Genomic DNA, 144,179 nt, shown 5'->3' with positions numbered 1-144,179 from the left:
ATCCCTGATGTCGTGGCTTCTACCCCCCTGGGGCAGATCGGCTTAAAAATAATGAGCCGTAAAACATTATGCCCCCTTTGGGGGAGTGGCCCAAGGGGCCGCCCCCACACAAAAAACACATGCACACAAACAAAATCCCTGGTGCCTAGTGGGCATTCCTGCCGCCCCCACACAAAAAACACATGTACACAAACAAAATCCCTGGTGCCTAGTGGGCATTCCTGCTGCCCAATCGCATTGCGATCGGGCACCAGGAATGTTAAAAGAGGCATAGAGGGAAAGAAAAACCCTTTCCTTTCCCCAATGCCTCTTTTGAAGCAATCCTCCCCCCGACCGGAATAGAAACTCACCTCATCCTCCCTCAATGCACTGGAAGCAAATGGCTTCCAGCGCGTCAGGCAGCCTTTAATGATCTAATGATGCCAGTGCGCAATTACACGCTGATGTAATTAGATGGGGGTGGGAGTTGGGGCTGGAAGGGGATGCAATTCCTTTTCCAGCCTTGCCCTAATGGGTGGCCCTCGGGGGAGCACTAGCACTTCCCCTGAGGGCCGGGTGCAGGACGTAACAGTTACATCCTGGGCACCCGAGCGGTGCTGTCCAGGACGCAACCGTTACATCCAATGCACCCGAGGGGTTAAACACGCACTGGCGAAGCAAATAGGTCTGCGCTTTTCATCCAATTGCCATTACTTTTGTCTTTTGTTGATCGATCAGCAGCAAACAAAAATAGTTATTGCGATGCAATGTGGTTGCTGAAATTCTCCAGCAATTTTTGTTTTTTAAAGTGCATTGACGCATATGTCTGCATGCCTATATCGTGCGCTATGACATCCCATATTTTCACATGCTTTCTGATGCAATAAGCCTCTTTATTCTTATTTTTCTTTACTGTATAAAGATTTAGTAGTATGTTTGCCCTTTCCTCCAGCCACTCTCCCGGTCCCTCCTACATTTACAACTAAGTAGTAAATATATGTGAGGGCCTCCCCATAGTAAGAGAGGAGAGGTGGAAAGTTACACTCGTAGGTTAGTGTTGGTGGTACTATTGTAATACTACTAAACACTGCAAAATCCAGTTTGTGAATAGGCCCCTACGAAGTTAGATGTACACCAGATGCAGGCAGTGTGGAGGCTGAGGCTGGAGGAGGAAACAACTGTACAAGAAGCATTCTGTCATCTAGCTTGCAGAGTGAGAAAGCCTGAGTACAGCAGGCTCTGGAACAGCCTGTGCCTCACAGAGACCATGGAAGAGTCCTCTGCTGCTACAGCTCTATGTCTCACGCCTGGTTCCTCGTAGGGCTCTGCTTCCTCTTCTCTGGAATGTATAAGCTGCACTGTAATATGATTTACAACACTCTGAAGAGGGCCACACCCAGGCTCCCACACTGCAGCTGTTTTTAAGGCTGTGACAGGAGAGCGGAGAAGAGAACACAACACCCCTTTATTCACTTCAGAAAAGAGGGTGTGGGGACATGGCCACACCAATCATCATTACTAAAGTGAATAGAGGCAGTGAAGACACTGGGAGCATTAAAAAGAAGCGAAGAGGAAGACCACTGCAAAGAGGGATGGAGGATCAGGGAGCAGCACACAGAGAATGAAGGAAGGTACACAGGAGAAAATGGGGAACGAAGAGAAAGAAGGGGAGAGGGTGTGGCGTAAGAGCCAGAGAGGGTGACTTTTGAGCTGGGGAACCGGGTTTCAAGTCTCGGCACTGGCTCCACATCCTGTGATTCTGGGCAAATCATTTAATCTCCCTGTGCCTAACAAAAAATTAATGTGTCTTTGTGTAATGTAACTGGTGCTCATATAAAGTGTTCCAATACCGTCTGGTTGACTTCCCACTATATTAAAAAAAACAAAAGAGACAAGCAGCAAGAAAGGGGGTGAGGCAACACAGGGACGTGAGAAGACAGAAGCAGCCATTTTAAAAGGAGTGGAGCAGGTAACATAGTAACATTAAGAAACCGAGATAGAATCATAAAGGGCGGGGATGCCGTGGTCAAGGAGCAAGGCATGAGAGGGAGCAACACGAAGTTTGCGATCACACGGAGCGGTGTAAAAAAAGAAAATAAATAAGTAGTCCCTTGAATGCTAGCAGTGAAAGTAGATCTGTCATTTAATCAAACGAATGATAAAGAAGCTATGCTCTTGAGAGGGATAAACACAAAAAGAGGTAGGGAAGGCATTGAATTAAATGCAAGCAAACACAACTGACAAGAACGCCAAACAATGGTAAGAAATAAGTGGATATAAAGTCCACTGGTATTATTAGTATAGTACACAATAGGTGGTTGACAACAGATAACTAAAAGCTGTCTGTAGGTGAGACCTAAACAGCTTTCTTCCAGACTGATAGTTATTTAGGTATTTAGGCACCCTAACAAAATAAATCAGCATGTATGAAGAACGATGAAACATGTCATGAATGTGTTTACAGCACAGCACTTCCCTGTAACTTGTGAGGAAAACTAAATTGCAGGTTTGTTTATATTGATAAAAGCAAGTGTTGTTCCATTTGCAACTGTGTGCCAAGTGGTTTATGGAGACATCTAATTCCTTCATATGAATCATCAGAAGTGCTTGATGACTCATCCCCAGCATGTGTCCGATGACTCATCATCAGAATTCCTTCATATGACTCATCAGAAGTGATTGATGACTCATCACCAGCATGTGTCTGATGACTCATCACCAGTCTATAAATAGAACTGCCAAGGTGTTTCCTGTGCTTAGCTCTGAGTCTCCCTTCGCTCGTAGGTGTTCCCGGTTCAAATGGAGTTTCCGTGATTCTTTCTGGAGTTGTCATTTCAGTGCTAAGCTTCATCAGAGCTTCTCTCTCTGGAGCGGATAACTTCCAGTGACTAAGTCGCAATTACCGAACGGGTGCAGAAAAAAAGGGAAATCACCCTTCCTGGTGCTGGATGATGACCTCAGAACCAGGAAGTACCCCCCATGGAAGTGGGAGGAGTATAGCCAGCACATACAGCAGAGGCACACCCAGCTGAGAGGAGCAACTGAAGTCATGGCAAGCCAAACTAAGGAGGCAACCACTGCAGGGAGGAAGAGAAAGCTCAAATTCTCAGACACAGAGTTGGAGGTCCTCACTGAGGAGTGCTGCCTGCACCATGAGGTCTTGTTTGGGAAGGCAGCAATGAGTGTCCTTGACTCACATAAAAAGAAGATTTGGCTGGACATACAAAGCAAGATAAATGCCATAGGAGTCAGTCATCACTCCATCGAAGAGGTGCACGAAAGATGGTATGACCTCAGGTCCAGAATCAAGGAAAGGGTAGCAGAGCAGTTGAAGGAGGCGCATGGAAAAGGTGGGGGACCATCCACAGAACTACCACCCACAGCAATAGAGAGCATGGTGGAGATCACTCTGGAGCCAGAGGCTGTTGTAGGAATTGGGGACCTGGACTGTTCAGCACCTGGAACCTCCAAAAGTAAGAAGCAAATCTCACTTATTTACACTATTCAAGGCACCATGCACACAACCACAGTCCATAAAAGCATGCTTCATCCAAATTGTTCCATGCCGATCTGCCATCCTAAGTTCAGTGCATTATGAGTAATGTAGTACAGTAGTCCAAATTTTGAGGAATATTTATTTTGAGAAGCCACACATCTGAGAGGCGCTGACAGTGTATCCCCTGTGTCACAAAGTTCTCGTTCAAGTAACCACCGATGACCCTAGTGTGGAGGGAGATGACAATGCCACCATGACAACAGACGAGGCAGTCAGCATTTCCACAGGGGAGTGTAGTACCACACCGATTGTTCACCATGCACGTGAGACCACAGAGGAGACAGATGTGGACAATGAAGCAGTAAACCTGACACCGGGGCCACAGATGGGTGAGAGTCAGCCACTGAGAACAGTTGAGTCTGGGCATAGAATGTGTCGTCTGACACATGATGCAGGTGAGGAGGATGTCACGACAGAACAATTCCTTGGACTGGAGGCATCCCTACTGAGCAGTTACCATCTGCAAAACAAACAAATGCGGATGATGAACCGGAACCTGCACCGAATGCAACAGAAACTCACACAGGGATTTGGAAATGATGAGAAACAATTATCCACCATGAACACCAACATGGTCAACCTCACCACCTCTATCAATGACCTGTGTAAGGAAATTGTTGCGGATCGGGCCCATGCAAGGCGCAGAGAGCGCAACACAGCTGCATGTTTGGACCGGCTCAGTCAGTCCATTGGCCGCCTAGCCACTACCACTACCTGCCTCTCAAGGCGCACTGCCATGCTCCAGGTAGAACTAGGCCATTTTGCTGGAGATATGGCAAGGGGACTAGGGCACATTACTGCTGCAGGTGACCTCATTCATACGTCCCAGGCAACAAGAGGTATTGGTGACACCCCTCAGGACAGTGAGGACATATCAATTGTAAGCAGCATTTCTGCTTCAGATGCCCGCATCCTGCGTAGTAGCAGTGCCCGCCAGACATCAGTGGACCAACCAGGCACAGACCATGGTGGTCATAGCCGTAGGAGGGCGGGATGTTGTCTCCCTAGGTTTAGCCTAAGGCACATGAGTTTAATGTGTCAGACTTTGTTACATTATAGTTCTTTACTGCTAGCTATACGACACTCCTGACGTATTTTTGTTTCGCACAACCTGGCTATGTGTGTCTTACATATGTGAGTGCTGTTACGGTAAGCACTTACCTGCCAAGTAATGAGTTGCTATGTGTTCCCGTCTCCGTCTGCCCTCCAATGTGATGCTACCATCCCCAGGCTGTAGTTGTGGTGGCTCCTGCTCCTCATCCTCAGAATCTGTGCCATCTAGGGTGAGATGTAGCCCACATCTGGTTGCTATGTTGTGTAGGATAGCACATGTCGCCACAATCTTGCATGCAGTCTCTGGGGCATACTGGAGTGCACCTCCACTTTTGTGCATGCATCTGCAATGTGACTTCAACATGCCAAAGGTCCTCTCAATTACAGTTCTGGTTCGCTGATGTCCAATGTTGTAGCACCTCTCATTCTGATTGGCAGGTGTCAGGTATAGGGTGAGTATCCATAGCCTCAGAGCATATGCACTGTCACCTGTGTAACAACACAGCATATATGAGCATGGCTTCACATGGTTATGCATTGAAATGTACTTCTGACATTGGTGTGTACTACACAGTACCTAATAAATATCCTTCACCAAACTCCCCACGCTCTAGGCATTGTTGTATCCCACTGTGCCTGAATATGTACGCATCATGTGTGCTCCTTGGAAATGTTGCCATTATCAGTTATGGCATTATGGGCATCACATACCACCTGGATGTTGAGTGAGTGAATACATTTCCTATTGCAGAACACAAATTCCAGATTTTCAGGAGGACATATGGGTATATGTGTCCCGTCCACACATCCTATTACATGGGGAAAGTTTGCAATTCTGCAGAAGTCCAATTTGGTGTTGTGTATTTCCTCTGCATTACTGGGAAGGTATATGTATCTGTACATGCGTGCAAGTATGGCATCTAGGAACCTTCTAAAGAAATGCAACAGGGCACTTTGGGACACCCCACCAGCAACTGCAATCACCCCCTGGTAGCTACCCGAGGCCAAGAGGTGTAGTGAGCACAGCACTTGCACATGTGTGGGAGTTTGGCGTTCTAGCAAAGGTTTCAGCAGTTCAATAATCTCTAAAATGACTGCCCTGCTCAGTCTATATTTGTCATATATTTCCTACTCAGTCTGTTGAAATATAGTCTGCTTGGTTCTGTATATCCTCTCCTGTCGCCGCCTCATCCTCTGCTGGGCAGCCTGGACTCGCCTCCTCCATGCAATCACGTAGAGTGCAGCCATTTTGAAAAAATCCAGATGCCTTCTGTGTCTGCTTTTATACTTTGGTTCTGGTTTGGAATCAGTGCTAATCTGGGTGTGCAAAACGGCCTATTTGCGACTATTTGCAATTTGTGACTGCCTTGTATATTCCATTTGCGACTCGCAAACTGCAATTTCTTAATTGCGAGTCGCAAATGTTTGCTATTTGGGACTCCGAAATGGCATTTGTGCATACCATATCATGTTTTGCACGGTCACAAATAGCGCTGTGACTGATTTGCGAGTCGCAAAACGTACGTACATGTGGCCTTATTTTCCAAAGACAGCTTGAGAAGTATTTTTGAAGGCAGCATTGAAGTTAAGTGTTGTGAACTCCTGAAAGCATTGCTCGATATGTATGCAAAATTAGACGTTTATTCTGATTATTTTTGGAGTGAGTCTATTGTGTGAAAACGAGTAACAAAAGACAAATTCATAGTTTGATTTTAAAACGATTTTTGTTGTGAGATACAAAAGCGTGTTTAATAGTTGAGCATTCAAGTTCTAATAATTATTGTGATTTTTCTGAAATGCTCGGTGATTGCTTAATCGAATGATAATAATTATTGTTATTTTGCTGAAAGACTCTGTGATAGTTGTAGTTCTTTTGTTTTTGATTTGTTTTTGGTCTTAGAAATTCCAGCACCAAACCCTGAGGCAACTGTCTTAGAACAACAGTGACGCTCCTTTGTGAACCAGTGTTTTTGTTTCTCTTCCCTTCCCAAATCCCTGTTCCCTATCCCTTTCTCCCGGAGACTATTCGCCCGTTCCCTGTTCAGTTCAGATACGAGAGAATAGTGTTTAGGGGTGAGGGTTTTATTATCTTCGCTCCCGTGGAACCTGGAATTTAGGTGAGTGGACATGGTCTTGTCAAATGGGCCTTGAAGGTTGCTAGTCCTGACATCCTTGGTGTGGTTTCCTCTAATTTGTTGCCTTCTGACATCCTGTTCTTGCTGACTTCGTTTTTGCTGGCCCTATGATTCTGTACACTTTATCACTGCTAACCAGTGCTAAAGTGCTAGTGCTCTATCCCTAAAACATGGTAACATTGGCATATACCCAATTGGCAAATTTAATTTACTTATAAGTCCCTAGTAAAAGTGCGGGGTTGGGTGCTTATAGGCCGTTAGCTGCAGGGCCTAGCCACAAGCCAGGCCCTGTGGCCAACCTCTGCCATGCATTGCGTGGGGTTGGGTACTTGTAGAATAAAAAAACATAGGAATTCACCTAAAAAAGGTTACGGGGCGCTATAGTCACGTTCACATTTTAGTCGCACAAACCATAGAAATTCAGCAGTTATGGTTAGCTCAAGTAACTGTGACTTGCGCCCTAAGGTAACTATAACTCGTGCCCTCACCATGCACTGCTATATTACCCCACATATTACATCACTCATGACATCTATGAAAATATAATTCATAATATCAATGTAACATTTGCAGTACAAATATTGAAGAAAAAACTGTGGGTTTAAGTTATAGTTACATTAGAGCACAAGTTATAGTTACTTGAGCTAATCCTTGTCAGAATAAGGCACAAGCAAACCCCCGTATTACCTTGCGCTCAACCCCTTGGTAGCTTGGCAAGGAGCAGTTTGGCTTAACTTACAGGCAATGTGTAAACTACTTGTGCAACACTTCAAATAATAAAACAATGAAAACACCACACATAAAGATCTCATACCAAGTTAGAAATGTAGAGCCAAATTCAATAAATAAAACAAGACAAAATTACAAAACTCCAATCAGTAGAACTAGAGTTTTTAATCTTTAATAATAATGTTTGCAATAGCCTTGAAAAGATAAAGCATCAACCGTAGCATTCTGGTTGGTCTGGACCGGGTTGAAGTCAAAAGCTCAGCCTGACCGTGATGGAGTGCAGGTCAGATACAATCTCAGATTAGTTCAGCTGAAGGTTTACCTTTTCAGGTTTTGTGCCAAAGTCCCATATGCTTTGAAGAGGGTCACGTTGAGCATCACCGGCATGTGTAGGCCTGGTGTCATGGATAGTGGCCTGCTAGTTCGCAATGGTGGTCCCTGCAGGTAGTCAATGCTGTTGAGCGAAGAGATGGGCTATTTGCAGCTCGTCCTGTATTTCAGTGTGAGGTGCATAGTCTTGGAGTAAATTGAATCATTCACGGTCACAAAGAGCTCAAAAGCTTGATTTGAGAGCACATGAGCCACACCAAAGGTCCAGCACCATAGCGGCACTCCTTGGTGGTCAGGAACTGGTTGTAGAGCCTTTTATGTGATTGAGGCTCAGATCAGGAGGCCAGCAGACTAGCCCTTGAAGTCACTGTGGGGTTCTGGGTTCGACAAGAAGTTGCAGGTCCAGTTCTTCTTTCCCAGGCAAGAGGGCATCAGGTCAGCACATCAAGGTGGCAGTTCCCTTAGAGCAGCAGTCCAGAAGAGTAGCAGTCCTTATAGCAGTACAACAGTCCTTCTTACTGGTGGAGTATCCACAGGGCTAGGCACTGTGGCTAAACCCCTACCAGTACCTAACCTCGTGCCATGCATGGCCCTACAGCCAACACCTCATTAAGCAGTCAACCCCAGGCCACGCATTACATTGACAAAGAAAAGGGGGAAGGGAAGGAAAGACCTTTTTTTTACAGTTTTGCTGTGAAATTGCTGCGGATTTGAGAATCCGTGGCAAATTAAAAAAACAAAAAACAAGCACAGGCTCTTGTGTTTGCCTTCAAAAAAGCCCCAGGTGGGCCAGGTCATAGGGGCAAGACATTATTTAAAAAAATAAAGGAGGGGGAGCATTGGCCCCCCCCTCCTGAGGCTCTTGTGAGCCCTGGGGACCACTACTCCCCAGGGCTTTATTGTTAATTTTGAGCGGGGGCATGTAGACCCCCTTCCATTGCGGTCCCAAAACCCGGGGACTATCACCTCCCCAGGTCCTCAATTAATAAAAGGAGGGGGGGGGGCACCTGGGCCCCTCTCTTGGGGTTTAAATATGTGGGGGCTACATTGTAAAAGATGTCGGGTGCCTGTGTGGACCCCAGGGACCACCACCTTCTCTGGGTCCAAAAACATAATATAAAAAGTGGAGGGAGACCGCACAGCCTCTCTCCCTCGATCTATTTTTGCCCCAGGGACACAATCCACCAGGGCTCGGCCACTAGTGCTTGGGTGCCCTGGCCCCACCCAGGGCACCCCATGTACTACGTTGGCGACTGGGCCTCAAGGCCCCCATGGCTTCAGCCGGCTCTCAGCCTTCTGTGGGAGCCGGCATTGCTCCTGCACGCAGGGAGCTACTAGAAATACAGCTCCCAGTGTGTGGGAGCAATTGTTTCATCTGTTTCCTTGCCCACATGGTAGCGGCCAGGGAAACAAATGGAAACTCTGCTTCCAGCAAGCTAAAGCAGTTTGACAGCTCCCGCTTGCTAAAAGCAGAGTTGGGCCCTGATTTAGATATTGGCAGTGATGGTTATCCTGTCCACCGAAATCTAAATCCCATTATATCCAATGGAATTTAGTTTTCGGTGGACAGGATATCCATCACTGTTGTGACGGAGTAACCCCTAAGCCAAAATCTAAATCAGGCCCTTAAGCCCTCATTATGAGTCTTGCGGTCCTAGGGCTGCCACACTCATGGTGGTGGTCGTGCCCACACATTATGACCGTGGCAAAAGCGTCACGGTCGGATAGCCGGCACTGCCACTTATTGGCCACCAGACAGCCTGGCGGTGCTGGCGGTCTCAATCTGCCAGGGCAACGCTGCAAGCAGCACTGCCCTGAAGATTACGACTCCTCTCTCCCCCAGCATTTACATGGTGGTTTCACCATGTAAATGTAAATGTTGGCAGAGACAGGGTGCTGGGGGCCCCTGCACCGCCCATGCACGTGGCATGGGCACTGCGGGGGCCCCCCTTGCAGCCCCGTCACACACATCACTGCCTGCTTTGCACCCAACGCACAACAGCATTGCCGCCGGCTCTATTATGAGCCTGCATTAATGTTGTTGTTCGTTTCCTGCTGGGCCAGCGGGCGGAAACTGTGTTTCCGCCCGCTGGCCCAGTGGGTAACTCATAATAGCGCCAGCGGGAAGGAGACGGCACTGGCGGTCTACTGACCTGCTGGAGTTTGGCGGGTGACCTTAGTGTTCCTAAGTTAAAGGAAACAGCCCTCTCCTGATGGTGGGCACCTCGGGAGATATCAGGAGCCGGCCCTGGGGAGATGGCAGTCCACAGGGTTATTAATGGCTTTCTTGTGCATGGGTGGGCCACAGTGAGGTGAGGCCGCACGGCCCCCTCCCCATGTAAAATAATGCTGACTGCCTTGGGGATGTGGTGTTCTCCGGGGACTGGGAGGCCCACGTGGCCACTGCATCAATATTTAGTTAGCCCCAGAGAGAAGGTGGTCCCCAGAGCATATTTAAGCCTCAGAAGGGGATCTGCATAGCCTCACTCTTTTTATTTCTTAAAGCCCCAGGGAGTTGGTGGTCCCTGGGGTTCTGGCAAACTGATGGAGGGGTGTGCATGCGCCCCCCCTCAATAAACAATAAAGCTGCTAGGAGGCGATGCTCGCCGGGGCTCATAAGAGCCTCATGAGGGGGTCCTTGTGCACCCCACCACCTTTAATTTTATAAGCATTGCCATGCCCCCAGGACCTGGCCCACCATGGGGCTTTTTTTAAAGAAAGCACAAGAGTCTGTGCTTGTTTTTAAAAAAAATTATTTGGCTGTGAATATTCAAATATATCGTGATTTCACAGCAAACATTTTTAAAAAGTACTTTTTTGCCTTGACAGGGTCCCACGGGACCTCAGCACCAACGCTAGGGGGTTAGGGTATTCCTACCCTGCCCTGTTTTCCTATTGTTTTATCTTTTTGTTTAAAACTCGGCAGAGTCTGTGTCCCAAAATGGCTGCAAACACTTCCTTGTTGAAGTGTTGGCAAACAATCAGATCTCTGCACAAGATCAGGAGGATTCACTTAGGCCCATATTTATACTTTTTTAGTGCCACATTTGTGTTATTTGTTTACGCAAAGCAGCGCAAACTTACAAAATACAATTGTATTTTGCAAGTTTGCGCCGATTTTGCATCAAAAAATGACACAAATGCGGCACTAAAAAGTATAAATATGGGACTAAGGGCCTGATTCTAACTTTGGAGGACGGTGTTAAACCGTCCCAAAAGTGGCGGATATACCACCTACCGTATTACGAGTTCCATAGGATATAATGGACTCGTAATACGGTAGGTGGTATATCCGCCACTTTTGGGACGGTTTAACACCGTCCTCCAAAGTTAGAATCAGGCCCTAAGTGTTTCCGCCTCTAGATACAAATTTGGTTCTCCATATCTCCAAAGCTACTGAAAGGGTTTACACCAAACAACAAATAGCACTTTTCCTGGACCAAGAGCTACCTTCCTGCCAATTTTAAGTAATTCCATCAAGCGGTTTAGTCTGCAGTCATGTTCAAAATCCCTATTTGAAAATGCATGGGGGAAACAGGTTGTGGGACCCCCTTTTTTCTCAGCCCCTTCTTGAAGGGTCACCCCGAAATCATCAAGACAGCAGCTTAACACACCGTTCTATTAGTTTTGAAAAGACATGGGGCGACAAATGCAAAAAGAACAGGTGATGGATAGAATGCTGAACAACGCAAACATTCACCCCCAGTCACAAAGATCTGGGTTTAATCCATTGTTTTTTTGCTCACCACACCACCCCCAGTCTTGACCCTGTTCCTCATGGCAGTGTTTGCCTGAGCCACTATTGTGTGGTGATTTGGGTGAATGCTAGTCTGAAGATGTGCTTGGGATAGGTTGAGGTTGAGGGGATTGAGACTGGGTAGAGGAAGTTGGAGGAGGGAGGCTAGAGACAGGGACAATGACTGCCATCAGTGCTGAGGCCAGAGCCTGAAATGCTCTCTGTTGGGCCACTATGCTAAAGTGAATGCCCTCCAGGTATGCATTTGTTTGTTGCAATTGCCTCTCGACACCCTGGATGGCATTCAGTATAGTTGACTGCCCAACAGTGAGGGATCTCAGGAGATCAATAGCCTCCTCACTGAGGGCAGCAGGGCTGACTGGGGCAGGGCCTGAGGTGCCTGGGGCGAAGGAGATGCCCACCCTCCTGGGTGAGCGGGCACGGGAAACACATTGAGGGGCTGCTGGGAGGGTGGTGGTGGTAGAGGGGGTGGCGGCTGTACCTGTTGTTGGTGTGGGCACAGAGGTGTCCGCCACCGCCAGGGAGCTTCCATCGGAGGAGGAGTCGCTGTCTGTGGTCTCCTCTCCTGTCCCCGTCGTGGTGCTCCCCTCGCCCTCCGTCCCACTGGTGCCCTCAGCGTCGGTGGATTTGGCCTCCAGGCCCATGAGGGATGCAGCTCCCTCCGGTGCCTCTGCTACTCCACCAGATGATGCTAATGCACACAAGGACAGGGTGACAAAACAAAAAGGGGGGGGAGAGGCAGAGGATACACTTGGTCAATGCCAGAAACACCACTACTGTTGGTGTACAGGACACACAGGGAGCAGCCCTATGCACTAGGCCATGCACTACCAGTTACTAAGATAGTCACCAGCCCATGGGGTACAAGGCCTAATGACATCAGCTGCACACCTGAAACAAACAGGGTCATGACTAGTAGTAGATGCCCACTAACACTATTGGGAGTGTAGTGCTTCATACCCTGCCAGTTCGCCCTGGCCTAGGGGCACTCACAGCCCCCCCCCAGGTACAACCTTCATGCGCACAAAGTCATGATTCTGAATCTGTACTCACCCCCTTGTGGCTGCTGTGATGCCTTCAAGCATCCATCCAACTCCGGATAAGCCACCGCCAGGATGCAGAACATCAGGGGGTCAGGGTACGAAGAGCACCCCTTCCTGTTTGAGAGGCCAGCCCCAGGTAGGCCTCCCCCGTCTTCCTTGCCCAGCAGCGCAGGTCCTCCCACCGTTTGCAGCAGTGGGTGCTCCGCCTATCAAGGACCCCCAGGGTCCACACCTCCTTGGCGATGGCATGCCACATACCCTTTATCTGGCAGGCGCTGACCTGCATGGAAAAGACAGCAGAAAAGGGAATTAGTCAACCATCCGGATCATCACACTCATGGCCCACCAGATCCCTCCCATCCCCTGACGCACATAATTCGACCACAATACATGCAGCACACTGGGCAGGACTCCTCAGCCCCCCCCCACATGTGGCTTACACACACAGAACTCCACACATTCTTGGCCCACGCATCATAATCACAGTGTACTCACCTGTTTGTCTGGAGGACCGTAGAGTAACATGTACTGGGGTGGGACCCCATCTTCCAGTTTCTCCAACTCCTCCGCAGTGAAGGCAGGGGCCCTTTCCCCAGACACATGAGCCATGGTCGGTTCCAGACATAGGTCACAGCAGCACCTGCAGTGTAGGTCCTCTCCTGTTGAAGATCAGGTAGCAAGTGAGTGAATGGATAGAAAATGACGGTCACGTCCCGTCGGCGTAGATCGTCATTGCCTCCTGGAGCCCATAGGGCCCAATGATAGCCAATGCGAAGTTGCACCGCGGTTGTCGACCGCAACGGCGCACAACACCAGCGGAATTACCTCATTTCCACTTGTCCTTTCTCACAGATAAGGTAGCCGCCATTTCAGGGGGGTACAGGGCATGGCACCTAACTGCATCACAGTAGACATTGGCACAGCAACTGACTATCGGATTCACATACTGATTCTGTAGTTGTAGAAATGCATCATTACTGCAATTGATGTGTGACCCTCTGCCCACCGTTTTCCTCCATAGGCTTCGACCGCTGAGGATGAATATGAGATGGAGACATCCTCCAGTGTACAGACCCCTGGTGGAGCTTGCAGCAATGGAGGACAGACACATTATCATTACGTACAGACTTGACCGGGCCACAATCCAAGAACTGTGTGCCCAATTGGAGCCAGACCTGATGTCAGCTATCCACCAGCTCACAGGTGTCCCCCTCTAGTGTAGGTCCTGTCAGTGCTCCATTTCCTGGCAAGTAGTTCCTTCCAAACTACAGTGGCCATGGCATCAGGGATGTCACAGCCAATGTTCTCAAACGTGTTGGCCAGAATGTTGTCTGCCCTACTGAAACACATGCGCAGTTACATCGTATTCCCCCAGGTGGAAGATTTGGCCACAGTGAAGGCTGACTTCTATGCCCTGGGACATTTCCCCAACATCATTGGTGCCATTGACGGTACACATGTGGTATTTGTACCCCCCAGGAGAAATGAACAAGTGTACAGGAATAGAAAAAGCTCTATATGAATATGCAGATGGTGTGTTTGGCTGACCAGTAATCTCCCATGTGAATGCCAAGTATCCTGGCTCTGTGCATGATGCCTTTCTCTTGAGGAATAGCAGCATCCCATATGCGATGACTCAACTCCAGAGGCACCGGGTGTGGCTAATAGGTGAGCCCAAGGTCCCCACCCAGTCTAAATTGGTGTATGGGTATGGGGTTGTCCCTAAGGGTTAGTGTGTGGCTAACAGTTATCCCTCGAATATTTGCAGGTGACTCTGGTTACCCCAACCTCTCATGGCTACTGACACCAGTGAGGATTGCCAGGACAAGGGCAGAGGAACGTTACAATGAGGCACATGGGCGAACAAGGTGGATAATTGAAAGAACCTTCGGCCTTGTGAAGGCCTGGTTGAGGTGCCTCCATCTGACAGATGGATCCCTGTACTACTTACCCAAGAAGGTGTGCCAGATCATCGTTGCATGCTGCACAACCTGGCCTTGAGACGCCAGGTATCTTTTCTGCAGGGGGATGAGCCTGGAGATGGTCTTGTGGCAGCGGTGGAGCCTGTGGACAGTGAGGAAGAGGAGGCAGAGGAAGAAGATGTGGACAACAGAAGTAATATAATACAGCAGTACTTCCAGTGACACACAGGTAAGACACTGTAACTTCACTTTACTTCTCATTTTTCTGCTGGACATTGTACATGGCAGCCTGATTTCCCTATGTCTATAGCCACTTACTGTACCCTTTGACTTCTCTATTTTCCAATCTCTGTGGCCCACTCTGGCTCCTGGTGTGTTTACTGCTGCCCACTAAAGGTCATTCCAATGTAAATTTAACTGTACCTATGACTTGCAATGCTTTGATAATGTTGTACTAATACATATTTGAAACATTTGACAGACTCCAGATTTGTATTTGTTCCAAGGGTGTTTATTTAAGTGCTCATAATTAAAGGGGGATGTGCAATGGGCTGGGGTGATGGTGGAGGAAAGACCAGGTTAGAGTCCAGTCTCTTGGTATCACAGGTGCATTGTCCTAGGGGGCATAGGAAGTGGAGCAATGGCAGCTCAAGGTGGACAGGGTGACAGAGTGGGACAGAAGGGTGACAATCAGAAGAGTCTTAGTTCCTGGCGAGGGTCTTGGCAATGTTCTCTGGCTCCTGACTGGATCACAGGGACCGTTTGCGGGTGGTTCTCCTTCTGCAGGGGGTGGGGTGCTGATGGCCTCTTGTTCCTGTGGCAGGGCCTCCTGTCCACTAGCCCCGGCGGAGATGGAGGGCTATTCTTCGGTGTGGCTAGTGTCAGGGGCCCGTTGGTGTGCCACTGCCTCCCTCATGGTGTTGGCCATGTCACCCAGCACTCCTGCAATGGTAACCAGGATGTTGTAGATGAGTTTGAGGTCCTCCCTGATCCCCAGGCACTGTCCTTCCTGCAGCCCCTGGGTCTCCTGCAACTTGGCCAGTATCTGGCCCATGGTCTCCTAGGAATGGTGGTATACTCCCAGGATGTTTGTGAGTGCCTCCTGGACAGTGGGTTCCCTGGGCCTGTCCTCCCCCTGTCGCACAGCAGTCCTCCCAGCTTCCCTGTTGTCCTGTGCCTCTGTCCCCTGAACCGTGTACCCACTGCCACTGCCAGGTCCCTGATCGTCCTTGGTTTGTGGGGTTGCCTGGGGTCCCTGTAGTGGTGAACACACTGCTGATTGACGTGTCCTGGGGACAGTGGCATGGGCCTGCTGGGTGGGTGCTGTGCTGGTGTTTCCTGAGGGGGAGGCTCTGTGGTGGTATGGGACTGTGGCAGGGTAAGTGACTGTCTGGAGGTCCCAGATTGGTCATCCTGATCCAGGCGTGCAGAGCTGCTGTCATCACTGTGGGCCGCTTCTGGGGGGGACTAGATGTTTGTGGCAAATCCTCTCCGGTGACGTTGAGTAGGGGTCCTGTGGGGATGCAAATGCAGTGTTATTTTGTCTGTGTGTGCCTTTTTGTGCATGGGTATGTTTCCCTCTATGGTTGTTATTAGCAAGGCAGCTTTGACTTGTGTGAGTTGTGATTGGTTTGGCTAAGTAATTGTCACTAGTGTAAATACTATGGTGATGGGTGTCCATACAGGTCTGTGATGGGTGTCCATGCATTGGTGTTGCATGCAGGGCTTGGTATTGGGATGGTGGGGTTGTGAAAGTGGGGTATATGTGAGGTGGTGGAGTGATGGGGGTGAGGGTAAGCGTGGGAGTTTGTGATGGCATGCAGGTAGGGTGGGGGATATAGTAGTAAAGAGTTGACTTACCAGAGTCCAGTCCTCCTGCTACTCCTGCGAGGCCCTCAGGATGCATGATCGCCAAGACTTACTCCTCCCATGTTCTTAGTTGTGGGGGAGGAGGTGGGGGTTCGCTGCCAGTCCTCTGAACTGCTACCTGGTGTCTTGCAACCACGGAACGCACGTTCCCCCGTAGGTCGTTCCACCTCTTCCTGATGTCATCTCTTGTTCTGGGGTGCTGTCCAACGGCGTTGACCATGTCCACAAATCTCCGCCTTAGCTCCATCTTCCTAGCAATGGAAGCCTGCTGCACCTGTGATCCAAATAGCTGTGGCTCTACCCGGATGATTTCCTCCACCATGACCCTTAGCTCCTCCTCTGAAAACCTGGGGTGTCTTTGGGGTGCCATGGACATGGTGTGAGTGATATGTGTGAGGACGTGTGGGGTGATGTGTTGGGGTGTGTGGTGTGAGGTGCGTGGATGGTGTATGGGTGGTGGTGTTTTGTGGCTCTGATTGAGAGGGTGCTCCTGGCTTGTCTCTCTCTCTCTCTGCTATCTTTTTTTTTTGCTGTAAGGGGTTGTGCGTAATATGGGTGTGTGTTTTATGGTGTTGTGGGTGTGGTGTGTGTATGTGTGTCTGGTATGTGTAGTTTAAATTGTCCAATGTGTTGTAGTTTTGTAAGTGTGTGTGTATTTTGAGCGCGGCGGTGTGTACCGCCAATGGTTTACCGCGGTTGAAAGATCGCCGCAGTGATTTGTGAGTCGTGATACTGTGGGAGTATTCTTGTTGGCGTAACAGTGTGGATTTTGGGCCCGCCAGTTTATCACTGACCTTTGGTCTGACGGACTTGTGTGGGTGTCTGTATGGTAGCGGATTTCTCAGTGTGGGTCATAATATCCGTAGCGGAATACCGCCGCAGTCACCGTATGTTGGTGGCCTTCAGCACAGCGGTAGGCGGCATTTACCACCAGGGTTGTAATGAGGGCCATAGTCTGTAAAAAATACAAAACAACCTTGGATATTTCCAACGGTTTTTTCTGCCAGAACTTAGCACATAAAAGTGTGGACCTGAGTGCATTCTCATTTGGCTCACAAAAACAATTCAGACATTTGCCCCAAGTCTACAAGAATAACCCAGGGCTGCTCGAAGCCTGTGTAACATCAATATTACATGACATTGATCCTGAGGCGTTGTCCTACATGGATGATATCTATCTCACAGATGACGACCTCAACATTCATCTTGCCAGGCTCGATCGAATCGTTTTAATATTCGCAGCCGTTAGCTACAAATTCAATTTTAGGAAAACTAAAATAGCCTTTCTGGGCATATTGTTCCTGGGATATGAGCTGTTGAACGAGGTGAAGAGCCTGGCCCGACACTTTCTGGAAAACTCTACCCATCTAACACTCTAAAGAAACTAGTCTTTACTTGGTTTCTTTAATTTTAGCAGATCTTACATTCCTGACTATGCACAATGTATCAAGCCACTTTATGACTTAATATGCCCTGATTTTTCTAGCAGACACTAGACTATTGAACACACACACATCCTTAGGGAATTGCAACAGGACATGCTAGAAGCAAAACACTTGCACACACGTGACAATAAAACAAATTTGGTCATCAGTATAATTGCTGGTGCCACTGGGTTCACTTATGTCACCTTCAACGAGGGCGACACAGTGCACATAACATATAAATCACATTTATACTCCAATGCAGAACAATGTTTTGCACCTACAAGAAAAAATTCGAACTGCAGTTCAGATGGCTGTCATTAAGGAGATGCATTACTGTTGTTACCCCAGTGCCAGCATTAGAGGCCACCACCAAAGCAAGCGTTCCTAACGCTTAAAGTATTACATCCACGTTCGATTGAGTGGGCAACCTCACTGACTGCCACAGATGTTGATTACATCTTTAATCCAAAACTTCAGAAACAAGAATTTCTCCAATAGGAACAGGAGTACGCCCCCTCCTCTTGATATACTGCCACTTGACAGATATCATGATGTCATTTACACTGATGGTTCAGCACATCCAGCTGTAGGTACCAACAATAAATACTCAGCCGCTTGCACAGTCGTGAGTGGAGTGATGAAGGATGGTGTATTCCAACCTCACATTACCTACACGCAGACCCTCGGGGACTGCACACCTCAGCTGGCTGAACTCAAAGCCCTTGTCTTAGCGCTAGAACACACAAAGCCAGGATTGCCGACTTGTATTGTCTGCAACTCATACTACATCCAGTCTTACAATGATTATCTCAATCATTGACGATTGAACGGGTTTAGAAACACCAAAGGGAACACCATAAAACACAGAACTCTGTGGGGGAGGGTGGCTGATTTTAAGGATAAGCTATCTTATATCCATGTAGTCCATACATTGGGCCACCAATGTGTAGGAGTACATGTTATCAGCAACCATATGGCTGATGAAGCGGTCAAATTTGCAGTAGCTACGGCTTCTGTGGCTGCAGTGACCCGTTCTCAGACGAGATTGGTTTATGAAATTTTTGACTGCCGTGAAAGCTTCGGCTGAAGGCAAACCCACTGGCTGGATTCTTAAAGTCAGGGATCTGGTTCAAGAGAAGATCGCTCTGAAGAAGGAATACAGTCCATCCTACAGAGCACCGGTCCCATTCCTGGGAGTACAAGGTACTAGAACTGTCATCTTACCACCACTGCCTGGATCCGGAGCAAACAGATTCATTTCCGTTGATAAAGTCAAACTTCACCATGTGGCCGATCCGGCACAGTAGACCCAGAGGTCCCTTGGGTAGTTCCTGATCCCCTCTCACTACCCAACAGGACATACCTCTTCAAAGCAGAAATAACAACATTACTTCTGACAACACAAGTATGTCCAATGATGTTACAAATATCTCCTCGACAGTGGGGAGGGCGGAAGATGAGCTTTTGCTGATTCCAGTTACCACTTTAACAACAGTACCTGGCCAAGATTTGGCTGTTTTCTTCACCAACACATCACAGACTGACGACACGGTCTTCTCCCGGGGTGGGGACAAACCCTAACCCCTGATTCAGGACACTCGCCTCGTCTACTGAAAGAAGTCTAGAAGATAGATTTACCACTAAGGTCTCGGAGTTGGGTTCTTGCCCTGGCTCCTGGTGACCATTTGGGGTTCTTCCCTTGCCCATTGTATGTGTCTACCTCTTCCTCTCCTTCTGCCTCTTCCTCTGCCCCGGCCGCGGCCTAAAAAAGGCATATATGGCATCATTGGAACGCACTACACGTCTCACTTGTGTCACAACCTTTACTCCATCATCCAACGTTGTGAAGAAATTAATCAACAAGAGATGGACTATCCTTTCAAGTGGAGGTAAAACTATCCCTAGACCCCTCTTTGCCTTTAAAAGGACACAAAACATAAAAAATGTAGTGGTACATACCCAACCACAAAACAATCATAGGGATAATTCACAATCGACATTCTGGAATCTTCCTCCAGTGACTGGCCACCATCCATGCGGGCAGTGTAATGTATGCCCTTTGACTAACACCATGAAGACCCTTGACTTAGAACCTTTTGGCCACTGGTCCTTAACAAAACACACTAACTGTAATACTAGACAGTGTGTCTATATGATCACGTGCCCTTGTGGCCTACGCTATGTAAGGATGACGATGAGACCAGTGAAACTGAGAATAAACGAACACCTTAGTAACAGCAGATGTAGGCGCATTACTACGAAACTCTGCGCTCATTTCCTTGAAGCTCCTCATGATCCAGACGATTTGAAATGGGTGGTCCTTGATGCTCCCAATTACCGTAGTAATATGACTAATTAATTATTCAGACTTGAACAACACTAGGTATATAGATTTCGGACACATGTCACAGGTCTTAACGACGATATACCTTGGAATAACCTGTCGCAGAAATAGTTTCCACCTTCGCTACCCCTGCCTTTTTGAACAATTGGCCCATAGTTATTTGGGCATTTCCTTCTCTCTAGCACTAAACGACGGTGAAATCTGTTATTCACCTTTTGTTCTTTTTCCAATTCTGTAATAACTCGAGAGACCATTATCTATAATTGACTCTGATTATTTGAGCCCCTGGCAGTTGGAAATCGTAATTGTGTTATGTCTCTGATTTTGAGCCAGTTGCTCTGTTCCGAGTATTTTCTCTATTATTTTATTTCTCCCCACTTTCTTCATGATCATTGCCTTACTGTTATGGCCCCCATTGTGGTAATTTTTAGTCCTTCGTTAGTGGCAGTGACTTCACTCCACGTTTGTGTCCTTCTTCTATGTCTACGACACTCACCGGAGAAACGCGTTCTCTGGCTTCAAAAGACCGCACCTACCAGCAGCATGCGTCGATCCAGGAGGATGCGCTGGGGTAGGTGGTCGGAAGAAGATTGTCTCCGATAACTGTGAGTACCTTGTCGCTCTGCCCGATATTCTTCAGGTCAGAACGTTTGCCTACAGCCATTTCTCTAGCCTATCTCTTGGGGTCATTATATGGGCTGCCTGTAACTTATATCTATTGTTTACTAGATCCGTATGTTTACCTAGTAGTGGCAATTATTTCCGACGCCGATCACATTTCTGGCCCATTTTGCCACATATACCACCGCACTTATATACAAAATGTTGTATTAAACTTTGAACATAATTATAGATAATATATGAGCCAATTTTTTAATTTGCTGTATATGACATCATCGGTACAAAATACTATTGATGTGACCTAAGGGTGTTATTTTGACTCCAAATGACCCCTTTTATACTTGTGAGGAGTGTATGCTTTGGTGTTAATTATGCCATGTTTTTGTCTAGTAGTGACAACCATAAGCTTGTACCTCCTATGAAGCCCTTCCTAGAATAAGGGATGGTAAGCTTTTTTTAATTTTAATTTGTGCTTGTGCTTTGTGGTTCATCACTTAGTGTGTGCACTAATCCAGCACTGGTCACGGTTACATCATTATTAGTCATATTGTTTTTATCCACTTTCTTACTTTTCTTAGGGCGACCTTAACATGTCTAGTTGACTGGATGGACAGTACGCTTGATTGTAAGTGACTGTGAAATTTGGCCTGGTTTATGAGACTTTTTTGATAAATCACACCTCAATGCTTTAAATATTGTGATACAGGAGAAGTGTCTTTTTAATGTATGGTCCTGAAGAAGCATCATTGGATCTTTCAGACCGTAAGACGCGAAACATGTTGACCCCTGTCAGGGTAGCATCAAGATAATCTCTGCCCCCCTTCACTCTTAGAAAGGGTTTGAGCATTACCTCAATTTTCACTTTCAATCTGCTTTTAATCTTGGTCCTATCCCCTCTTTTTCCATTAAATGAGAATTTTGTGACGGGATAGTGAACCAATTTTATCCTCTCCTGCTCTTGAATCACCATCTGCCTGTAGGTTTCAGTCCACCATAGTAGTTCTTCTAAAAAGATCTCTGGCAAAGAGCCCCCAAACGGGGAGCCCGTCAGACATTGCAGCGCCGGTCTGACGAGGATCACCCCAATGATGAAGCATGACATCCAAATGGATTTGTGAGGGCTCTTGCTCCTGAACCATAAGGTTTTCCTTCCCCTCTTTCTTTAGGAACAGTGTATTCATTTTGTCGATTAGTATTTGGGGAGACCATACACTGGACCTTTAATTCTCCCTGTCCCTCTTTTTGTTGTTGATACATAAATTACTGTCCCAAGCATGCCTTATTATCTATTGTATGGGAACAGACCTATGTCAGGGGTCCGAGCATATCTGTATAAATGCACCTCACTTAAACATATAGTCAGAGGGAATCTGACCAGATGCCATCTCTGCTATTGATGCACGTCACCTTGACGTTGACCCAGTCTTCGTGTCCCTACGAAGTCTGAGCCAGAGACATCATTCCAAGGTTACAAGGGTTGGGGGGGGGGCTCTTCTCATGGACATGGCATTGGCATTAACACACCTAGCTCTCTTCTAGGTTAGAGATTAGGTTCACATTATTAGGGTATTAGGACATATTTCATATCTCGTGTCAATTAATGTCATTGCAAGATGGTGGGCGGTCTTTGTATTAAATACTCTTGCCTTTACCATTCTGTTTCTTGCACTGTTCATTATCCTAATCATTGCAGCCTATGCAACTTATCGTAGATTGCAGTTTTGTTACATAAAACCTATTGAAAACTTTACTGCATCTCTTTTATTGCCAGTGTTGGATTGAGACATGTTGTTCATGTGAGAAAGGGGTAAATCCCATTTAACCACAACACTCCCGGAAAAGTCACACTCTACAGTCCATACGTAAAGGCTGCCACAAATCACCTTTTACTGTTTGGGTTTTTGGTGAGCTGCTGCTTGTGAGCCGGGAGGGTTGAGACAACAGTTGTGATTTGTTGTAGGACAGGCACCTACAAACATAACTACTTTCATCCTTAATCCAGACGTCTTGCCTAGAGGAAGAGTTAAACTAAAACAATGGTTCACGGACATCACCTGCTAGCATACTATAATAATAATACATCTGCAACATTGGGGGGTCCAAAGCGACCATGTCCACTCCCTTGTTTTACTGATTGAGCAGGTGCAGGAAAAAGAAAGCTTTCTCAACAAACATGTGTGGAATACCTTACTTGGGCATGCAATCTTCACAGTAGAGTACCTAACCTAAAATGGGTTCTCTGAGTCTTACAGTACCCCCCAGTCCACAAGATATATAAGGTGAGAGGGAATGCTTAATGACAAAGCAGAAGAAAGTAAGCTACAGACAGACTAGTACAGTCAGTTTGAAGTAAAGTACAGAAACTTGAAATATGGAAAATAAATAAACAAGATAAAGCAGGGACAAGAAAAATTTAGGAAACTGATAAATCGAAGAGGAGTCGGAGAAAAATTATTAGACAGGCACAGTAAAAAGTTGAAAAAAATTCTAAATGTGGAGAGGTAATATTTAGGGAAATAAATATTAATATTAACAATAGGAGGACTTACTGGGACCAGCAGAGCCATCTGCCATGGCACTTTTGGGGGGGGCACCTCCAGTTCCCTCACCCACCTGACCTGACCTTTTTTTTGCTGGATGCTGATGTAAGAAATAAAGAAAAGAAAATTAAAAAAGATTAGTGGTACTGTGGCATAGACTCTCATTATTCTAATGAGACTACTGGATTAGAGCGGCACAATCACCTGCAGTGTGGGGGACTGAGTCTAACCCACTACAGGTGACACCTGTCGGCCTAATCCGGGTTTTGCTCCGGCTAACTAGCAGTGCCTCATCTCTGCCCAAGAGCAGGGATGTTTTGGCAGCCAAGCGCATGACACAATTGACTACTCAGGGAAATCTTGGTCACTCAGATTGCATCCGTTTCTCCGAGTTACATTAATCTCACATGTACAAGGACAAGCAGAGACAGTATATGTTTCAATAAGGTTTTAATGAAGCAACTGCATCTTAGATAATAAAGCATGTACTGCAATAACCAGGACGATAAAGCATGACAGGATTAAAATTGTGACAAGGAGATTAAAGCATATAAATAACGCTACCATATTGTCACTAGAGTCAATAAACTAATTCCTACCTAGGCTATAGAAGAGCACAGCATGTTAAGCTCTAGTTCTGCCCTTCAGGTGCCCCTGGGAAGACATCACCCCTCATACCTGAGCAAGAGGCCTGAAGTCTGCGTAAGCAGCTATAGCGAAGCGTTCAGCAATCAGCATACAGTCGTGGTCATCTGGCTGGAATCTCCCTCTAAAGTGTATGGGACAGGAAAGTGTTTTTGTAATAAAACAGCTAAGAAAATGTCCCTACGTAAGGATGTGTATATTTCTATGAATACCAGAGACAAAGCGTTACCACGTTTACTGGCAACCTATCTTAATGCAACCTTGAGAGAAGCACAGAGTGAACGAAATGTCTTGTTTAAGAATGCAGTGCTGGCCTAGGCAAAGAACAGCTAGATAGGGAGAAATAAAACAAAACAGCAAATGTGGTTATTGTTAAAATAATAAGCAAAGCTGAATGAAATATATCTAGGGTAAAGTACACAGCGGCAGGCCTAGTGTGCTAAGCATACGTGCATAATGCTATAACTAAAATGGCGACACAACAGTACAGTTAATGATCTCTCCAAAAATATTTTTTGTGAGGAAAAGGCAAATGCAGTAACATTGAATGTTTCTAAATCAGATCGCCTGTATAATAATACTAGTAACATGGACCGTCCTCTTCCAAATTTCTTAAACCTAACCCTAATCCAAATATCCTAAACTACATTTTGGAATTACTAATACATTGCAATGAATGATCTTTGCTTCTCATCTCATTCTCTATCTCCCAACCCCCTTTGACAGGCCAACTCAACCAGCATTTTTCAATGCATTGATGGATGCATGCATGCATACTACACATCACGGGAAATTGCTAGGCACTGTATGAGCAAAAAAAATAAAGGCACTAATTCAATTAACTACCACTATCTAAGTGACAGGACACAGGAGTCTCTGCAATACTTCTTAAGTAATCAGCCCAAGCAAGCACAAACAATTATGATTAGGTAGCGCCAAGCACCTGTCTAGATGACGATCACATAATATTTGTAACGTAAACTTAACTTACCTGCGTGTGAACAGCATGCATGCTATTTGGCGAAAAATATTAGCATAGAACACAACTAATAAACAAGTATTAGTTACTCACCGAGTCCCAAGCAGGCCCGTCTCTCTAGCTAGGATGTCGGCCCACAGGTGCGTCAGCTGTTGTTGGGTGCGTCGGACCCCAGAGCTGAGGCGCACAGCCCTGTGCTCACCCTCCCAGCACTGCTGGTGATCCCAGAAGCCATACCCACTCCCAGGCCTGCCCGCTGCTGCCAGGGTGGAGGGAAGGTAGCGCTGCACATAAAAAGCTAGGGCTGCCACCTCCACCTCAGATAAAACGGCCCGGGCTGCACCCCTTCATGATGCAAACGCCTGCAAGGAAGGCGGCTGCTGGGGGTGGTTCGGGGGGCCTGGTGCTGCTGCTCCCCTGCTCTGCAATGTCTCTGGGCACGGGGGCAGGAGAATTAAGGAAAATTAATGAGGGAAGAAAAAAATAAGAAAGTAAAGCAAAAATTTAAAAAGTACAAAAGTCACACAAAAGATACATAACAAATGAGAAAAAAATGTAAAATACACAAACACCAAGACAGAAGGCAAGACAATAAATAAAAATGAGGGGAAAATAAGTTTTATAGCGGTAGGATCAAAGAGAATAATTAAGGATTCAAAGTAAGCCCCAGCACCATAATAACAGAGCAAAGCGTGCAAATTGTGTGGTGCTGTTCACGCAAGATTTCCGGCTCAAGAACACACTTCGTGTAGCCATTGATGTAAAATGTCACATGAGAAGGCACTGCAAGAAGCTCCACCCTCTCTGGGAACCTCACGTAATGAAGCTAATTTATTTTGTCACTTTGCAAACTTGCTATGCAAACTCTACCCGGGCCTAATACTGGGTGACAGTTGTTTTTTTCCAGACATGTGGTTAGTGGTGGACATTGGCTTGGGTTTACTCCTTGAACCTCTAGACGGGTCTCGGACTTGCATTTTTGGTTACAATGCCCAACAGTATACAAGTGGCCCTGCTCTGTCAAATGTGTTCACACTATGGCACACACTAGGATAGAAAGACACTATTGTACCCATCCTTGGAATGTCAAAGGGATCAATAATAACTTTAGGAGGGCAACAGTTCTAAACTATGCTAGAAAATCGGCCCCTGATGTTCTCTTGCACCAAGATACTTATCAGTTGGGGAACAATTGCAATTTTCTGAGCGGACATGGTTACACCTGCATTGATGATGCTGGATACATGATGGGGTGAGGGGAGTAAGTATTTGTTCTTCAGAAATCCTTCCCACTAATTCCACCAATGGCCAACACAGACCTGCCTGGTTGTTTTTTTAACACATAATGGACAAACAAGAGGGTCACAGCTGGTCAATTATTTTTGTATACATACTTCTGACATTGTTGGAGCTTCGAACCACATCTGGTGGTTAAAAATAATTACAGTGGAAACTCTGTTATGATGAGACATCTGGCACTCTCATGTTTCAGGCTTGTCAGGATTTGGGCCATGGAATTTGATTGGCACCTCGAAGGTGGGTGATGTGTGGAAGGGTAGGCACGTTAAAATATTTGACAAAGTATCAGACTATACTCTGCATCAATCCCAATTCCTTTGCTATCTACAACTTCACCATGCACTTCTCCCTTATGACAACCACTTGTAGGCTGTCCCTGAATTCAATACATTAGAAGCTAAAATTGCGATACAACTACTTGCCAAAAAAAAGGATTATGGTGGTCATTATGACATTGGCGGTGACTGTTAAAGTGGCGGTAATACCGTCAACAGGTTGGCGGTAATTACTGTCAAATTAAGACCATGATGGTGAGAACTCCCTTAGACAGCCAATGTACCACACCAACCGCCAGGGTGTTAACATCATGCACCACGGCGGTAGCCATCAACAGCCCGGTGGAAGACAGTTTACCGCCCACCATATCATGACACAGCAAACCGCCACAATTTCTGGGGCGGTACCAACGCCATCAAAAGCCTGACAAAAATGCATCACAGAACACCAAAGACTCACCAACAGAGACACAGAGAAGATCAACGCCGCTATGGAACCGGAACTTCAAGTCTTCCTGATCCTCTTCTACACATGCTCCACCTGGAACAACAACCCCGACGAAGACGATGCCGGTGAGTAAAGCCACCTAGCACACAAGGGAGGGAGGGAGAAATAGGAGAGTGACACACACACACATGAGACGCACCATTCACACACATACACACACACACACACACACACACCATACACACACCATACACACAACCAGCCACAGAGGAAAACCAATGGCAGAGGACACACAGCATAATAATACAAGGACTACAGGTTGGAAGTACTGAGATTGTAATTGCATGCACACAGCCACCATATGAACCAACTGGAGAACAAAGATATACAGTATGAATAATTGTCCAGAAAGGGCCAATGCCCAGTCCAAAGTACATAAGGCCCATGTGGCCACTGGGTACAGTCCAGGCTCCAACATGATCCTGACTACCCCGCACAAAATAGTGCAGGGAAACATCTCAGAAGTGGACAGGCACCTCAGGGGGAAGGAGGGTGGGGGGCACCTCAGCTGAAGTCGGGAACTTGCCCACTGGTTCTTGAGGTGGCTCAATGCCCATTTCACATTGTTAAGGAATGCAAGGTCTCAGTCTGTGAGATGGGGAACTTGCCCACTGGTTCTGGAGGGGGCTCCATGCCCATTTCAAATTGCTCAGGAGTGAAGGGTCACAGTTTCTGAGGTGGGGAACTTGTCCACTGGTTCTGGAGGAGGCTCCATGCCCATTTCAAATTGCTGGGGAATGCAAGGTCACAGTCTGTGAGATGGGGAACTTTCCCACTGCTTCTGGAGGGGGATCCATGCTCATTTCAAATTGCTGGGGAATGCAAGGTCACAGTCTCTGAGATGGGGAACCTGCCCACTGCTTCTGGAGGGGGCTCATAGCACAACAGTCCTTGGAGGGTGGCCGACATGCCCTCTTCTGCTAGAGGTGAGGGCTGCATTGTCTCTGCTGGGGGAGGTGTTTCCTGGGCAGCCTCTGCTGGAGGTGAGGGCTGCTGTGTCTCAGCTGGAGGTGAGGGCTTCTTGCCTTTCATTGGTGGTTGAGTGGGAACCATTACTGTCATTGGTGGTTGAGAGGGCACCATTACTGTCATTGGTGGTTGAGTGGGAACCTCTTCTGTCATTGGTTGTTGAGTAGGAACCTCTTCTGTCATTGGTGGTTAAGTGGGAACCTTAGCTCTCCTGGCTGGTGGAGTGGGATCCTTCCCTTTCCTGGCTGGTGGAGTGGGATCCTTCACTGTCTCCTCTGTCCCCGTGGACTGTTTGGCTGAGGTGCTGGGCTGGGTCATTGGGACCCTGCTCTTACGGGCAGGACGAGGGGGAGGAAAGAGGTCAAGTTGGGAATGGAAAAGCTTCTTAGGGATGGTGGGGTGGGATGAGGGAGGAGGGATGGGAAAGGAGGTTAAGGGAGTGGTTGTCGGAGGTGTACGTCTGCTGGACTTGGGTGCAGGTGCATGGGCAGAGTTCTGATGTGAGGTGGATAGCTGTTGGGTGTCTGAGTGCCTGTGTTTGTGTCCTTTGGGAGAGGGGACAGACGGGGTGGAAGAGGATACAGGGGACACGTGGATAAATGTGGAGGTGTCTGCTAGTGAGGTGTGTGTCTGCTGCTTGGTATGGTGATGCTGGTGACGGTTGTTGAAGCAATGCATGCAGGTGTGAGTTTGGATGTGACTGTGAGGGAGGTGGAGGGGGAGGGGGAGACAGTGGAGGCAGTGGATGTGTATGCAACTGTCTGTTGTTTGTGTGAGTGCTTGTGGACTGAAGTGTGGTGCCTGTGTTTGACTGGGCCACTCTTGTGTGATGTCTTGTGTGCATGCTCATCTGTATGTATGCATGGGATGGGTTGGGGTTGAAGAGACTGGGACTGGGAAGTAGTAGTTGGAGGAGGGACAGTAGAAACAGGTACAATGGCTGCCATCATAGAGGAGATCAGAGCCTGAATCGATCCCCGTTGGGATGCCAATCCACCGTGGATGCCCTCCAAGAATGCATTGCATTCCTGCATCTGGGATGACATCCCCTGGATGACATTCCCAACGGTTGACTGCCCTACAGAGATGGATCTCAGGAGGTCAGTAGCCTCCTCACTCAAGGCAGCAGGGTTGACTGGGGCAGGGCCTGAGGTGCCTGGGGCAAAGGAGATGGCCACCCTCCTGGGTACGGCGGCACAGGCAACTCGCCGAGGGGCTACTGGGAGGGCAGTGCTGGTATGAAGGGTGGTGGCAGTACCTGCAGCTTGGGTGGTCACAGAGGTGTCCACCACCACCAGGGAGCTTCCATCAGAGGAGGAATCAGAATCTGTATTGTCCCCTCCTGTCTCCGCTGTGGTGCTCCCCTCGGCTTCCGTCCCACTGGTTCCCCCGGAGTCAGTGGACTCTGCCTCCTGAGTCCTGTGGGATTCAGCTCCCTCTGTCGCCGGTGTCCCTACTCCTCTGCCAGAGGATGCTAATGCACACATGAACAGGATGACAGAAGGAGAAAGGGGGGGAGGGAGGGAAAGGGAGCACTCGGTCAATTACAGCACCAAGACCACCGTTGGCATACACAGCAGCATCACATACATGGATCAGGCTTGAGCACTGTGCATTGCACTGGCTTTCAACTGGCTATATGCCACAGCAAGATGAAGGCCAAACACCACTAACTGCACCGCCTCCTGGGACCCAAAAAGCCCTGACTGACATGGAATGCTACTGAGCATGGTTACCTGCATTTGCCATACACCCATTACCCTTAAGTTGGATTACACTGCAATGTCTGTCCTGGCATTAGGGGGCACCCACTAACTCACACCCACCACCCGGGTCCCATGCCACCTACCAATTATTGTAGTAATTCCCACTGTACTCACCCTCTTGTGGCTGCTGTGATCCCCTCAATCACCCATACAGCTCTGGGTAGGCCACTGACAGTATGCAGGCCATCAGGGGGGTCAGGTTCTGATGGGCACCCCTTCCTTGTTGGGAGGCAATCCCTTGCTGGGCCTCTGCGGTCTTCCGTGCCCAGCGTCCCAGGTCCTCCCACCGTTTCCTGCAGTGGGTGTTCCACTTGCTGTAGACCCCCAGGGTCTGCACGTCCTTGGCGATGGCACACCACAATCCCTTCTTTTGATGGGCACTGACCTGCAGAGGTAATACAGACAGGAGTACAGCATTACACATAGAATCCAGCCTGTCACACATATGGCCCACAAATCCCGTATCCAACTCCCTTGGCACACACATTGCCCGGCGCACACCATGTACACTACCACCAGACACCCCCCCACAAATGACACAATGCCTGAACACACATCTCCATTCAACCTTCCCACACGCATCGTGCCCAAGGTGTACTCATCTGTTGGTCTGGAGGCCCATACAACTGTCCATAGTGGGGTAGGACCCCCTCCACCAAGCGCGCCAACTCCATCGAAATGAAGACGGGGGCCTTTCCCCGGTCACATGGGACATGGTAGGTTCCAGATACAGGTCACAGAAGCACACCCAGTGTAGGTGTTGTCCTGTGGAAAGTCAGGAATCAAGTGAGGTTATAGACAGAAAATGGCGGTCACGTCCTCTTTGGTGTACAACGTCACTGCCGCCGCTGATCCCCATTGGCCACTGCATTACATAGAGCCACATATTAGCCAATGAGGACTTGCACGGTGGTGCACGACCACCTTCCGCCACGATGCTCAACGTCAGCGGTGTTACCTCACTTCCACATTTCCCTAGATACAGGACAGACAGTTGCCATTTCATGGTGGTGGACTACATTCAGATGTTCCATAACTGCGTCATTGCAGAAAATTGCACATTCATTGTCATTCCCACTGTTCCATCACATTAATGCTGTATGCACACTGAGGTGGTGGTTCTATTGTTCCAATTGTGACAGCCTACTCACTCTTGTGTCACTTAGATACCTAACATTGCGGATGAATAGGAGGAGGAGAAAAATCCCCCTGTACATACCCCTTGTGGACTTGGCTACACTGGAGGATAGGCACATAACACTCACCCATAGATAGGGCCACAATCACAGAGCTGTGCGCCCAATTGGAGCCTGACCTGATCTCAGGTATCCGTCATCACACTGGGATCCCCCCTCTTGTGTAGGTTCTATTAGTGCTCCATTTCCTGGCAACTGGTTTGTTCCAAGTGGGCTTGGCAGCAGGAATGTGACAGCCAATGTTCTCACTTGTGCTGGCAAGGGTATTGTCTGCCTCGGTGAAACACATGTTCAGCTACATTGCTTTGCTTTCCCCCAGGTGGAAGATTTGGCTATTGTGAAGGCAGGATTCTATGCAACGGGACATATACCCAATATTATTGGGGTGATTGATGGTACACATATTGCGTTTGTCCCCCCACCAGAATGGAACAGGTGTTCAGGAATCGGAAGACTTTCCACTCACTCAATGTGCAAATGGTGTGCCTGGCGGACCAGTACATCTCCCATGTCACTGCCAAGTATCCTGAGTTGGTGCATGATGCCTTCATTCTGAGGAATAGCCGCATCCCAAATGTGATGGCCCAACTACAGAGGCACACCGTGTGGCTAATAGGTGAGCCAGAGTCCCCACCCACTGTATGTCAGTGTATGCCTCCAGGTATTATCCACATAGCATTGTGTAAGGCTAATGTTTGTCCCTCAATATTGCAGGTGACCCTGGCTACCCAAACCTATTGTGTCTCCTGACCCCTGTGAGGAATGCCAGGATAGGGGCTGACAACCGTTATAATGATGCACATGGGCGAACCAGGAGAATAATCAAAAGGATTTTCGGCCTCCTGAAGGCCAGGTTCAGATGCCTGCATCTGACAGGTGGATCCCTGTGCTACTCACCCGAGAAGGTCTGCCAGACAGTAGTGGCATGCTGCATGTTGCACAACCTGGCCCTCAGATTACATGTGCCTTTTCTGCAGGAGGAAGAGAATGGAGATGACCCTGTGGCAGCAGTGGACCCTGAGGACAGTGAGGATGAGGAGGCAGAGAATGGGGCTGTGGACAACAGAGCGTCAGTTATACTTCAATACTTCCAATGACACACAGGTGAGACAGTGGAACTCACCATTACTCTATCTATTTATTTATCTGTATGGCTGTGGCATGAAGGCATTCACGTCCTTTGCGCCTCCACTTACTGTCACCTATGGCTTGTCATTTTACAGATGTTAGTGATATGACAACAGTGTCCTGATGTGTTTACTACAGCTACCGGTCACTATTTGTACGCTATCACAGTGTTCAGATCATTTGCACCAGATGTGACTGTTCCCATAAATGCACATTTTCAACACATAAAACAGTGTCACTCAAGTCGTGTTCAAGGATGTTTATTGTAGTGCAAATAATTGATGGAAAAGTGCAATGGAATGTGGTGATGGTAGAGGAAAGTCCAGGGTATTGTTTCAGTCTGTAGCACAGGTCCAGTGTCCAAGGGGCCATAGGAACGGGAGCAAAGGCAATTCAAGGTGGACAAGGTAACAGGGTGGGACAAAAGGGGGACACTCAGGAGAGTCTCATTTCCTAGCGGTGGTCTTGGTCTTGGCTAGTGTCTCTGGCTTCTGTCTGGGTCGCAGGGACATTTGTGGGGTGGTTCACCATGTGCAGGGGAGGGGTGCTGGTGGCCTGTGGGTCCTGTGGTGGGCCTCCTGCTCACTAGCTGCAGCGGAAGTGGAGGGCTGGTCAGTAGACTGGCTAGTGGTAGGGGCCCACTGGTGTGCTGTTGATTCCCTCATGATGTTGGCCATGTCTGCAAGCACCCTGGTTATGGAGATCATGGTGGTGTTGAAAGCCTGCAAGCCCTCCCTGATCTCCTCGTGGTGTTCCTCCTGCGGCTGCTTGTTCTCTTGCATGTTGGTAAGGATCTGGGCCATCGTGCCTGGGATTGTCGGTAGGCCCCCAGGACCTTGGTGAGTGCCTTCTGGAGAGTTGGTTCTCTGGGCCTGTCCTCCCCCTTGCGCACAGCAGTCCTCCCAGTGTCCCTGTTGCCCTGTGCCTGTGTCCCCTGAATGGTGTGCCCGGTGCCACTGGGCCCAGTTCCCTGATTGTCTTGGGGGTGAGGTGTGGATTGGGGTCCCTGTACAGCTGGGCACACTGCTGACTTGACATGTCCTGGGGACAGAGGTGTGGGGACTCTGGGTGGGTGCAGTGGTGTTGGATACTGATGGAGGAGGCTCTGTAGTTGAATGGGAGTGGGCTGGTGTGACCAACTTACCAGTGGTCCCTGATGGGCCAGGTAGTTCATCCAGATCCAGAAGTCCAGAGTTACTGTCATCACTGGGGACATCTTCTGTTAGGGGACTGGTTTGTCATGGCACCTCTTCTCCGCTGACATTGGATGGGGCACCTGTGGGGATGTCAGTGATGTATCATGCTTCATGTCTGTAACATAGTGTACATCCCTAGTTTCCCCTCTATCGTTACTGTTGCCCTGCCACCTTTCTTTTTGTATGGTGATGTATTGTGGGATTGTTAGTTCCCCTATGCTGTGCATGCTTTTGTGATGGGTGCCCATGTAGGGCTGGGAGGGCTGTCCTTGCATTGGTATAGCATTCAGGGCTTGGCATTGGGGTTAGTCATATGTGTAGGTACAATGTGTGGGATGGAGAGGAGTGATGGGAGTGAGGGTGAGGGGGTGAGATGGGAATGCAGGTGTGGGGGGGTGATAAGTAGTAAATGTTGACTCACCAGTGTCTTGTCCTCCGTCTACTTCAGTGAGTCCCTCAGGATGCAGTATTGGCAAGACTTGCTCCTCCCATGCTGTGAGCTGTGGGGGACCACCACCAGCCCTCAGGATGGCGAGCTGGTGCCTTGCTGCCACAGAACGTATCTTCCCGCATAGGTCATTCCAACTCTTGCTAATGTTGTCCCTTGTTCATGGATGCTGTCCCACGGCATTCACCCTGTCTACGATTCTCCGCCATCTTCCATTCTCCATCTTCCTTGAAATGGATATTTGCTGTACCTGTGCTCCAAACAGCTGTGGCTCTACCCTGACTATTTCCTCCACCATGACCCGCAACTCCTCATCTGTGAATTGGGGGTGCCTTTGTGGGGACATGGGTGTTGTGTGGCGTGTGCAGGTGTGTGGGTGTTGGGTACTGAGGTTGGGTGTGTGAAGTGGGCTGTGTGAGGTGTGTGTGTCTTGTCACAATGGTCTTGGTGTCAGTCTTGTGGCAATAATTTGTATTCATAAAGTGTTGTGGGTAATGTGGGCATGTGTTTTATAGTGCTGTGGTTGTGTGGGTGTGGTGTGTGTATTGGTGTCAGGTGTGTGTTTTTGGTATTGGCCAAGGTTGTGTAGTTTAGTATTTGGGTTTCCATTCTGAGCATGCCAGTGTGTACCACCAATGGTTTACCGCCTTTGAGTGTCCGCCATGGTGATTTGAGGGTCATGATGTGGAGGGCGTTGTTTTGTTGGCGTAACGGTATGGGTGTTCATACCACCACCTTACCACTGACCTTTGGGCTGACGGATTTGTGTATGTGCCAGTATTCTGTTGATTGGTGTGTGTGTGTGTGTGATAATTTGGCAAATGGATGTTTCGCCTCCGTGGTGGTACTTTGGCAGCCATCACTGCGGCATTAAGCAGGATTTACTGCCAATGTCATGATGAGGGCCAATACCTTGTATATAGATCCCTGGAAGTGAACTCTCCGGATCCTTTCACACAACGGAAAACCAAATGGCAGGAACATGTTGGCCCCCTTGAAGATGACGAATTACTTGAGGCCGACATGGTAGACAGATGCCTGGATGGTGTTCATGTTGCATTTTGAGCCATTTTCATGTCACGGGCACAGGGATACCTACACATGTGAAATACCATTTTTATTAGAAGTCATGTGGATCAAAGAATAGTAGAACATTTTTGTTACCAATTGGATTTCACTGCATTTGTGCCTTCCAAAATTAAGCCAGTGTGGAGGAAGGAAGACATTCTGAAAACTGCCCGCTGAATCACATGCTAGTAAGGGTACCCTCAAATTCAGAAATGTACAAGTAACCACTACTCCTTTTTTCCATATCTGATGCCCATATTAAAAATACATAGGTGTCCTTGATACCTGTGTTTTTCTCTACATATTTCACCATATGAATTGGTCTATACACAATGAAAAAACACTAAGCTGTAGCTCAGTTGTTAGCTCTGGATACTTCAGGATCATAGACAACCCACAAACCCTATATATTCCTGCAACCAGAAGAGTCTAGTGGATGTAATGGAATATAGCCAGGATGTTGGAACGAAAATGTAAATTTGATGTGATAAAAAGTTATGGAGCCCTAAGCGCAAGCTACCCCAAATATCCAGAAAAAAGCTCAGCCCTTGGGTCGGGGACAGGGAAACTCCAGCATTTAAGGGGGTAATGTGTATTATGATAAGTGGGAAAGCTGGGTTGCTTGGTGGGCTGTTAATTACATATAATTAATGCATCCTTCAAAACTTGTTTGTGATGTGGCAGTGCTGTTTTCTTGTTGCATTATAAATGCAATAAAAAGTTTGAGCAAAACAAACGCAAGGAAAAAGCTTGATGTCTCTTTGTTGCATTTTGCAGCCTTTCCTGGTCTGGGTAATAGGCCCACTCACACAAGTGTGGTATGGCTGTTATTGGTAGAAGTTTGGGAATGTGGATGACAGGACTTTTGCCACTCTACGCAAGTTTCAGAACATTCACTTTCGTAAATTACAGGGCAGTTTAGTTTTTTAGCCAAAATTTGATGTTTAAAGGGCAGTTAGATAATAAAAAGTTGCCCTCAATTGAGGCGTGGCTATGGCAAGGCTGAAAATGGCCGCTTAGCTCAGCAGCGTCGGCACAGTGTTGGAGATGTGAAGGCCTCGCACACGCTCATGATGCATCTGCAGCCACACAAAGGTTAAAAGCAGTGACTGAGCACCTAAGCACCATCTCCATACCCCCCAAACAGCACCTAAATTAGCTTTTACAATGCCAGTGATTCTCATGCTAACTTTCTCAATGGCTCGGAAGCTGTTGCCATGTTGCTACCGGATTGCACACCTTAAGGAACTGGGTAATTGCCAACTCTGCAACCCATAGAAGTGCTTACATTCACACAAAACCTGCTGGTCTGATCAAGAAGGAGTTTTTTTTAATTGTTTCTAATATTTCATTCTTGGGCTACTTTTGGGCTACATTGGGTTGCAGGTCCTACCAAACATCGTACCATGTGTAACCTGAACATGAGTGATTTCTGCTTCTGTGGGCCTCCAACGAACTTACTTTTATGCTATGCAGTTGCTGCCCTTTTGGTGGAGGAAAGATCATCTATTTCATACTTGGGCTACTTTTGGGTTAACATGTGCTATTTAGGGTATTAACCATTAAATTGTTACCTAACTGAATTAGATGAGTGGTCTTTATCTTTGGGTTTCCTGAGAGTGCCTGCCCACAAGAAGTTCAACGCAGCCTTACCTCAGAAGTAGAATACACTGTCACATAGATTTGTGACTATTTCAGTTTCACTTTATGGTTCCTCACTGACATTCTAATTCTAACAGCAAAGTAGCTGATAAAGAACAAAAAGAAAAAAAAATGGACATGAAAAGATCGAAGCCAAGTCCTCCAGATGCACTCATTAAACCCAAATCTGAATTACTCTCTACCATGGAGGCAATACTTAAGAAATTGGAAGAGGTATATGATCTGGGCACCTTCACTAAGAACAATATAGACAATATGCAGTCTGCTATTACTATAATTAAAAATGAGATTAAGGAGATAAACAGTAGAATTGCAGTATCGGAGGACCAAATCTGCAGTCTAGCGGACAGCAAGTCTTCCCATGTGAGACAGAGCGCTACACTAATGACCAGTTCTTTCACACTGCACTCTTCACCCTGGCTTCTCTACGAAATGCCTCTTGTCTTTTTGGTTCTGTCCTGAAGAGCTTGTGAAGGGATTAGACCGAAATGCGTAGACGGTACTAAATGGAGTCCAATACAGATGAAAATAATGGATCAAGCAACATGAAAGGAGGATAAACAAATGAGGATATTGGGGATGTGGGCCTCCTATATTTGACAACCTCTATGGTGGACTGTTATATCAACTTAAAACTCGGACACCCTGAAGAATATGTGTTTTATTGTTCTATGATTTGTGGATCAGGAATTTGAGAGTGTTTGCAGAATATACGGGATGTTTGAAACATCAAATAAGGTGCATTAAATGAGCTTGACTAATTCAAGGTAGAATACCGATTGATTGCCTTATGGCAGTGAAATAGTTTTGGATATAATTAATCCCCACTTCTTCACCACTTTTTTTTCCTTATGTATAGTCCAAGTGGATGGAGGCAACCACTTGTTTTTCTCAGTAAAACTATACTCAGCAGCAGGAAAACTGTCACCAACATCTGCTTCCAAGCTGAGAAAGAACTGCTGTTCTTTATGAGAGGAGCGGATAGCATCACATTACAGCCATTCCCCTGGAGGCACAAGATCAATGGGAAAATCTAGACCCCTATCTTGATCTAACTAAGCCTCCAGGAACATTGGACTAATCAGAAATATTGGTATTTCTTCAATAATGCTATTTTTTGTTTTTTTTACTTTTTGTGCTATTATCTCCACTCCTTCTTTCTATTCTGTTTTCCTTCCTCTTCCTCTCTAATCTGCCTCTCTATTTTTTATCAATATTCTGTCCTGTTGATGTCATTTAATACTATTATAGTAACACATAACCAAATGCAACAACAGAGGCTGTGTATTTGGGGTTTTCAATGTTTCTCAATATGTATATGACGTTTTGTTTATTTTGTCTGTACCCTCCAGGAAACCCCACAAACCCTGAGTGCCCTTATAATTTGCAACAAGTGGGAAAAAGGGACAGAGACAGAGCTTCAAACATTTTCAGGAAAAAAAGGTTTTGAAAACGTATCTGTGAGGAGTGCTAAATATAAAAAAACTCAGCACTGGGATTGAAAAATCTCTGTACTTAAGGCGTTAATTTCTTTGTTATGGCTTTGCCATTGTAGGTTTTTATTTTTTTAGTGCATTTGCTTAGCACACCCCAGAGGCTTCTCACTTATTTTTTCTATTTTTGACTTTGCTAATGTTTGTTTTTAATTTTTGTCAGGACCTGGCAGCTCCCCACATTCTCTATAGCACTGTTTTTTTCCTGTGTGCCTCCTTTCTGTTCTTCTACACATGCCTCTCCATGCCACCTTAGGGACTGCTCACTGTCTGTATCACTTAAGCGTCCTCCTCCCTGATGCAGAGATTACTGTCTTGGCCCCTATCTGTGATGCTTTGCTTCCCTACCCATATTGCTATTTAGTTACTAAGCCATTTCTATTGTGGCTTTGCTCAACTTTCCCAACTGCGGGGCTGTGCCTCACCCCTTTATTACCCTCCCAAGCCTGCCAGTTGGCGCTCTGCTCCCTGTAGGATGCATGTTATTTTAAAGAGAATCTTTCACTAAAAGATTTAAATCACAAACAAGCATGTTTGACAATATCTGTACTCACCCAAAAAGTAATAATCTGTCGTCTCTTTCTTACCTTCATAGAGGCTAATGTTGTATGATTTAAACTTCAGAGAACACGTTTGGGCAGGCTGGAGAAAACCAATTGACTTCAACACCTTAAAGGCTCGTTGTGAGAAATGTTTTTCCTTCAGCTAATTTATTCTTTTGTTTGACTTTTTTTTCTTGTTGCCCTTTGTTTACTTTTTAGATCGAGCTTCAAGACCTGTTGTTTATACTTTGTGGCTTCAAGTCCTCCCATTGTTTTTCATTTGTCTATGTTAGTGTCCACTAAAAGTCCTTGCTTGCTAATGGTCAATCCTTCCTCTTTGTCACTCCGTTTTGTCTTTTGTTACCTTCAACAGAGCAACAGCCAAATACTGTATCCTTATATTTTGGTTGTTTATCTGTTGTTTTGTGGGACTACTTTGTTCTTTGATTCCTGTCGGTTTTACTGTTTGCATGTATATCCCGCTCCGTTGCTTGTTTTTAATAGTTTTTTCCTGCTTGTGTCTTCGGTGCGCATTCAGTTTTTAGTGCATCTTCCTTAAGCTCCCATTGCCATCCCCCTACCTCCACCTCCTACCCGTCGCTGACTGCCACATTAAATCCCTCCTCCCCTGACCCTGCTTTAACGATTTCTATGCAGTATTTGATTCCACACATCATTTTTTGGGTTTCGCCAGTGTTTATTTAATGTTTTCATATCAGCATATTTTTTTACTGTTTGTTTAGGCACAGGAAGAGCTGATGCTGAGACTTGAACTTGGTTCCCAAGTACTAAACTCAGCAGCTCTGGATGTCATGCTACATCCTCTGTCTTCGATGAGTGAGATGGTTTTTATTCTTTTCCAGACTATTTATTTGAGGGTCAGATGGCTAATTGGAGTGTACCAGAGCTGGACGAACCCAATTGGCTGACAATTATTCTTGTCGGTAGACCCTTGCTGGTGGCTAATGTATATTCTGCAGGTCGTGCCATAAAAAGTGGTTTAGTGTGTTGGGATACGCCTTTCTGATTTTGTTCCAGCAGTTAACACAGCCCGCGCCTGGCCAGGGCCCGCATTATTCGACCGAACACCAGCCATATCTGAGCCAGGGAAGTATAATTCAGAAGATTAAAAATTATTCTATATGCCCTCATCTTTATACTGTCCTAACCTTGGCCATCCTTTCCTCTCAGTAATTCACTCCCATACAATACAATTGGTAGCAACTTGGCTTGTATGACCCGAAGCCAGGGCAACAGTGTTGGACCTGCCCTTCCTTTTGGTGGCCTCTTTCTGGGCAAAGAATGAGCCATTTTTGTAGATGATAGTCTCCAGATATTTATTTTCATCCACTGTTTCAATCAGTGTGCTTCCCCAGTGCCATGTCAGAATTCCTTTTTTTGCTGTTGTTAATTGTCATGATCTTAGTTTTCCAAAGGTTGATTGTCAGACTTTTTGGTGGAATATTCCTGTGCGTTGTTCAGTCATTGCAAAGCCACGTAGGTGTGTCTCACAAGGACCATGTTATCGGCATATAAAAAGCTTGACCATGACGTGCCCTCTGATTTTGGAGTGTGGGAATTACAGGTGTTGAACTTTTGCATCAGTTCAGCCAGGAAGAGATTAAATAGGGTGGGAGCAAGGAAACACACCCTTGCTTCAGCCTTTGAGATGTTAATATTTTCGTAGAGAGGTGTGTTCTCGTGCCCAACTTCACCCAAACCCATGTTTCCATGTGGAGCAAGATAAGCAAGTCCAGTAGGGCTTGAGGAATATTCCCATTTGCCAGCTTACTCCAAAGCTTGCTCCGTGTGACATGATCAAAGGCTGCCTTGTAGTCAATAATGCAAAAATGGAGGGGCATCCTGCAAACGTTTGCCGCATCTATCAAGAGGGATATTTCCTGAATGTTAGTTGTTGTGTCTGAAGACCGGAAGAAACCATGTCTGATTTGAGGCCCAGCTTGACGGTGGCTGCCAACTGCTTTAGTGTGGGAAGAGCTGGTGCTGTTCTTGAAGCTCCACTAATGTTTGAGATTGGGCTACTCTCAGCCTCAATTGTTGCTGTTCTTGAAGCTCCAATGATATCTGACGTTAGGTTTGAACTTCTCCCATCAGTAATTGTTGGCAGATCAGAGTTTTGGAGGCCTTGTGGCTCTCGGTTGAATAGCAAAATAAATCAATATTTCACAAGTGAGAACACTCTCCACAGTAGAAAGTCAATTTTGAGCAGCTGACTTTTGAAGTAGAGAACCAGGTTTGAGTCTTGGCATCAGCTCAACATCCTGTGATTATGTTCAAATTACTTAACCTCCCAACACCTATATACAATGAATGATACCTTGTGTAATGTAGCTGATGCTCATGTAAAGCGCTCCAATACCTTTGGGTCCAGATGTTGCTATATAAAAACTGCAGAAAAAATCCTTAAAGAAGTAAAAATAAAGCATTAACACAAAATAAGAAATTGATACCCATTTAGTGGCTGATTTGTACAAAGTGAAATGAGAACAACTGGATAAATTGTGGTTTTCCTGCTTACATTGTGTGATCTGAGGCCTTTTTGTTCATTATTGCATATGAAAGCAATTTGAAATATGTGAGTTCAGAATACTGGTGGCACAAAAACCTGTTGTGTTTGATTTAACAGCCAATAATGTTTTGTTTGTCTGTAATAATCTGGGCCAGATACAGTGTGTACATGATAACTGCTTTGTCTTCTTCCGTTCATGTTCAAGAAGTTCACTTTTAATAAGTACTTCTCCATGCAGTGCTATAATGAGACGCATTCATGTCAAAGATTCCACATGTTAAAGAAATAGGCTGTTTTGAACTTTGAAGAGACTTTATCATATTTCACGTGATGTGAGTTGCATTATTCCCATAACAAGCATTTTCAGGGCTTAGCTCAGACACAAAGAGCCACACCAGACCCTTGGTTCGGTTATTCCTATTAATTTGTTGGCTTGCCCACATCTATGGGCAAGGGGAAGATTTAAAAATATTTGCGCGACCTCATGCCCTAAGTAATGTATGAAAACGGTGCACCTTCCTTGTTTAATGTCAGGAAGCTGCAGCACATGTGCCCTGCATCGGGACACAACAGTTGCTAAGTCTTGGGCCCCTTCTCTTCTTGATCATAAATGTACTTCAGGTATAGTGAAACCTGAATTCATTACTAATATATTTGTATTAATTAATAGCTAAGAATTTACATGAATCAAGCTAACATAGTGAAAATAGAGTGTCTTGGAAATTGTGCCAACTTGAGTGGCCATCATAACGTGTACGACATGAATAAAGAATTGACATCAATAGTTTAAATAATGTACACTTGAAGAATTGAATGTATTAGTGGATCACACTAATGTATCAATGCTATGTATTTGCTTAAATAATATTGGGCATTGAATAATTATGAGATTTTGGGCCTAGTCGACAGAGCCTTGTCTTAAGCTTCATGGCATAAAATAAATGTTTGTAAATGCTTTGTAAAAGCTGAGAATTAACACTTTTTCATTGTTCACACAGAGCTGACTAAATAGATTTGTAACCTTGCAATGTTAAACAAGTTGATGTCTTAAACATTCTTGTGAGGACTGTCTGCTGAAATGTAGAGTATTACATATGGATACAATTGTTACCTTGATGTGTGAGAAACTAATTTTTTCAGGCCTCAACAAAGACTTCACTGACTAGAGCTATGATTGTAACTAAAAAGTTACTTGACGAAACTGGTGATGGGAACGGGTTAAAAGGAGCCAATCATCAACGTGTGAAAGACTGTCTAGTTATATCATAGATTTAGAAATTAATGTTTATTGGTTCTACTGTGAACACACAATATTCTAACCAATGGGGATGTGAGAAAGTACTTTATGGATTTTAATTTAACCCCGACTTCATGGAGAGGAGAGACCAGTTCTGTAAACTGTTAGTCTTGTTCCAGTCCCATGTGAGGGGCACAGAAGTTCCTTATGTCCTCTTCCTTACTTTAGCCTCATAACTTAATTGTAAATGCTATTGATGCTGTTTCTTAACTTAATGCCTTTTCTCAGTTGGTTCAGTTAACTTAGAGCCCAACCGTGGCTGAACCTATCCTTTTCACTGCCCTTTGCTAAAGCTGACCATACGGATATCCAACTGACGACAATATCACTGCTTGCTGATCCATTCAGGAGAGGTATAACCAAATGCTACTGTTTCGGTTATACATTTTTGTTCTTTCTTTTAGGTGCCAACTACTTTTTTGTTAGAGCCCTAGCTAGATGTTTTCCAAAGTAACTTTTGACTAAATTACTTTTTGCATGGAGCCCAAAGATGCTATTCTAATTGGAGGGTTAGTTAGTGTACCATGTGATAACAAATGTGATTAACAAGAAATGTATTTTGTTCACCTGTTGAATCTAAATGTATGCCATCTCTATTGTTAAGTTGTTGTATTAATTTGTACTGTAACCTTTGAATGTTTAATGATAAATGCTTTATTAGATTGAGATTCTTTTGCCACTTTGGTCAGCCTGTGTTGTTTGCATATTGTCTATTATTTGGTCTTGAGATTAATTTATATTATATTGGCATTCTTAATCTAGGGAAATAAACTTTCTAACTTTACCAAAAGGTGTGGTTATTCATGGCCACATTGGTCATGGTGCGTGAAGATTACTGACTCAAAGTTCCTGAAAATTGATTCATTAAATGTGTTATATCGTTGCTGGTTAGATTCTGAGTAAAAGATTGTGTACATGGTGGAATCACTCAAAGCGTAGTCAAAAGGTCCATCCAACCTTTAACTCGTCCCCTTATAAATAAATTACAAGAGACCAAATAAGGCCAGACACGATCACAGATTTTGATAGAAGAAACAAATGGCTATGTCCCCTTAAGAGGCTACCATCATTTTTCAGTTATTGGTAGAAGAAATGGAGTGTTACGTTCCCTTAAGAGACCACCACAAGTTCCCAGTAATAGGTAAGAAACTAATGGTTTCACCTCTCTAAGAAGCCGTTGTGATTTCCCAGTCATAGATAGTAAAGAGTTATGTCACACTAAGAGTCTACCATGACTTTCCCAAAACCTTGTACTTGGCCAATGCTTGTTTAAAGATGTTCTCAGCATTCTTAGTGAGAGTGTGAATGGAATAGGTTTTGCGCTTGCAACACTTAAGCAAATCGCAGGTGAATTGTGATGTTTTTGAGTAATAGGGAGTTTCCGTACTCCAATGAAGTTGTTTAAGGAGTTTGCGTACTCCAATGAGGTTGTTTAGGGAGTTTGCGTGCTCCAAAGTGTGTGTGTAGGGAAGTCATTGAACTTCACACGTGTGGCGCTTTGTCCTCAAAAATTTCACACGTGGTTGTTGGTATATGGACCCTGCGTGGTCTAAGACTCTGGAGTATTGAGTAATTATTTGACCTATCACAAAGACTCAGATGATGATGAGTTTATTTTGTGATTATTTAGAAGTCGTCCCCCACCTTATGCAGTACATGAGTCAGGTACAAATACTAGTGCAGATCCTACAGCTCTGGTGCCCATTGAAACTACACAGAGACAAGTCCAGGTTAACCATATTGTGCTGAACACCTCCACTATTCAGACACCTACGCCTTAGGTTGACATACGGAGAATTTATCCAGATGTCCCTTTTGTAAATTCTATACCAAGCCTCATAGAACTAACTGGACAAGTTCCACAGATGAGACAGGTTTATCAGAAGCCGACACTGATCCAGATAGAGTCCACCCCTAATTTGATATCCCCAATGCAAGCACAGACAATTCAGACATACACTCCTATGACAGTGTCACAGACAAATAGGTCTGCATTGCCAAGTCAGAATATGGGAGTTATGTACTCTAGAGATCAAAATGACCAACCGAGTCCAGACACTCTGTCATTACCCGTAACAACTGGTGACATCATATCCTAGTTTGCTCAGGGAAATAATAAGAGCAGTGAACAGAAAATTTTAAATTCCAGTGTAGAAATTGAAAGATTTAACGTAAATACTGGAATTATGACCCCGATGAAGCAGATATTTGACATGACAGGTCCATTAATTGACTTGAGTTATTCCAGGACTCGGACGCACAATCCAGGGAGATCAGACATAGGTCCTAACCCATTTTTGATGACTCCAGAGACTCTGGCCCTCATTATGACTTCGGCGGACTTTGCTAAAGACCGCTGAAGCAGCGGGAGCTAGAATACCGCCAATGCTGGCTGTATGCATGGTGCCCTATTAAGACTTTTCTGCTGGGCCAGAGGACGGAAACAGCGTTTCGGCCCTTGGCCAAGCGGAAAAGTCACATCAACATTGAAGCCGGGTCGTAATAGAGCCGGCGGCAATGTTGATGTGCAGCGGGTGCAGCAGCACCTGTCGAGCATTTCACTGCCCGTAATTCAGGCAGTGAAATGCACGATGGGGCTGTGCCTGGGGGCCCCTGCACTACCCAAGCCAAGTGCATGGGTAGTGCAGGGGCCCCCAGGGGCACTTCAAGATCCCCTTACCGCAAGCCTTTCCATAGCAGTGTTTACCCCCATGGACTGGCTGGCGGATGGGGACTCATAATCCCCAGGGCAGCGCTGTTTGCAGCGCTGCCCTGGTGGATTACATCCGCCTGGTACCAGCTGGCGGTACCAGCGGTATGACCGTGACGAATGCACCACGGTCATAATACGCCTGGTAGACACCGCTAGCCTGTTGGCGATACTACCGCTGATGTGGCGTCCGGGACCGCCGGGGCCGTAATGACCCCCTCTGTGTCTAACGTTGCAACAAGTGCCTAATGTAAGTAATAATAATATTTTGTTACAAGATTTCACAGTCCAGCAAATAACTGAACGGCTGGAAAGGCTGAATAGCACACCAGGAGATTCAAATGGAGGAAGCCTGTTTAATTTGACCAGGCTTAAGCTAGAAGTAGATAAATTAATTCAGGGAACAATTAGATTAAAAAGAATTAGCTCATACAGTGAAGAGGAACTGCGCTTTTTGTGAAAACTAATTACCAAGAAATTTTCCGACCTGGCAGAGAAATACAACATAGAGATCGAGAAAATGAAGCATTTGAGGAGAAGTTACAGGTAAGAATTTGACTCAAAAGATATTGAAAACATGAGAACACCGGAAATGAAAATTCACATTAAGGAACTGATCCAGAGCATTCAGACATGGGGAGCTTTAGATAAGTGGGAAGGTAGATGGGTAAAGACACAAGACAAGAAGAAAAGGGATTCTCCAAATTTAACTGCTAGAGCGCAGCAGACTGACAATCCAGTTAAAATCTTACCGATGAAAGAAATTCCAGGAGGGAATTTCATACATGTCCCTTGGAGCAGAAGCAACATTTTGTCATTTACAAATGATTACCCGAGATTGAGAGAGAGCCAGTGGAATGGTACCAGCAAACAGACAGAGTTGTGAAGCTTGCAAAATGACCATGGGAAGATTTGAACACCCTATTAGAAATAGTGATTCCAGCAGACTTATGGGTTGAATGCAAAAGGAGTGTAGATTTTCCGACAAGAGAACCTCCACAAGATCCAGCTACAGGTGCACTGTCTCCTGATGTAATAAAATAGTATTACAAGGTGGTTGCATTTTTTAAAACTAGAACTTCTCCCAAGAACATAGATTGGCAGAGAATATACAGGACAGCTCATGAAGGAAAGGAGTCCATACATGCATGCTATGAGAGAGTGTTACAAGCATTTAAACATTACAATGGTACAGAAACAATTGAGCCGAAGACATGATTCATTTTGTATTCAGATTTGTTGAAGGATTGAGACCCGAAATTAGCCAGATGATTTAGAGTCATTTGATTTGTGGCAAGCAAAGCTGATTGATGAAGTACTGCAATATGCCAAGTACAGTAGTGATGAGATTGAACTAAAGTAGAGAAAGTTGAAAGAGAAGGGGATGGTGATGCAGGTTAAAGCGGCACAATCAGGAATGCAAGGGAGTTTTCCACAACAGCAGCAGGGAAACATGTGGTTTCAGAACCAGGCGAAAGGTAGAGGTTGTGTTGGAAATGGAAATGTGAACGATGGTGTTAATTTGAATACAGTAGTTGCCCAGAATGATATGCAGACTATAAAAAGGACATTACCTTGTCATGCTTGCGGAGGTCTCGGACATTGGAAGCAGGAGTGTCTGATGCTAGGACAGTAAGGTGCTGTTCCACAGATTAATGAAATCAATTATCTTCCAAACATGAAAGGACCAAGAATGAGAGGTCAAAATTTACATTTCCAAGATAATGTGAGTCAAGTGCAAGGTCCTCAGCTCATTCAACAAATGCAAGTGCCACGTTTGCAGATTCCACAGTCACAGCAAATGCAACCCCAAGTTCAAATGGTACCTAGGCAACAAATTAATTTAGCTCAGGCTGAAATGTAACAGTAACAGATGATACTTACTCAGCAGGGCACAGGTCAAAGGTTTAACATGAGAAATAACACAGTACACCAATACCCATTACACAGTGAGGATTAAAGGGTGAGTGAGAGTTCAGATGAGGAAAAGTGCGTATTAGCAGCTTCACTAGAAGTAGACCAGAAAAGTCCATATGTGAGGGGAAAGGCAATGGGTCACAAAGTTTCATTCTTAGCTGACACAGGAGCTACACGCTCTACCGTGAGAACTGCATAAGTTCCTAACTTACCCCTTTCAAGGAAAACAGTACAGATTGTACGAGTTCCAAACCAATATTTGGCAAACCCGATTACAAACCTAGTTTCATTAAAATTGGAAATTTCAAAGGCTTACACAAATTTGTGGTTTGTGACTCGAGTCCAGTTTCCTTACTAGGAAGGGACTTGCTATGCAAAACGAGATGTTCAATTAACCTGTTCAAATGATGGAATTGCCATACAGACAATTAGTGGTGATGAAGATGACCAGTCTGAGGAAACAGACTGTAATTTAATAAATGAGAAGTATCCATTGATCAGTTTCTTCCCTGTCTTTACAGTGCAAAAACTTCCTTCTGACTGACAGGGAACAGTTAAGACGAAAGTATGGGATTTTTCAGGGAAAGACATTGGTCTAATCAAAGGATTTGAGCCTGTTAAAGTCCCAGTCAAGCCAAATGCATTTTTCCCCAGATTCCCCAATACCACAGAACACATGATACTATTGAAGGAATTGCACCTATAATTGCAGAATTTGTAAGACACTGAGTTCTAAAGGAAGTACTGACTAGCCCACGTAACTCACCTATCTTGGGATTGGGGAAACCATGTGCTAAATTTCAGATTGTTCAGGTATTGAGGAAAAATAATTATATTGTGATTAAATGTTGTCCAGTAGTGCCAAATCCATCAGTGATATTGTTTCAGATCCCATGTGATGCTGAATAGTTTACCGTAGTGGATCTATCACAAGCATTCTTTTCTGTACCTCTTCAGGTGGACAGTCAGTTTCTTTTCTGTTTTAAATTCCTTTATCGCATATATTGTTGGAGCAAAATTCCTCAAGGTTTTTCAGAGTTCCTGTCCATTTTTATTCAGTAATTTTTAATTACTGAAAAATAATTTAGAGACATTGGAAATGCCTTTCCAATCGAAATTGGTTCAGTATATTGATGATCTGTTGGTCGCTTCAAAGATGAAGGAAGCATGCAGGCAAGATACTATTGCCATATTAAATTATTTGGGAAATCACGGACATAAATTGTTCCCAGCAAAATTACAGTACTGCCAGAAAGAAGTGAAGTACTTAGGTCAGCTGAATCCCCCAGCTACACAAAGAGATGTGAGAATGTTTGTGGGATGGTGAGCTATTGTGGCCAATGGATTCCCAATTTTTCAATCATTTCAAAGCCATTGCAGAGGTTGACTTACAAAGAGGTTACTGCTCCCTTAGAGTTAGACCAAGCTCACATGAAAGCTTTTACTGAGTTGACAGAAAGTGTGTGCAAGGCTCCGGCTTTGGGAATACCGAACTATACAAAACAATTCATATTGTTTTGTCATGAACGTGATGCATGTTCCTCGCCTGTTCTGACTCAGGTTCATGGTGGTGTAAACTGCCCAGTAGCATATTTTTCAGATACTTTGGACCCAGTTGCAGCAGTGTTACTGGGCTGGTGGTGAACTGTGGCAGCGGTTGGATTGAGCCTCACTCAGAGTGAGAGCATTGTGATGGGACATCCCTTAACTATTTTGGTCCCTCACTCCATTGAAGTTTTGCTTACCTGAACAAAAAGACAGCACCTCACAAATGCAAGATTGACCAGATATGAAACTGTAATTTTAGGATCTCTGAATGTTACTCTGAAAAAGTGTACAGGTCTTAACCCAGCAACATTGCTTCCAAAAGAAAATGTTGAAATGGACAAATTGAAATATGTTGAACATGACTGTCTGGGAATAACTGAATTGTGCACAAAACCTAGACCTGATATTCGAGATACCCGATTGGAAGAAAATTACCAAATTATTTTTGTTGTTGGTTCCTGTTTAAGAGATAACATAGAAACGCTAAAACGGGATATGCCCTGTGCACAATTTCTGGTATACTTGAAGCTTCCTGGCTTTGGGGAGTGTATTCGGCACAAGTGGCTGAATTAGTGGCTCTTACTAGAGCACGCCATGTCTCTGTACAGCTTAAAGTTACCATTTATACAGACAACCAGTATGGATTTGGAATAGTCCATGATTTCGGTCAGTTATGGAAACAGAGAGGTATTCTGACCTCTTCTGGTTCACCAATTAGAAATGGTGAAAGAATCCATGATTTGTTACAAGCTTTACAAATGCCTGAAAAGATTGCTGTTGTGAATGCAGCACACACCAAAGTTCACAAAATTTTGTGTCAATGGGAAATGGATATACAGATCAAGTCACAAGGTTTTGCACATTGAATTGTATATCTTTCAAAGACAAATGGGAACTGTTACCTGAAGAAGAAATTTGTACGAATTATGCTTTAACTGTGATTGACACCTGGGAAGAGCAGAAAGCTCTACAAGAACATGTTGACAAAGAAGAAAAGAAAAGGTGGGTTAAATGAAATGTCTCAGAGAGATGATGACACAGGTGTGTGAGGGGAAGGCCAAGTAGTTATGCGTAACTGCCTGCTGACTCAAATGGCTAGATATTATCATGGTCAAGCACACGTTGGGAGGGATGCTATGATTCGCACCTCTAAGCAGACATGGTTTCATCCAAAGTTTAGAAAGGTTGCCGAAGCAGTTTGCCACCGTTGTATCATCAGCCAACAAATGAATGTGCGTAAAAGAACAGTTGTCAGCATGAGCCACACTGGAAGAGCAGGAGGTCCATTTAGCAGAATGCAAGTGGATTTCATTGAAATGCCTGTGTGTGGAGGATTGAGATATATGCTGGTGATTGCTTGCATTTTTAGTCATTGGAATGAAGCATACCCCACACACAGGAAAGACAGCCTTACCATAGTAGAGTTATTGCTTAGGGAACTGATACCTCATTTTGGTGTTCCGGTCTCTTTAGAATCAGATAGAGGAAGTCACCTCAATTATGAAATAATTAAATTACTATGTTAAGTCTTAAACATTGAGCAGAAGTTACACTATAGCTACCAACCTGAAGCCTCAGGACTTGTAGAACAAATGAATGGTACCCTAAAGTCAAGACTTGCAAAGATGTGTGCATCCACGAATTTGAAATGGCCAGATGTACTTCTGTTAGTTCTGCTGAGTATGAGAAACACACCTGACAGGAAAACTGGACTGTCGCCACATGAAACCCTCATGGGTAGAGAAATGAGGTTGCCAGCGGTTCCTGCCAATGCTCTCATGAACATAACAGATGATATGGTGTTATACTACCGCAAGGGTCTGGCTGATGTGGTTCACTCTTTTTCAGGGGGAAGCAGCAACTGTGCTGCCATCCCAGGATCAGAGTCACAACCTGAGAGCTGGAGACTGGGGTGTGATCAGAAAACATGCAAGGAAGACTTGCTTGGAACCCCGGTGGAAGGGTTCTCCCCAAGTAGTACTGGTTACTACTACCGCTATGAAGTGTGAAGGAGTTCCGAACTGGATTCATGCCAGTCATACTCGAAAAGTACCCTGTCCTTTGGACAATGAAGAAGAGTTGTTGAAAGTACAAACAACATCTGGATAGAAGCAGAGAAAGAAACTGGAGAATCAGAGACAGACTCTGAGCAGACAGAAGACAATCCAAGTACTTCTGTGAGAGACGAAGCGGAGGACCTACAGGAGAGTGACACTGAAATAGCCTCAGCAGAAGCCACAGGAGAGTCTAGTCAGAGGAGGACTCTCCCAGCAGCAGATGTGCACGAAAGGCAGACAGAGCAACCTATAGACCTGGTGGAGGGAGTTCAGTTGGATCAAAGTCAAACCGATCTGACTCCTCGAAGAAAAATTGCAGGTACTCCAAGTCAAAATCCTGCAAAACCACAAGAAGCTGAAAGTCCAGCATTTTAAAAGAGCATTGACCAAGGGTTCACTGCAAAGAGACAAGTGGCCGAATCACAAGCTAAGAGAAAGGAATCAATAACAGTGTCAACAATTGAAGAAGTAGGCACCACAAGAAAAGAAAACTTGAATGATTGAGAATTAAGTGGAGATCGAAGACTGAAAAGGAAACGAATTGCAATTTGAAGATACACAGGGCCTGAATGGGCATACGCAACAACTAGTGATAGGCAAAGTGAATTTTTGTCATTTTGTTTTGATCGTGAAATTGCAGGTCAATATTTTGGCACATGAAGTTAGTCCATGAACAGAACTTTGAGAAAATTCTGGGAAACTGAGAAAATAAAGAGACAATTGAAACAATTTGGAAAGACTTTTGAAATAAAATGATTTGACAAGCTGCTAAACCAATTTTTGACAACAGTTACTGATTTTTGACAAGAAGTTCTGGAGAAGAAACTGAAAGTTGTAAATAACTGCAAAGGAATTTTTTGTTTTGCTGGTTAGTTGAAAATGTTCTCTTCTACTTTCTAATTCTTTACAGATCATAAGTACCCACAACAAGCAGGTTAGGACCAATAGATGCTGTAAATAGTTAGGTGTTGGATTAGCAATTGTGTGCCTGATAGTATGTGTGTTATTGATTGTGAGTATGAGCTTTCTTAACAAAGATCAAACTAATCATACCTCTTTTGTAGAAACCACCACACTGACAGAATTAGGTAAGTTTAGGCAGGATGAGAAATACTTGCACATAAATAATTCACAAAGAGATCTTTATTCTGATGTTTTCTATTGCTTGCTGTTTGAATATGTTGAGACTATGAATGTGAGAGAATGTTATGTCTGCATGCAAATTCCTTCATCAGTAGAGGAAGAGATAACCTACCATAGCTTTCCATTAACATATGGAATTAGTTGCAGTCTTCTATTAACAAAGCTCTATAACCAGAAATACATTCAGTATTTTTATATAAACCATGATTTAGTGTTTTCTTTTGTTCCTATTATTAAGCATTTGAGTAGCTTGGCTAGGGAAAATATTATAGAATTAGTGACAGGTTTCTTTGAACCTACATTGACATTTGGCACAGCTTACGCACATAAGAACAATCTCACATGCTTGTTTACACCAGTAGAAAAGAGCTTTCTAGATCAGACTGATGACAGGAAAAAGGCATTAAAGGAGAAAATAGATAAAGGGTTAGTGAAAAGAACATTTAGAAATGACTCCGCATTCAGTGAAAGGAAAACACAAGGGAAATTTGCTTCTGATGCACAATACCTAGGGAAGCTTTGTATATATAGGCCACAATCCAGAACTGATACATTGTTTGTGGGAACTAGTGAATCCTGAGTAAATGGACTATTATGTTAAATGGACAAGACCCAGCGATTCCAGGGGTTTATTACATATGTGGACAGAATGCCGATTGCCATCTTCCAAGAGGATGTTGTGGTATATGCTATAAGGAAATTGTTTTTTTCAAAGATTTATCAACTTGAAAACCTGAATGAGACACCTAAACTGAATGGATTGCAACTTGCTAAATCAAAGAGACACGCTCACAGTATCTCCCACAAAAAGTAAGAGCTGAGGGTTTGCTGCGTGTTTTTGCCCACCTTTAAGAGCTTTGGAGTTTGATCCCTGTAAATATCTGGGTGCGTACGAGAAAGTCAAAATGGTAAATAATGGGTGTGGCCTTGGCTGTCCCAGGGAGTGTAGTAAGCAAGAGGACAAAGCGTGCGGTTCGGTGCCAAAAAAAAGGCGTCTGGTGTATAGTGCATTATACAACATAGTCTGATGTAGTTACCACGCAGAAAGTAATTAGTTAAGGCAGAAATTCTTAAATATGAAGGACCTCTTTAAAATAGCTATTTGAAACTCGCCCAACATATCTACAGATCAGAGGTAAATCCAGAGAGGTTACAGGTATGGCACTTTGTTGCGAGATAGTCAACTTGGAACAGTATGCTGATCAGGAAAGCACCCAATTTGTAAAGTATCACGACATCACCACAGCACTGTCAAACCGGAAACAAGGGCCCGTGAAGCGGGGTAAAGCCGTTCCTTGGGTTAGGACATATTTACAGCGATGTCACTTAGCTATTGGGCGGCATTGGGCTACGATCTCACTCGAAGCCCGAGCACGTTTTGCCTATCTTAAGGAACGGTGTGTGGTATTAGTGTGACCTCACACAGCAACTCCAGGGCAAAGCAGCGCCTCATGGGGGATAGCAAGCGCTATAATGCAATTTAAAGGGGACGGGTGGGCGGAGCGTGAAGTAACGAAAAGGCACGGTTTTAGAAACCAATGGAAGGAGTCGGAACGGCTGGTGCGGGGCGGGGGCGTTGTGACGTCCAGGGGAAGGGCAGCGAAGCCGGCAAGGATGGGCCGGGGAATAAAAGAGGCGTGCAGCCGGCCGCTGCCGGGAAGAAGTAGTGCTGGCTGCAGGGCTCCAACTGCCTGCCTAGGTGCACAGCGCCGCGGCCGCTGCAGCCGCAGCCAGCGGGGGGACCGCCGCTGCCAGCATCGTCCGTAGGACGCCATCTGGTGGTGGCCCTTCGGCGTCTCCCCCACCACCCGCCGGCTGCAGCCTGCGAAAATGCTGTTTTGGCACACGCAGCCTGAACACTACAATCAGCACCCGAGTGGCAGCTACCTGCGGTAAGTGCTGCCTGGGTTTGACCCCTGCCTGAACCCTTGCTCCACTGCCAGTAGGTCGTACACAGTTCTTCCACTCTGAGGTCTGACCATTAAAGTCGTCCTCAAAGTGAAGGTGCGCCAGCTGATACGTTCACTTGCAGCTTCAGTGACCCTCGACTCCCATTGTGCACCACAAGTAATGTCGCAAACCCCTCGTGACACTCGCTGGCCAGTCTCCCTACCGACTTCAGGTGTACCTATGCCTCCTACCCCCCCCCCCCCCCCCCACACACACACACACAGACACACCATTTTAGTTATCACTCCCATCCCTCAAGCTGTAGTCTCACTAGATCCTCTCAACACAGTGTGAGATTATTTTTTTACAGGCTGGTCTGGATATCTACCCTTTCATAACCACCCAACCCCCTCACATTTACCCTCCAGGCGAGTGTGGTGTTGTGCAACTCTAACCCTTCAGCTCCCCATATCTTACCTTCATCGCCCGGTCCCTAAGCAATCTCCTGCCTGCAGAGTTGAGGAGACCTTAACCCCTTTGATATGGATTTAATGACCGGCTCCGCATAACGCGCAATGACGTCCACCCCACTGCAGAACGAGATGAGGGTCCCTCGAGGATCTCTTTCACGTATATTCAAGGGCCTTGGGCTAAATGGGGGCCCCTTAAAGAGTCGTTGGGGACCCTCTTGTGCAGAAGGCTCTTCCGGGTTTGTCCTCACAATGGCCCCTAACCTCTCTGGTAAATATTGACATTGTTGAATCGCGCCGCACCCTTCCCCACCCCTTACCGTCTATAGCATCAATGGTAGATAACATTCCCCCCCCCTTCCCTCACCCCCACCAACCCTCATTCGAGTCAAACAGTGACTGGCAGCCCACACGCAACTCTGCGAGAAACCCGTATTCTTCGATGTAGCTCTGGTATTTAACCGCCCTTTGCCCTCTTTCCCCAGAGCGCTTAATCCGACCCTTCGCTCCCAAAACTGGTACTATGCTGACAGTACTTTTAAGTGGGCATGTTCTATCAAGTGCTGGGTACCTCTGCATCTTAAGTTTGAAAGGGGGTGCCACATCTCCCCAACACTGGTGCCACCTCTTAGTGTAACTGTTCTTGTATATCGCGTACTACCCCTGACGAGGCGTCGAGTGAGTACTTGCAGGATTGTCACACAGGCTCATGCGGTGCAGGGTTTTAACCTTTCAGGGTGCCCTCGTTCAGCCCAGGGGCAAATGCATTCGGCGAGACACGTGAGACTATATGCCAGGGGTCTTCACACTGGGGGCTAAGCATTATGCTGATACCTGACACCATTTCTTTGTTTTAAGCGAAAGAAAAATGAGTTTAAGTAAGCCGCTCTCTAATGGGCGGTCAATCACCAACATCCTTTGTCATAATTAAATGAATAGACATTTTTAAACATTGCCAACTTAATAGAATAATAGTGAAACATTTTGGGGGAGGGGGCAATTACTTTTTTTCGGGGGGGTGGGGGGGGGGTACTGGGCACGGCATTAAAAAGATTGAAGACCACCGTCTTGTCCTTATTTTTCCCTTTTGGCTTTAGTCGAAGTTTCTGCTCAAGTGTGACTTTTTTTAAATCCTATTTCTGAATGTTTTGTTGCCATGAAATCGATGTCTGTGTGAAATGTTCACTTTTTTCAGTTATTATCGGGTGCTACCCCCGCCCCCTTAATCGATCTTTGTGTATTTGCAATGTAACCAAAAGACTCCCCCCTTCAAATTGTTTCGATGCGAGGGGCCTTGGGTGCTGTGCAAATAAAACGCGATTATTGCTAATAACATTTTCTCAACTCTTCTGCCTAGAGTGCGCACAGTGAGATTCCTACACTTCCTGTGAAGAGAGCCCCATATTTGACATGTGGTGGTACACCTGCCACTGCCAAGATTAAAATGGTAATGTCGGGCTTGCTATATGTGCAGGCGAGGCCCGAGTGGTGGCAGTAACGCACACGGCTAAAACCATCGCAATGTAACGGCTCTTGGAATTTCACGCTCAATCAAATAGAGTAATATGCATTCTTCAACGGTTTAAGACCCCCGACACAACAACAAATAAATCTATGGGCTCGAATGGTGACAGCACACAGTGCATGTTGAGTATATTTAGGCCGAAAACTAAAAGGCATAAGCTGACGCTTTAAAGGATCTGTCTTTGGCTGGCTAAATATGCCCCCTCTTCCTGACGTGGGAAACAGGCGTAATTTGAATATTACGCTCGGTGCAGTTTAAAGGGCACCCGCGTTTCTGAACTGGTTGGTAGTAAACCCGGCCCCCACGTTAAACTGATAAGATTTGGGGTGGCAGGAGATATGCCATGCAGGGTTTTGTGTAGGCCCTGCAACTTAAAGTATTAAGTTGGGACATTGGATATTTCGCGGGGATAGAGGATTCAAATTTACGGGGCGGCTGAGGACACGTCACAAGTGTAACGTTTCAGAGATCGAGGCAGTGCGTTAAATGGGCAGGTAGTGTCAGGTACGGAGTACCTGCACTTCTTTACTTTAAAAGGCACAGTACCTGCACGTAAGCACTACTGCGTTGCATATGAGAGAGTACCGGCACTTCGCCGGAGCTAAACCGGCACTCTAAATAGTGAGTACCTGTACTTTCTATATTGCCACTTAAAGCAGGGGGGATTTCAGTCTCCAGAACTACAAGTTAGCTTGGGGGTGTGAGTTCAGGGGAGTTGGCGTCATGATTTATCGGTCTGCAAACGACAAACCAAACACACGCATGATTTTTTAATAAAAAAATACTATATTCTGAAACGGGTAACCTATAGCATGCCTTTACTATTTTGTGATTAAATTACTTAAATCAAACACTGGTGAGCCTGTTCTTTGCAGAAAAATCTCCGTGTGCTGCTGAAGTAACAACTCAGACAGATGTCCTCAAGAATATCATCTTCCTTTTAACGAACCTTTAAAAGATGGTTGGAAGGGCGTTCGGGGCAGGAGGCTCCTTGCAATGGGTGTGATGGCGGAGACCGGAGTTTGACGTCACTGACGTGGTCTGTGTGGACTATTACACGGAACAACCGCTGATCTCATCTCGCCACGTCAAGAGATGGCGACACTTAACCTGCTCATACCCAGGGCTCTCTTCAGGGCCCCAGCGGCTGCTCAGGCCCGCGCTTCTTTTCACTGCCCTTTCACCCTGTGCGGAGGAAAGCGCTGTCTCCTCAGTTGTCACCGCCCCCGTTGCGCGTCATATAGTGCGGTAATGAGGCGTAGTTTGATTGCTTGGGAGAGTCGACTAACACGTGTGCATGTTAAGAGTGTTGGTCTTGGGAAAGTATATTTTAGTATTGAACGCTTGATGGCGAAGTGGCTGGTGACTGCCATAAATTTGGCGACCTTGGAGTGCCTTAAAGGGAAAGGGTTGCCTTGCAGATAGTATTCTCAGAAAACAGTAATGAGACTGCTAAGAGGGTTGAGCTCTCGCTATAAAACTTGGTATCCCTGATGCTGACGGCACCACTTATATGCATTTTGACCCGTATACGGAAGTATAAAGATTGATGACTTAGTCTAGTCTCAAGATCATAACAACTGGTTTAGCTTTATGCAATAAACTTTTAATATTAAGAGCTGCATGGCTTGTGGCCGAGGTGCTCCTGGACTGTTCCCGATTTCTGCCTTTTTCACTTTTTCCCGTCTTTCTCTACCTCCTTCGTTCAACCCGTGTGCCGCGTTTTTTTTTTGTTTTTTGTTCTTGCTGTTGGTCAAAAGCCGCTGATGAACAAACCATACGTGCCAGTCACCAAAATTCATTCTGGTGCCCCCTCCCTTTAGCCATGACCACAAATTAAGCACTGGAAGGAGGCTCGTTGGCCATCGACGAGCCGTGGAACGAGGTGATACGTCTGCACAGCCGTGTCCTGTCTCCCCGGCTGAGCCCTGTGTTCGGATGATACCAGGTACTTGCAGTAGACGGCTCCACGTTCACGCGAGACCGACTTTCATTTTGTTTGACCCCAACTTGTTTGTTACTTGTGGTGACAAATTCAGGGTTTTCCTTTTCTTTTTGTGCTTCGGGGACTGCCCCGATCCAAATGCATGAAACGGGTGCATTAGAATAAGAACCGAAGGTGGGTCTGATGAGCTGGTCCTTCGAGGTTTTGCATGAGCAGCAGCGACATATATTCTTTTATAGTATGCCCACGCCCCAACGAGGAAAGACGAAAGGTGGCTTTTGATATTTCAGACTTTCGAGTGCTCTCCAGGTTGCATCCAGATGTGTAGAGTGTGTACCCATCACTCTGATGATTGGGTTAAATTGTGAGTTTTTATGTAGCGCCGCAAATACCAGTTTTTTGGCCATTGACACTTTTTTTTTTTTTTCACAGCTTTTGGTTTACAGATGAGACCCCCAGTCTTAAAAAGGGCTAAGTTGTTTTTCTGTGACCTGCTTCTATGGAACTTTAGAGTCTCTGCAGAGCACCCACCGTATTGCATCAAGAGCTAAAATATGAGCCCTTTCATGTCCGGAATACGTGCTTATTGGACTCTTGGGGACTTCATCTACCCTTCTGGTGATCTTCAGTAGCCTCTACTCTACTATTGAATAAATCACAAGTCTAAACTCTTTCTTCATCAAACTGCTTTTTGACTTTGCCTTAATCAGTCCCCTTTCTACTAAGAATGGTCATGACCATGCCACCTTAAAAAGCAGCAAGAGACATAATCTCACTATCTAGTCACCTCATTTGCAGTTCGTACTTTCCACCAAAACTGTCAACGCCTACTGTTAATTGACTTTGTTTTAATTCTCTTGCAAACTCATGCATTGCCATCTGCAATCTGACTTTGAAACTACCCTTAAACATCACATCAATACACACCCAAGTCGACCCTTTCCTCACTCCCCCTTTTTTTCACTTCATGGTGGCTTTCAACAGGAGTTTGTGTTTACAATGTGAGCAACCCTTCCTGTCCTAGCCCTCCCCAGAGCAGCAGTTGGAGAGGTCTGCTCCTCTTTCTTTTCTGTTACTGTTCCTTGTAAACTGTTCTTACACTCCCTTAGGTCCAGTCTTGGGTCCTCATGTCGTAATCCCTACACATGGTCTCCTTTGCTGATGCAGTCTCTTCTTTGCACTTTTTGTACCCCTGTGTGGAAGACCTGCATCTCGATGCTCTGTTCCCCAGTTTCTGGTGTCCTCAAGACATCCTGATGTGACTCCTGACTTCCCCAGTAGGAAAGCTTTGTGTGCTTGTCTACTTCAGCATGCAACTGCAGTCACTGCCTTCATGTTTCAGTTACTATCATTGCATTCTCCGCTTTCTGATTTTCCATTCCATTTTTTTATAAACTCCCAACAGCAGCCTTGGTTCACAGACCCTCCCTCCATTTATTTCACAAACTTGCATAGCTTCTTTCAGCCTTTTCATGACTTCCGTTGCTTCAAAACCTTCCATGTGGTTTGGTTTCTCCATTGGATTTCACACCTTAATGAACAGGGTTCAACTCACTCATGTCTTGCATCAGGGTCGTCCAGAAATCTGCCTGCTGTCTGGTGGATCTCAGCAGGCTACCCATTCCATCTTTTCCTGGCGGGTGCTCACCGTCCCTGTACATATGTAATATTTTCCCTGGCAATGATGTCACTATCACACTAAATTATCATCCATCATGTCTCATCACATATGTATTTTCCAAACTGATCATTATCCTGTGTACTAAACAAATTTCTGCGTAAAGGGATGGTTGCTGAAATGTTCCTGTTCTCTGATAAATTCTGAATTCATGCAAGTTCTGCTCGTTGTTGTTCATATGCTTGCTGCTGAGGTTTGAAACTGCATATTAGGACTGAAGTGTCCCTTCAGGCACCACTACATTTCATTACCACCCACCAGGGCCACTGGAATTATGATTCTGGGGAGTAACAATTTATGTGGCAGAGTTAACTAAATGGTGCTCCAAGAAAAACGCAAATTATGCAGTGTAATGTGGCACATTTTCTGATAGTATTACTTCCTTATTTTGTAATTTTTACATAGGTTAATACTGTCTGGGCAAAGGTTTCACCCTAATGGTACCAGTTTAATATCCAAATACAGAAATAAGGAGCAAAGGGGAGTCGGTCAACCTTTACCAATGACCTTCCATTGCAGGGCAATATATGTAGTCACGTTTTTAGTAACTTTTGATCCCTTTGAGCTAGCAACAACTGTTTTTGTTAATATGTAGCCTACACAGCAGTTGATAAACTTTGTGGCAAATCCATAGTTCTGTAGAGGAATCCTCAACCGCAAAATGGTATCATTCCAGTGTCCCAGTAATCTGTATGAATTTTAGGAAATTGCGAGGAGCTTGTTATAAACTGGCCTGACTCTTTGGGAATCACCTGTACTAAGGTGACCACCTCATTCCCGGCCAGTATTTATGAACACTGTCGTAAATCATGAACTTTTGACCTGGAATCATTGGTTTCGGGTGTCAGTCTAATGGAAGCAAAACAAGACTACAACTCCCATAAGACATTAGGCTAATATTCCAAAGACTGGAAACACTGTCCTTATTGACCTGGAGGCAAGTGGCTTCCCGAATCTGTATACAAATATTACATTATGATGTGCTGAACACTAATGCTCCTCTTTAATCCGTGATGGATTATCATTCACAATTGGAATAAAGGCCTACACAGCATAACTAAATGTATTTGATACTTTGTTCATTGGAGATTTTTAAAATGAAAAGTGATAATTTTGGTCACATTCGTGCCTCTAGCTGTAGGTTGTTTTTCGGTGTGACTCACACACTAGTGGGTAGAAATCCAAGGGATGTGAACTATACCATTCTGTTACCCTATATTTTTCAGAAGGATATTTGGTTGTGTCTTGCTGGTTGGCTTAAAGAGTTGCTGTTTCGCTTCTTAAAAAGCTACGTTTTTGAAACCGAATTTATGCCATGCCAGTTAAAACAACTGAGGCCCCATAGAATCTAATTTGAAAAGTTTACTAGCAGAAGTACTCAAACGTTTATTGATAAAGTTGAGTTTAAATTCCTTTTTATCCGCCCGGTACACTGTAACTTGAAAAAACACTGCTTAATACGTCAAAGATCCAATGGCCAAGAAACCAGCTGGTTGCTTACATGGACAATATTATTGGGATGTTACCTTGATAATTAGCTTTAACAAATTGTGCTCAGATTACTTTTTAAAATCTAAATGCTTGTTAAATACCGCTATGAAAACCAGCATGCTGTGAAGTAAACTGTGTTGTCCCGCAGAGATTAATATGCTCTGTATTATGGATCAAAACCGAATTCTTGCTGGTTTGAGTTGCTGTATTAATCATGTGAACTAGTTTCGAGAACTCTGGATGGCATGCTTTGTTTAGGTGGAGAGCTGCATCCTCTCATGGACTACATCTGCAACGTGGCAGATCATTTCAATCTGCTCACTTCAAATATCTGTCTTACTAGCAGAGCTTGGAAGGGTAGAATCTGCTCACCTGTCGTCATCGGTGAGACAGAAAAGCGACAAAGCCTACGGTCATTAAATATAGCAGTCGCTAGGCATTGTCCCTGCGTGCTGGAAAATGATACTTTTATATATGGTGATGCAGAGTGTAATGTCATATATTACCCTGGGGTGTGGAGGGCTATTACCAGTGGATTTATGCAGGTTAGCAGATATTTTCTCCATAGTTACGGATTTGCTGCAGTTCTCATATAATCAATCACCCGCTGCATCATTAGCCGGTTTTAACCAAAAACGTTCTAGTTCAATGACTCGACAGTTAATAAAAACAGCTTCAGTTGATGCACGGTGGAAGGCCTTTCTCAAGGGTTGACTTGTCACTATTGCTTATTGTTGTATTTGGGCGCAAAACCAGTAGTAACAAGGTGAACCCTATCCCAGACAGTGTGAATGTGCAAAAATGACACCATAATAAAGCAATACTGTCCCAAAATGTGCAACATAATTTAGTCAATCCTGCTGCATAATCCGGGTAGCCCTGGGTATGATATCGAGGTGAAGCCTCGAGAGGATCAAGATGCCCCTCCACATTCTTGACTCTTAAACAATGCGGACTCTACAGATGTGCCAACCCACTCACATGAAGACTTAAAGGAAAAGTTAGGTGTTCTTTGACTTTAAATCTGGCGGTCAGCATGTTTAACACATGACCATTTGCTTAACAAAGGGAAAAGGCACAGGGTAGGGATGATTTTTCCAGGGTCTCACATGGTCTACCAGTGTCAGACTACATTACAACTCCAGTCTTCTTATCCAATCATGGACTTTAGCCACCAGACCTCAATAGCCTTAGGAGACTTGTCTGCCTGACTTTTCTGAGAACAAGCTGGAGCGGAGGGTGGTGAAAGCATTTTACAATGATGAACAGTAAAGGGCAGTTTGAGGAAGATGATGGATTGGGGACACTTCAGTTCCAGAGCTTGTTGGAAGCGGATTCAGCCTGCTCGTCTCATTTCATGCTAATTTTCTGATGCAGCTAACCTCTGTATGAGGTTGCTGGGTGGGAAGGGCGAGGGACTGATCACTTCACTTGACACTCAAATGACATCAAAACAATGTGGAGACTTTTTTTTTTTTTCTTTAAAAGAAGAAACATATTTTTTTCTCCTTTTTTGATCAGGGTAGTGTACGTTTTGGCAGGGCTCCCAGGGTGGCCTTGTGCACTGTGCTGTTGACTTTAATGATGGGACTACATGATACTTTGTAGTTTTATTTTTGCTTAAAATAAACTCCCCCATGAATATACTGTTCTTGGTTGCTAAATGTCAAAGCAGAAAGGATGTGCTCAAAACACCATGTCATTACATGTCGTCTTTTAGAAGGTCTCTGTGGCCCCCTCCTTTTGGATCCCACCTTCCTTGCACTAGGATCTAGCCTGCAAATCGGGGATGTGGCGTTTGGGCCAGAGCTGCTGACTATAGAAATGGGGAACCAGGTTTGAGTCCGGTGCTGGCTCAACATCCTCTGACTCTAGGCAAATCACTTAATCTCCTCCTGATTACAAAACAGGAATGTGACCTTGCCTGAGGTAATCGGTGCTCATGTAAAGTGCTCCAGTACATTCAGATAGAGTTCACGCTATTTAAAACTGCTAAATAAAAAACACTAATTACCTTCAAAGGTATGGCCTCCAAAACTACTTCAGCTTTTTCAGTTTCGAAGGAGAGAGAGGTGAAGTGCTAAACTCCTCTATTTTAATCACTTCTGGAAGTTTTGAAACAAGTTTTAGATCGTGCAATTGAGTCATGGGTCTTTATGGAGGATTGGCTTAATACATATTCATTAACTTACATTTATGGCCTGAGGTTATAATGCAGTCAGACTGGTCATGTAATATAGGAGCTGCTCAATCTATACACCCGGATCCTGAAGGTCAGAAGAATGTCAGGTTTGCACGAACCTTGGGTAAAAGGACGTTTGCTGGAGGCAAAGCAGTGGGCTAAGGTCACAGGCAAAGATTAGCTAGGGGTACAAAAGCTGAGGGGTCCATTGCAACGCAAGAGCCATTGCTAGATTTTTTTTTTCAAAAATCCACAGCATTCTCCAAAGTGTCTCAAGATTCTTGGTCAATTTAGCTGGTACAATAGGTTGTTGACCAGCAAAATATTAAGCCAGATGACCAGGCTGTTCTTTCCTGGTGCCCCTTTATCTTCCATAGTCTAGCTCTGTTGCATCGAAGATGAGGTTGTTTCATGTATTCCTCCCCATCCACTGTCTTTATGCTCATGCACAAGGTAGGAGTGCATGATGAGATGCAGCTCTGCGAGGGCTATGACCTGGAGCTCCCAATAGTGTGGGTGTTCCATGCACCATTTTGGGTATTGTCCACGGTATCCTGAATACAGAGTGCAGAGGAATTTTTGTAGGACTATTTTTCCAGGCGCTTCCTGATCGGCCCTGGTATAACTGCTGGGCCTTTCACCTGTAAGGGTGAGTGCTGAAAAACAGCACAGTGGGATGCTTCCGGGAATGATTCGACCATCCAGAGGAAGAGGTTCAGGGAAGTCATTACACCACCCACAGCTCCGTGTCCTGGGCTACTGAACGAGACTACTGGGGCACCCGTCTCTTTGGTGATTGGCTTTCAACATCGAGCATGAACCCTGTCACGATCGTTTGTAGATTGGGCTCAGCAGCTGAGCTTGAAGTCTTTCTCACCCGGTCCGCCATCGCCACAGTATATCCTTTCAGTATTGATAGTTTGTGATGCAATCTAATGACGCTCATTGAGTGCGTGTGAGTTGGTTAGTGAAGTGCTGAGAGCACGACTCTGAATAAAGATTCTTTGACAGTGATGCAGAAAAAAGATGGTCCAGCAGCGTCTATGCGAAGTCACGTGGGATGGCGTTTTTGACTTTCTTTTTCTTGTAGGGGTTTTAAAACTGATTCTTTAATTCTGGTAGACGTTTGTGATTCCATTCAAAATGCATACTTTTTCATTACACAATACTATTAAAATGCTTTCACTTGCTGATGCCGTGCAGCAGATACGTTGGCTAAAAGAGACCGCAAGTGGGTTTTACGCATCTGGGATGGAACGGAACCAAAAGCCCAGTGTTTGCATTGAGTATGTACACGAAAACTGATGAGTTAAGTGCGCTGTTCACCCGAGGCCTGACGCGTGCTGTTCTGATGCAAAACTTGTCACATTTTGTAATCCATTGTTGCCACTTTTAGAAAATGTGCATAATTCCACATTTTGAAGGGTGTTAAAAAATAAATAAAAAATTGCCATCCATGAAGCCAAGTAACTGGTAAAACCTGTGTCCTAGGTAGTTGACCATGTTCTCACCTGTTACAGATTCCGTTGATAGGTTTTAGTTGAGTGATCTGTGGAATTTCTGAAACGCAGAAGCGGTTAGTTCAAAGCGAAAAGAGAAAATGATAGACGAGCTGCTGCCTACGCATAACCAAGGGAATAATTAGGTGTTCATTTGAGCCTAAATAAAGCGTAGGACGGAGTGTGCACTATGGAAGAGCTAGACACTGAAAACAGTGTCGCCTACTGCCAGATAGGCATCCTTGTCTTTGAATGGTGCTGGAGAATGTCTAAGGTATTGTTCAGTAATACCTTCTATCCCTGACTTAGTTTAATTTACTGCCTCTAATTACACTGACATCATTCATCGAGTGACATCAGGGAATCGGTGAGAGCCATGTGCAACTGGAATGCATCTCTGGATTGTGCACCACGGTGACTTGCGGGACAACGCCTCTCCCACACCTCGGCATGAGATATGTGGAATGTATCCAAAGTTATAAAGGGTGTGTTGGGAGGAATCCTGCTGGGTTTTCCTTCAATTTCAAAATAAAATGTACAGGGTCTTTGTTGTACGGAAGCAGCGTGCATTTAATATGCTGGACCTTGGGACACACATGTGACAATATTCACTTAATGGGATCACACAACTGGAAGCAAGCACTTACACCTTTTTGATCTCAAAGGATGATAATTTGGAGCATCGTGTCTTAATGTTTGCCATCTATTCAGTACACAGTGACTCCATGCTGAATGTATAGCCATCATTGAACAGTCAAGAACACCAGTACAGGGTACATGCACCAGTCAAGGAATCCTCTTTGCACGTCTAGCATTTGCATTTGTTCTAGGGCTTCCCTTCAAAAGATTGTGTGAGGTCCGTTTTTTTGTTTTTTGTTTTTTTGTTTTTTGTAGGACGGGGGTGGACTGTCCAATAGATATGTCGATAACATGATCCACATAAGTCTCTTTGCTGTAGTCCTGATGCATTTAAACTAATGAGCCTTTTCATAAATGAGCACCAGCTAAGTCGACCTCCATTATGGCTTCTGCTGCTCTTGCCTATAGGCAGGGATTATAGAAATGGGTCCTGCCATCAGCACCCTGCTTCCATGGTACGTGATCCTGCATTTTCATATCCTTTGACAACTAAATATGTCACGTTCCCTGTTTCTGCATGGTGTCTAGCTTTCCCCCTAGCCAAGTTTGTACATTAAAATACTAGTAGAGGAAATCCGTGACCAAAGTTCTACCATCATAAGGTATGAGGCGTATTAAGTGTTTGTAGAAGTAGATCCTTTAGTGGCGCTGTCAGGGTACTTTTAATATCTTGAAAGGTTGGGTGTCAGTTTTAAGCTTTAATGTGATAATTTAGGAACTGTATCATGACATTAGGGATATAGTAACAATGTTTAAAATATTAGACTCTGTTGTTAACACAAAGCAGACTGTGTTAACTGGCTATTCACACAAACTGGGAATATTAATGAACAAATTGGTGATTAGAGGTGGTCTGTGAAAAATCCAACAAATACACAAGGAAACCGGATTCTAATTCTCATATCCTGAAAAACATGTTTACTGGGTAAGGTTGGTGAACGCCTCAAGTAAAGAAAGTGCACTTAATTTTCTTTAGGTGCATATCCAGATCACCTTTTCAATTAGATCATTAACCTGTCTCTACACCACTGCGTAGATATTTTTACTTTTGGACTTCTGTGGTCGATTTATTTTTCTCAGTATATTTTCCAGAAGAGTAGACTACATTTTAGCAATCTGATTGCAAAAGGCCCCTCTTCATTATTTCAATAAATGTCTTGTGAAGGAAGCCACTGCATAGCACGAAGTAAGGATTTGTGTATGGATGTGATATCTATTCCAAAAGATTCTGTTACACTCAAGTAGTCATTGAAGCCTACGAACAGGATCATATTGAGTGGTATATCTTTGGGGTCTGAAAGAGGAGGAGTGTGGGAGACCTGCGCCGTATTAGCCTCCTTACAAAGCACATCTCTGAAGGTCAAAATAACCATCAGTCAAACATGTACATCTTTAGTAGATATATACAGCTGAGCTTATCGTTTCTCTTGCCTGTACCATTTTCAGTAAGATGGAAATCTAACAGTAGGAATATGCACAATTTGATACTGAACAGGCCTTTTTATGCATACAAAGTGGAAAACTCACCTTTCTGGACATGTGTGAAATATTCTGTTTATGGTTTGCAGTGTTTCCTGCTCGTTGACTTTTCGGGGTGTGCGCCTATGGTAACCAACAAAACGTACAAGGCATTGTTTAATTAATGTGCTGCAGTTTACTAGCTTGGTCCATTTGTAATAATTAGTAGCTCATTATTGTTTTACTTATTTAAAGAAATACATCTTTTTTTAATCTCTTTTTTTATAATGAAACTTTTGAATTTGACTTTAAACTGGTTGCCCATTTTGATACTAGAGAAATCACATTTTAGCCAAACCTTTGTTAATGACCGAAATATTTTGAAGCGGACTAGGTACAGGTGTTGGACATTCCTTTATAGCTATATATTCATTCTTGCTATGCCGTATTATAGCAGTCTAACTAGGGTATAACATTTTGTAGACTTGGGAAAAAATGCCACCAGGTTACAGAAAAGAAGTGCAGTTCGAATCTAAATGGAAAGTTCCAATGAAATCGGCATATGAGGCTAATGTTCAGGTTTATATGCCACTGTTTTGCATACTTTTTTGTTTATTGACCGTGAATGAATCGAAAAACCTTAGGAGGGGAAATTATATATTCAGAACGGACTCCTTAAAATCTCGTGTGTTTTTTTTTTTTTTTCCCTTCTAGTCAGTTCTATTTACACCGGAGAGCAAGATGAGCTTGAATATGCTCCCAGTCTCCTTGTATGTATTTAACGCCTTCTCAACTGCTTCTTTAAATGTGAGCAGCCAGGACCAAATCTAACTGGTTAAATGTAATGGCGACTCGTCTGCATTATTTTTTTGGAAGCAAAATAATCTCTTCCTGACCTTTGTCTGGGAGATGAAAGTTTGTGTTTAATTTTTTTTTTTTTTGTGTTAAAATCTATCCCTGCAAAATGGAGGAATGTGTACACGTTTGGCACTTCAGTGTGTGAGTACTACATACAACATTATGGGAAACTAACCATAAGCATTCTATTTCAGTGATGTCCTTGCACTGCCAGTCTTCAAACAAGAGGAGCCACAGCTGTCACCTGATCACAGCAAACTAAGCCCTTTCCAATACGTGCTGTGCTCATCAACTTCGCCAGCTGTCAAACTACACGAGGAAAGCCTGACCTATCTGAACCAAGGTGAGAAGTGTGTGAGATTTGAGCAACCCAGCAAATATGTGAAGGGGGGGACGAGGTATCGGCAGTGTAATTTACGGGTCTCAAAAAATGCACAAACGGCCTAACATCTGATCACTTAATTCAAGGAAGTTCGTGTTTGGACAGGAAGGTTTATCTTACTGGGGAGATAGCCTAGCAAAATGCTTCAGCACCCGACAAACTTGTGAACGTGTGGTCATTGAACATTTTGCTCATAGGTTTTTCCAAGTCTCATGAAAGTGTGCCCCTCATGGCATTGGAAGCGGCCTTTGTACTGCTTTGAACAACTAAGTACCTCTCTTCCCTTGAAAGGTGCCGGACTTCCCAGGGAGTAAATGGAAAATAAGCCAAGGGATTTATCCATGTCTGAGCTGGAAATAAACTGCGGAAAACTTGACCCAACTAGAAGTTTGTTGTATTACTGTTTTGCGATAACAGCTCTCTCCATCTCTTATTACATTTTTAAGTAGTTTAGACTTCTCATCCTCAATGCACGTTGATGTGCTGTTTTCTTGATATTATACTAGTGATTGTCATCCTTCCAGCCTCGCCTCTTTGTGCTGAATTTACTCAAATATGCTTGGTAACATACCAAGACCAGGGTAATTTCATTACCCAATAAATGTATTACCATCTTCGAGTAGTTGATGTGTTTATTATCAAAGCCTTAAACGTGCAAGAGCAATTACTAAATAACACAGTGGCTATATGATGGTGTAAGAGATCCAAACAAGACAAACTTTCGAATCAAACTCCATAAACAAGCAATTGCATGTTTTCATGTCAGAAAAGTAAACACTTAAGAGTGCGCAGTGGTGCTAGTATAGTAAAAGGACCACTTGATACCCAGTCATCAAAATTTAATGGGAACACAATTGGGGGCAATGTAAACATCCATGAACTACCACATCCTTGATGGGACTGCCCAGCCAAACCATGAAAAGCATAACAGCCAATGAATAAATTGGTCTGATTCAAAGTCCAATCTCTGTGCATTTGTACTTTTTTTGATGAATTGATGGCAATCTTCTTTGAAGGCTAACATGGCCAGTAGCCAGATAAAAAAAAAAAAAAAAGTGTACCTTTTTTTTAGTGAAGGAGAAATTCACATTGGGTCTTTTTCTAGTTCCCGTCTTTAAGATTTGCAAAATAGGTTTGTTATATTCCGTTGTGTTTGTATTTACATGTGCTTTAAGGAATGTAATGGTTGACCCTGGCGAAACTGTTATGTGAATTCAGATCCAAGGACATCTATATTTTTAGTTCTGTTTTGCTATTGCAGTTGCGTTGGACCTATTGCTACTTTTTTCAAGCTATTCATAGTAAGCTCTTCGTTTAGGAGTTTGGTTGTTGAAGAGCATCATTCCTTTACTAGGAGTATCTATTAAAATGGGGTGCTACAAGTTATGATGAGGGAATGAGTAAAGGCGTTTTAATCATCCATGCTATATTAAAATCACTTGCAGCTTAGGCTGCATTTCATATTTGTTTGGGATCCGCAAGCTTCCTCCAGTAGGCTTGATTGCTAGATAATTTTAGGTAAGTTCTGCTTCGTGTGTGTTTTTTTTTTTTTTTTTTTTTTTTTTTGCTCCCCCGTTAGTTTCAGGAAGGCACGTGAGTGTACTCTTTTCCTGTTTTACCCACTGTGGCATCATGTAAATGAGAGAGTGGCTTTTAGCACTGGGACCCTAATCTGCAGCTATAACCGCAGGCTAGTTAACCAATCGCCGGCAATACTGTGACTATGTATTACTCGACGTTACAAACCAATCCGAAGGTCTGGGCCCTGAAACTGAAAAGGAGGTTTTAGGTATAAAGGCATTCAGTCCCGTTTTAACATTCCTCCTTTCATGTTGGAGGAGGTTGTGAATATTCAATACTCGTGTAACTCGTTGAACCTGTTGTGATGTGCCCAAATGTGAAATTTCACTTGGGAATAGGCAGTACTTGTAGGTGTCTCTACTCCTGTAGAAGGTATGTATTCCAGATCGGCAAATGCATCAGTTTTCCAAAGCTTTTTAGTTAAACACTCTGAACATTTTGATAGCTGTTTTTTTTATTTTTGCATGACGTTTATTTACGTCTACTTGCAGAATTAACTAGTTTTAACAGTTAAGCTGTGTAAAATGAGTATACTGTGCATTTTGGAAATGGATTTACTCAATGGGGACTAATGGGCGCTTGTGCAAGGCTTGCATTCTTCCACACTCGTGCACCTTGTTTTGAAGAGGAACAATGGCCCCTGCTTCATGCTCCTCCAGCTCCATGAATTGATAGAATGTTACAGCAGAACGTCATATTTTGTTTGCAAATTATTCAGTATTGTATGAACTTGCTGTTTGTGTATTTGGTTGTGTGTGTGTGTGTGTGTGTGTGTGTGTGTGTTTATTTATATATATATATATATATATATATATATAATTTTCACTGAGAAAAACAAAGGCTACAAGGATGTTATAATTAGGCTCACATTTTAAACATACAAAACCATAGAAATTCACCAATTATATTTAGTTACCTCAAGTATAACTCATACCCTAAGGTAACTATCTCACACCCCCATCGTGCATTTTTTTTCCTAACCATTTTTACTTAAAAATATTGCATTGATATTATCAATGGTGTTATCAAAGATGGCATGAATGCCTTAGTTTGTGGAGTGATTAGCAGTGTATGGTGAGGGTGCGAGTCAGTTACGGCACAAGTTAGTTACTTGAGGTAATTCTAACTTTTGAATTTCTATGGGTTTGTATGTTTAAAGTGTGAGCCTTACTAACATCCCTGAAACCGTTGGCTTTTTTTAATTGAATTTCTAATGTTTTTTTTAACATAGCAATTTTCATTACTATATGTCAATCACCCCCGCATGTAGTGGAAGTTGCTTGCAAGACGTGGGCTGCAGCCAACACCCCTAACAGCCCAACCCCATGCTGTGCACAGCCCTTTGGCCGTGCACAGTGGAAGATGACTGTGGCCTTTCTGGGTTTCAGTATAGGTGTGAGAGGGTGTATCTGTGGGTGAGAGGCTGTGTAGGTCGGAGTGGATACAAAAGGGTGTGTGTTTGGGTGTGTGTGGGGGTGTGTATGTGTGTGTGTGTTGGTTTTTTTTTTTTAGGTTTTGATGTATGATCTACGTAATGAGATTTTTGTACAATTTTTAAAATGTATATAATTTTTACAACTTAAAATAATTCGTAATTTTTTTAAAAAAAAAATAGGACTGCTGGACTCACTCAAAGTGCTCAGTGTGAAGGTTGTTGTCTTTTTATTTATTTTTAAGCCCTTTATGAGCTATCTGATACCGTGGGGGAGCCCACAAGGGCTCTTCCTTGGTCCCTCTGTTTTTAATTTATTTTTAAACATGCCCTTTACAGGCTATCTGTCACTGCAGGGGAAGTCATAAGGCTTCCCTTGTTGTGCCATTGCTTCAGCAAGCAAAGAGCTGCTTTTAACAGCAGATCCCTGTTTGCTGAAGCATTTCATCTGTCTAGCTTCAGTCTTTGACCGCAGGACTTGTTTGACAGGTCCAACTGTTAAAATTAAATAAATCCTAGAGTGTTTGCAAACAGCTATGTCTTTGGGGTGGGCACCCTGGGACATAGCAGGAGTGGGCCCTGGGGGTGGTGGTCCCCTGGCCATCATTCACTCCTCGAGGGGGGGGGGGGGGGGGCCACGTGCATCCCTCCAGCGTGCACACAGCAACTCTGTATGTAAAATAAAGGAAAAAAATGCCTTTTATCGTTGTGAAGTTCGGGACCCCACCACCAGAGCTGCTTTTCTGTCAAATTTGGTGTAATTCCGTCCAGTAGTTTTGGTCGCTATCTCTGTTCAAAATCCCTATTTAAAAAAGGGTGGATAACCTCCTTTATTTATTTTTTTCCTTTGCCAATATACATTTCTGGTCTTGAATGTTTTTTTTTTTTTTTTTTCTTAACTTTCCCTTTTGGTTTCACCTATGTATGCACCTACGACTTTGGCAATCCTTTAAACTAGTGTAAAGGTGTCATGCATCCACTCAGCCCAAGACCGCATTGGAGCATGTGATGTGAAACATTTGAAAGAATGCTTTCATTATTAAAGTCCAGAGGGACTGTCTCATGTGGGATGGATGCCGAGCTCTGCTACAAGCAAGTCACTGCCTGTAGCCCCAACAGTACTTTCCTCACATCTTGTTTTGCGCTGGGGTCAGAAAGAAGCATGTTCAGTGTCTTCTTGGGCATTGGATGCTCTCCTTGAGCTTGGAAGAGCATTTCAGTAGGAGTTCTACACTGCCTGTCGTCTTTGGGTTGAAAAAGCACGCTCAATTAATTGTATCTGTCAATTAGTTTGCCCTAGATCAACTTCACCAACCAAAGGAGTACACTTATTCCAAGAAACCCTTCTTTAAAAAGATTTATTATCCCTCCTGTACATTGGTTTAAGATAGATCCGGTGCGCAGTGCATTCTGACTTTTCTGCATGTTAACAATCGTTTATGGCAGCAATGTGAAAGTGATTGCTGTTGGCACGCTTCTAGGAACCTTATTTAACCATAGTATACATAAGCTGTATGGTGCATCAATGTGATAACTACTGCGTTGCACTGTGCCCCAGTTGATTGAATCTGGTATAATGCTGAAAAGTGTTGCCTCGCAGGTATTGAGGGCTAGAAAAAAAGACGTTCCTATCAAAAGGTAACTTCAAACTTTTTTCCCCTGTTTGTTTTGAATGTTGGCAGGATTGTTTGTGAGGCCTTTATACTAATTTCAAGGTGCAATATGTTCACGCTGTCTTAAATGGTCCATCTATAGGGATAAATAGCTACCTGCTGGATCCATCATGGTAGGACCCAATGCTTTAAGGATCAGATATTAATGACAGCCAAGTCCGCCAGTCAGTGATCTCCCGCCATACAGAGTAATTGGGTATAGAAAATACTTGAAGAAAATAATCTATCAGTTTCAATTGAAAACTCCATTGAGTTTCAGGTACTGAATACAATTAAGTACCTTAATACTTGTGACATTGTGAAATGGACATTTAGTACACATTCTCCATGTTAATGGGCATGATTACAGCAACATTGTATCCTTACCTCTACTAATCCCTTTTACTGCTAATCCCTCCATCTTGTTTTGTGATGGGATGGAGACAGGCGCTATGGCTACAAAGCATGAAAGAGCTGGGTTATCTAGGCACCCTGACAACAGTATGTGCTAAAGCAGTGGTTCCCAACCTGTGGTCTGGGGATCCCTGGGGGGTCTGCGGCTGCTTAGAAAACAAACTTAATAATATTAACAGATTAGGTCCCCAGCTTTAAGTAATGACTCACTGGGGGGGGGAGGAGTCCCCAGATTCCAATAATGATTCAGTGGGGGTCCCCAGGTTCCAGTACTGATAATGTGGGGGTCCACAGAAGTCAAAAGGTTGGGAAGCATTGTTCTGAAGGATGAAATGCAAATAAACTATGAAAGGTGTGTTTGTTCCCAGTCTACTACATTGGTGCTCTTTTTCATGGCTAGAATGTCTGTTATAGTTGCCTGTCTAATCACTTCTGCTGCAGGCATATTTCAAAAATATAAACTGTTACGAATCCAAGACCATTTACTTGATTTTTTTATTTTTATTCTCATTATTTTATCATTATGCTGGTTTGTTCACTGTTAATGACATGAGACGCAGTAAGCAATGTTTTGTTATGTAATATTTGAGTTTTTGAGATCTTATATTCTGGGTGTCCTTCAATTTTTTTTCCCGCTTGAGTTATTCTACAGTAAACTAATATATTGAACAGAAATATCAATTAAAGCTATTAATTGGATTTTATTGTTAATTAGCAAATGCTCTATGGGGTACTTCTGTCAACATCACACAGCCTGTTTTGGTTATGAAGTTTATTAAATCCCCTTTCAAACCAGTTTATTGAAATCTTGATTTGTATTTGCATTTGTATACTATATTACTACTTTATATATAATCTTAACACATTGTCTAACGTGCCGCTCTTGTTACGACCTTCATTAGATTAGGTCTTAGGTTGGTTCTTGAGGATGATTAGTAGAAAGTAGGTTCATTGCATATTGTTGAGGTAGTTTGTATAGATTAGTGTAAAACAGGTTGTGTTAGAGCCAGGGAGATCTTTGAGTTTTGTGTATTGAGAGGCTGCCAAAAGGCTAATGATTTTTCCTTACTTTGGGTGATTAGTTGGCTATTGCTCGGATGGGGTAAGGTTAAAGAGGTTTTTGCTGAGACGGAGCATAAATATATGGGTGTTTGGTATTACAGTGTCAGCATTTAACAAAAGTGAGGTTTGTTGTATTTAAACTGCAAGACTATGGCCTATTTTTAGGCAACATTCTAATGCTTCTGTTTGTGTGTGTGTATGTGTATGTGTGTGTGTATGTATGCATGTATGTATGTGTGTATGTATGTGTGTATATATATATATATATATATATATATATATATATATATATATATATATATAATACACACACAATCACTCAACCAATCGTTCCTTTCAAAAAAGGAAAGACCGCAGTCACTTGCTTCTCCAAATCCATGTATTTAATCAGGCAAAAATGAAATGGACAAAGTTTCACCATCCCGCCCGACGCGTTTCGGGAGACCTTGCTCCCTTGTTCACAGAAGTGTTGTGTGTTTTTTTTTTTTTTTTTTTCCCCGTGAACAAGGTCTCCTGAAACGCGTCGGGCGGGATGGTGAAACTGTATTTCATTTTTGCCTGATTAAATACGTGGATTTGGAGAAGCAAGTAACTGTGGTCTTTCCTTTTTTTGAAAGGAACGATTGAGTGAAATTTAGGGGCTCACGACCCCACCGTAGTCTGCCGTCGTGCTTTTGAACATTTTGGTGTGTGTGTGTATAGATATAGCGATAGAGATATATAGAAAATATATTCTCCACCTGTTGAAGAACAAGGTGGATGCTTAACATCCTCCTGAGGGAAGTACACTTTCGTTAGTTTCTCTAACTCTTTTATATACAGTAGCAAACCATTACATGCAATGTTTGCAGTGTATTAAACCTTATTTCATACACAAGCTACTTCCCAATTTCAATTCTAGACCTACACCTGCTACACTGAATCCTCTTTGGTAGCTATGTTTGAGAGTATTTGTTAAACTGGAGCATTCCATTCAGGCCTTTATGGCCAATTGCTTTGTTTCTTTGAGACCCCTTGGCCTGTTAACTACTGGTTCCTCTCTTTGGAAGGAGATGGGCTGGGTGGGGTTTATCTGCTAGCATTTTGACATGAACACTAGACACCTGCATCTTAAATTAGAGTGCATTGGTTGCCCAAACCAGACACTTTGAATATAGCTGATCATTGTTTAACATAGATGGCACTACGTTCGGATCTGCAAGATTGGGGTGGGGGGGGGGGGGGGGGGGGTGGGGGGGAGAATCCTAAGCCCTTGTAAATTCATTCGAGTCTCTCACAGCTGCTCAAGTCAAAATGTATATTGTGAACTTGGTGAAAGCTATCACTAGTTTTCTTTTGGATTGGTCTTTCATTCATTTTGACACTGCATGTTGGTGAGTATGTACAACAGCAACCCATTCATTGTTTGGCATTACAAAACATCTTTAGGTTTCAGCACATAGAGTAACAGATGTAGGGGTGTTAATTAGGGTCTGACTTTATTGTTCTCTTGCATAACTCACAATTAGGTTGTGTGGTTATCCTAATTTTATGCTTTCTCCAGCATAAGATTCATAGGTTACCTTTGCTTGCAGAAAAAATGCGAGTTTGAGCAGAATCTTTCAGGAGCCTGTGAAACTGGATGTGAACCATGCTACTAAGTTACTTGCACTGTGCGCAGAGCTTTTGTCTATACTTAGTTATACTTCTGTTAAACTAGAACTCGTGGCGTGAAGATACTCAAAGGCACAAGTTAGTTTCTTGGGGTAAGTCTAACTATAACTACTGAATTTCCATGGTTTTGTTTGGGTAAAAGTCAACTTGACTATAACGTCCCTGTAACAGTTTTTTGATGTAATTTTTTTTATTTTTTTTATTTATTTTATTTTTTTACTTAAATTAATATCCAATTACCCCAATAATACAAACACCACCATGCTTGGCCTTTGGCCATGCACAGCGGAGGTTAGCCACAGAACCTGGCCAGGCCCTATAGCCAACCACCCCAAAAGCTTCAAACCCCATGCCGCGCACAACCTCTGGCCATGCGCAGCAGGTTTTGGCGTTACTGGGGGTTTTTGCTTTTTCTTTGGATCAGTGGATCCTTCACAAGTTTACACTGGGGTGCCGTACTGAGCACCACAGTGACTCTGCAGATTGGTTAAAAAAAAAAAATTGGTCAACTTTTGCCCATGAGGGGTCCCTTGGGGACATGCCCATCTCTCTTATGGGGTCAAGGTATCTGTATCTTGACCTCTTATGTTAGTTTTTTTTCCCTCCCCCACGCCCCAATGCCAGAATGAAAATGGAGGCCGCAACTTTCCTCTCAGGTTGCAACCAGCCGATCGGGTCCTTGCTTTTCCTTTGGATCTGCAAGTGGATCCATGAAGATTCTGCATCCCTGGATTATTCAAATATTTTTTTTCTTTAACTCCAAGACTACTGAAGGATTTAAACCAAATTACAAAACTTTCTGAACGAAGATCTAGCGGTTTGGGCTGCAGTCATGTCTAAAAGCCCTATGTAAAATTGCATGGAGAAAATGCATTGTGGGACCCCCACCCTTTTTGTTAGCCCTCGCTAGACAGATCACCCTGAACTTTTCCAGACTTCACCTGAAGTGACCATGACACTAGTTTTGAAAATGTTGTGAAAAGTTGTCAAACTGCGCAAAGTTTTATTAGCAAAACACGAAAATGCTTTTCTTGTGGAAATTAGATTGGTAGGTGTGTGTAATCTCTCTTTGAGAAATTCTGGGACTTATTTGTGCTTCTTGCTTCCCCATGTTTAGACCACTTCCATTTTGGTTGACTAGGGGAATGAGGATGGACAGATATTGCGTAGTAGAACAGTTTGGAGGTCCAAGGGCATCCAGTGGTTACTGTCGATGGTTCCAAGTTTCCAGGTCCACAGTTGCAGTTCGAAGTCCTGCATGCTTCTCGGGCAGTGTTAAAGTTACAGTTGAGCTCCTACAGTGCAACAGAGCCTGCACACAAGTCTCTTGCTGCATGCCTATGTGCGTGTGGCTCCACCTTCTCTCTGCACGTTTGGTAGAACTGCAAGATTCCTGAAGCTTCCAGCAGGGGTGGCTGCATGACCTGGCATACTCCAGGCCCAAGCACAAGGCCTTCCACCCAGACTGACTAGAGCCTATCTTCAGGATTCTGGTGAGTCCATCAGGGGCTGGGTGTGGTCAATGGCCCCTTGGCACAAGCATTAATCTGTGTTCTCAGGGGACACAAGAGGAGAGGTGGTTCTGTTCCTCTTAGTCCACACTGTGCTAGATTCAAAGTTGTAGGAGGTAGGGATGGAGGTTGAGGGGGGGGGACAAGGATCCACTCTAGCACTCTTGTCAGCCCAAGTAATGATACTGAAAGTTTACCTAATTTGACCCCTTGTAAAATAGCTTGGTGGGTTAAGCCTAGTTTAGAAACTGGTGTGGTTTAATTAAGGGCACTTTCAGTTGAGAACTAATGAGCAGTCTTATTCTAATTTGGTTGCAGATGGGTCCTGCTTATTTAGTACTCCCAGATTTTATTTGCTCTTCGATCGCCTTTTTTGGACTTTTGATTGGTCAATCGCTCTACCCGAGTATCACTCCCAGTAATTTGCTGGCAAGATGGACTGCACAGGTTTGATTCCAGGGTCCGCCTTTTAAGAAGAGGCTGCTGTGATCCAGCTAGTGTAACGAGCACTAGGCCGGTTCCACGTGTGCACACAGGTGCAAGCTGTGCCTAAAAGCCTACAATTGGACACAGCCTTATAGCTGCCCAAATAGAACTCACATATGGCATTTTCGAACTGCACATTTGGCCTGTCAGAGTACCCTTTATGACAGGTCTAAGCCTTCCTTTTAAACATTAATGTCACTCATATGTAGGCGTTATGGCCTGTAAGGGCAGAGGGCAGATTATTTAAGAATAGGACATGGAGGAATTGATAAACATGTCCTTAAAATGAAAAATTCTGAAAGAAATATATCTTCACTGTAGCAAGGCTGGCTGCTGCCCTGGGAAATCACTGGGCTATATTGTTACGTTTGTTAAATGCTATACTCCTATTGAAAACAGCTAGAAAAATACTGTTTAGTGTTTTTTTGAATTGTAATTTGAAGTCCTCTTTAACAGTGAGGTTGGATGTCCAATTACTATTTTGAAAATGCCACTGATAAAAAGTTGGCATTTTTCTGCTTAAAGTTTCTGGGAGTTTACATCTACCTGGGAGAGTCATGGCTTCCCAAGTGGGAAATGTGTATTAGAGCCTGACAAAGTGCCCTGGGTGTAAAAGGAGTGGGTCTCCCTGACAAAATGGCTGGGAAGGAGTTGGAACCTGTCCTGATCACACTTCAAAGGGGCTTTTATCAGCACACACAAGGACCTCTAACACCAGCCTTTTTGTGTCACTAGCAAGACAGCAGTCACAATCGGAAAAGTGGGCAGCATAGTCTAAGGAGAGAAAAACACGCATACGCTAAACCCTTGGCCCAGACTGTGACCGTGACAACACCATGGACTGTAGGAAGGACAACCCCCCTGATGCCCTAATAGACCGAGGAATCAGTCTACAGCTGTCCCCAGGACTAGAGGGGCTCATTGACAATCTATAATTGACAGTGATTTAATTTTTTTACTTTTTTGGTCCTTTATTGACAGTAATGATTACATTTAAATGTTTATTGATTCCATTGACAGGATGGTTCTTTTCTGATGTGTATTATTGGCTTTTTAATGTTGAGCCTTTTGACAAAGCCAGTAGGCTTGCTTAATATATTGATGCGATGACCTTTGACTGGCTAAGCCAAGAGGCCTGCTTTATTCAAAGTGATACCCCTCTGTTGTGATGTTCTATCTGGTATAAGTGGAGGAGTACTGCAATTTTGGGCATCATTAGGATCAAATGTGATTTCAAACTGTCACCAAAGGAATTTTCAATCTGTTTGATGTGTACATTTGTTAATCAATGTGCACAGCTTGTTAGTGTGTGTAATAAATGCACTTTTCCAAAGCAAAATCACTGGCTGGGCCATCCTTTGTGTACCAGTGAATGGTGATTACTACCCACACCAACCCCTTGATTAGGACTTGGTCTGCTTCGCTACCCTGAGAGTCCAGTGCAGAAGTGGGATGCTTGATCCCCTGTAATGGAACATTTTGGACCTAATACTTGCACAGGCCTCACAGCCCAACTAATAACCCAATATCTTATGACTGTATTTAAACAGACTTCTTCAGGATCCTTCCTTTTGTATTTTCCCCTCTTACCTGTAGAGACTCTTTTGCATGCATCGTTCACGCCACTCTCCCCTCCAACCTGCCCACAAACAAACCAGTTGTTGGCAGTAGAGCTATGATTTGCATATTGTAAAATCTAGAAGTGATTGGAGTATTATTTTTCATAGTTGCCCCAAGGGTGTTCTGTTTTTGTGAAACTAACTCCCAATGGGTGTTTTGGTGTGGGTCAGTGGAACAGCCATGAGAGGAGTAGGCCTGGCGTGATTTATACCCATCGGCTAGTAGTACCTTTCTAACTGCTTTTCTAAAAGCAGTTTCACGTAGCTTTCTCATTAGAAATCACCTTCATACCTGGTTAACGTGGCCTAAAATCCTGCTGCTCTAAACTGTTTCACATACTTTTTTTTTTTATATTTCTTTAACATGTTTTAGAACTTTGGCGCTGCTTTTAGGTGTGGATTTTTTTCCTCTGTTTTCGCTGGTCTTAGTGTTCTTCTTCAATGTAGGCGGGCCTGTCTAATCTTATTTTGTGTGCGACCAAGATGAAAATACAGCTTCGCAATACAGATTAACCTGGTTTTACCTGTGACTTGTTGATAGCTCGGGAGGCGTTATTCTGATCTCCTAAATAGAGTGGGGGAATGGGGACCCATATGTTTGAAGCTAGGGATTTTCCGTTTAGACGGCCGCGCTCAATTGAACATCCTGTTTGTCTTGGTTGTCTTAATGCCCTCTTTTGCCTCCCCTCCCCGCCAGCTTCTCCACCAGGACAGTTTGACTTCTGTTTAGGAAATACTCAAAGTTCTGGTATTTCCAGTTTGCCCTTTCAGCTCTGAAAATCTAGTCTGTTAGGAATGTCCCTTATCACTGGCACGCCCCGAGAAAGTTACTGGATGGTAAACCTTCTCCTCCCTAAATCACGAAAACATGTGCTTCTTTAACCATGTGACTAGTCTGGTTTTTACCATACTCGCTTTTTGTGCTTCTTAAAGAAATACTTGCTAAGTATTGGACGTTCTTTAAGGAAGTTATGAAGTGTTTTGGGCCCAGGCGAATGTGTGTGTGTGTAAATTCTAGTGTACTACATTTTCTTGCCATGAATGACTTTAGTTTGCCTGGTGCAGTTCGGTCGTAGGTATAGCACTCGGTAACAGACTTCATGTTTTGTAGTACCTTTTTAGTATAACCACTGAGTCCAGGCGAGGCTTGAAGCACTTCTGGGTGCATAGCTAGTAAAATTGTTCTTGGTAGTGTGCGAGTTTGAAGTAGCAACAAACCGTGCGAAACACTTTTAGAACTGAGGGTGTATGTGTTAGCTTTGTGTCAAAGTACATAGAGGAACTGGGTGTTTCTGGATCTTATGGTGGTATTCTAAACAAATCCCTTGCCTATGATTTACAGCAAAGCAACTTGCTGTGACCAATAGAGCAGAGTACAACCACTAACTATGTGTAAATGATAATTTATTTATGTATAATATATGTATATTTTTTTAAATTACTACACCAGTTACCAGTGCCAAGTAGGCTTGAAGCTTCCAGTGTAAAATAATTATTTGGCTTGAACATGCATCGTTATGAGTGGAAATTGTTGTTTCAATGTTTGAATGCTAGTGAGACTTTCTAAATCGGTAATTGCTATAATTTAGATCTGACCAGAGGTCTACATTGCAGTTTTTTTTTTTTTTTTTGTCTCACATTTTTATGGTGACATTTTGGCAGAAGTCTTATCCTATCTAAGCAATTTTTGGAGTACTATTAGTGATGATCTTTAGCATCTCTCTAAAATTTATAGAAAGATATTGTGCAAGTAGAGCGTCCTTATACGGCACCTGCTTCAGAGATCCCTTTTCTGTGGACCCTGTTATTGAAAACATACCTCCTAGAATCACTGGTGTAATAGCCCGCACAGGTTGGGGGTGGGGGGGCCCTGCCTGACTGCAGTTATGGCAGAGGGGGACTCTATGTACTTTGCAGCCCGTCTCAAGTTACTTTACGCCAATGCCTAGAATAAGGAGGCCTGCAGTAGAGAACAATACCGTGATTTTCAGTGAGGTGAGGGAAAAGATTCCTCACCTGGAGGACCGAAAATGTGACATCAGTGCTGATATTTTGAAGTCATTTGATAGTCCTCCGAGCAGTACTGTAATCCATGTAAAGGCAGAATTGTTTTGGGCTTTGTAGAAGCTGTGTGGCGGAGTTCTGTACATGCCGATAACCTCTGAGTGGTTTAGCTGGAAGTTCCTGGGTTAAAGAATTATAGGAATCAGTGGTTTCATGCAGTGCCCACCTTAATCTTTTGGAGCGCAGATGGAATTGGTTTTATGCTTCTTTAATAACTTTATTGAAAAATAGGACCTTGGTTTTACCATCTCCGTTCTTAACCATTGGAAAAGTGCTCCACGTCCACAGGATACCACCTTGCATTTTAAGAGGCTCTACATAACTTTCATTTTTACTTACTTGGAGTGCACAAAATGCTCACTAAATGACCAGGCATTTATGCTAGTTTGTGCTGGTTTTGCTTTGATTTTGAAGTTTTAGAAGCTCCTTTCTAATTCAGTGACCCACCTTGTTAGACCTGTTAGGGTGGTTCTCCTACCAAACTTTTTGCCTTCACCCCTACAAATTGTTTCTGATCTCATTTTCTTTTTTGCTGGCCTTAGAACTCTGCACACTTTAACACTGCTGACCAGTGCTAAAGTGATTGTGCTCTTTCCTTATAACATGGTGAATTGGCCTATACCCAATTGACCTCCTGAAATTACTTGTGAGCCTCTGTTAGACTGGTACCACATGTACCCAGGACCTGCTCTAGTGGCCCTGCAGCACTGATTGTGCCACCCACTTATGTAGCCCTCCTAACATGTCTCCGGATTGCCATTGCAACCTGTGTGTGCAGTTTTAAACTACCATCTCGATCTGGCAAAATAAATCTTTTGCCGGGGCCAACCAAACCTTGTATTTTCATGTCACCCCTTGGATGACTAGGCCCTGAACAGCCCAGAGGGCCAGGTGCAGTGTATTTTAAAAAGGAGCACATGTAATTTTAAGTTTGTGTTCTGGTAGTGAAACTCTTAAATGTTTTCACTACTGCATAGCCTACCTTTCCCATAGGATAACACTGGAGTTACCTTTTTACATTTTAATAAGCTGTAGCTTCCAATTGGTGAGCAGGTACTCAGGTTGTCTAATTAATTTTAATTAAAAGCTCATCTATAGTGAAGTCAGATTTTTAATCCGTTATAATGCTGTAATTCAAGGAAGCTTGGTTCCAGAGCCTTGCAGTCCACTGAAACTACTGAAAATACCCCTTGGAAAGTGGTAAGGATTTAGCTAACCCTGCATGCCTACACTAATCTGAAGCACAAGAAAAAGTGCACAGGTTGCGAGAACAGCAGTAAAAGGAGGCAAGCCTGTTCCAGTCACAGGTTGATTAGGCTGAAACTGTTCAACATTGTCCACTAAACTCATCACCTCACCAGTACCTAATTTGGGCCAGTTTCTCTACAAATAAGTCACATTTAAATCGCCAGTACCCAATTTCCCGAAGTGATCAACAATGCCCCCATAATCCATTTTGATACGTTAAACTAAGGTTCAAAGCAGAATTAATTTAGGATTGGAAATATTGCCTGTGACCTTTATAGTTCCTAACCTGTCCAGCTCTAGGTCTTAGAATACTCCCACACTATTATTTAAATTCAAGAGGATGATTGGAACGCCATGAACTGCAAACGGTTTCATTTACATTTCCCTGTTGCCTGCAAACCATACCCCAGTTATTTTGTCCTTTGCACTTTTATTTCAAACAGTTTTTCTTTTACTAGCAGTCCAAGTATCTGTCTCATTTTCCACCGTGCTTGTGGCACATGCTAAATTTTTGTCAAAAACAGTATAAATCTAATCACTCCTTTTATTACATCTGCGTAAGTAGTTTGTAATTTTAATTTAATGTCCACCAAGCCTCTCATAACAATCTTTGTAGTGAAGTTCCCTCTTGGTGATGCCTTGATTTCACAAAATTGAAACCTTAGTTGTGCTGGTGTAGTCCTGTTTCTATACATTGATGCAATATCTTTAATCAACCAATATCAAGCAAATTTAAAGTACATTGGGAGGGGAAAGTAGGTACAGTATTTTATAACTGGATCCAAGGTGGAGACGTTAATTATTTACTTACAGCAAAGGCTTGTGTGGCTCACTTATTAGACTTGGACTAATCCACAAGTCCTATACAAGTAAATTGTAATTGTCTCCAAGTTTTAGACTAGATTCACCGTAAACACCAATAGCCATAGTTAAAATTATGGATAAATAAGAGCAGGTTAAAAGGATGTTTAGGGACGAGATTTTGTTAAGTGGAAAGGTTCTTCATGTCAAGAGAATAACAAGCAAATTACGCCTATGCTGACCATCATCATCCGCAGTAGGGGTTAGGTTACTAAAAGTTGCAGGGCATAAAAATGACTTACCCCTTGGGCTCGATTGTGAATTCCTGATGTGTTGATATAGGGTCTCCATCTAGCATGAGTTATCGTTCTGAAAGTACATCCCAAATATACCTTTGTGCCTAGAAGAAGCCATTTGCAGAAGTAATCTGGGCAAAAACATGCAACATACCTCCAGCATATTATATATTATTGGAAACTTATTTTCACAGACCAGTGGCAATCTTAAATTTCCCCTGTCCCTCAACCCATTGGATGGATTCAATGATTGTTATCCTTACTCCAGAAATACATGGAACTTTATTCCTATAAGTACGATTTGCTAACGAACCTTAATTAAATAAACACAAAATGTATAATGCGTACAACCAAGTGTTACATGGAGAAAATGGCTAATAAGCCTCAGTAACTCAAATGTTTACCCTGTTGCCAGAGCAACTTTCTTATGTATTGCGTCAGTGGTTCAATAGGCATTCGTAAGGGCTGTTTGTTTGAACTCTTAATTAAAAAATTTAATGAACCTGTTCTGAGGCTTAGCATTTTTCCCTTAAAATCTTGCAGGCCAGTCTTATGAAATCCGACTCCTTGACAACAGGAAATTGGGAGAGTATCAGGATTTAAATGGAAAATACATAAAGGTATGTTTTCTCAATTTGCTGAGCACCTGTGATACAGCAAACTGTTAATTTTCTTTCACGGTCTCTTAATATTTTTGTCAGTGATGTTCTTGCCAAGTCTCCTCATAGGTACTAAAGTGCCCAGTTGCCACTCTCTGCCACCAAATAGTCATGCCCGAATCCTAAAATATTTACTGGATGTCTTTACTGGGGCCTTTTTATAAGATGTTCAAGTGCTGTTATGTTCGACTGCTGCTTTGCAGTCGAATCTGGACATTGTATACTTCGGCAGAGGTAGCTGTTGACAAGCGCAATAGTGGGTAGTTAAATGATTGGAATGAATAAAAGTTTGGATGGAAGGCATCAATGAAAGGTTGTTGTTATTTTTTTTTTCTTGGCAAAGAAGTGTAACCATTCATGAAGGTAATGTTTGGATTGGTACGGCTGTGGAGGCCTGGTATGTGCTTTAACTTTTTTTTTTTTTTTTTTTTTTTTTTTTTTTGTGTAACCTTTCACAGAACTGTACTAAACATGGGCCTGATACTCCAGGTTGATTTCTTTACTTGTGGTGTCTCGCTTGGCAGCCCACTTCTGGAAACGTATTCTGTAGAACACAGGAAATTTATAACTTTTCAATTAAGGGAACCTCCATGGAATGAGAGGGTCAGTGAATATAAACCTGATAATTAGACTTTGCTTTTCGCTAGCCACCTTTAAACCTTTGAGTGAGTTGAATAGGATTTGTGTTAAATATGAATCATTTTTGTTTTTCCACATCCCAACTTCTGTTCTCATTTCATTGTCATTTTCTGTAGCTCACTTGTTTTTGATTGTTCTTTTCATAAGAGCATCATTCGTGTAGTTTTCCATGATCGACGTTTACAATATACAGAACACCAACAACTAGAAGGCTGGAGGTGGAGCCGCCCAGGGGACAGAATCCTTGATTTGGGTATGTCTTTTTATTACATTTTTTACATTTTGTTTTTTACAGCTTTTTTGCTACATTTTCATTCCTTTTTTTGGTCATCATTTGACATTCGTTTGCAACACAGTTTAAGCTGTAGTGGGCCCAAAATGAATACACCTTGGCAGATCATTTTAATAGTGGATTAAAAACTCTGAAGTACTCATTTGTATCGGGTTCAGAGTTGAGTATCTACTTAGGATAAACTCCCACCCCGCAAAAAAGTCAGATGCTTCCATGTTAAATTTTTTTCAACTTAACATTGCTGCTTTCCTGCTGTTTATCTATTGCTGGATGTTCTTTGCTATATATGATTGCCATTTTGCTCCTCTGTATTCTCTTCTCTTCACTTTGAAACAAGAAAACTTTAAGGCAACAGAATGATGGTATTGAAAGTAGCAAAGTGTAACTCGTCTCACTTAATGTTTTTGATCCCTAGTGCTTCGAGTCTGTTAAAGTCTTCCACCTGCTGCCGTGGTGGCTTCCTTGTGATTAGATGATTGTGTTTGATATGTGGAACATCCGATCCAAGAAACATTCCTAATTGAGTTCAGTTTACATTTTGAAAACTAAAACCTGAGATTTTCCTGTTGCAACTGAGCATTTTTAAACTTACTTCAGTATTTTTTTTTTTTCTTTTCTTTTCTTGCAGCCCTACTGATATTTTACTACCTTGACCTAATTCACCAGATTAACTGTCTCCAGTTTTGGTTATGTAAAGGTGTTATTAGTATTATTACTTTGTGTTTCTTTTTTTTTTGTTTTTCTCTCTCCAGCCCGTTGATGGGTTGTACTCATCTTGCATTGTCTTGTTTGAAGCTCTCCCCAGTTTAGAGCGGTTACGTCACTTTACTTTTTATTTTTTTACCCTATCACTTAAGGCATATCTGCACTTTTTGGGTGGCATAATTTCAGTTTTGTCCACTTTTAACAGCAGGCATGCTGTCTGTTTGGAGACTTTACTAATGACCGTTTAAGTTGGAAATTTGCCTTAGGAAATCTATGATGAAAAGGTCTTTATTTTGAATGGTCTTCTAACTAAACTAACTAATTAGAGAGCGTTGCTGGCTTCTGGGGGTGCTAAAGGACTGATACTGCATTTCAGTGCCCTGTTGTGTTCGATCTGAACTTATTCTTTAGAGTGGTGTTGTATTGTAAAATAATTAAATTACATTTCTATAAGACTTATCTAATAGCCCATTTCTGTGCCTTCTGTGGTCAGACCATCAAACAACATGGATTTTTCTTAGTGCCTCTCCTATTTGGACATGCTTCATGAGTGCTTTTCACAACTTAGGGAGTCCTTATGATGTCGGCGGTAATATGGAGGAAAGTTCTGCCAACAGGCTGGCGGTACTTTCCTCCATATTATGACATTGGCTTCAGCCAAATCACCAATGTACCACACCGACCGCCACTGCGGTAACGGCCGCCGGGCTGGAGACATCAAACTCCAGCCTGGCGGCTGTCACTTGACTGCCTGCGGGAATATGACCTCCACCTACTGCCCTGGTTTTCGTGGCTTTCATACCGCCACGAAAACCATAGCAGTACTCCCTATCAGTGATGGGGAGTTCCTTCCCAGTCACTGACCGGGGACTTCCCCACCCCCTCACCTCCCCCTCCTCTCCAGACGCCCCTCTTCACACACGTATACACACACACACACACACCCATTCCCATATTCATCCACGCATGCATACATCCATGCACACACATCCGCACACACACACACACATACATGCAGACACGCATTCACACAACTCAACATACACGCACTCACATCCCCAAACATGCATACCCGCAACACCCCCCCCACACACACATAACCCCCACCACCCCTCCCCTGACGGAGCACCCACTTACCTGTGTCCAGGGAGGTCCTCCGGCAGGAGACTGGCTAGAGCGCTGCTGCCAGCAGCAGCATTTGCCAGCAGAACACACCAGGCCGTCTTAATTCTCATAATACGACCGGTGGCTGTCTACTGGCATGGTGCTGCTGCTGGCAGCAGCGCCACCTTACCACCGTCCGCCAGCATGGCCACAGCTGGATTTCCGCCATCCTTCTGGCAGAAATCCGGCTGTGGTCATAATATGGTGGAAGGCTGGTAGCCGTGGCGACTCTTTTGGCAGAGGTCGCCACAGCAGTAGGATGGTTTTTACCGCTGATGTTATGAGGGCCTTAATCTTAAGAATTGAAAATATCTTTGTAAATTTGGGATGCCCATAATTCTGTTTTGTCCATTGGTTGTGAAGTACAGTCCTGCACTAGGCTCTGAGGCATATAGGTTATTAAATAGAACAAATGTATCTATTCTGATGTCATACAAGCATTGCTTATTTTACTACAATATTGTAATGCCATCCCATCCAACCCTCAGCTCATTCATTGCCCCAACCAATTTTCTTATCCAATTCGATTCTAAAGCTGTGACTATAGTATTTGTTTGTTACTGATAACTTTACATGTAACTAGTTGTCAAAGAATGATTTTTGAGAAACTGTACATTTTCAGAGAAAATGAACCTTGTCCACTTTTTTTTTTTTTTTTTTTTTTTTTCTTCTCTCAATGCAATTCCCTTGTCTTTTACACTCTGCCTCCCAGCTTCTACCTTCCTTCCGGTCCACTCATGCCATTCCATTTCTGCGCCTTTCAATCTTGTAGCTTCTTTAGCGTGAATTGATCTTACCTTCAATCTTCATCCTCATTGAAAGGACTTTCTTTCACAACTTTTAATTCCTCTTTGCATATCAAGTGCCCCTGATTGCTACGTGAAATGGATGAATAAGCAAAGAAATAAACAAGGGCAAACTGCTGAAATACTATGCAGGAAACTCTTAATCTTTATCCACAGGTCAGTGTGCCTTTCTTTTCTCTGTATAGTTTTTTTTGCTTCATTAAATTAAACTTCAGTTTAGAGTTATTCACACACCCCTGGATGCTTTTTTTTTTTTTTTTTTTTTCTTGGGTGAATTAGAGCAGTAGGTCCATTGATGGACATCTTCAATATAGGCTACATTTTTGTCTGACTGGTAGCTAGATAGAGTTCTTAATCCTTACTGCATTAATAGAGTGTGCATTGTGTAGTCTGCACTGTAGTTTGAATCCAGTTATGGTGGAATTTATGGCCTTCTGAACACCCCAGGAAACAAACCCTAGGTTCTACTGTCTCAGTGAACGTAACTAATGAAGGCTGTGAATAATCACGTTTCCAACAAAGACAAATACATCTTCAGGTCTCTGCCACATCAATAGAAGTAGCCACAATAACAAGGAAACTTCCCTAGTATCGTTAAACACCAATATTCAGGGCATTGTTATACCCTAGTTATTTGCGGTACAACTAGATTAAACTTGAAAATGGGTTTAGGTAACACTTGTGTCTTGAGGAGTGAGTGAAGATACTTTGAGAAGGAAACACTTTCTCTTCTTAAGCAGGTTAGATGGTGGTGCATAATCTAAAGAGTGTACTGATATTATTCCAATAAACCTTTTGATCTGCGCCTGTTATTATACTCTTCAAAGATCTCCAGCTTGCGTTTAGTACATCACATTAGTACACGAGTTCAGCTTCCAATTACTAACTTGTTTCTGTAATGCTTACTGGTATTCTGGAGTCCTCAACACTGGCTGATTTTGAAAAAAATAAAAAAATCAGTTGAACTGCAGGTTCTCAGCTTGGTGTTACTTGGTTCTTAGAGCACTTATCTTGTTTGGTAAACGTTTTTAGCCTGTTGTGTCCCTGTATTAGAAAGAAAACTTTAAGCTTGATTGAATCAAAATTCCTGTCTTAACTTATGTGTACTAGTTCCTGATTTTCTGAATTGTGCCCTCTCTAACTTGTTGCATGTTATTTCGTAAGAGAGGTTTTGGGGGAAGGAGGGTGGGCTTATGTGGTGGATCAACTTGTGCAAGCATCTTGATATGCAGTGAAATCTTAAACTTCTTAGTACTTTCAGATTTGTCTGTTCTTTCTGCTGTTAATGTTTCAGCTATATGGCACTCCTTAGGATCATTGATCTTTCTTCTCTACTTGACTCTGCCAATTCTGTGTAATTTCCTGCCAAATTTAACAGTGTGAGTGCACATTCTAGTTTTGCAGCTTTAGCCTCATCAGTCTTGGCTGGTGCATTTAAACTTTGGACACAACAGGAGGGGGAGGGGTTGGAAGTGTGTGTGTGTGTGTGTGTGTGTGTGTGTGTGTGTGTGTTTTTTTTTTTTCTTCTTTTTTTTTTTTCTTTCCTGTCTCTCCACTTTAGCCATGCTAGAAGTTCAGAGCTGTAGAGCTGGTATAAGTAACTCACCTCGATGCAGGATGTGACTTCTGATAGGAAAGCTATATCCTATTAAAATGGCAGTATCATATTGGATAATTCTGAAAAAAAATAATTAGCCATGTTTTTGCTGGCTGCTCTGACCTGTAAAATGTTGCTTTGTGGTTCTGTTGAATTGTTACTTCATCAGTAAGCAAATGGCCTATGTTTTTAATGTAGTGTTCAACCCGCTTTATTTTGTGCCAACCCAATGGATTGTAATTGTGGAAGTGGCAATTGTTTCAATGTAGTCTTTTTAAAATTTTAGGGGTTTTCTCCTACAGATATCCCATTATCGGTTGGTATCTTAGACCCTCGGGCGAGTCCAACACAATTAAATACAGTGGAGTTCCTTTGGGACCCTTTAAAGAGAGCTTCAGCATTTATTCAGGTAATGTAAATATTGCAAACGAAAAGACTTGTGCAGATGTTTTAATTTTCAGTAACTGACCATGCATATGTTTACATTCAAACTAATTATTACTTTTTTTTTTTTTTTTAAAACCTAGGTGCACTGTATCAGTACCGAATTTACTCCAAGAAAACATGGAGGTGAGAAGGGCGTGCCCTTCCGAATTCAAATTGACACATTTAAACAAAATGAAAATGGTGAATACACAGAACACTTGCATTCTGCAAGCTGCCAGATCAAAGTATTTAAGGTATGGCACTTTTCTGAAGCTACTCTTGCCACACTAGGTTGTGTTCAGAGTTGTGATTTAGTGCGCTTTTGCCAGCAAAAAAGTTCAAGTAAGAATGTGTACTGTAAAGTTGGGATATGCAAATTTGGGATTTAAAAAACAAAAGCATCTTTCCCAGCTCGACATAGAATACATTTAGTGTGTTTTGTTGGCTAAACATTGTTTTATGTTGATGGAGCTTCTTGTTCAACTGTAAAACATTTGTTGGTGAAAGGTGATGGCACAAACTGACAACAGACAAAAGGATGAGGTCTTTGAGTGAAAAATTGAGTGGGTAGGACCGAGGTCAAACATTCTTGCTCCAATTAATTAAAAAGGATGGAATTTATAGGGGAATCTGTCTGCTGGGGAATCCCTGTAGGTCAGAGATGCTAAGAAGATTGTTCTGTTTTTCTTTAATGTTACATTGGTAGTAAACTTGGGATCTAGAATGAAACCAAAGGAAATGTATCATCTTAGAGCTTTGGGTATCTGAATGAATGCTGATATTTACAAGTGTGGGATGTTTTTTGGTTGAAAGAAGTGCTGGAACATTTTTATCCTTTGCAGGAATCTATGCTCTTCAAGGTTGATGAACACAGAAGAATGTGGTAGTACCATTAACACAATTTGCAATACAAACAATAAAATTACACATAATGACCTATGTGGCCATACAAAAAGAACTCCAGCCAGGAATATGTTAGGGGGATTTATTAGAAACTAGAGCTCAAAATCATGTAGACAATTCGCAAGACAGTTTATAATAATACAGAATCGCCACGTGTTGGCCAAGGCGGCAAAATGACTTCAAGTGAAATAACATTAAAGGAGCTAGTAATTCTGTAAGATAAGTACAAAACATTAAGAAAATTAGTTGTGATATAGAAATTGCGCGTTGCTCAGGTTTAGCAAGCATTAGTCAGTGTTGAAAAATTAAAGTTCAATTTTAGCGAGGCACAGGGTAACCCTGCCCAAAGCGCCAAATCAATTAATAACGTGGGATGGAACCCTTGAGGGCAAAAGACTAAAAAGGGCAAAAAGACTTAACATCTTGGACAGCAAGGTACTAAGGATGCTTAAAAGATAGGTAAAAAGGAAAAACGTCAGCATGTCAGAAGCTTGTTGGAGAGCCTTCTGCAAGAGTTAAGGGAAAATCTTTGTCTCAATAGGGCATCTCAAAGGGGCAAAGCAGAGGAAGATACCGCTTCAAGGGGTTCAGCATTCAGGGATTCTTAATCAGCAAAGGTTCAGGAACTCCAGAGATCTGACCAATCAAGTTTTATAAAGCATTCTGAGTCACCAAAGGTAACAGTCCTATTACGTTGAAGGGATATCATCAAATACAAAATGATCACACAACTTCAGGTTGCAACATCAACATTTCTTCCCAAGTCAGTCATGAGAACATCTTCCATCCATGTAACTCCACACAAGAATGAAACATTTTGCATACTTTGTTAGTCCATTTGCTCAGGATATTTCAAACTAAAGGACACAATTACACTTTTTATCCATGCCTGAACAGTAGGGCCTATTATGGGAATGGAGTCTGAAAGAAAGCTCAAGTTATGGAAATGAATCCGCATTTCCTGCCTAGTCACGGAATTCAAGACTTACAGGCCTCACTTAAACATATTGCTCCACTTGCAGTAGCCTAATATGTCTTAATAAATACAACTTTTTATGACAATGGTGAAATCTGCTTTAAAAATGCTTTAATAACATTCATGTTACATTCACTTTAGACAGACTGTAGATTTCAATTGATATAACACAGAATTGCATTTCTGTATTTTTGCACATGTATTTAAATTGTTAATCATTAAAAACGCAATATAGTGTCTACACAATCTGTTAGTATAGTCTAAATTAGTAGTATCAGTTTAATCCTTATAACATTTAATTTAATGCAAATTCCACCTATGTTGAACGATACAGTGTAAACAAATGCACATTTAAATTGACTTGTCAGTGCAGCTTCTACATTCAAACCATTAGTATTTGGTTAATATAATACAGGTATTGACAACTTCTGTGACATGAGGTACAGTACTAAAATGTCAACTACATCAGAAGTTTGTTTTTGCTTGCAGCCCAAAGGAGCCGACCGTAAACAGAAAACTGATAGAGAGAAAATGGAGAAACGGACAGCACAAGAGAAGGAGAAATACCAGCCTTCTTATGATACCACCATCCTGACGGAGGTAAGCTAGTTTGTAAGAAGAAAAAAAACATTAATTTGTTTTGCCACTGCCTTTATAATCTCTAAATGGCTACTGGTCAACATTGAAGTTTTGTCCCTTCAGTATCCTTTAGGAAAGTTTGTCCCCTCTTTTGGAACTTCCCTGATTACCTATGTCGGTCTCCTTGTAAATCTGTACTTTCAGCTTTGTAATTAAAGGGCATTTCAAACAATTCCTGACTTCTTTGAGAGAGCCCTTCTGATCTGTTTTATCTCAATCTCACCATGTGTGATCTAGGATTCAGTGAAGGTAATTGTCTACAGCTTAACAAATGATCAAATCTCTGCTTTACATATTGGTGGATCAAAATAGATGTGCTGTTATCGCCAAATAACCTGAACACCGTTGCACTGGATGGAAAAGACCACTTTCCCTTTTTGAATTTTAATTCCATTTCTGGTATTCATTGTTTTGGAGTTACTGTAAAGTGCTCTTTAATATTTGGTTGAAAACAATCTACACCTCATCACCAGATGCATCAGGTTTTTATTACTTAGTGGATTGAAATGTAATGGATAGTCATGAAAGGGTATAAGGTGATTCCACAGCAGACATTTCTAGTTGGATCTTGAGCACAGTGACTTTAGAATGACTGCTGGAACTGTATGATTTGGCACAAGACCCACAAAATGGTGAGCACTTTATTCACTTCCAAACCTTTCTTGCCTCATGATTATTAGCTCAAAATTCAAGCAGATTGGGGGGGGGGGGGGGTGAGGTAGAGAGCGATATTGGTCTCAATCATGCTTTGTTTGTTTTGCAATTGCCAACAGAGGAGCCACTCCAGTCTTGCTTCAGGGCCGTTTGTCATAAGATGCCCAGAGATAACGGGACTGTGTGTGGTGTCTGAGTTATGCAGTGAAGTTGTAATGAACTGGAATTATTCAATCTGACAGCTGATTGTTTTAACTTCCTTGAATTAAATACCACATTTGTAAAGATGGCCTATTACTACTGAGCTCATAAAAAAGATGACAATCGCCCTCTAGTTATTCTGTAGGTGTTTTAAAAATAAAAAATAAAATAAAAAAAAAGTGTATTCACTTTGTAACATTTTTTCTGGTATAGTTTCTCGAACTCTTGTGCACCTGTGATTTGCCTACCTCTCCATACACAATTGTCTCTTCACCACTGTCAGTCTTTGTTCTAACAGAACAAATCTTGAACAGACCTCCCTGTCTACATGTAACAATACATGTATGTACTGTAGTTTGATCTTGTCTTGCTCTTAGTACTTCCAACCATCAAGCTCCACATACTAATATCACACAGTAGGCTTGACACAGAATCTGTAATATACATTCTCCACTGTCAAGGTATGCGGCGACTGGTATGGTTGCATACAACAGCTCTCGCTTTCAAGAGACTTCAAATACATCCGCCCTATCCGCTGTGCAATGAGCTTAACTATAGACTATAGTTGTCAAAGCCATCTCTCCTTAACACTTCAACACCAAACTCCAATGTTCACAGCTCACTGAAAAGGATAAATCTTCCCCCCCCCCCCCCCCCCCCCCCCAAAACCAAGAAAAATACAATAAATGTGGTACATCTTCATAATAAGATTTTGGTCTGCAGTGGTAACCTCTGAGCCTTGTGTGAAGTTTGTGCTTTGCAAAAACATATACAATGTCATACCCATGGTATTGCCCTAGATCAGTGTTATGTACATATCTTAATGATGCTATGCAGATAGTTAAACCTGCCATTCTGATTTAGACTAGTGCAATTTTCTTGGCATCACCCATCTGTCATGAGTCCTGCTCGGCTTCATAGTTACATCAAATGTGTATTTTTTTTAATTTTTTTTTTTTAACAGTGTTCCCCTTGGCCAGACATGCCTTGTCCAACAAACAATTCTCCTTCTCCGAGTTACAACAGCTCCCCAAACAGTTTCACCATGCCAGATGGGTATGTAACTAATTTGTTTTGTGTTCTTACACTACATCTAAAATGTCTTAATTTCAATCTAACAAATTGCTTTGTAGATTATGTACCTACTTGCTGACAAAATAGCAGAGAATGGATGTGTAAGAGGTTGTAAAAGTGTGAATTGGCAAGTAAGCAGTGGGCTAATGTACCTCCAATAGCATTGTGGGCCTTGGGCTGCTTGATGGAAGATACAGGCTTATATGTGGCAGACAGCTGCATGCCCTTTGCAAAGGGACCATTGAAAGCCTTTTGGCCGTTTTGCTCACTAGCTCTTAGAACATTTTTGATCCAGCTACTAGAAGTGGGTGTCCTGTGACATTACTTCCATAAGATGTCTCACGTCCTGGGAAGGTTGTGCAAATATTTATTTGGTGCATCTTGTTGATTTACCCCACTCCAATCATCTTTCTTTATCACTTTATTGTGAGCTTGACAGCCAAGTCCCCTTTGTTATGTAGATGAAAGTGGGATGAGTGCTTGAGGCTGTAGTGTCTCATGTACCAACTTCCTGGAGTTATGTGGTTCAAGGTATCTTTGGACTGGAGGCGCCCAGTGAACTCAATGAAACAAAAGCAAGCAGTTGTATCCATTATATAAGTGGAATACCATCCTTACACAAGTAGAACAGGTTCCCTTGGAAACTGTGTGTGTGTGTGTGTGTGTGTGTGTGTGTGTGTTTGGTTGTTTTTTCGTTTTTTCTTCTTTTTTTCCCATCAAAAGTAACTTGGCACTGCAGCACGGGGACTACTCCATCACAAGCTGCCAAAGGAACTCTGGCTAAATCTGTGCAGCTCTCCTTAAGACCCATACCCCAACTTCGCACACAACTATTTGTTGCGATAATAGAGTGGAAATTTGAGTGCAGGGAGAGATGTGCTAGCTGTATTAGGACAGCCTTAGTCATGAATTCTTATCGTTTTTGAATAAATCAAAGATGTAAATTCGTACTGTCACGTAGCTTAACTTTAATAGCCAATCTGCTGTTTCCAAATTGTAAAGAGTAATCTGTATTTTCTCAACATGTCTGCATACTTGAATGTCGTTGACTCCGTTCTTAACTTGCACTACATCGCATTCTAGCTGTAGTTAAGGAATTTATAACAAAAGATGAAATTAAAACAAATCAGTGCTGTTGGGTTTCTTAGGATTTGCTGGGACAGCCAAACAAAGAAGGCCTTTTATAATGTTCATAATCATTCAAAGAGATTCAGGCTACGCTATGGCTCTTCTGTTACAGTGTTATTTGGAGTTAGAGCTCAGAGTATTTGGTGCATAGTGGAAAAATTGGAGCAGACTCTTGGGCTGATGACATGTCAGCTGTTTCGCCGCTAACCAGAATAGTAGCTTTTACTTCTCACCGCACTGTTCTGAAATTCATGTGATCTTATAGCTGTCCGGGCATATATAATTACACAGCGTAACTGTAGCTAATGTGGATGAAGGGTTCTTGCTGATGGGAAATTGAAACAAAAGTTGTCTGTCACTCAAACTCCAGGTGGAAAAACCTCCTCTTTGAGTCAAATATGCAAAAAATTCTATGTACTGGCCACACACCCAAGTCCCTTTCTGAGTTTATCACCAGAGGATGGGAAGACTAGTGGGGGTTCCATCCTCTGCAGTACCCTCCATCTGCCTTGAATTCAAAAACCAAATACAAAACAAATTCCATATGCGTAGTAACGTACCTCCTTATCCCGGTCACCCTTGATAATACCAGTCCACTGCTTACGCAGAAATTCAGTACCTGGCACACTGCCATGTGTCCAAACCACCTTCTGTACCCCCCCCCCCTCTCAACAACACACAAACTTAGAAAGGTGTGCTTATGGATCCCCATGTGCTAGCAATGAGATACTGCTGTACTAGCAGCAACGCTGTGAAAGCATTTGTATCGGCATAGCCCACGTTTCTGGGTCCACGCGATTACATGCCCAAAAGAGGAGATGGAGTGTGGTGTGTTAGGAGTGTCACCAGAATTCCACCCTCACATATTTCTGGCTCAGAGGCCTGGGGCAGGTGGATTGTCACTGTGAGACAGAACATGGATTATAGGGTTTCAAAACCAATGTTTTCCCTTATGATGTAGGTACCAAGTCGTGCCTCAAGCCAGCACACAAACGGAACTTCATTTAACATTACTTTACAATGTATTCTTCCTGTTTAAATTAATCTGTTTGGTATTTATTGTTGTTGATATAAAACTCCAAGAAATGTCATTGCCTACAAAAGATTTTCTAGTGGAATGTGCCATGTGATGTGCAGATACCATAGTGGTAAAGCTTTCCGAAAGGGTGTCACTTCGAACTAGACTGATCTGTATTGAAAGTACTCAAATTTTGTATGAAGAATGGGACTCTTGTGCACTGCTTCTAAACTGATTACTTTCAACACAACTTCATGATCAGCCATTCAAGGGCATTTCATTTTGTGTCCCAACTTCTTTGTTTCCCCAAAGTTCACTCACCACCCATATCACACAATCACTAATACTGCATGTTTCAGGAGACCACCTTCTCCCTTCCTGGTTGTTTCACAGGAGCCAAGTTAACAATATGGGGCAGTTCATAATTAACTGTTTTATTCTCCATTTATTAAAAAACACTTTTGTCCGTAGTCAAATGCAGAAGGTGTTTTGAACTTGAGACGTGAAGGGAATGAAGTTTTGAGCTAACCTCTCGAGCACCCAAGTAACTACTTTTATTAGTCAACTTCATGCCGCATGCACTCTTGAGACACTAAGTATGGGATACTGTCCAAACATTTAATGTTATTTAAATGCGTAGTATCCAATGTTTGAGAGGGCCTGGTCTATGCGAAAGATGTGGCATATCAGGAGTACTTCCAGAATATACAGTAAAAGCCAGAAATTTCAGGAGATCGGAGGAATTCACATGGGCAAGAGAAGTCTGTATACCACTTCGTGTAAATACGTACCAGTACGTTTTACCAGCATGTGAGCTTGTTTCCAGCTATTTACTTCAAAGTTAATTATGCCGTCTCGTGCAAGGGCAATAAAATGCAATAATCAAACCAATTATAGTGGAGGCAGGGTGGGGTACTCGGGTGTCACCGGCAAGTAGCAAATGTGGCGCTCAGTAGTAAAGTGCTTAATGCTCACTTTGCTTAGGGACCAGTTTGTCTGTCCATCCTTGTTTTTTTTTTTTTTTTTTTTTTCTTTCACCCTGACGATTTCTTGGCAGTGGGATGGGAGTTTAAGCATTCCTGTTATCCTCCGGTCAAATTTTTGACCGTACAGGGACTGGTGCAGAACCTATACGTTTGCATGTTTAAGGATTGCAACACCGCATTTGACACATCGGTTTTGTGAATTAACGGTTTGACTAGAGCAACGGCAAAAACATTTCCCAAAATGCATAGTCCTTGGAACTTTTATGGTCCTTGCATCTAATATTTTTAAGTTCCAGTCCTGGGCTTTCATGTGACAACCTACCGCATTCTGTAAGATGCGGTTTTGGTTTGCTTGTCCTGAACTAGTGGGACTACTGCATCTTCAAGATGGGCAGGATCCCTGGTGCCTCCATTTTGTTTCTCACTTATGCCACTCATCTGCCTAAAACAACTCCACATTGCAAGACCTCTACAGCCCATCCCTTACTATGGGTAGCACCTCCTTTGTCTGCCTATTTTGTTTCCTCTGCATCACTTTCAGCAAAAAACAATGGCCCACATGACATGTAATGAGTTGGTCATCCTAGTAGAACTGTTTGTTTTATTTACTGAACTTGCCCTTCGGTTTCCTGCTTGCTAGTGATTTGTTGCAAGCTGACATTTGCCCAGCTTTACTTTCATCCTGTTTATCAAGTATTTTGAAGTTTGTTTCTGCTTTTCTAGCAAATGCATTTCATTCCTTTTGAAATCTATGAGCTGGACTGCCATGGATCAGCTTACATTGACAATGTGCTAGATTATAAAGACCGCTGAATGTCAAAGCAACTTGGCAGACACAATTTGGCTGGTTACTAAATGACGCCCAAGCAAGGGATCGACTTAATTTCCTTACAGTGCCCATGCCAAAAAAGAATAAACCGTTCAAGTACATTTCTTTTTAATTTTTTTTTTTTTTTTTTTTTTTTTTTCTTTTTTCTTACTTTACTTTTTTTTTTCTTTTTCTGTCTTAGAAACAGTTCACCAACCCATCAAGTGGATCCTCCGCTTCCCAGCAGAAGCAGTGATGTAAGTATGTGAGGGATGATGTTAATATCATGCTTTTCTCTTTTAGGAGACTGGTGAAAAGTTTATCAAGACTTTTTAATTCTTTTTGCCATGTAGCACCTCCTCCCCTCTGCCAGCATCCTGGATGCCCAGCAGTGGCTTCAACGCAATCGCTTCCCACAGTACTGCCGGCTGTTCTCCAGTTTCTCAGGTAAGTTTATTTTTCAATAAAGGTCTTCCATCATCTGACAGACAAGTTAATTTGTCTACAGGGACTGATGAGCTTTTAGGTTTAAGCTTTGGCATAGCTTAGAAAACTAAAAGAAATGCCCACTGTAGAGTTGCCATCTTGGCACTGAACTGTAACCTGGTAGTGGTGGAGCATATGAGGTGGGTGCAGAGGACGGAAACTGTTTTTGAATTGTATCGGGTCACACCCCCCCCCCCCCCACACTTTTTTTTTTTTTTTTAAATATGCCTTATGCCGTATGTATTCGTTGGGGGGGGGGGGGGGGAACCATCTTTGGGAGCTGTGTAAATAGTTTGATAGCCGAGAAAAAGACAGCCAGTACAAGGTAATTTGTAATAAGGGTAAGACTCCAAGACAGATGTCCCACAAAAGAGCTTTGAAAATCAAAAAAGCACATCAGTACAATTGAGGGGGGAAAAAAAAAGAAAGAGTTAAGACATGTCCAACGATGTTTAGTATAAACAAATAACCAATGTAATGCAGTCAACAAAATTGTAATGTAATAAGTTATGTGCTACAGAAAAGTGAAGTGCTCCAGTGCCTCACAAACGAAAAGCAACAGTTTACTATATATTCACTTTGGTGCTTAGGAAATGGACTTGAAGGCTTACTTCTCCAGTCAAACTTCCACAACAGGGCAATTACATTTCATATGTTCACATTGGTATGAAAATTACAGAGAAGACAATAGTGCCATTTAGTATGCAATGGAAGAATTCTCCAGTCTGCAGGTCCTATTTGGATTCTGATGGCCCCATGGAAACATGAACCACCATTGTGGAGCTTGAAGTTAAAGCCAGTTTGACTTTGTCTTGTCCTCTTGTCAGGTCCTTGATTCTTGCCAGAGGGTTATTATTTAGCCTCTCCACAATAAAGGCCCCAGCCGCAATGCCACCAACTTTTGTCTGCTAGCCCCTTTGGATGCACAATGAAACTATTTGCCAAACACATACTGTCTACTCTAACAAACACCGGCAAATGCCTTTTTGCAATTGACCAAACTGACTTCAGGCCTGTATGCTTGATAATACAGTGGCAATAATTCTTATTGGCAAGGCGTTAGAACAAGGAAGATCTCCAAATGTCTGCTTTGCAGACTATTCTGCCACTTTTGTCAAAGGATAAAGTAAATAGAAATTGACTATGATCTAAACTTATGACATTCATCATCAACCGTGCACTGCTGCATTTGATCATGTTACTTCATTCAAATATCTGGTTATATATCAGATTGGGAGGAACATCTGGTATCTGGCCTAAGGTCAAAACTGATAACTGACTCAAGCAAGGCTGTGTCTTAGCCTCACGTTTTTTATTTATTTTTTTGGACCTCAGACATGGGTTTCTACATCCATAAACCCACCTTACTTGCTGCAAAACTGGGAAATTGCTTGGTCCGAAATCTAGCATATGCCGATGACCTTGCCATGTGCTCACTAATGTCAACAAATCACCAGAATTGGCTTACCGTCCTAAAGGAATTTAATCAGTTAAACCAATCATCTGTCAATATCAGTCAAATTCTCTCCTTCTGAAAGCAGATGAGGAAATTCAATAGGAAGCTGTCTGTGTTGCTACGCCTGGAAAAACAAAAGTCTCTAAATCTTTCATGCTAGCTAAAGGTCTAAAGGATTGCACAATTGTAGGGAAACACTACTTTTCTCACGTTCACCCCCTACATTTTTTAGACTGATGCTGCTGGTTTTTCGACTGAGTGCACTGAGGCCTGCTAACCGGACCTCAGTGCCAGTATTCCGACCCTGGATAAATTGTATGTCCAATTGGATACAACCAATTGGCAAGTATTGACTTAAGTCCCCAGTTTATGGCACCTGGATACCCAGGGCATGTAAGGCAGATTGTCCCATCAGGGCTGCAGCACTGTTTGTGACCAGATACAAAATGGCCCCAACCTGCCACAGCAGATTGAAAAGAGTGTTTTCACTGCCAATTCGACTTTACCATTCACTCCCATGGCAAAACCACAATATCCCTTAAAACTATATGCAAGTCTTCCCTTGGGAAGGCCTGTAGAGCGCTATGGCAGTGCGCTTTTTTTTTTTTTTTTTTTTTTTTTAGTAAGCATTATATTTTTGACATGTCTTAACAGCAACACTTACAAATTGTCATTTTGGTGTGAATAAAGTTAGTAGCCCAACTAGTTAACAGTTGGTTGGCATCCCAACCCGGCTAACGCTGAATGGGACTAGCAAACTGGGTCATGTAAGGTATCTTATTGTGGCTTTAAACGCGACCTGATGACTATGTCAAATTTAATACCACTATTAAAAGTATGCCCCTTTTAGAGGTTTGCCACTGTGTGCTCCGACTAGCCCATCGGCCTCATGAAATCCCTGGCACACCAACAGGTTTCGGACTGCCAGGGGAGACACAGGGGACCCCAGCACAGGAACACAGGCAGTTGCCAAAGAGGTGTCATCTCCCTCAGGATGGCTTCTCAGGGTGTTAGCCCAAAAGACGAGCTTCAAAGATAAAGCAGCCTTTGAGAGGGAGGTGGTGCCAACACCCCTTAGCAGGATGACTGCTGTAGACAAAGTAGAGACTCTTTCTAGGAGGGAAGCCTTGCCACCAAACAGGTTTTAGCATGGGTGTGTAGACACACCTCTCGGGTGGGCTACCAAGCTCTTAGTGACCGAGGGAGGGTTGTGCCATCTTGAAAGGGCACATGTGGCACTCTGGGATAGCCAGATGACACTCATCACAGGAACTTCATCAATAAGTAGGATGGGACCCAGTGGCTAGTGACCACGTGGTCCCCCTCAGGGCACTTTCCTGGGATAAATATGGCACCTCTAGCACTCTGACCCTCTGATCACTGTGGAATTGGAGAGTGGACTAAAGGACTGCCCAGCTGCCCTTGGACTCACACAGAGGCTGCATGCTTGTAAGGACTGCACCGGCTGCACTTTGGGCTAGCAAAGATTGGTCTGGGCCTGTGACTCCTGGCTCAGGGCAAACGTGATTCCCAACATCCAACAACAGCAGAGACTCAAAGGATCAGTTGGCTGATCTCCAGGACACCAGAAAGGAAGTTGCCCAAATCACTAAGTTGTTAGCCACCACATAAGGTTTGCTGCTACCAGTTGCTGGGCAAAAAAGAGGACAAATCTGTGATAGACTTACTCGCACATGAGTCTGCCTCACCTGGGAGTGCTATCAAAGTCCGTATCATTGCTTCCAATGGACACTATTCCCCACCTAAGGATTTTGCCCTAACCACAGTGCAGACTGACCAGTCGCCCAGCTTCAACTGGCCTGCTACAACATAGAGGACTTTGAGGGACCCCAATCTATGTGGTCAAGTTCACCTGTGGACCAAGGAGTAACCACAAAGATGCCCTCATCGTCCTCACCACAACAGGAGCACTCTGAGGATCCTTTGCCTGCAACCCTCAGCATGAAGACCACTCAATTGACGTCTCTGGTAGTTGTCCTGTAAAGTACAGATTTTGCTTTAAAAATGCTCTGGTGGGCAGGTAACTGACCCCTTAGACCTCTGTCCTTCAGAATTGGTCTGCCACCCTGGGCCGGAGTAGCCAACCTCACTGTTTCAAACTTTTGAAAAGTTTCCAAAGTTTTTGTTGACCAATGCCTGTTTGCGGTTGCATTTGAAAGTGAATATCTTTAAACATCTGTATCTCTGAAACCGTCTGGATTTTGTTCAAAGTCTCTGAAAATTCATAAACATAATATATTTTTATAAACTAATGTGGTCTTTCTTTCATGTGTTGTTGCTTTCCTATTTCATTTTTGGTGTTAAATGTTTGACGCATTGTTACTTTGCTAAACTTTACCGCTTGCAGCCACTAAGTAAATATACCGGACTGGACACAAGACTATGAGAGTGCACTGAACGATAAGGCCCCACAGCCATATTCTACAGTACACCCAGATCCTGGTGGCCAGGTGCTTAGTCCAATAAATAATGCTCTAAATCCTCTTCCAGCTCTGTCTTATGCTTCGCTTGCACTCAATGCGAAGTGTGTAAATAATCATAATACATTTATGATAAATTGACACGGTTTCCTTGGGTAGTGACATTGGTGCTTCATTAAACAAACATAATTTACCATCTATAGAAGATCTACTGAAAATGCTGAAACCTAATCTTAAATATGTCACTGGCAAAGGTTCACTGGAGTCGACCTGATTAAACTATCCAGATATAAACCCGCAGAGTATCTTTAGGAACCTCACTTTGTGCTCAGACAGGACTTCATTGATTTAAACCAGGAAGCTGCAACTAAACAATTTTTGAGATTATATCTTCTGTATATCCTCCTGAAGCAGTTTAAGGGTTCCTGGAATATTAACCGTCCTAGTCCTACCTGTAAGTCTTCCTAACAATTTAAATGAAATCTTAGGGCATATTTTGTCTTTGCCCCGGCATGTGGGATAGCCAAAGTAAATACTTGTTACTAACTTTCAGGACGGCTTCCCTCCAAACAAAAGCCAGAAGGGGATGTTTTTTTTCTAGAAAGCATTCTAGCAGTGCCCAATTATTCAAGCTTAAGATACTACCTTAGTTTGTTAAAGTAATTTTTATCCATGGGTTCCTGTAGTATGTTTAACTATATTTATTGTGAGTATGTTGAATGCACTGTGTAGAATATTTTTTGCCTATTTTAGGTGTCTATATGGTCTTATTTGTGGATGTCAAGGCAGTTTAATAGGATCAAAAATGTTATTAGGTAACCAATAATATTGAAATTCGAGGTTCAAGAAAACTAATTTTTTGTTTTATGGCTGTATGGTAGTCAATAAGTCCATGTTTTAACCCCTTCATTGATATATGATTTGCAGTCCTCAAACTTTTTACGCCTCACCCTTCGGGAGGAAGCTTTGAACTACAAGAAGTAAACCACACAATTGAGGCTCCCAGTTTAAACAAATGAGTCCTAGTTAGATCGCAAATGTACAAACCATCTATTTCGAAAGGCAACCTAACAGGTTTGATTTATTTACTATTGGACTGCCATAAGATATATATATATATATATATATATAATTGTGTTTTTAAAGCCGAATTGCAATATTGAGTTAGCAAAAAATGCTCCAAGCCCAAACTACATTTTTTTTAATGCCAACTTTTGCACACGCCATGCATTCTGCCAATGAATCTTCTGCAGACTGTCTTGCTGAATATGTGATACTCTTAAAGATTATTCTCTACATTTCCTCTCTAAAAGCTTAATCATTTACTTTTTTAGGTGCTGACTTACTAAAGATGTCAAAAGATGATTTTATTCAAGTTTGTGGGCCTGCTGATGGGATAAGACTTTATAATGCCATCAAAGGAAGGTTAGTTGCATATGCAAGTTTTTCCCTTCTATGTTTATTGCTCAATCAATATTATAACATGTAACATTTTTATGATTACAGAAGTGTGAGACCAAAACTAACCATATATGTGTGCCAAGAACCGGAGCAGAACCGGTCTCCTCTCAATCAGAAACGAGATAATGGGGATAGCAATATGTGTAGTAAGTATGTTATGTAATTAAAAGTCGTTCACCTGCATTTATTGGGAAATAAATTAGAGTGGTTTGTGCTTTTTGGACAAAGTATACAATTATTACGTTGTTCACATTGCTTCATTAAACACTTTATCTTAGTGATCATAACAGGACATGAAAAATCATTGTTTAATGAAACAACCGCCTATTGTAATACAGAAGTGACCACTATGGAATAAGTGTGCTTGCAAAGCTTTCTGACAAATTAATGATTTATGGTGTGTTTAGGGATAAAGAATGTGAGCCTTTAATCACAAGGAGAGCACAATAAAGGGCAATCCAACTGCAACTATGACCGGATTCCCTGCCCAGGTTGTCTAGAGCATGCCAAGAGATGCTGTCAAATTCCCCATGTCCCCATCTGTGCTCTCCCAAAAAGGACTGAGGGAAACTGCAGATCTTCAGAAGGAGGGTCAGCAAACACATTCATGACACAGACTGTGTTTTCCGGAAGGCGTCCAGAGGCTGTATGGTTGTGATCAAAAGGCTTGTGCTGTGTCTGGGAGCTTGAGACTTGTCTGTGCTGGATTTTGCAGGTGTATGAGGTATTGCCTCCAGGCTCACTTTTTGTCCATTGCATTGTATTGTTTAGTATCTGATCGAGACAACCAGCCGTAGATTCCTTATCCTAGAATTCTCCCCAGGTGCCAGAATGTATCTGGAAATTTCTTCTTCAGCATTACCTCTGCACGTCGGTAGAGGGTGTCGTGGGACTCTGTATTGATGTCATCCTCTGGATATGATGACAGTCCATATAGTCTGTCCCCAACACGCTGATGTCAGTTTCTTCTTTTCCGCGTTTCTGCACGGATCCAGAGAAGCAGTTTCCTCTGGCTTTTATTTTTGTTTTGTTTTTTGACCCTCCCTTTCTACGTGTTTTTTTTATCACTGGAACAGTGTTTATGCCTACTGGCTTTAAGCCTTGTGGGTCCTGTGCTTGTCAAATGTCGATCACTGACCCTCAATCTGTTTGCATGTGGTGCGTAGACATTCACCACGATACCCTACAACTGTGATGCCTGTCAACAGTTGAGGCCTAATTTTGAGAGCGGCATGTGAAGCTTCTGATGGCGCGGGTGTCAGTCTCTGCAGGACACTCGTAGGCGTCATAGTCCTTCAACTTCCACTTCTAATCTCAGAGACCATTCTAGGAGTCGATCGTGTATGGTTCCTTTGACGTCTCAAGGTAAGCGTTGCTCACAGTTGAAGTTGCGTCCTCCTGGTTTCACCATCCCTGCGCAGCTCCCCCAGATCATCGGAGGACGAGTTTGCGCAGGAGTCAACCCCGCCCTCCTGCCTTATCCCCACTCTGGGGCAACTCTGGCCCAGATGCTGGACTATTCTTCATCCTTGCATGCTGTTTTTTGGGTCTGCTCCTCCCTCTGGAGCATTTTCTCGCCCTAAGGAGGCGATGGGTGCCCCAACGGGGTCCCCACTAGTGGCTCCATCCACATTATGTGTTGAGCTCCTCTACTCCAACTCTGGAGTCTCATCGACGCTGATACAAAGCCTCCCATTGTCTGTGCTAGTTTCCTCACTTTAGACAGACTTTGGCAGTGAGGGCGCCTGCGACTTCGCTCAACGCCCTCTTTTGCTGTATATCTGGAATCAGATGATGCCCCTTCTGAGGTCCAGGTTTCTCCCTCTCTGCATCTACTAACTCCAAAGCCGGGAGCAGCACTGTTGGCATCTGATATTCCTCAGTTGGTGCTTTCTGAGGCCCACCCTATAGGCCTTCCTTCAGAAGGGCCTGGGTTTCATTCTCCAACTCCACATTCCGGAACCATTCTGCTTAATCTATCAGATTGGTTGCTTGACTTTGTCAATGCGAGCTGTCTTGATTCTTTGCTGGCTTCCAGCCTTCTCATCTTCTGGGTTGGCTTCAGAGGCTAGTTCTGCTCAGGCAGACATGTCAAAGCGTGCATCGGACGTTTTGCATTTACAGCTTCCTACTGCGCAGTTACCTATGGATTCTTTGCTTGATGTCTTACATCCTGACCAGTCTTCTATGGAGCCGGTCCTCCCTTATTGTGAGTCTCTTTGTGATATCCTCTTGGGAGTTTGAACCCAACCAGTTTCTGGTCCCCCCTGTGGACGGCTCTATCCCGCATACACAGATCAGCTCTGGAAGATCTATCATGCCTCAGGTGGCATCCAACTACGCATAGTTTTGTGGTACAAACTGCTTTTGCTGCAAACAGATTCACGCAGATTCCTCCTGTTCCACCAGAGTAAGAAGATGAGTAGCTGGATGCTTCTGGTTGGAGGATTTTCACCTCTTCTAGTTCGGCCTTGTGTCCCACAAATATTTCTTGTATCCATGTTTGCTTCCCCCATGTTTTGTGGGTCTCAGTGGAGCGTATTTTGCCTTCTCTGCCTGACGCGGCTAGAAATGCTCTCACGCCCTTTGTACGGTATGGTCAGCAATCTGCCAAGTTAAGTGTTAGATTTGGTAGGGATACCACAGATTGGGATGGAATGATTATGGCTTCAGTAGAGCTGCGTCGAAGGGCATGGTTACGTTCTTATGACTTTTTTCACATGCTGTAGGAGCTTCATTGCTTGATATGCCCTTTGCTGGCACAACCATTTGTTTGCGTTCATGCCAATTCGGCCTTATGCCGCTTCAGAGATGCTTCTAGTGGGACTTAGTTTTAGATCCTCCTCATAATCCAGAGTCTTTTCCAGGCTTATTTCCTTGTTCAGAGGCAGTTGAACTTGTTGCCCCAGTCAAACTTTTTCTACCGCCATTGTGGTGGTGTGTTCTTGTTGTCATGCCACACCCAATCTGGGGTTCCTGCTCCCCAGGGTTTCCTTTATTCTTGTGTTATGTCATGGAGCTATTGCATAGTGGCATGGTTAAGTTCCTCTGTTGGAGCAGGCCACCCCTGTACATGGGTTTCAATCCAGCTAGTGCCCTACATGTTCATTTTACGCCGCTTCCCCAATGCTTTTTATTATTTCAGGCCTGTGTCTCATGCCTCTCAATGGGGTGTCTTCTGTTGTACTCTGCTGATAGGTGAGTTGCCTACAAAGTATGTGCTTTCTAGAGGAGTTGTGTTGAGCCCCAGCTCTTTGGAGCAATTGGTTTAGGCTTTTAGCCACTCTCCTGCTTATTTGTTCCTTTCTTGGAACTTGTTTGGTGCTCCTATGGGAGCAGTATGGTTTATTTTCTCTCTAAGGATTCTACTGCTGTGTTGTGTTAAAAATAAATAAAAAATACATTGGTACTTTGGGAGATGTTTTTCTGCCAATTTTCCATTGTCTGTTTCTGTTGGACATGTGGGTACCTCTCGTACTCCGGATACCTCTTCTGGTTGTTATTCACTCAAGTCAGGAGCCTAATATGTTGCCCATATAGAGCCCTGGTTTTACCTTTGTTTTCACTTATTTACACTTTTATTTTGCCCTTTCATTCTCCTTCATACCTTCTGGTATGGTCAAGGCAAAGGCCCGCAACCGAAGGGCACTCGAGGGGCTGGAGCGGAAAACCCGCCAATGCCCTTGAGTAATAATATGCGCCATACGAGGCACGCAAACAATGGTGGGGGACCGGAAGTGGTCTCCCATCGTGGCACCCCCACCTCGCCCCAGGAGGAAGCAGAAGGAGGAGGCAATAGACTTTGTGGCCGTGTGTGTGTGGTGAGGGGGGTGGTGGTGGGGCTTCACTGCATATATATATATTTTTTTAATTTCCCCCACACACCTGGGGCAAGGCTAGGGGCTTAAAAGGGGCAGCCCGGACTGGAACCCCTCATCTTTGTATCTCACCACTGGTGGTGGTACCAAAAAAAAAACAAGGTAAATTCAGGATAATCCACCACCTGTCCTACCCAAAGGCAATTCAGGGAACGATGGCATTGATCCAGACGACTGCGCGTTGAGGTATGCATCGGTTGAGGATGCGGTTGACATAGTCCGCGCTAAGGGGGGGGGGGGTGTGCCTTAATGGCAAAGGCAGACTTAGGGGGTCATTCTGACCCTGGCGGCCGGTGGCCGCCAGGGCCACCGACCACGGGAGCACCGCCAACAGGCTGGCGGTGCTCCCACGAGCATTCTGACCGCAGCGGTTCAGCAGCGGTCAGAAGCGGCAAGTCGGCGGGCTCCCGCCGACTTACCGCTGCTCGGGGGAATCCTTCATGGCGGCGGAGCGCGCTCCGCCGCCATGAGGATTCTGACAGCCCCTACCGCCATCCTGTTCATGGCGGGAAACCTGCCATGAACAGGATGGCGGTAGGGGGTGCCGCGGGGCCCCTGGGGGCCCCTGCCGTGCCCATGCCAATGGCATGGGCACGGCAGGGGCCCCCGTAAGAGGGCCCCGAAAAGTATTTCAGTGTCTGCCTTGCAGACACTGAAAAACGCGACGGGTGCAACTGCACCCGTCGCACCCCTGCAACTACGCCGGCTCAATTCTGAGCCGGCGTCCTCGTTGCAGGGGCATTTCCTCTGGGCCGGCGGGCGCTCTTTTGGAGAGCGCCCGCCGGCCCAGAGGAAATGTCTGAATGGCCGCCGCGGTCTTTTGACCGCGGTGCGGTCATTTGGCGGCGGTACTATGGCGGACGGCCTCCGCCGTCCGCCATAGTCAGAATCACCCCCTTAGTCCGCTTTCAGACTACTCCCCGTACACCCGGAGAGTTACCACCTCCTGGGTTTCAAGTTAGAAGGAAAAACATATTTTGACAAAGTGCTGCCCATTGGGTGTTCCATATCTTGCGCATACTTTGAAAAATTCAGCATGCTCATCAAATGGGCGCTGCACAAGCAACACCTAAGTGGGGAGAAACTACACTACCTAGACTATTTTCTATTTGTGGGGCAGCCAAGAGGACCTGAATGTCAGGAGTTACTGGAGGCTTTCCAAAACCTAACAGCTAAGCTAGGGGTTCTGCTGGCAGAGGAAAAAACCACTGGCCCCACCACCAAGATAGTTTTCCTGGGTATCGAACTGGACTCAGTAGCAGGCACATCCGCCATTCCCCAGGATAAAGTAGAGGACCTGGGAAAGGACATTAAGGGGCTACTGGGCAAGCAGAAGGCGACTCTGGGTGAGCTACAGGGGCTGATTGGAAAACTGAACTTTGCTGCAAGGGTTATCCCAGCACGAAGGGTTTTCGCCAGGCGAATTTCACACTTAACCAGGGGACTGGAGGAAAAAACACCCCCACATCAGATTAAACGGAGGGGTGAAACAGGACCTGGCAACCTGGCTTGATTTCTTGGTAGATTTTAATGGCACGCTAATATGGAGAGAGGGCTGGGTATCTGCAAAGCAGATGGAGCTATACAGTCACAGCAGGGAGCACAGGCTTTGGGGCCATACTAAAAGACAAATGGTGTGCCAAAAAAATGGCCTCAGACGTGGGCAGCCTTGGGCCTCACAAGAAACATCAGGCTTCTGGAATTATTCCCCATCATGGTGGCATTAACTATTAGGCATAAACAGCTGAAAGATATGAAGCTCACACTGTGGTCAGACACCCCTTTATTGATCGTGTTTACGACTGCTGGTTATCACAGTGCACACTAGTGTTAAAATTACTGAGGTACATTGTAAAAATGCAGCTGGCAGGAAATCTTGATATTAGAGCAAGACACGTTCAAGGCATTAACTGTAAAGCAGATGCACTCTATTCCAGAGCCCCAGGAGCAGAGTGGGAGAGCACACCTTCCCCACCAGCCTGTGGGAGCTGGTGGAGGGGACCTATCAGTACTAGTAGCTTATGTCCTAGCACCAAAGACAGTGAAAAGGTACGCAGCACTAGCGGCATGAGTACAGGAGGTCACAGGCCTGAGAGATTACACGTGCCATGATGAGGCACAAATGGCAGTGAAAAGATTTCTCTCAGGAAAAAATCAAAAACCTGGGCACAGGCGCACCTAACCGCAGTGGCGCATTTTAGCAAGTAACAGGCAGAGATCCTACCAACTCACACTACATAAGAGCAGCAATGAAGGGGTGGCGCAGGCTGGAAGGGCCCATGAAGGACCGGCACCACCCATTTGATTTTAACACACTCAAACAGCTTGTGGGAGTGCTCAACCGCCTGTGCTGGAACAATTTTGAGTGCGCTGTTTTGAAAGCAGCTTTCAGGCTGGCATTTTTCGGTGCATTTAGGATAAGCGAGCTAGTTGCCCCTCCAAAGCAGGAAACTTCAACGCATGCATACAAAGACAAGACGTGCAGATAAGCCAAAGGCACAGGCAAATAATGCTAAAATCAAAAATTTACCAATTTGGGAAGGGGGCAAATGTGTTGCTGAGACGCTTGGACGAACGCAAAGTCTGCCCAGTGTGTAGCATGCAGAAGTTTTTAGAGCTGAGGCCAGAATGGCACGGGCCACTCTTTAAACATGAGAATGGGGAATGCTTGAGCCGGGGACTGGAGAAAAAACACCACCACGTCAGATCAACGGGTGGTGGTAAAGAGTTTTCATGAAGGAGCAACGCCCAAAACATACAAGGGTAGGATGGTTCGGTTTCCCGGCATGAAATGGGAACATGTTCAAGAAAGGCTAGAAGAGATCATAGCCACGCAGCGCACAGGGCCTGATGTGTCAATAGTGCATCTAGGGTGGGACAGGCCTATTAGAAAGCATAAGGGGGAACCTCACAATGGTTGCAAAACGTCTGCACAATTCAATGTTGATCTGGTCAGAAATCATCCCCAGGCAGATGTGGAAGGGGGCAAATTCTACAGGGGCCTTAGACAAATCAAGAAAAAAGCTTAACGTTTCAGTGAAAATATTATGCTTACAAAACTGCTTGGAAAGCATCAGACACAGCCTAATCAACTTGCAGAGACCAGAATACTTTGCAGAAGACTGGACACACCAGTCTTCCCTAGGACAGAGGTGTTCTGGAAAAACATGGGCAGCACTGCAGCTTGCGGGCTGCGACTAGATGGATCATGACTGGGGAGCTGCCTATTGGGCGGTAACCCAAAGGTGGAGTGGCAGAGAAGGACAGCAAAAGAATAACGAAGGCCACATCCAGCACAGTGGGGTAGCAGGGCTACCTACCTTGGGATGCCTCATGGCAGGGTAAGTCAGTCAGGGAGGTACTCGAAACACGGCACTCGCAGCCTGGGTCCGCCAGAGAGCAGGATACAAGAACTAAACAAGGTAGCGAGTTAAGTCTAAAAAATAAATGAGTACCCTTCTATATAGAAAAGCAGTAACTCCAATGCCAAGGGGCAAGATACACAAGGGACTAAACGTGAGAGTGATTAGTGGTGAATTATTGATGGACAGATAACCTGCAGATATTAAATTTATGGGGGCTGTTAAGATGCAGTGTGTTATGACAAACCTTAACAATGTAAGCATAACCTAGGGGCTCATTACCTCATGGATGATAAAATGATGTGACAACGCATGACCCCATTTGCATGTACATCTGAGATGACGGAATGATTTATGGCCCTCATAAAAGCAGGGCAAAAATGTTGTAAATCAATTTTAATAAACTGCGGCCAATATTTCCCAAACCAATAACAGTCATGTACTACTTATAATTTACATGAATGGGCCGTCGGGGGGGTGGGGGGGGGTTATGAAGGTAGTCCCTTTCTTGCGGTGTCTGCGTATATATAGATACATATTTCTATATTTTCCATGTGAGTATGTACTTCTCCTATCGGGCACAGAACTAATGTTCAGTGGACATGTTCCTGGATCATGAATTCACAATGACCAGGGCAATGGTTGTATCCTACAATTGGTTCGACCTTTGGCTCTCCCCCGTTTGCTCCACTGCTTGCATGAAGAATGTGTGTAGCCCACCCATCAGGTGTTCTTAAACCCTATTCTTTTCATACGGTTATTGTGCCTGTCGTGTGCCCCGGTCCTACTCTGGGCCATCATCCACTTGTTTATGGGTTCCTGTCCTCTGGTTCCCGTCTCATTTGGGATTCAATTTTTTTTTATTTTTGTGTGTATTTCCTCTCCTTTTGCCCTCCTCTCCACCCCTTTCTTTTTCATCTTTCTTTGCCGCATAATGCAGGCATTTTACATAGAGGCTTCCACTCTTAGCATTGCTTCATCCTTGCTATTAGCAGTGGCTTAATGGTTAAGGTCACAGACCCTCACATCAAAAGATGAGGGTTATACTCCACTTGTGTCAGGTCATTTTTCTTTAGAGTTGGTTATTCCCTTTTGGCCTTGCTGGCTTCTAAAGGTCTGGTGTCAAGATCCCATTCTGGTGGACGAGGTTTCATATACTTTATTTTTCACAATATTACATTATTTTAGTCCACATTTTGAATCACTTTCTTCTATGCTGGTTGTCCCTCTGGGATTTTGCCGTTTTTACTTCAGTTATTCCTTCAACATTTCTTTTGTTTGCTGTATTGTCATTGCGCTTGCTTATGCCTTTTCTGTGATTTGCATATTTTTAAAGTGGTATTTCTTCTTTTCCTCTTGTGTTGCTCGTGTTAAACTCTTTTCTTTCTAGTTATATTCGACCAGGAGCTGTGACTCAAGGTTCAGGTCTTGAGCCTTTGGTGCTGTAGATGCCTACAGATCAACAGTCCAGATCCCTCCTGTGGTGTCCTGGTGCCTTTAGGTTATAACAACTGTGTTGTCCTGATCCTATGCATATCTCTGGACAATTTCTGTGTGGACATGTCCATGTCTTTGTCTATCTCTCTATGGGTACCTTGGCAGGTTTTTCCAGTCCTCCTAATTTAACCATTATAACATGCCACTGCCAAACCTTTTTGTCTTCTGTCGACTGACTCTGTGCCCCATAGTTCTGTTTCGTGTCTCTGCATATATTTCCCCTTGTGGTTCCTGGAGACTTACTCTGTTCAGTTAATCTCCCTTGCAGTGTTAAGCTTCCTGCAGGTTTTGACTATGCATCTTGATGCAAGTAGCATATATGCATTGCTTCACGTGTTTTTTTTTTTTTTTTTTTTTTTTTTTTTTTTTTTTCTTTTTTTTTTTTTTTTTCCCCTCTGGGGTTACCCCCTGATGGGTTTCTTGTTGGTACTATCACAGTAACTATTGGGACGCTTTTTCACCTCACTCCTTTGGCTCCTACTTTGGGGCACTTCATGTTCTTATCTGTTATCTACCAACAGATTCATTTTCATTGCCATCCATTTTGCCCCCCCCCCCCCCCCTTGTTTTTCATATCTTCTTGGCATATTTTGTTGATGCATCTCCCGGCACGCTTCTCTGGGTAGGTTCAACTCTGAACCACAAGAAGTTCCAATAATTCTTCTTGTGTTTGAGACTGACTTGTGCCTAAGATGCCTTTTCTCTACCCTGGGAGGGGCGACCATTTGACCAATTCATGGTGACAAGTAGTCCTCGGTCAGTAAGTGACTTTTTAGCACTTATTTTTCTTTTTTAGGAGAAGTAACTATCTAGGTCCTGATGAAGCGCCAAGGGATCAATTTTTTACCACAAAGGCGCGAAACATGTTGACCACTTATTGTTAGGATTAGGGTACTCTACCTTATCTCCTTTCTTGGAGTATAATGGGACATTGTTCCCTGTGTCTACTCCTCTAGTGCTTTTTTTAATCTTGGCCTGTTCCTTTTCTCCTGAGTTAATAAATAATGAGGTCTAAGGCTCAGAGCCAATTTTAATCACTCATCTCTCCTACACTTAAGTCTTTTTGTCAGTATTCTCTGCAGACTTATCTATACCTGCTGGAAGATCATCTGAGTACCACCACCTTGATTGGGGTGGTCCGCCAGACATTGCAGTGCCAGTCTAACGAGGAGATTGCCCAATGATGATACTCTGCATTCCAGTAGATGCTTAAGGGCTCTCCTGAATATACTGGTATGCCTCTTCCACACATGCTCTTTGTCTTGGAACAGTGTACCATTTTTTTCTATAGGTTCTGGCTTTGGTATACTGTACACTGGACCATTCTTCTCCCAGTCCCTCTCGTTTTTTGATATTTTGTTGATTGTCCACTCTTTTCGTGTGAGGTATATACTTCTCATCCATGTCTATATCACATATCTACTACTACTACTTTAGTTGACTGGTTGTTTATTGCAGAACTGGGGTAGGATATGTTCACAGTCCCTCCTCCTGGGCTAATATTCCTTTGGTATCTAATTCTAAGATGAGGAATCTGCAGCCAGTTGTCTCTAACAGATGAACAAGTTATTTATCTTCGGTAACTCCTTACCTGGTAGAAACCCAGACTAGCTGCCGATTCCTTATCCTCCCTACTCTGCAAACTGTTCTCTGGCTTCAGTCTTGCTTTGGCGCTTTCTTTTGCTGTGCTTTTCAATTTTGTGGCTGCAACATCAAATTTCATCCACCTCTTTGGTGTATACACTATTCCATTGTCCGTTTCTATAGTGGCTCTGCATTGTTGTGTGGATTCGAGTCACCGAAGAAACGGACAGTGCATAGGGAGGGACTATATGGTCTCTGACACCAAATCCAGAGTCACACAACACTTTCTACAGATGCGCAGAAGTACTGCTGAAGGAACTTTTTCCAGATCCAGTCTGGTGCCTGGGGAGAGTTACAAGATAAGGAATCTGCAGCTAGTCTGTGTCTCTACCAGATAAGGCGTTACCGAAAGTAAGTAACTTGTTCATTAAACCCATGAAAAATTAGGAGTTTTTTAAAAAAAAAATTTTATTTTTTTTTGTGTGTTCCAATCTTTCTCTGTATAGTCTTGGATTTAGACTTTCTTCTTTCAGTCATGTTCTCTTCTAATCTGAATATGAAAACACAAATTGGCTCAATCTAGCCTTTTCCAGTTTAGCGTTCTCTACTAATTTGAGTCTATCAATTCTGATTCTCATTCTGTCATCCAGGACCTTGTGATCTTTAGTCTGGACGTTGATAACTCTACTTGTGAGTCTTTTTGGCATGTTTAGAAAAAAAATAATATATATATATATATATATATATATATATATATATATATACATATTTTAAACCTTTACCACAAGACAGTTCACTGGGATGTTTGTGGGAAAGAGTGATGCCTTACGTAAATTTAACTTTCTTTGCCATGACTTCCCCTTTGCTGCATTCTGTTCTATTTTGTATGCGTTAATTTGATGCATTTGTTTACAAATGCATTTTATCTTGTTTGAAAACATCTAATTGGTGATAGGACTAAACTAACCTAAAGGTGTGTTTTGTGTAGATACCAAAATGTCAATTCCTGGTATTACAATATTGTTTCCCTATGACTCAAACACATGCTAATATCAGGTTTTTTGTCTCATTCATACTTCACTCAAACCTTTCACATTTTATTAAATAGCTCACTACTTTACGTCTGCATTTTTGGATGGACTTTTAATTGTATTTGTGTGGATACTTTATTGGTTACCTTGTGTCAGTTATTGCTCCCCTATTGCGGTTTTCTTTTCCCCTCCTTTATATTGTTTTCCATCTTAACTTGCTTTGTGATGTTCTGAATGTTGTACAATGCACCAGAGGCACAGGATTGTGATTATAAATACGTTTATAGAATAAACCCATGAATACATTTGAGGATTATGTGCTGGAGTGTAAGTGTGCTGTGGCTGCCATCTTTAAATATTTAGTATGTGAAGTGATTTCATATTTGGGCAGTGCTCTTTTAAAGGCTTTTCAGCGAACAAGTGAACTGTTTAGAATTATCCTGATCAGAGGCCTACTAGCCATCTTTAAAGTTTTTTGGGAAAGCAGATCAGTTTGAAGTGTAGCCAATACTGACAGTCTTTTGAGAGTTTTCTCAATGAATTGTGTATAATGAATGGTCATCAGGCAGGCATCTAGGGCTCGCTCTTAAGCCCAAACAATGTTATTGAATGTGGTCCTCTCAGATCTGTTGGAATATTCTTGCCTCCGTGCTGTCAATGTAATGTTCTCCTCCGCCCAAACCTCAAATTAGACTATGGACTGTTGTACAAGTGTTTTTATTTTTTTCCTTTTTTTGTTCCTTTTTCTCCCTGTATCGATCCTGTGCTCCAACTGTAGTTCGACTCAAACTGACTATGGATGGCCAGATTATCCCCTCCATTCTAATTTTCTGCACTGTTGGACTACTTGTCTTGCCTGGGGAACGTCTGGCCCTTCCTATGTAAATGTCAAAGTAAAATATCACATTGGGAAGAAGCAAGTGCAATACAGTGACCAAGCAGCTTTAAAACTAGTGAACTGAGGTGTGGGATTTACGTCATGGTTTCAAACTGTTAACAAATCTTTTGGTGCAACGTTGCATTTTCCAGTGCTTGTCTCCATAATACGAAACATGACGCCTTCATGTGCTACGTGTTAGTATTTTAAAATAAATCAAATCCCTCTTGTACTCCTCATGTCGTTTGTGCAAGGATCCCGACCCAATCAGCAAGTGCAGAATTTGCAATGTCACTGCTGTAAAAAAAAAAAAAAAAAACGAAGATCACATCCTCATCTGTATGAGGATTAACATATATTTGTGATGCTGTAAACACCTCCACGGGTGTAACTACCCCACAATCATTCACTTTGATGCAAAACACTCTCAAATGGCTCATACATTCAGAACTCATACAGAAGGGGACCCAAATGCACCCTACCATCTCTGTACAGTAATACTGAGTTGGAAAGTGTCACTGCAAAGTATCTTCCAGCAGTATGGCTGTCAGGACTACACTCCTTTCTCTTTGTAAGAGCCTCTGTTATTTAGACATGATTACTCTAATTCCAGCAGCTTCAGTTGCATACTTTTCTAGTCAATTTTTGCCCCCCAAGTGTTTACCAATGGTAAACTGATGGCATCCAAGGACAGCGTTAATGGTCTTCAAGCAACACGGAGTAGTTTCTCCTTTGCCTTTGGCCTATTGCATCCGGCCTCTTCCTGTTTGCTCAGTTGTCTTAATTACTTGACCGATTTGTTGCTGAGGAGTGTTTTTGTTGATGGATAGCAGTGCCTGAGATCTAAAGTAGGATTACCTTGAGTTTGTTAATTTAAATTTCCGCTTTAGATTCCAACCTTGAGGCCATATGTGGAGATGGTTGCTTACTCTTTAGGCCAGTCTGGTTATCTTTTAGGGTATGAAGTGTGTGAGCTGTGGCGGTGTGTAGAGATGCAGCAGTTTGATTCCATGAAATAAACCTGGTTTTATTTCCTTGTAAACTATTTTAGTATACCATGCTATTTTCCTGGAAGAGTTGACCTCACTGGAACTAATAGAGAAGATTGCCAATTTATACACCATTTCACCGCAACAAATTAATCAGATCTATCGGCAAGGACCAACTGGGATCCATGTAGTTGTCAGCACGGAGGTAAGTGGTTTGATGTATTTGATATTGCTTTGATCAATTTGATCTTGTGCCTCAGAAATGGAGTAAATTGGAGGCTTGTTCCTCTGGTATTCCCTGTATTTTGATTTGTTGCTTGGAGAGCGGTGGGGGGTGGGATGAGTTTTCATTGGAATGATAACCAATAAGGACAAACCAAAATGGACTTCTGCAATTAGTTTTGAGTATATTGCAGGATTTATGTTGCAACACAGTGGTAAACAGAAAGATGGCATTTTAAGATGGCATTCCAGCACATTGCTTATGGTGTAAAGAGTTGAATCTTTAGGAAAGTGGGAAATAGGTTAAGCAATAACCTTTATGGTCCACAGAGCTGATGTTCGTTCAAACTTGAATCTATCCCATATTTGTGCTTCATGCATCATTTGTCTTGATTATGCTTTTTCTTTTACCCTGCTAACCACCCAGCCTAAATTACCCTTCCCCTATCTCAGTCTCTCTGCTCTTATTGAACCTTAATAATGCTCCCACCCACTTCCAGGGAAGTGTTTAAGTTTTAAATTCCTAGTGCTCCCAGTGATCTTTAGCACATTTTTGTATTGGAGGTGGTTAAAGGTATTTAACATTTCTGTTTTTTTTTTTCTTTCCCATCACTTCAAGGGAATTTAAAAACTTCTATGTTGCTGGCATCTATCAATAGTTTTATACAGTTGTGTGTGTGCTCACATGAATTCATATCAGGAGAATGCTACCGGGCCATGAGGGTGAACAAATTCATAATAAGATGGTGGTTGTGCTCCGTATCTAGTGGAGTTAATAAAATTAACTAGAAGTCCGTTTGTTGCTGTAAATGTTGACGTTGAAATGAGACTATGTAGCAACGGTGTTACGGTGTGAAACGGGTTTTATTAACTTTACAACTAAGACCGTTTTTGTGGATAAGACATCCAGCACAATTGAAGTTAATTCAGTTTCCTCAAGTGTAAGAAATCCGTAGTTTTCAATGTCATGAATGCGCTATATGCAGGCAAGAATATACCACAAATTCCACTCCCTAAAGCCCCCTCACCTGTCTAATTTCCTCTCGCCACCCCCTTGCGCTTGCTGTTTTGTAGTAGAACAAAAGTGTATGTCGAAATGCTTTCCATAGATGTTGCTCAACAGATCCCATGAAGTAGAAAAGCATTGCAGCAAAAGACTTCCTACAATGATGGTAACCTTTTGTATTAAGTTCCTAATGAGTCTACAGTCTAAACATAGCATTGAATTACCCATGCTGCTTCTGAATAGGAACCTGTAACGTCAACTCTCAACCTTTATTGTGAAAACCCCTTGCTGCGATCACAAGGGTGGGTGGGGGTGATGTTTAATATACCAACAGTTCCATGTGCTGTATTTGCTGTAATATAGGCAGTCGCTGTAGCCACCACATAGGTGCTAAACGCCCCGCCTAGGAACATTTAAGTTTTTCAATCTCTTCTGTAGAAGACACTCAATGCTCAGGTTCTCGACAAAGTATTAATCTAGAGAATCCTGAAATGTTTGCTTGAGACCAGCTCTTAAGTAAAGATTTGCCGAGCTCTGGATATGTCATGGCATTGGCCTACTTCAAACAAATTCGAACAAAAGCTGCTGATTTCACTTAAGGTTTCTATGTAAAGGGATTTTTTTTCTTCTTCCCCTAATCACGCTCAAATTGACGACTAAGTAGGACTTCTAACTAATTTATAATAAAATATATATATATTATGTACAATAGTTCCAGCCCATTCTTGCTCCTTTTCCTTACTGTCCAATTCTCTTTCTAACATTCTGGCCTTATATTCCTCTACTGCGGCAATGCATGGAGTAATAGTTTCTTCCTGTAGCAATAGATACTTGATTATATTTTTTTCCTTGTCTTTCAGATGGTGCAAAACTTTCAAGACGAAACCTGTTTTGCTATCAACACATTAAAAGGTAGCCCCCAAATTTAACTACTGGCACATTTTGAATGATAAACCCAAGGACCTGGATTATGTTTACAGTCTCTATTGTGCCAAGGGATCTTGGGCAATAGAGAAATTGCTCCACTTACACCCTGGATGATGCATGAATAGTCAAGTGAGATGGTTGCTGCAAAAGGTGTTTGTTTTAGACATGTCAGTGATCTCTTGGAAAAAAGGCACATTGATGTAATTGCCAAAACGTGCCTGAATTCGATTGTGTCACCTAGTCTCGGTCTGGGCAATAGTCCCCAGCATTGGAATGCGCGGTTTAGACGTGTGTTTTATATAGCACGTACTAGCCTCTTGCATCAGCAGATTGTTTGGCTCCAATATTTAAAGAGAATATTACACTTCACGAGTTTAACTGTGCAATGACTACCTCACCAAACAGATCCCTATAGTCATCCTGTCATTTCAGTTTTCCATTTGTAATTTCTGGCTTTTTTTTTTTTTTTTTTTTTTTTCCCCACCCAGCTGCCACCACCATCCTTCTTAATTCTACTCTTCCAAATTTTCATTTGGAGAGAAGGCACGTTTTGTTACTCTATGGAGCAGAACAGTTGTGCAGTGCATGCACGTAGAGCACTACAGTAAACCGAGCATCTCTTTCCTTTGAATTTACACGAGATGGAAAGGAGGGTGCCAAGTGTTACTACCAGCTGTTTAATATGGAAGGAAGTGAATAAAGTTACACTGGGGGGGGAAATAAAGTGACGGAGCATTGAATGGTACACCACAGAATTTCCGTATCCAAACAAACGTTTGGGTGAGGGGGCGAATGTGTGTTGTAAAACAAAAGCCTGTTCGGTCATACGTGCTATGCGTTCTATACTCCGTATGGTGAGAAGCTGGTCGTGCCAGCAGCTTCCGTTAGTTTAGCTGGTGGGAGAGGAGAATAGTAAATCTAGAGTCAGTTACACAAGGCAGCCTCTAGTCTTCTGTCTTGTCCAGTGGCTGAGAGGGCGCTAAATGTGTTAGGCCTGTAAAATCGGAACCCAAACTTTCATTTTCACCTAAGAATATTTAATTAGTAGCATTATTCAGTTCAAATAGAATCCTGGTTGAGGTAGATCGCTTTTCCACTGCACACGTCCCCTTTGTATCCTGCTGTGCAGTGCCTAGAAATGTGCAGGCGCAAAGCAGTTATGGAAATAAATGGCATGTTTTAAAGAACATGTTAAATCTGCTGTATTCGGCCCACATTGGTTGTAGGTTTAAAAAATGTGCTGGGGCTCAAGGCTTTTCCCAGCTTGCCAACGGGGACCGCACAAGCCTGGCTTGCCTTGTTTTGATACTACCTCATGCTTCTTCTTTAACCACACTAACTTCTCATGTATGCATCTCACTCTCGTATGTTTTTAAATCCCTTTCTTTTTTAACTTGAGTTGGTGAGAAATTCTATCAAGGGAGAAAGGAGGGATAGAAAGATGGGAAAGCAGAGACAAACTCTTAAAAACAAGTACAGGCAAGCAAAAACGAGTTACCCTCTATCAACCAGCAGCTCCAACATGTGCCCCTATATGTCCACAACCTCGCCAAAACCCACAGCATGAGAGGATACACACGATCTGGGCCTACACTAAGACTCTGTACAGCTGCTTCCTACCCTGGCTCACTTAGCGCACTTCCCTGTGTTCCTCAGCTTTCCATGCAGATGGTGTGGAGCGGTGTGGCTGATCCTGAAGATGTGCTACACACACAGCCCTTACTTTCTCAACAGGGTAGGTGCTTAGCACTTTTAATCTGACTGGGCAGGAGCAGATGCACCATATGCCAGTCACCATCATCCTGGACACAGACTGAACTGGTCTACCATGCCTTCCCTGTTCTGATAGCCTCCCAAACTCCGTTCTGCAGAGGGCAGGGAGAAAGCTTCAAACAAACCCAACACCGCTATCTAGCCTGAGAAGATGCTGGGATAGTGATTTCTCCTTGAATGCTTAGGACACCTTAAAGATTGGTATTGTATAGTTCAGCCCATTCCTGAAATGGCGAGTCTAGTTCCAGTCCACAAGTTAAGAGCAGGATGAGTCCGTTCAGAAGCCATTGTCCTATAAATTATGTTTTCGTGTTTTGGTTGTAGTTTGGCAAAAAAAAAAAACAGAAACGTCCTTCAGTTTCTTTCTTCCTTATTGATCATGAACAAACTTTAAAGTCGTCACATAGTTGGCAGGTGTAAAATATCAAGCCAATTGTGGCTTTTCGAAATGAGCTATTAAAAAAAACAACAACAAAAAACATTCCAGACTGATTGAAATTCTTAACCTTGAGTGGTTTCTGGGTTTGCAGTCTTTCACATATGAGGTAGCCTGCCAGTACTAGAATTTTGTGGTAAAACTGCAGGTGGTATCGGGGGTCAAATTGTCGGCATGAGGCAGGAAATGGTTGGAGCTTAATAACAGTAAATCTGTTTTGCTGTGAATTCAAGTGTGGCCCCATCATTGCCGTTTCCGGAATGTTTCTCGTTTCGTGCAATCACTGCTGCAAGTTCTACTTAGACCACTAAATGTCTCGGCAAAACATGCGACACTGACAGGCCAAATTGTCGCGGCTGCCAGTCTTTTCCCTTTCACCAGAGACTGCGAAGTCTACTGCTGCAGACTTAGTCTTCCCTATCCCCTTTAAATCAGCACACCAACTTGGTAGCCAGGCAGTAACTGGCTAAATAATTCAGGGGTGTGTTTATCCTTAAAAACAAATTATATCACTAGGGAAATTAGTTGCTCCTGTGCAGGAAGAACAGAGTTAGACCATCACCGAACTTTTAAACCTGGACCTAGGCTTGGGGGGGAGGAAGTGTAATTGTAGAGTGCCTGAGTATCGATGTCAAGTGCTTCTGGAATCAATGAATGATCTGAATAAGCGAGGTGATTGATACAATGCAAACAATTCCCGAATGCCCAGTAGATGGGATGGAAGGAGAGATAATGTCAACAGAGGATATTATTATGTAGAAGCAAGTATAGTGGAAGACTGGGAAAGGTAGTGGGGGGAGGGGGTGGGGAAGGACAGGGAAGGAGCTGACCTGTGAGGGGGGGAAAAGGAAACTGAAAAGGAGAAGGCGTGATAATGGATGAGTAAGGAGTAAGAAGAAATGAGCAGTGAAGAAAGGGTTGAGGAAATGAGGGACAGGGTTGAAGCAGGGAAGGCAGAAATCTGAAGACCTGATAAAGAAAAGGCTGGAAAAGGGAACTTAGGGTGACAGAAGATGTATAACCACAGTTGTAAAAAAAAATAAAAAAAATAAACCACTAGTTGAAAGATACACTTTCTCTCAATTTGTACCGCACATACACTTAAATTTGCCAAAGTCGAGGAGGAAGACTTGATGTCTTAAAGTAATTTAAAAACCACGTTTTCCACCTGAGTAAGCAATGTTTTGTGAAATGTTGTCCTATATATGTGGACTGCTTTTTTTGGGAGTAGGAGGACTCAATTCTTTTTTTTTTTTCTTATATTATTTTTTTTTATTTTTTTTTTTTTTCTTTAATCTGCCCCTACATGCTAGTGTTGGTATTTTACCATTCTTATATTTGTAATTTGCACCGCGTGGTCAGATTTTGTTTTGACCAGAATTACAGGTCTACGTGTTTGGGGAAAACCATACCTCCCCCATGGTGCTGGCACAGATTTATGAATGGTGGTGTCACCTGTGAAGTTCGTGAAGAGCTCTTACTTTCTGTCTGGTGGTGCTTTAAAACGTAACACATTGAGGCTGGAATTAAAGGAGTAGGTGGAAGCTTGTCTTTTACTGAACTGTTTGCTGCACCGATTTGTCAAAGATGTGTAAACGTAGGATCAGCAGCACTCATGGAACTGTGGGAATGTGGTGGCAGTTTGCTGCAATCTCGGCGTAGAACTCCACAGCCAGTGATTGAAATGGAAAAATAGAAGTGAAGGTACTCTGGCATAGTACCTGCTTGTTTCTGAGAAGTGTTGGCACTCTCCAATTAAAAGTATTAGGTTTATCTTGAAGTGCAGGGACTCTTACGCTCAAAATAAAGTGCATGTACTCGGTACGGAACGGTACAGGCCCATTTAAAGCAGTCCACAGCTGATCAATGTACTGTAAGTTAATTAAACACGACCCAGTGGCCAGGCCCAAGATGTGCCTATGTACTGAAGGCAGTTGTGATGATGGTTTAGGTGTTGAATGCATAGACCGTCTAGTGTGTATGTTGCGGTTTGAGGATGTGTGGTTTACGAAACAAAATGCTTGTCTGAAGTAATGTTTTCACTGCTTTTAATGCTGTATAAGTTCCTTATGTTGTGAGAGTATACACCTACACCACTCTACAGAATATTTTATGTGCTTTCTTGCAGCCGAAAGCAACAATGGCTACCACATCATTTTAAAATGAAGACTTCATTTGGGGGATCCTGGCGAAAATTAAATTCTACTGGGATGGCGGATAGCCTCAACCTTTCAAGACTGGAAAAGAGAAACCAAGAGTTGGTAGATCGGTGTGAGGAAAACCTTAGTTTATCAAAATAAAAGATCCAGCGTGTTCTACTGCTCTTCTTTGTACTTACGCGTGCCTTAATGCAAAGGGACAACACCTGAAAAAGGGATACAAAGCAAGAACTTGGATTTGCAATTTCCTAGAGGGCAGGATTGCTGGGGTGAAAATATTTTTTTATTATTTATAGCAAGAAAGATCCCAAAGTGTCTGTCTATAGCTTGGCAGATAATCGATATGTGGCCTTACCTTTTTTTTTATAGCAACATTTTGCCAATATAATTGCTCTGCCCAAATACTGTTTTTTTATTTTTTTTTATTTTTATTAAGAAGAAGCTGCAAATCCTGAACAGTGGTTTTCGTTTCATAGAAATACAGGCACTGAATCTCTGTAAATGTTTCCTGCTTATTCAGATTCCTTTAAATGTTACCATACATTTTTTTTATTTTATATTAAAATGGCTCCAATGTTCTACGCGTGTTAACTTTTCACTGGCACCATTTTCTTTTTCTGTAGAAGTCTTGTGACACTGGACTGTCAGGACGATTTAGTGAAATAATAGAAAAGTGACAGCTATGCCACTTGTGGCTAGTTTACGAGAGTAGGTCACTCACTACTTTGTCTTTTTATGGTATTGTAATTGATGCAGTGATTGGTGGCACTTAATCAGTGCGTATACACCGTGTTTAAATCTTGCTTAACTCGAACATTGAAAACTTGTATTGTTGTAAAATAACTGAAGCCAATTAGGAAATTTATTGTTTTTATATGGCTGTGTCCTAAAAAAACAATTCACACATTGCTGTAGGTACATCTAGTATCAACACTACTTCATTTCCTTACATTGCCTTCTCTGCCGATTTTTACATGTGAACCTTGATTCTCATTATTTAGGGAGGATTTGCTGATGTTGCTTGTACGTAATGCTGACTGGCAGTGCATGTATGTTGGACAATTTTAGGGGCGTTATTTAGGCAGTCGTACTGACAGCACTAGCAGTGCTATTTAACACAGTACTTCGACCTTGAATCTGGTGAATGTCGCAACAGGTCTCAAAATCCAAGCAGAAATAATCAATCGGAACATTCTGGATTACCCATTCGTTCCTATTTTCTTTTGTTTTAGTTTCCCTTGTGGTTTCTCTTTCTTGGTTCATTTGGCTCTTATAGAAATATGCAGTTGCTCTTTATTGTTCTAGTGGCTTTGTATGTATAATGTGACCTAAATAGGATTAGGTCAGTAGGATGGCTTTAGTTCTGCCCAGGCAAAGTTATTCGACTGATCTGATATTTGTTGCCTTCCTCATTTTTTTTTTTTTTTTTGTTTGTTTGGCTGGCAAGCACCATGCGTACTTTTGTGTGTGTGATATATATAATTTCATTAAATATTACGTTATAAAATGTAACAGTGCAGGCTTCAGCACAGTGTGTAGGCTTCCTGTCTCCTGCATTGTGCATCAGCTGTCAAACCTGACAGATGATCTGTCTTTAGAATTGCAAAATGTAATCCTAGTATGTCTATGCCCAAAAAGAGGTGCCAAAAGACCTATCTTTCGGTCGAGCATTTGAGACCTATTGTATATACTTTAGTATATACTTCTATACATCTTTGTGGGGTCTCTGCTTTTTCACTGGTTTGTTTCAGTGTCCTTAAAAAAAATCCTTGCTTGCTAGTGGTCAATCCTTGGTCTTTATCCCACCTTTTCCAGTCGTACACTCCCCTGGAGCATGGCCCTAGTACTTGTACCCTTCTACTTGTGCCAATGTACCATGTGCTTGGACTATTTTTTTTTTTTTGTGAGGCTAATAGCATTTAAGCAGAGCGCTGGATGTTTCCAGTGGCTCCAGTTTGTTTTTGTTAACAGGGCTCTAAATCCTGTTCTTCCCTGGCTAAATGTGCTGTGCATTTAAAAAATGAGGTCTAATGTTAGAGGCTGTTTTATGAGGGTGCCTATTTCTGCCCGCTGCTTCCCCCTGTGCAAAGAGAATCGATTTTTCTTATGCACTGCCCATGCATAGAAAAAATTGCTACCTTTGCAGCATTTCAAGTATATTCCCCCAATTCAAAATGGCCACCGCATGTCAAGCACAATGTAATTTACGTCATGACGAGGCAGTCTCTTTTCCTTCGCTTCTGCTTGTTTTTTTTTTTTGTCTTTCTGGTTGTAAGATAAAAGTTGCATGCATCAAAAGTAAAAACAAGACTTGGTGAACGACTCACAGCTGACATGGGACAATTTGACATATCTGTGAGGAGTGCATAAGCAGCTTTCAATTGCCAGCTTAGTGAATGGACAGCATTTTTCCTCATATTCCCTGGCCCCCCGTTTTATCATATGATCATATTAATGACGCGGCCCGGCTGGGTACTAACTAACCCCAGGTTGCAGTAACGGGACAGAAATGACGGGCAGTCACAGCACACATTACTTTGTTAATCCCAAGGTGCCTTCCGCGGGAGGAGGAGGTGGCGCAGAACTTGCTAACCTGTGTGACTGACACTTGCCTCCTATCGCACAAAGTGTTGAACCAGGGCCCGTACCGCATCCCTAGTGGGGCTTGTATTTCATCTACCTTCAGAGACAGGCAGGGTGGTAAGTCACGGTGCACGCCGGGGACTGTAGTTGTGTAACAGTGCGTGTCTCTCCATAATAAACCGTAATTCAGGGAAGTAGCGCCTTACCCTCCCACAGCACATTCCTGGCATGGTGAGTAATATGGAGCGCCTCTCGCTCTTCCGCTTTACAGACAGGACAAGTTACTCTGCTTCACTTTCGCCTTGTGGGAAATCTAAGCTTAAGCAAGGGCCGCACTGCACTAGACACCACCAGAGAGTCTTTCATACACAATTGATTGACCAGGTTTTCGGGCCTGTGATCAGTCTGCCGGGTAAGGGTTTTCACTCGGTCTGGCTGCACTCATTGTTTAGTTTGTGGTAGGGTTTGTTATATATATTCATTGTAGTTAAAAAGCTCTGTAAGATGATGCTAGCGCTTTACCATTAAATTAATAAACCGAACCTGTTGCTATGCACATTTTATCAGAGTTACGTATTCCAGGCTGAGTACCCTTTCCAGTTTTTTGCCTGTGAAGGCAATTATGTTTGCACAGGCCGTTATCAAGCTGAAGGAGAGTCCCTGCGTTCCTGAAAACAGCTGATCACAGTTGCCGAGTGTTTGCAGACGCCTCAAGCCTCTCTGATTTACAAGCCAGCTCTGTAGCATTAACTTTTTTAGGTGAAATATTTTGAAGTTATTTTTTTTCCTCCTCAAGTTAACCCTGCCTTGGTAGCTTTGCCTGTGAGAAACTGATGAAGTACGTTCCAGCAGCTGAGTTATTTGAAGAGCACAAACAAGGGAAGCTGGCCTTTTGTTATCGCTCCCCTACCAGGCAGTGCAAGATGTTTGTGAAAAGGCCTATTGTCCGCTTAATGCCTACACGTGGCTCACCATTCGATGGCTTTATTTTCACACTGATTTTGCTTGGTCCATATTCATTAGGTTGTGTGGACTTTTATCCTCTTATGTTTGCCCTTCCGTTGGAGCATCCATGCATTAAATGTCATTCCAGAGCTCAATTTTCCGTCACTGCTTTTTAGGTCAAGCGCACAAGCCCCTTTAGACCTGTGGGCATCGATTCTGTGGTATTTAAACACGCCCATTACTTTCCTTTGTTCGTGGGCTTGCCTTTAAAAATTTCCTTGCTTTTAATTTTTCTAAGGCATGCATACGTCATGCCTTTTCTGGGGTTTAGCCATATTTGAGAGCACCGGCCAACTACTGGTAGTATACGCAACGTCCATGTTTTATACATGGTTTCTGGACTACTTTTTTAAAAGTTGTTTGCTTTTCTGAGATCTTAAGTCTGTTTTACTTTTTGTGTCACTCCTTCACGCTCAGGCTCATGGCGGCAATGGCGCTTTGTAATGGCTCACTTTTGTCAAGTGCTTTACTTTTCATTTTCAATTTATGTGGCAAGAAAAGTCCAGTTAAGAATTTACAACTCCAATAGCTCTAGCTGGAGCAAATGCAAGACCGATTGTATTGCAAAAGCTTGTTTTTTATTGCAGTAGATAGTAATTCTGCTATGTTGCTGTTGTAGCTGTAAGATGGTTGTCTTCTGTGATACGGAAGATAAATCTTTTATGTCGATGTGTTAAGTGAGTCACTTCTCATGTGCTGGAGGCCAGTGTGGGCAAATTACATATTGGAAGCCAGTGCACAACCCTGCTTTGCTTGACCTCCCTTGGAGAGCACTTAATTTCTACGACTGGTGATGCTGGAGCACTAAAAATGTAGATCAAATTGACCAATAAAAGCTCTGGGGGGGTCACGAAAAAAACGAACTGGAAAACCTGGGAACACAATATAGTTCCAGAAAGTGAAAATGGTAAGTTGACACTCCCTATCAATTTGAACTTCCTTGACTGAATTTCTCTTTTCTGCTTTCAGTTTGATTGCGGGCCTTGTAGCAAGTTGAAATCTGGCTAATCTCTAATTCTTATTTTGACAAGGATCAATTTTATTTGAACAATGGTTGTAATAGGGTAGCCAACTCGTTTGCTCTCCATGTGATTTTCCTTTAAAAATGCACACTCTTAATGCAGAGGCTCCTAACTGTGCCTGAGTGAAATCATGTCATGCCAGAAGGCCCTACAAAGCTTTTGCAATCAGCTGCTCTACTCCTTTTGAGAGCCAGAGCTTCTACTGAGAAAAAGCCATCCTATTGTCTTGTGTATTAGATAAATATTGCTGCGTATTCCAGTGGACCCACTCAAATGTGGTTTATACCTGTGTCAAGTTGTCAAACTCTTGGAGACTGGTTGTGAACGATTTTTCAACACTTTGCACAAGATTGGTAGAATAAACTAGTGTGTGGACAGCACTTCATTTACAGTACTCTTTGTGGTGGCAGGTCTAGTTGCCAAGTTTCAAATTTCAGCTGGTTCCATTTCAGCATTATTGGGTGGTTTGGCGTTCGATCTTATAGGGGAAATTAGGAAACTACTGGAAAAAAAGAAAATCCTCCTAGCAGTTACATCACATGTTCACAAAAAAAAAAAACTATCACCAACCTGTTTCGCTAGGAACTTTAATCTCTGATCAACTGTCATACCAACCAGGGTGTGTTTGCTTTGGCGTTAGTGGAGTTAAGAATTTTCATTATTTCTTGACACTACATCATGTATGCTGAAGCCTCTGTCAGCAATCATCATGACTTAAAATTGAAACCCACACGGGGGTGGGGGGGAGGGGGGGAAGAGGTGTGTGTGTGTGTGTTTGCACTAAATTATACAACAGAGTATGTGCCAGAGCTTTAATGGGACTTTAAAGTTTCTTCCTAGAAGTGGAAAATGGACACCTTCCCAGGGACCTCCGCTTCAATTATCACCTCAAGGGAGCGGATACTGCCCCAAGCCTGTTGAATAACACTTTGCTTTCCGTGAGGTTCCAGAGTGCCCTTACATAGCAATGTCCTTAATTCCTGGCCCATTTGATGTAATCATGACAAGGTAAATGGCAGAACACCTGTGCTTTACGGATTTCTCGCTGTTAATGTTCTTACAGTCACATAAACAGAATGGCTTACCATCATCTGTTTTCACACCCACATACGAACTTTGGTAATGATTCCTAAAAAGTAAACAATTTCTATCTATGTTGCTGTCCTGCTGCCTTTCTATGACTGCACAATCTTGCTTGAGACAGCCATCCATACAGAAGACAGCTGAGTGATTTAGGCGGCACTGGTTAAATCTTCACTCTGTTTCACTTATTAGTCAGTCTTATCTTGATTATTCAGATTAAAAAAAAAATCCAAACTTCTATTTAATTCATGAAAATGGCAAATAATGTCTGAAAGTTCATTGCATTTTTTCAATACGACAGAAGCCTATTAAATTCATGCTTGTAATTTAACTAATAGCAAATCAGTTCTTAGGTGTTACTGTATAGCTCATAGTTTTATTACACATCGTATTTATTGGACACACTTGCACAGTAATTCATTCATGATCGTAATACGTTTATGCAACATGTATATTTCATTAAGTTTTACAGTAAGTATATAGATAACATTGTTGCTATCCTATAATCTTTCAGATCTCCTTGTTCTCTTTTCTTCATTGTCAACACTCTTCAGTGAATGAAATGCCAAATATCCTTGGTCCTTTAGAGATGAATTAAAAGGAAAGTGAGAAGGAGTTATACTTATTCTAATGGTGAAAGTTGTGAAATGCTTACACATTAAGAGTTGATATAAACGATTAAGAGAAAATAGGTAAGAACATCATGGTATGAGTGCTCAGAGATACTGGTTATTGTAAGGGGGTACTATTGTTTCCCCATTCAAAACCAATGTCAGTACTTAGTTCACGTGTCTGTACCAGTCCTCTGTTTCAGAGGATTATAGAGATTAGTGGCAGGAATTAAACAATGCAGAGTATGCTGGTTAATTTGCTCAAGAAACTCTACAAATATTTTACTTGCAGTCTTCCTACAATTTCACATATTACATTGACATTTTCAAAGTCCTATACACGGCCAGCTATACGTTTTCAAACTGTGAATTCAATGCTAAATCTACAATTACTTTGCAATTGTACAACGAAAATAAACAAGCATTTTACTGGTCCTCGGCTTTGAATTGAAACATAAGAGGCTGTTTTCCCATAATTATTAGTATAGTGGGGTTGGTTCCTTAGAGGTGAATTTACTCTGGAAACGCATTGAGCTATTGAAAAAATAAGTGCTTTAACATGTATGTACGGATATCACCCTCGAGCTTAACAGATGTATTGGTTCTAATAATCCTTTGCATGTGTAAATCTGCTTAGTAAAATACTTTTAGTTCTTTGTTTCTGTTAGCTCCAGCATCTTCTGCACTCAAACATTTGTATAGATGGGTCATGCTGGCCAACATCAAACAAATACAAGAAAACCCTGAGCTATAGCTCATATCTGGCACACAAGCCCGTACTACATAAATGGTGCACATACTAAAATAGCTCTGATCTACTCTGTGAACCTGTTACTCCTGCTCTGCTAATTACTAGTGTGCGAGTACCAGCATCATTACCCTCAGGTTATGCCATGGCTCGCTAACTAAAGTAAGTGGCTCTCCTATTTCATGTGAATAGCATCATCTCAAAGTGATCTGAAGCTTTTAATGTACATGTTTAGCACAAGATTGTCCTGACAGTTAAGAAATAAGAACTGAGATGGAAGCTTGCAGGAAGAGTGGGTCCACTCTGTTGCCTATCTGTAATCCTCAGTGTGCATATTAATGAAATGTAGTGTAAATTCATTATGATCACTACCCTCATGTATGGGTAAATGATTAACTGTACATTTGTATTTCTATATATTTGATGTGTAATACTTTTTACTCTTAATGCACATCATATGCGCTAAAAAGACATTTTGATATCATTGTAAGCTAATATGATACTAAAGTAATAATTACTTTAATGAAAACATTCTGTCGTAGCACCAGTTTCATCTTACCTTTCAGACCTTACTTGGCCTGAAGAAGCAGCTTCGTATGACAAATCCATGCAAGCAAAGACTGGAATACTCTAAATAAATGAACTCTATACATGTCTTGGCAGAATAACAAACTGAATGAAGGTTATTTAGCTGATGTCTCATTAATCATTTTTTTTGTGGCACGTTGAGTGTTCATAGTTAATATCAAGGACACATAAGGTGTTAGGCTTATACCTTCAAATCCCCGGCCATTTTGTAATAGATGTATAACTTTTTTTATTTTAACCTTTCTGCTTGCTGTGACATTGAGGATGGCTGGTGTTACCTTATCAGGGCAAAGGTCTTAGCCCTACCTTTACATTTACTAATTTCCTTTGCAAAGTGACAGTGTTGGCAACAGTACACAATTTAGTACCTTGAGGGTGCATGCCAATGCAAGTAAAACCAGTTTCTGATGGAAGTTTTTTTTTTTTTTTTTTGGCTGCAGTGTTAAAAAACAAAATGAACAAAAAATGGGAGTAGTCTCACGGCATAATGCAGCATGTCCTATTTTCACAGGCTTTTGCTTCTTTTTAAAGATTTGTTTGCTATTTTCCCATAGAAGGCGGTTGTTTTTAATGTCCCATAAAGTGATTTTCCTTTTAACAGAATCTTGGCGGGGGCTGGGATTTGCAGCTTTACACTGGAAGGGATGAAGTCTTTGATGCAGTTTGATTATTCAAGTGTAAATGAAAGGGGGTATGAAGGAGACTCGTGGATGCTGTCCAGAGTATTGTTACTGCCATGTTTTGTAAATAAAAAGAAAAAATGAAAAGCATATTTTGCACTCGTTGTACAGAGAAAAAGAAAACTGTAACTTGAATCTGTAAAACAAATAAATACATTTATATAAATTTTGCCCTCCCAATTGAGCTCTTTTGTAAACTTTGTTCATTGTGCTATCAGTTCATTATAACAACATCTAGATGCTTAAGACACACGTGTTGCCCAAATCTGGTAAGTACTTTCACTTTTCTCATTATTCCCGCTTAGGCATGGTCTTGGTGTGTTTTTTCCACCTCATGCTAGCACATGTATGGATGGATGTAACTTGATAGCGGGTTACTAGACTATATAGCTTGGCATCACTTGCCTGAGACCAGCCTGTTTGGAATTAACAGGCATTCTGTAGGGTGTGGTGTGGTGTGTTGTGTGTGGTTTTTTTTTTTTTTTTTTAAATTGTTTATTAGTAGTGTGTGTTTATTGTATAAAAAAAAAGTATGCGAGCCAGGTTACAGAAGGTGTCAAGCCACTCACAATGTGCTGAGACTACTCCCGCCGCTCCCCGACCAGGTCAAAGCATAATAATTAGGAGAGAAGCAACTATCTCATTACACCCAGCGCCCCCAGCAGTTGGGGTAGTAAGTCACTAAATTCATAAAACATTGAACATAGTAATGAACAAAACATTACAAAACAAGTGTTCTATCCCTTTCAGCACAACAGACGTGGATTGAAAGGACATCAGCTCATTGGTCCCCTACCTGAGCCCGGGATCATCACCTCTAGTCACACTCATCCTCCCTTCCCGATCAGCCCTTACATATGGAAAAGATGCAGAGCCCGAAGACGCGGGCTGCAAGCCCTGTGAGAGGAACCTAACTAGGGGGTCTCAAATGTAGTCCAAGCTTCTTCGAGAGTCATCCATTTTATCTCCTAAACGCTCATGGCGAGGCCACGCCACAACCTTGTGTACCACAGAGCTACTGGAGGTAGGTCCACTTTTTTCCAAAATGACGCTAAAGTGGTCTTCGCCGCCCCCAACGCCAGCCACATAATGGAGCGATCTCCCTGCGTTTCAGTTCTGGGGCTCAGAGGCCCAGCAGAATATGCTCCGGAGATGTCGGTACAAGGTAGCCCAGCATCACTTTTAAATGATAGGATTTCGTTCCAGTAAGGGCGGATGGGAGGGCAGTCCCACCATAAATGCCTGAAATCCCCAGCATTCCGCAACCCCGCCAACACCTGTCTGATAACTGGGGGTATAGTTTCTTACGTTTCTCAGGATAGAGGTACCAATTGTAAAGTAGCTTAGTGTGCTTCCCTGGCTCCAATTGAGTGGTTGGGTCTTGAAATAGGTGATGCCAGCAGTCCTCCTTCCCCTGAGAAACCCAGCACCTGCTCCCAGAAGGGGATATGCTAGGGGGGAGAAATGTTCGTGCTGCGCCGAGGCCAATATTTTGTACAGTGTGGAAACACTACCCCTCGCCACTCCTCCCTGCTTCGCAAATCTCTCAATAGGGAGAAGGTTCCTGGTGGCCGCTTCTCGCATGTGAAGCTGTGTAACCCAATGAACTAAATGAGTGTAGTGGAAGTGTTAGGATTGGGGCAGCTGAAAGTCCCTGCAACAGTTATCTAATGTATGTCGCTGTTCCCCATGAAACAGGTCTGCGATCCACAGATCACCTCCCTCCCACCTATCGAAAGGCCCTGGTGAATTCCCCTGAGGAAATGCCGTATTAAAATGGATGGGGGTATGTGCAAGGGAAAGATGTAATCTTGTAAGCTCTTGTCACCATTTCCCACCCCTTAAGGGTTGTAGCGGTGTGGGGTACTATGGTATTCATTCTTTGGTCATGCCCCTTTGGGCTTCCAAAGGACGTCCCATAATGTCCGTCCCGTCACTGCCCTGTCCATATGGAGCCACAACTTGTCCGACTCTCAGAGGGTCCACTCAGCTATGACATGAAGTTGTGCTGCTCTATAATACCTGAGGAGGTCGGGGAGTGCTAAACCGCCCCCCTTCCTGTGGCGCACAAGTACCTTGTGTGACAGTCTGGCTCTAGACCCCTGCCATATAATCCTCGTGAACAATGTACGTGTCTCAGTTTAAAAAAAGAACATCTGTACGAATGTCAATGGGCAGCCTCTGGAACAAATATAGGAAGTGTAGGAGCACTGTCATCTTGGTGCTATTGATACGACCCAGCCAGGTGAGCCAGAGCGATGACCATCTTTTAAAATCCTCTTGAAATGTCCTAAGTATGGATGGCTAGTTGGCCCTAAACAAGTCGGCAACCTAGGAACGAGCTTGACACCAGCTATGTAATTTCTTTTTCTAGCCCAAATAAATGGAGACGTGGATGCTATCTGTCCTATTTCAGTGGTGGGTATGGTCAAATTTGAGGATATATGATTTCCCCGTATTTACTTTAAAGCCTGCCACTTGCTCAAAGAAAGCCAGCTCTCCCTGGATTGTCGAAAGGGACGTGCAGGGTTCAGTGAAGAATAGCAGAATGTTGTTGGCATACAGGGAAATATTATGGTGGTTGGGGGCCAAACTTGATGCCCTGAAAATGTGGACATGCCCTAATCCGTGCTGCCAGAGGTTCAACACTGAATGCAACAAGCAACGGGGAAAGAGGGCATCCCTGCCTCGTTCCCCACGACAAGTCAAAGAAATCAGAGGTCACCCTGTTTACCAGTTTGCGGGATCGGGGACGTGAGTAGTTGCTAGTCACCTTTGCAATAAATTGTTCCCTGAACCCAAAACGACGTAAAGTTGCCACCAGAAAGGACCTCTCCACCCTATTGAACGCTTTCTCAGCACTGAGCATCGGCATTAGTGTGGGTACCTGTGTTTTTTTTATTACTTTTTCCATCAGGTGGATAACTCATCTCAAGTTGTCGTGCGTTTGTCAGCCCTTGATAAAGCCCGATCAGGATGTATTAAATCCGGCAGCACCTCCTCAAGTCTCCTCGCCAGATTTTGGAATATATTTTTGCATCGAGGTTTGATTAGGGCAATAGGCCTATAAGAGGTGCAAAATTGAGGGTCCTTCCCTGCCTTGGGAATAAGTGTGATCAGGGCTTCTCCTATAGTAGGGGACAATGCACCCTCCGTTCTTGCATAATAAAACAATTCGGTGAGATGCACTGTTAGCTCTGCACTAAAGGATTTATAAAAAAATGTGCAGTAAGCCCATCAAGACCGGGTGCTTTAAGAAGTGCGAGGGAGTCGATAGCCGGCTGAACTTCATCTGTGGTGAATGGGGCCGCCAGCACGTCATTTTTGCCTCCTGGGAGACCTGCAGAAGGCAGCTTTCTTGAGCATGGGCATTCAGCTCATCCGATTGATATAGACGCCCATAGAACTCTCTAAAAGCTTGTGCCTTCTCATTGTCTGAATAATGTTCCCCTGTCTCATCATTCACATGCTCTATATAGTCCCTGGCTTGTTTGGCGCGTAGTTGCCTAGCCAGAGGAGTGCCTCTTTTATTACCCTTTTTGCAGTGCGTTTTTTGAAGTCTCAACAGTGCAATCCATGTACACGAATAGGGCAGAAATAGCAGTCTGCCTTTAATGGCAGTTACCTTCCTCTGGGCGTGCCAGGTCGGGGAGAGCTTATGGGCCTGTTTGGCTACTTTTAGTTCATTTTCTAAGAGCTGTTGGTCTTTCAGATTTTAACTGATATAGCGTGGATGCTAAGGAAATCCACGTGCCCCTGATGACCGCCTTGAATGCGTCCCAGAGAATGGGGGTGGTAGTGCCTCCCACTCTATTATATTGTAAGTATTCTGACAGCTCTCCGCATGTCATTGAGGGTGACTGAGTAACAGATTCAAATATTTGGGAACTACCACTGCCTGGTTTTTGAGCGCGTGAGGGACCAATCCAGGCCAGTCTCCACTGGAGAATGGTCCGATATAATAATCGGATTAATGGCTACCGATCAGAGTCTGCCGACGAGGTCAACTTAAAAATATGTAGTCTACCGTTGAATAAGATTTGTGGGAATGGGAGAAGAAAGTATAGTACTTCTCTGTGGGCCTAGGGGTACGCCAAGAATCAAAGAGCCCTAATCTGTGGAGGGCCGACTTTACTGATTTTGGCAAAAGCACTTGCAGGTGTTCTCTGGGGGTGTGTTGTGTCCTGAGTGGGATCCCAGATCAGATTACAGTCGCCCAGTAGCATTATCTCTCCCGCCACAAAAACCCTCCAGCCCTTCCAGGAAGCTCAAGAGAAACTGCTTGTCCGTTGTTGGGTGCATAAAGAGTGGCTACTGTGCAGATCATTCACCCCCTCCCCCCCGACTCCCTGACCATTAAATATCTACCCTTCTTATCTTGTTTGGACCCCGCACTCTGGAAGTGAATAGACCTGTAGAAAAGCACACCACCAGACCATCTACGAAAGCCAATTCAGTGTCCTGAGTGGAGTCCCCACCATTACTCGTCCTTGGCGTGAGAGGGACCATGCCAAACCCATTCCTCCTGTGGTCTAATCCTCTCTGAATCTCAATGCCCTGGACACACCACCTCTGGGGGGGAGGGACCCTTTCCCCCCCCTCCCTCTCCCCCCCTGCGGGCCACGAAATCACCCCGCCCGCGCTCCTGCCCGCCGTCGCACCCTGCCTCTCGGGACGGCCCGCTCGTCCGTGGGACCCGACCTTCTCGTCTTTCTGACCCCCCCTGTTGTCCTGTCACCTTCACCGGGTCATTGTTGGTGACACTACACATGGTCCTGGGGAGTTTCTGCAGAGTCTCCAGAATTCACGTCTAGTTTGCCATGTTGGTTGGCCCCACCCCCTATAGGTGGTGTTTTTAAGCATCACACATGTTAATCACAGAGGTGTTTAGGGCTAGTGCAAAGCTCCTGACATGTTTTATGATTGTGCTGGACCACTGAGATTCCATTTGTGGTAAGCTGCTTGACAAAATGTGTGGCCTTGAATTGTTTGTGGCCCCTGTGGAGCAAGAGGCAACTGATTTAGAACAATGGACAAGATGCCATTGACCAGTGCATGTAATGGACAGCTAGCAAGGCTGTAGGATCATTGATTTTGGTTTCCCTGATTTATAAGCCAAATAAATGAATAATAGTTGCCTTTTACACCTATACGTCTCTTGCTCACACAGTCTCCATTCAGTAGTTGGTGTCTTTCCTTTTCCCTTAGCCTCCAGACACTCTAATATTGTGATGTTGGTGGAAGAGCAGATATGTGACCTTCTACTACATCCTTTCACAGACCCTTTCTTTGCCCTGCTCAGGAAATGGATTCCCTATGCATGTTTCCTGTACTTCAGACACCATCACATACATTTAAGGCCTTTGGTCATGTGAAATTCTGTGAAAGTGTATCTCTTTGGCTCTGTGATCATCAAAGTTATGCGATGTTGATATTATTCAGTGTGCCAATCTGTAATTTTCCCTATAAGAAGCACTCTGAGAACTAGGTTCAAAGCAAACTGCCATTGCATTTTAACCATGTATAATTCTAGGCTCCTCCTGTCTTCATGTCATCGAGTCAGTTCTGCTTCCTTCTTTGGTGCCAGCTGCCATCACAAAAGTAAACCTAAACAAATGTATTATTTTGGTATATAAATGGGAAACCGACTACCAGTTGTTCTAGTAAGGACGTGAATTTGAGGCTCACAGTAGGATATGTGAAGCCTATAAGCACCTGGCAATAACCTGTTGATGGAAAACAATATCTGTATTCTAGTGCATATGCCAAACTCTTCTCTTCATAAGAAGTGTGAATGAAATGATTAATAAAGCTATAATTGATGAAATAGCATAGACAGGATTGCCTCTGCCAGCTAATGAGTGGCAATGATGAGCAGGACACTTGAATTTGCAAGGGTGATATTGGCTTGATATTGGGGCAAATAAAGCACAGAAGTTTCAGGCAAGTGCTAATGGTGGAGTCCACTATTGTCTTGCAAAGAGATGAGCCTTAAAACAAACGGGTGTGAGTGGCGCTGGACCTGTCACACCGGGTTACAGTTAAGTTTGCATGTTTGGGAAAGGGATGAGGTTGGTGTAACAGTATGGAGGTGTTACACATCAGTGGTGGTAATCTCCTATGAAACTTTGCTTCTCATTTCCCACAGTTTAGGGCAAGTGAGCATCTGTGGCCAAAGTGGAAGTGGGAGCTCATTTGTTATTAAACTGAGCTATTGTGCACACATTGAGACCATTCTTTTTGAGAGAAATACAAGGTAAAGTTCATGGTGATCATTTGCAGTTATCTTGAATGTAATACTTAGAGTCTGAAATGGGAATAGATGAATGCAGTGTCAGTGTAATATTTTTACTGCGAAAGTACAAGATCTCAGTTGGTAAGAGCCATAGTACTTTTCAAATACATACCTCACTAAAGCAGTTCTAGTGCTGACTGCGATCAACAGACTTCACACAGGGGCTGTTCTCCCTATTCATCCTGAAGGGTACCTAATTTGTTTAGAGCCATTTTTTGACTATGAAGGATTTTATGGGGGGGGGGGGGGGGGGGGGGGGGGAAGGAAAGTTAGGTCTTTTTTGTGAAAGGCACCCCAGGTTTGCAAATTGGCCTTCACCTATGCACACAAAGATATGCAGTAGCCCAGTTTTATATAGCAACTCATTCAGTGACATACTTCCCAAATATACCCCCCCCCCCCTATCTCTTTGGCTCCTATAGCTCTTAACTCCACTTCTCTACAGGTCCAATTTCTTGCATGTTTATCTACCTGATTTTATTTACTTTACATGAGCAAATACTTCTGCACAGGTTGTCACACACAATGTGGAAATGATAATGCCATTTCTTTTTTTTTTTTTTAATCAACACTTCTGTTTATTTTAAGAGGAATTGCATAAACAATATTAACCACATAAATAAATCACTTTAGACTTCACTATTAAATACATTTTTTCATCATTAAATCTTTCTTCTCTGCCATCAGATGCATACCACCCGTATCAATCACTTAGTACTCCTTTCTTTACCTTGTCCAACCCCCAACTGTTTAAAATTAATTGCTACATTCTAGATATAAATAAGAGCAAAGACACAACACTTTTCTTTTTTCTGCTTCCACATGTGTCCTCTGTTGAACTTCTCTAATAATCCACTGATGTTCCTCCTTTAGTTTCACCATAATATATTCTATATATCTGTTGCCAGGGTATATAGGTAGTCACTGTTATTTGGGATGGAATCAGAACTAGAACCTACTTCATAAGTCTAAATAATTAGTTCAAAATTAAACTGGCTTGTCCAACAAGCTCTTAATAGTTGACCTATCTCAAAACATAAATTAATATGAAAGACAAAGAGATAGGTACAAATCTACACAGGAAAGAAACTTTGAACAATATTTCATTAACTTCTTCTTAAAATAAAAAGTTAATGAGCTTAGATAGAATTTAAACAGCTTGGATACCTAGGCAAAATGTAGCATTTGAAAGAGCAAAGCAAAAGAACAGATAGGATCAAGTAACAAAAAGGGACAATCAATGCAGCATAAGAACATGGGAAGATCAGATTGATTACAACATGGAATCTAATGACACCTGAAAAATGATTTCTAAATTCTGGCACTGAATCTCGGTTGACCCAGTCATTTGAGGTATTCTTGGATAATATCCAGCAATAACATATTGAACATCTGGATCAGTTTAAAGATGTAGGCAAAAAGTCACCTTAAAAAAGAGAACTCCGCCTCCAAGAGAGAACAAATTGCTTTTTTGGCCTTGTAATCATTGTTAAACTTGCAAAACATAGCAAGGCTGGAAGACGTTTTGTGGCAAATAAGCAAAAAGTATGAGATATAAAGAAGAAAAATGCCTGGAAACCCAAATCTGCAATAGAAGGTTGATTCTTTTTTTTTTATTATTAAATGTTACAATCGCAGACTTGCAGTATTTTGAAAAGTAAAAAGGAGTAGATGATCTTTGAGTACACTGTTGTATACAAAGCTGATACTGTGGGAAGGAGCATTACTGGAGATGGTGTTTGTCAGAACCTACTATTTATGCCCATTGGCTTGGTAAGGGTTGTGAGTAGAGTATATTCTCTTCCCATGCCCTACTAGGCACACCCATTATCAGGTGTGTGTGTGTGTATATATATATATATATATATATATATATATATATTCGATGGCATGTGTAGCTGCAGATACACATCCCGCCATCTAGTGTTGGGCTCGGAGTGTTACAAGTTATTTTTCTTTGAAGAAGTCTTTCGAGTCACGAGATCGAGGGACTCCTCCCATTTCGGCTCCATTGCGCATTGGCGTCGATTCCATCTTAGATTGTTTTCTTCTTGCCATCAGGTTCGGACGTGTTCCTTTTCGCTCCGCGTTTCGGTTTGGAAAGATAGTTAGAATCTCGTAAAATTTGACGGTATTGTTTGTGTTCGGTATCGGGTTAGTTACAACAGATCAACACTGACATTTGGAAGAGCTCCGGTGGCCCTTCGGGGTTTTTTCGATTTCCCCTGTTGGGGCCTGGTCGGCCCGACCACGTGTCTCTTCAAGGTTGATGGAACGGACCCCGTTCCGCTTCTGCCCCAAATGTCACAACAAGTATCCTTATACAGATCAGCATCTGGTCTGTAACTTGTGTTTGTCTCCAGAACACAGAGAAGATACATGTGAAGCCTGTTGAGCGTTTCGGTCGAGGAAGACTTTAAGACACCGAAGAGCAAGAAGACTGCAAATGGCGTCGGCGCCGACAGGACAAAGACACTTCGAGGAGGAAGAAGAAACCTCCATCCAGGAGTGGGACTCGGACGAGCTCGATCCCGAAGAGACGCCTAAAACCGTGAGTAAGACGTCAACACACAAAACTCACGAGAAGACAACAAAAGCCCAGGGGACGCCACCGCCAACAGGCCATGGCTTAACCCGAAAAATAGGTGACCGATCACCGGCACCGAAAAAGGGCACGCATGTGTCGAAGTCATCCGACTCCGGTTGAGATACCGGCACACTGCAAGCTCGACCCCGAGACAGCGGGTCCAAGCAAGTTCGGCACTGAGAGGGTGGCACCGAATCAAGTCGGCACCGAGAAACCGGGACGCCGAAAGTAAAGAGTGTCCACGGAGCTGAAAAAGGCTATCGAAAAGGTTTCCATTCTGAAACATCCAGCCTCGGAACCGAAATCAGGTTCCTACACAGAGGAACAGGGACTGTCCTCCCAAATGCAAGGACATAAGTTCGGACAAGAACTAGAGGCAATGGAGCCAGACTACACTCAGAGAAGGCTCCACATCCAAAAGGACACAGGGAAGATAAGTACTCTTCCACCAATTAGGATGAAAAGAAGACTTGCCTTTCAAGAAAAGGACAAGCAGCCACAGGCAAAGGTGGCAAGACAAACAACTCCGCCACCGTCTCCACCACCATCAACCCACACATCACTGGTTGCCACTCCACCACTGATGCAATCCCCAACTCATACTGGAATGAGTCAGGATGATCCCGACGCATGGGATCATTATGATGTGCCGGTGTCAGATAACAGCCCAGACTGTTACCCAGCGAGGCCGTCGCCACCTGAGGACAGTACAGCCTACACACAGGTGGTGTCAAGAGCAGCAGCATTTCATAATGTCACCTTACATGCAGAACCTATTGAGGATGACTTTTTGTTTAACACACTGTCCTCCACTCATAGCCAATACCAAAGCTTACCTATGCTACCTGGAATGCTAAAACACTCAAAGCAGGTGTTTCAGGAGCCCGTGAAGGGCAGGGCCATTACTCCAAGGGCGGAGAAAAAGTACAAGCCACTGCCAACAGACCCTGTATATATTATGCCGCAATTAACACCAGACTCTCTGGTAGTAGGGGCAGCTCGCAAGAGAGCAAACTCTCACACCTCGGGAGACGCACCACCTCCAGACAAGGAGAGTCGTAAGTTCGACGCTGCAGGGAAAAGGGTTGCAGCACAAGCAGCCAACCAATGGCGCATTGCCAATTCACAAGCACTGCTGGCAAGATATGACAGGGCTCATTGGGACGAAATGCAGCATTTCATTGAACACTCACCCAAAGAGTTTCAAAAAAGGGCACAACAAGTGGTGGAGGAAGGACAAAGTATCTCAAATAACCAGATACGGTCAGCAATGGATGCAGCAGATACAGCTGCTAGGACCGTAAATACAGCAGTAACCATAAGGAGACACGCATGGCTACGTACGTCAGGATTCAAGCCGTGCTGAATATGCCTTTTAACGGACAGCAGTTGTTTGGGCCGGAGGTGGACACTGCTATAGAAAAACTAAAAAAGGACACTGATACGGCCAAAGCCATTGGCGCACTCTACTCCCCACAGAGCAGAGGCACATTTTGCAAAACGCAGTTTAGAGGGGGGGGTTCGAGGACAAACTACAGAACCCACAACCTCACAAACAAGGCCCACTTATCAGAGGGGAAGTTTTCGGGGACAATATAGAGGAGGACAATTCCAAAAGAATAGAAGGAAGTTTCAAAGTCTCAAAACTCCTCAAAACAAGCAGTGACATCCCCAACACATAACACCTGTGGGGGGGAGACTAACCACGTTTTACAAACATTGGGAGGAAATAACAACAGACACTTGGGTCTTAGCAATTATCCAGCATGGTTATTGCATAGAATTTCTTAAATTCCCCCCAAACGTCCCACCGAAAACACACAAAGACCTTCTAGGACTAGAGGTCCAAGCGTTGCTACAAAAAGAAGCAATAGAATTAGTACCAATTCATCAGAAAGGAACAGGAGTTTACTCTCTGTACTTTCTCATACCCAAAAAGGACAAAACTCTAAGACCTATATTAGATCTCAGAACGTTAAATACCTACATCAAATCAGATCACTTTCACATGGTGACATTACAGGACATAATCCCATTGCTCAAACAACAAGACTACATGACAACACTAGACCTAAAGGATGCATACTTCCATATACCGATACATCCTTCACACAGAAAGTACTTAAGGTTTGTATTCCAAGGGGTACATTACCAATTCAAAGTGTTGCCATTCGGGATAACAACTGCGCCAAGAGGTTTTACAAAATGCCTGGCAGTAGTAGCTGCTCATATCAGAAGACAGCAAATACACGTGTTCCCGTACCTGGACGATTGGTTAATCAAAACCAACACGCAAGAACGGTGTTCACAACACACAAAGTATGTCATAGAAACCCTCCACAAACTAGGTTTCTCACTCAACTACACAAAGTCACACCTTCAGCCGTGTCAAACACAGCAATACTTAGGGGCAACAATCAACACAACAAAAGGGGTTGCCACTTCAAGTTCACAAAGAGTACAAGCATTTCACAATGTAATACAGGCCATGTATCCAAAACAAAAGAAACAGGTCAAGATGGTGATGAAACTACTAGGCATGATGTCCTCATGCATAGCCATTGTCCCAAACGCCAGATTACACATGCGGCCCTTACAACAGTGCCTAGCATCACAATGGTCACAGGCACAGGGTCAACTTCTAGATCTAGTGTTGATAGACCGCCAAACATACACCTCGCTTCTATGGTGGAACGATATCAATTTAAACCAAGAGCGGCCTTTCCAAGACCCTGTGCCTCAATACGTAATAACTACAGATGTCTCCATGATAGGGTGGGGAGCACACCTCAATCAACACAGCATCCATGGACAATGGGACACTCACCAAAAACAGTTTCACATAAATCACTTAGAACTACTGGCAGTATTTCTAGCGTTGAAAGCATTTCAACCCATAATAAGCCACAAGCACATTCTTTTCAAAACAAACAACATGACAACGATGTATTATCTGAACAAACAGGGAGGAACACACTCAACACAGTTGTGTCTCCTGGCACAGAGAATATGGCATTGGGCGATTCACAACCACATTCGCCTAATAGCACAGTTTATTCCAGGGATTCAGAATCAGTTAGCAGACAGTCTCTCTCGGGATCACCAACAGATCCACGAATGGGAGATTCACCCCCAAATTCTAAACACTTACTTCCAAAGATGGGGAACACCACAAATAGACCTATTTGCAACAAAAGAAA

At 43.4% G+C, this 144,179-nt stretch overlaps 1 protein-coding gene across 2 annotated transcripts; it reads left to right on the top strand.

The window, feature by feature from the left end:
• Nucleotides 1-53,336: 53,336 nt before the first annotated feature.
• Nucleotides 53,337-124,356, top strand: TFCP2L1 (transcription factor CP2 like 1). Of its 2 annotated transcripts, XM_069224624.1 has the most exons (15): nt 53,337-53,573; nt 67,511-67,659; nt 84,061-84,137; nt 84,963-85,068; nt 89,682-89,788; nt 89,907-90,059; nt 92,174-92,284; nt 94,143-94,234; nt 98,395-98,449; nt 98,546-98,639; nt 103,910-104,000; nt 104,082-104,182; nt 117,317-117,459; nt 119,343-119,394; nt 123,747-124,356. In XM_069224624.1, the coding sequence occupies exons 1-15, from the start codon at nt 53,512-53,514 to the stop codon at nt 123,782-123,784; spliced, it is 1,431 nt and encodes a 476-aa protein (XP_069080725.1). In that variant the 5' UTR covers nt 53,337-53,511; the 3' UTR covers nt 123,785-124,356. The 2 variants fall into 2 exon arrangements, with proteins under 2 accessions (XP_069080725.1, XP_069080726.1); XM_069224625.1 differs by lacking the exons at nt 84,061-84,137; nt 84,963-85,068 and having other exon boundaries at nt 53,381-53,573; nt 123,747-123,941.
• The last annotated feature ends 19,823 nt before the right edge of the window (nt 124,357-144,179 follow it).

This window comes from Pleurodeles waltl, chromosome 3_1 (genome assembly GCF_031143425.1).
Source record: "Pleurodeles waltl isolate 20211129_DDA chromosome 3_1, aPleWal1.hap1.20221129, whole genome shotgun sequence".
In the NCBI taxonomy this organism is placed as follows: domain Eukaryota; kingdom Metazoa; phylum Chordata; class Amphibia; order Caudata; family Salamandridae; genus Pleurodeles; species Pleurodeles waltl.
This window is presented reverse-complemented; position numbering and strand designations above follow the sequence as displayed.

Bases quoted from the DNA above. Each gene is read 5' to 3' on its own strand.
- TFCP2L1 (XM_069224624.1), top strand. From the start codon at position 53,512: ATGCTGTTTTGGCACACGCAGCCTGAACACTACAATCAGCACCCGAGT. The intron at 90,060-92,173 runs GTATGGCACTTT...TTTTGCTTGCAG, and splicing joins GCCAGATCAAAGTATTTAAG to CCCAAAGGAGCCGACCGTAA. The intron at 98,450-98,545 runs GTAAGTATGTGA...TTTGCCATGTAG, and splicing joins TTCCCAGCAGAAGCAGTGAT to CACCTCCTCCCCTCTGCCAG.